General features: G+C 36.7%; 1 protein-coding gene and 2 pseudogenes across 6 annotated transcripts; all 3 read right to left on the bottom strand.

The window, feature by feature from the left end:
* Positions 1 to 12,221: 12,221 nt before the first annotated feature.
* LOC149162788 (uncharacterized) lies at positions 12,222 to 16,085 on the bottom strand (annotated as a pseudogene).
* A 62-nt stretch (positions 16,086 to 16,147) lies between these two features.
* LOC149162787 (T-complex protein 1 subunit epsilon pseudogene) lies at positions 16,148 to 16,809 on the bottom strand (annotated as a pseudogene). 2 transcript variants are annotated; one of them, XR_016261587.1, is made up of 2 exons: positions 16,511 to 16,809; positions 16,148 to 16,420 (listed from the first exon to the last, which is right to left on the bottom strand). The product of XR_016261587.1 is annotated as a T-complex protein 1 subunit epsilon pseudogene, transcript variant X2 (transcript). The 2 variants fall into 2 exon arrangements; XR_016261586.1 differs by having other exon boundaries at positions 16,149 to 16,420; positions 16,590 to 16,787.
* A 28,623-nt stretch (positions 16,810 to 45,432) lies between these two features.
* LOC149162786 (pto-interacting protein 1-like) lies at positions 45,433 to 97,560 on the bottom strand. Of its 4 annotated transcripts, XM_089437403.1 has the most exons (9): positions 97,456 to 97,560; positions 97,301 to 97,346; positions 96,200 to 96,339; positions 66,319 to 66,566; positions 66,036 to 66,162; positions 56,360 to 56,633; positions 54,572 to 54,704; positions 54,233 to 54,319; positions 45,433 to 45,828 (listed from the first exon to the last, which is right to left on the bottom strand). In XM_089437403.1, exons 3-9 carry the CDS (start codon positions 96,297 to 96,299, stop codon positions 45,703 to 45,705), a joined length of 1,095 nt encoding a protein of 364 aa, XP_089293529.1. In that variant the 5' UTR covers positions 96,300 to 96,339; positions 97,301 to 97,346; positions 97,456 to 97,560; the 3' UTR covers positions 45,433 to 45,702. The 4 variants fall into 4 exon arrangements, with proteins under 4 accessions (XP_089293529.1, XP_089293527.1, XP_089293526.1 ...); XM_089437401.1 differs by having other exon boundaries at positions 97,301 to 97,505; XM_089437400.1 differs by lacking the exons at positions 97,301 to 97,346; positions 97,456 to 97,560 and adding an exon at positions 97,078 to 97,241.
* Positions 97,561 to 144,179: the final 46,619 nt, after the last annotated feature.

Raw genomic sequence — 144,179 nt, 5'->3', positions numbered from 1 at the left:
ACTAATTCACACCCCCCTCCTCCTCACTATAAGTGTTTGTTCAATACTCTCAACAAGAGAAAATAACATTTGAAACCCTTAATAATATAGAGTAGATAGCGGTTGCATATATTATAATAATGATAATTTAAATTTCAAAGCATAGACTAGCCAAAGTGTCAAATTTGACATATGAGACCCTTTTGTTTATGGATCAAGGGACCCTTTTCATGCAACTATTTCATTGCTTAGTCTCTAGAGGTGCACATACCCTACACCCATTCAAATTCGACCATTGACCTCCAAATAGGAAACATTATTTTGTTTATGGATTTTATGTCAGTGTGTAAAGAATTGTTATAGATGCAAAGTTTTTGAGTTTTGGGTCCCTACATATCGACCATTTTTCTATATCAAGTTAGAAGAAAGGTAAATGCAGACAAAAAGAATGTAGTTATTGTCATTCAAAAAAATACATAAACAAATTCTCTACAATGTTATACTCTCAAACTATATAAAACTGTATTATAATAATAATATTGGGCTATGTAAAACTCTATTAAAAAATATCAAAATTTACCCTGCTAAAATATATATTGTTAATGTCAATTTTCTCTTATTAGCATTACATGGGTAAGAAATACAACGTTATCTAGATGTAAACTTAATAATTAACATGTTTTTAATACTTAAATGGCCAATTATTTTAGAAAATGATGATCATGAAATTGACTATTTTATTTTATAATTATATTTATCTTGAAAATGATTATAATAAAATTTACAACTTTGTTTTATAATTGTATTGGTATTAAAAAAAAAAAAAAAAACATATGGAACTTCATATTTTTTACCAATTTCTAATTGTTATTATAATTTAAAAATATATATTCAAATAATATACACATATACAAATAAATGAATTAGTTTATAATTTGTCAATTGAGGTTGTTTTGGGTGGTTGGAAGAAGGAATGGAATCTTCTCCACCGAGGTTCAATTCCCGCAAGTGACATGGTGGATGTTGACAGTATTGATGATATATATATATCTTCATCATATAGAATATACAACATTGTACCTATGAAAAAAAATATAAATTAAATTATGTTGGTTATTGTAAAATTAAATATTTATAAGTAATCATCATATAGAATATATGACATTATACTAATGAAAAAATAATTTATAAATTAAATTAAGTAAAATTTCACCAATAAACTCGCTCTTGAATCAATCCACATTAAACATTTAGTTTCTAAACCATCAATTCACTCGTATATAAATTCCATCACTTTACTTGTATATAAACTTAATGTAAAAAAAAACCTCTTTTTAAAAATGTTCTCAACATTAGTTGAGATTGAACATTTAATTTCCCAACCATCACTTCACTTATATATAACATATTTTTCAAATAGAGTTTACATTATAAATGAAGGCACACTAGGTAGTCATTATGTTTTATGAATTCATATTCATTATCATTATAAGTGTGTGTGTAAAAGAGAGAAAGTTATTAATTAGACTTGTTTCAAGTGGTTTGTAGGAACGATTGTTATCATTTCTACCCAATTTCCAATCCTATAAATAACATGTTGACCTCATGTTAAGCATGTTTTTTATGACTTCGAATTCTGCTATTATACTTATATATAAACTTAATTATGAAAAACATGTTTTTCCAAAAGGTTTTGAACATTAGCTGAGATTGAACATTTAATTTCTCAACCAACACTTCACTTATATATAACCCATTTTTCAAATAGAGTTATCATTATAAATAAAGAGATTTGGTTGTTATTATGTTTTATGAATTCATATTCCTTATCATTATAGGTGTGTGTATGAGTGAGACAAAGATCAATTGGACTTGTTTCAAGTGGTTTGGAGGAATGATTGTTATCATCTCTATCCAATTTCAAATCCTACAAATAACATGTTGACCTCACATTAAGTATGTTCTTTTATGACTTTGAATTTTGTTGTTATACAGCCTTGAACCTTGAAAAACATCTTACTTGTGTGTGTGTGAGAGAGAGAGAGAGAGTTGTCAATTGGACTTATTTCAAGTGATTTGGAGGAACGATTGTTATCCTCTTCATCCAAATTCACTCGTACAAATAAGTATGTTTTTTCTTATGACTTTGAACCTTGCTATCATATGTCCTTGAACCTTGAAAAATATCTTACTAAGAGAGAGAATGACAAAGTTATAAACAAAACTTATTTCAAGTATTTTGGAGGAATAATTGTTATCCTTTCTGTCTAATATCAATCTTATAAATATTTTTTTTTTCAATCCTACCAATCAATATGATTTTTTTTTTACTTTAAACCTTCATTTATATGGCCTTAAATCTTGAAAAATATTTTGTATAAATTCAATATTAAAATATTTGATTACATATATGAATGAGAGACAAAATCCATCTTTATGTTTTCATGAAGCTACGTGCAAGCATCATTGATATCATGCTTTATGCCTTCATTTTTGTTGAATTATATATATGATGTGATGTCGGGAAAATTTTCGCTATGCCATGGTATCACAGGAAGGCACTTCCCTCATTCACGCTATGCGAATAAATTCCTTTTTTTCATCTAACAATTTGATACCAAGTGGGAGGGTTTCTTCTATATAATAAAACCACCAGATTCAAGATCTGTTATATAACAAAAGTATATCCTGGGTGTTTAATCGACCTCGCTTGCAATGACCTCTAGGCTGGGAAATTTAACAACAATTGTAGCTTTCCTCTCTGGCACTTGTCGCCAAATATTTTGTCCCGATGATTTCAAACTAAGTTACCCTGGCGATTTAAAACACAATCACTCGCAAGAACTTCTAGGGTGATTTCGTCCGAGGAAAGATGGTCTTGTGACAGAAATTGGTTTTATCTTCCAAACCCTATTAATTGACAAACTCCTCTTGAATAAAACTATCTCAACTTACGTCAAAGGAAATGACTTCTTTGTGCGGCTTCTGTACAAGGATCTTACAGAATTTCCATGCACACATGATTACTCCTCTTCTAATTAGACTTATACTCCTCTTTATGACATTATTACGATCCTCCAAGATTCTTGAATCATTGATCAATGATCAATGATCCTTCGGTCCAACAATAAAAATCTTTAATATAACATTCCAGTGTTGCTCCTCTGAGTCGCTCTTCCTCCCAAGATTATCAATTACAATTATGTAACCTTAATGCGTACTTCTTGCACACTCTTCCTACGTGCAATCCCTCCCAAGCTTATTTGTAGCAAACTTGCATCGCACTGCAACACTGAGTCACTCTTCCTCCCAAGATTATCAATTACAATTATGTAACCTTAATGCGTACTTCTTGCACACTCTTCCTACGTGCAATCCCTCCCAAGCTTATTTGTAGCAAACTTGCATCGCACTTGCGCTTAATATAATTTACAGAGATATATCTCCACAAAATAATGACCATAGGATTTGGATTATCACAAGTTTCAAAACACTCGAAATAGATTGTTTATTTCTATTAATATTCACATTATTGTATAATTACATACAAGGCCAATGTACCCTCTTAGGCCTGATTTACATATGATTGGCCATACTTGGCCTCCGCACTCAATCCTTTCTACTCTGGTCTCTCCTTCTCAATGCTTCTCGGTTACATAATTATACACATGATTTTGAAACCATAATTTGGTTCAAATCCACAAAATCCTCAACTATCCCTATCTATAGGATCCACTAGATTCACTTATCTCTGAAGAGATATAACTAATCCCAAAACCTCTCTAACTATTTCAAACATTCTCGAGATCTCTTCTTAGAAGTAGATATGATTACAACATCCATAATCTCAATCACTCGTGTACAATTCTTCTAGAATTATAAGAAAACAAAGGCAAATACATTTAATTTAAATCATTAAACTCAAATAAGGAACCAACTCCCTTGGTAAATGAAAACTCCTAGGTCTAGTCAAATGTATTTGACTTGGAAGTAAGATGCTCTTGCATCATACTCCCAAGGTGGAAAACATTCATGGTATCCTAACCATGTGCTTTGATAGGTTGATGAAATCCTTCTAGGTCCCAAACTTTAGTTTGTCATTGATTATCTGCTCTTTCGTGTTGCTTTCTTGTTTTTGATGTTGCCTTCCTTCCTCTTCCAGGTTTCCAAACTTTATGTTGCATTTCTCCTCCTTCCTTGTTGATGTAAACTTGTTCATCCATCTGCAATTTTTCGTTGACCATCCTTCTCTCTTCAATATGCCTCCTTTGAGACAAGTTTATCATTAGCTTCCTCATTCTTTCAATCTCTATGTTAAACTTATCCTTTGGCTACTACATACTTTGCATTTTTTTGTTGCTTCTTTGTTGAACTTTTTTGTTGTTGCTCCTCACTGGTTTTTGTCACATATTCTTTTCATTTATAATTTCAGGATTCTTTCTCTTATCCTCATCTTCTTGTGAACTGTTGCAATCCATCATACTGGAATTCACCATGCTTGCATTTGTTGGCTTCAGATTATTCAACCAGGCCTCTAAAAATCTCATCTCTATTGTAAAATCATTCATACCTCCCATGTATTTTTCAACAATCTTTAAATCTGATTCGTCGATGCCTATTATCAAGGAACCTCCCTTTGTCATGGGATTGTTCTTTTCCACTCCATCTTCAATATTATCCTCTTGAAGAAATTCTACATCAAATTTATCCTTCATGGTAGTTTCCAATAATTTTCCATTTCTAATATCTACAAATACATGTTAAGAAGAACCTCTTCGATCTTAGCTATATCCTCCAGTAGCTTCATTTCTTCATCAACCTGCATAAGCACATCATCTAAATGTTTTTCATCACCTGCAACCATCCACGAATCATCAATTTTAAAACTATAAGGCTCCTTAGCCTCAATTGATGCTTTTGTTAGCACATCCTCATGTTGATATGAACTAATCCAATAGATCATAGGACTGTCAATAAATTGTTCCTCAACATCTCTAGCTTACTCATCATCAAGGAATAAACCTTGTTCAAAAACATCCATTTTATACTCAGTTTCTCTGAGTTCTTTCTTCAATCTAGCACACATCCTTTGCCTCAGCTTTATTAGCAATGAATTCCATCTTACCTTCTTCTTTCTCAATTTCCAACCATATCTATGGCTTTCTTGTAGTAGTTGTTTTATATTACTAAGTTCTTCTCTTAACTCAACCATTTGCTTATCAAATTCCTTATGACTCATTCTCTTTATGCCATATGCTTTGGCAATTCTTCTCATCTAATTGTGACTTCTTCCTAAACCCTTGACATGACCATCAATAGTCATATTCATCATTTCCTCCTGTGGACTCTCCTTTTCCACTTGTGAGTTGCAACAAGCCTTTCCCATCTTTATAACAATTATGTTACTTGTCATTAGTACCAAGTCATCCTCTTGGTATCCTCTCTTTTGGTTCTCTACAGTAGAACCCCTTCTCAAGCACCTATGCTCCTCAGCGTTCAAAGTTTTTGGCTTCTACATCTTCATATGCTCACCTATCCCTTCTCTTGAGAAATTTGTTGTCCTCTCTTCAGCAATTTCATCTCGCTACTGGGTTCTATCACAATTTCTTCTTTTCATAGCTCTGCTTGCTCCTTCTTTCTCCTGTCACAACTTCCTTGATGTAATGAATGTTATCAATCTTCCTCTCTACTCCAACCTATAAGCACAATTCTCATAACTAGATTTAGTATAAAAGCATCAATACTTGTCAATGTCTTTTCAAGATCTTTTCCTTTGACAATCCTATGTACAATGTCTTTGTATTTTCTTCATGCACTTCTCTATACATATTCTCCTATTTATAGAACATTTCAACATGCTCTAATATTTTCTGAAAGTAAGAGATTGTCTTTGCAACCTTTGTCTGCAAATCTTTTCCAGAATCAACTTCATAGGGAAAATTAAATTCCTACTCAAATTATATCCTTGTAGGATTTTACAGGGTAAGTTCCTTAGATAAAACACCAAGGGACACCGCTCACAAACAGATCACAGATCAGTACACCAGTATTCTTGATGTGGTTAAAACCCTCAAAGAGGGAAACAATCCACAGCATGAGCCAATGCGACCACTTCAGGCAATTTATTAATGTAAAAGATAGAAAATTTACATAAGCTTCTCTCATGAACGATCACCCTACAAATGACCCTCCATGCTCTTTAAATCACTACAACAAAACCAGCGATTTGCGCCAGATTTAGCGCCAGATTTTAGTGCATTTTTTTTGTAATTGTGATGAGCAACCTGGCGCTAAATCTGGCTCTACTGTACAATTTTTAAAGCGTCCTTTTTTGCACCTGATTTTGCATCCTTTTTCACGCTAGATTTTGCATCATTTTTTACACCAAACTATGCATCATTTTTTGCGTCAAATTTTGAACCAAGATTTGCATCTTATTTTATGACAGGTTTTACTTCTAGTTTTGTGTCATTTTTTGCATCTATTTTTCATTCTCTTTTGCTTCCTATTTTGTGTCATTCTTTGCTTCCATTTTTGCACCATCATTTGCATCAAGTTTACACTATATTTTGAATCCAATTTAATGTCTTTTTATGCATCCATTTTGTGTCAGTTTTTGCATCTAGTCTTACGCCAGGTTTTGTATCTAGTCTTACACTAGTTTTTGCTTCTATTTTTGCACCAGCTTTGGTGCCTATCTTTGCACCATGTGTTGAATTTGATTTAGCACCAAATTTTGCATCCATTTTTGTGCCCATTTTTGCATCTTTTTTTGGACCACTTTTTACATCCACATTTATGTTTGATTTGTCTCCATTTTTCCCATCTCATTTTGCACCATATTTTGCGTCATTTGTTTCATCCAATTTTGCATCATTTTTAACACCATCTCTTGCATCTAATGTTACATCATTTTGAGCATCCAAATTTGCATTTATATTTGCATCTTATGTTGAGTCATGTGTTGTGTCCACCTTTGCATCTTATTTTGTGTCTAATGGTACATTCAATTTAAAGCCATTTTTTACGTCTACTTTTGTATTTGTTTTTGCACCAAGTTTTGCATCCAATTTTAAGCTATTTTATGTCCCTTTTTGCACCATTTTTTTATGTCTACTTGTGTCCAATGTTGCACCATTATTTACACCGACTTTTTCATCCAATTTTGCATTTTTTTGGTGTCTATTTTTACATCGTTTTCACCATCCAAATTTGCATCTTTTTTTGACTCATTTTGTGTCCACATTTGCATATAATTTTGTGTCTGAGTTCGAGCCTAAATTTGCATGTGATTAGGAATCATTTTTTACATCCAATATGGCATCCTTGGTTTCACCTTTTTTCAGCCCCATTTTGCATCTTGTTTTTTGTCTTTTCTTACATCTTTTTTTTTTCCTTTTTTGCACCCAAGTTTGCATCCCAAATTTACACCATTATTTGCAGGAGTAGTCTACCTAGGCGGTAGAATGGCCCGTTTTCCCAGGGGAGGGTGGCGGAGAAGCGGAGAAGGAGGGTGGCGGAGCTAGGGGAGGGTGGCGGAGGACGGAGACATTCCTGGTGGCCGGAGCCGGACGATTTTCCGGCCGGTGACGGAAAACGGGCCATTCTACCGCCTAGGTAGACTACTCCATTGATCAATTATATCATTACTAGATTCAATGACTAATTATATCATTATTTAGCATAGTGAACTTTCATATATACTAAGTCAAATGATCAATTATATCATTGTTTAGTATGGTGAATAATTTTAAATTTATGGAAAAAATAAATTTTTAAATTAAACAAGCACTGCTATTTATGATATTAAAATAAATAAAACACATGAACCTTTTCTTGCTGGTAAAAAAAAACGATAAAACACACTTTAAATACGCTGGGTATTTTTTACCCATCAAAAAAATCTTGGAAATTTTCATTCAAAATCGTTACCCAGCAAAGCTTTTTAATATAAAAGTTTTCGGAATTTCGTTTAAAACTTTGTACAGATCCTTTTAGAAGTAAAAAAAACTTTAAATTCCCTGGAAGAAATGCACATTTTGTGCATCGAACGGAAGTAACCACAAAACCAAATTTGGGTCATGTTTAACCTCTCATAACTTATGGGTTAGATAGGTTAGCTTTCTGTGAGCCTCACTTTAACTAAAAATAAAATATTGGATTTAAGAGATCTGTGGCTAGTGTATTTTGAATCAGTGATCGGAGAATCCACAGTTTTAACATCTTTGTACCAACGTTTCAAATCCCAAGTGGGATCCATCATCAGGGTTGAAGAATGATGATACAAGAAGAGCAAAAGACTTTAATAAATACTAATGAGGAGGAAGAATAAGAGAGGACAAAGAGTCGGCTTGAATTTTTATTTAATTTTTATATATTTTTAATTTTATTTTTATTTTTATATTTTTAATTACATTTTTATTTTTATTTTATTGATAAATAATTAATTTTTATAATAAATAATTAATTAGTATTAATAACATTATTTGTTATACATATTATTATAAATAATTACTATTTCCTAAAGATTTTTATTAATTATAATACATAATTAATAATAATCATATTTACTTTGTTGTTTCATATTAATTATTATATTTATAATTAAGAAATTAATAAATCAAATTAAAATTAATATGAAACTACAACAAAGAAAACAATTATTATATAAATAATTAATTAATATTGAATAATAAATAATTAATTATTATTATTGAATATTAATAATTAAATATAATAATGATTAATTAATTAATTAATATACTACTTAATATATTAATATAATTATTAAATAAAGAAAATAATTCAAATCATATTAGTAAATTTAGGAGATTAGGATTAAGGTTGACTAATATAATAATTACTAATTAATATGATTAAGTCAAATTAACTAATAAACAAATTAATAATTATTATTAATTAATTTTATAGCTAACTAATATAATAATTCCAATCTTAAAAGATGTAATAGATATTAGATAATGAAATGTTATTAATTAAATATTCCAATCTAATGATGATTAAAATATTATAGAATATTAAAATAATTGATTAATTAATTGATTAATTAATGATTTAAATAAAATTGTAAATTAAATTAAAGGGGATTAGATTCTAAATATGATTAATAAAATGTTAATAAACTAAATGATTTTTAACACATTAATTAATATATATTAATACAAATTAATAATAAAAATTTTTAGGCTAACCAATATTCAAATGTTAATTAAAATAATGGTTAATAAATTAATATAATATTAATGTGAGACTAATCAAAAGTTAAATAATGATTCTTAATAACTAATTAATAATTGGTATGAAATGATAATTAAATAAATATTATAATAATTAATTAATATATTAATTAATATAATGATTATTAAATTAATTAATTAAATAAAATCAATTAAATATTATTAATATATTTAATTAAATTATATTAGTAATTATAAATAGCTAATATTTATAGTTAACTAATATAATATAATAAAATATATTAAATTAAATTATTAAAGAGGACAAATGATGAAAATAGAATAAAAAGGATAGGGGGGGACAACATACCTGCATCACTTGCATTACCTGGGGATGGGTTGGCGACTTCTGATTTCTTTTATCACGGGGAGCCAGCTTCCGCTAATATCCATGCCATTGTCTCTGTTCAGATTCTGAGGATGTTTAATAATCTCAAGAGCTTCTCTGATCTTTCGTCTTTGATGATGCTCCTCTCTTGCGATAATGGATGCGCTTTCTAGGCAGATATGGTGATTAGTCTTCAGGGAGTGTTCCGCCAATGCTGAGGTACGAGATCTTCCATTTCTGATATCAGCGCCATGTTCTTTGAGCCTTGTCTGGAGGGAGCGACCAGTTTCACCTATGTAGCTTATTCCACAGGAACAGTCTATTTTGTAGACTCCTTTAAGTTGAAGACTGTCAATATCATCTTTAACAGATTTCAAATTATGTCTGATGGTACCGGGGGCTGAGAAATGAGTGATAATGTTTTTCTTTTTTAGGATTTTAGCGATCTTGTCAGTAACACCATGGATATAAGGTAGAAAAACCTTACCCTGAGGCTGATCTTCCGTCTTTTGCTCATGGGATGACAACCTTCTTTCAGCTCTCTCAAAGGCTTTTTTAATCTCATGTTCTTTGTAGCCTATTCTCTTAAAAGCTGAAACCAAGTGATTCTTTTCTTCATTCAGGTGCTCTGAGTCGGAAATGCGAAGGGCTCTGATGGCAAGGGTGTTTAGAACACCAAACTTTTGGGCCGGGTGATGGTGGGAATCTGCATGGAGGTAACTTTCTGTGTGTGTTGGCTTTCTGAAAACCTTGTGGCCTAGAGAGCCATCTTCCTTTCTGATGATTAGAACGTCCAAAAATGGAATGCTCATGTTTTCTTCAAGTTCCATCGTAAATTTTATTTCTGGAGAGATGGAATTTAAGTGAATGAAAAACTTGTCAAGTTCAGCTCTACCATGCGTCCATTTTATGTTGGTGTCATCGACAAAACGCTTCCACCAAGCTGGTTTTAAAGGATAAGATTCGAGGGCCTTCTTTTCAAAGTGTTCCATGTATAGGTTGGCTACGATCGGAGATAGGGGTGATCCCATTGCCACACCTGATGTCTGCTCATAAAATATTCCTTGGAAGGTGAACACTGTAGACCTTAAGCAGATTTCAGCCAGCTTCACAGTTTCAGGATCGGTAACACCTTTTATAACCTGAATGGCTTCATCAAGAGGAATCTTTGTGAATAAGGATACCACATCAAAGCTAACCAGAATGTCGTCATGTTCCATCTTTTCATTTTTAATTAGATTCACAAAGTCTTGGGAATCTTTGATGAAGGAATCAGTATTTCCGACGAGGGGCTTAAGGATTTTGGCAACATATTTGGCAAGCTCATAGGTAGGGGAGCCAATAGTATTGACTATTGGTCTGAGGGGGATCCCTTCTTTATGGATCTTGGGTAATCCATAGATTCTAGGTACGGTTTCACAGGAAGGGGTTAATTTCTTCTTTAATTTTTCATCTAGGTTAGAGTTTGAGATGATCTTTTTTACATCCTTCATGATTTTGGGAATGGGATTACTGTTCAACTTCTTATAACTGCCACAGTTTAGGTGATCATTCATTTTGCGCACATAGTCTTCTTTATCTAAGATGACCGCTGCTCCTCCCTTATCTGCTTTAAGAACCACCACCTTGTCATTATTTCGCAAAGATTTGAAAGCTTTTTGCTCTTCCCTACTCAGGTTGCTTTTGGGAGCATTGGCTTTCCTCATGCTGAGAGAAATTTCTTGCCTTAATGATTCTTTGTCTTCCAAAGGGAGGTAACCAATCCCGTCTTCTATGCTACATATCATGCTTTCGATGGGGAGATTTCTAGGAGCCACTGCAAACCCCAAACCTTTGCTGAGAACATTTGTAACAAGAGGATCTAATTCTTGGGAGGATAGGTTGACCACTTTCTTATTTGATCTTAACTCTAAGGTGCTTTTGTTTCCCGTGCCATCATCGAAATTCGGAATGTGCTCACACTTGTGTGATGGGAGAGTCTTGTTTCCAAAGCTATCTTTTATTGAGCCTTCATGATAACCGTTAACACTGTCATTAGGGCTAACCACCGAGCTGTCCCTATTATTGCTAGAGTCAAAGTTAATAATGCCTAATGTCTCATCTGCTAGGCTCATAAAATTAGAACCAACTGCGTTCTTTATATTGGAACCATCTGCGCAGCTACCCTTAGAATCAAACGTGGAATTATCATCATTAACTGCGGATTCGATAGTCCTCTCTGCGGATCTAATCACTTTATCTCCGAGGCTCATAGAACTGTCTAGAAAGTGGCTCATGGAATTCTCTTCATTAACTGCGGATTTAATAGTCATTTCTGGGCTGTTGTCATCAAATAATTCTTTTGAAAATCTGTTATTGGATACATCGTGAAGTTTACTGACTGCATGGCTCAAAGAACAGGAACTAACTGCGCTATTGAAGAACCCATCTGCTTGGCTAATACAACCATCTGCGCAACCCATCTTAAGATTGTTTACGGATTTGATAACTCGTTTTTCTGGGTTTATAAAACTGGAATGAATCCCAATGTCTGCGGATCTCATCACTTTATCTGCGATCACTGATTAAAAATAAAATATTCTGAATTGTTACGCTGGTTAAACGTGATTGTTGGTGATTTAAAAAAAAAGGTCACCACAAACCAAAGAACACTCGTTGCAACACCGGTGAAGATTGTATGATGATTTTTTTCATTTCAGCCTCCATTTAATTTTGGTTGTTAACTAAACCAACTTCATCATCTGTGAAATAGGAGGAGAAGAGCCTAACATTATATTAAATACAGAAAAGCCCCCTCTCTCCCTGTCACAATTATCAGATTAACTATATGCAGAGTGGGATTTGCTGCCCTTCTTAGAATCTTCCATAGAGCTCCAAGAACGAGCCCGCAAAGAAAAGTATATCGATGATCTCGAGTAATGATCACAGATAAATGCTTATAACTGGCAGCAGCACCACGTACAATTCACAATAACATGTGGTAAACTGAACAGCAGCAAACAAACAAACAATATGCTTTTGTGTTTGTGGAAAAATCTCAAAGCCCAAATGCAGAAAACATGGTGCTATCCCATGACAAAATCAAAATAAGGATCAAAACTTGTTTATACAACGTCTGACACAACTAAAAAATCCCATCTTCCTGACACAGTTCCTTTCTCAGCGTCCGTGAGACTAGCTGGCAAGCATCCATACTCAGATCTACTGCTGCTGCCAAGGCCACAAAGACTGCAGCATCTTCCATACAATTAACATGTCTCATGGCTATTTGTACAATGGGCTTGCTGCATTGACGTTCTCCCTGAACAGTAGAACTCATCACAAAGCCTTTATAAACAGGATAGGGGAACTGGCTGAAAGAAAAATCTCCACTGCTGTGAGGACTTGCAACAGGAGAATTGAGGGATGAACATCCTGACAGTCCATTACCCATGTCAATCAGAAACTTCCCTCCCTTCTGGGAACTGATCACTGATTATGCAAGCAATATCCCATTATTCATGCCAACCAATCCACAACCCTCTGCCACAAGCTCAAATCTGCATCCCAAACCGTCACTACCGCCGCGTTCTTTCCAAGCTTCCAGTCGACCCCATGGCGTCCAACTATCTTCTCCCATATGTCTAAGAATAAGCCAAGCTCCAGGGTTAGAGCGGCTAACCCTATCTGTACCAACTGAAGGAACAAAAGGAGTTACCATTGATGCAGCTGCAACTGGAGACCCAGAAAGATCATGTATCATAACCAACCATCCTTTTCGTACCCTTATATCTCTCTCCCGACTACTACTGCAGGAGCTTAACCAACCCCTATTACTTGAGTCACATTGGATCGATTTGTGACAGATAAAAAGCTGTAATCAGAATCAAAAGAAATCAACAAATACAAAAACAGTCTCTAAACCCCTGCTAATAAAACAGAACAAGAACATGCAACCATCCACAGAAACATCTACATACAAAGGAAAAACAAAAAACAGACAACAATCCCTTCATACAATCCAAAACATGACAATCTCTTTCCACAACAGAAACGCACTCTCATGGTACAAAACCTTAAAATCTGCTAAAGCAGTTCAACTTTCAAATTTCAAATTTCAAACAAACCACCTCCAATATCCTCCACAAATTTTACATAAAAAAACATATAAGACATCACCAGGTTTGCTACGGTGGTTAGCTCTTAGAATTTAATCTAAACTGCAGGACAGTCTGACATTAAATATCATAATGGGCACTCTCAACAACCCATTTCCTTAAAATCTGCTAAAGCAACTAAAATTTCAAATTTCAAACAAACCACCTACAATAGCCTACACAAATTAAAAAAAAAAAGGACGACATCACCGGGCTTTGCTATGGTGGTTAGCTCTTAGAATTCAATCTAAACTGCAGGACAGTCTGACATTAATTTTGATAGCATATATACAAATTTTGCAGGGGTTTTGATAATGGGTACGCTAAACACCCCATAACTCACAATCTATGCCAGAAGACAGCCAACATTCCACCTGATCCACTCATTTATTCAAATTTTAAATTTATGGTTTGATTGGGAGTGGACCACTGGATTTATAGATCAGAAAAGTCACTGGAAATGGGGGCATTTGAGTGTCTAGTATAAGGGCTCGGTTAGATGGTGAAGTGGGAGTGCTTCATATCCCTGTCAAGGTTCACATCCGAGTCAATGTCATCCCTCATGCGCTGTCTTGCTCAAGAAAGCAGGCTGCTTCGAGTGGTTAAGACCAGTTGCATGTATGGATGACTTTGGCAGAATAAGATACCCACCTAGGTGAAGAATTTCTAAGCCATCTACATTCAATTGGAATATTGTCAGATTGGGAAAATGCACACTTGCCACACATTGATACCAATAATAATAGAAAGTCAATTGTAATATTGCCAAACTGGGAAAGGTGCTCTTGCCACATATTGATGGCAACAATAATAGAAAGCATATTGTGATAACAAATAAGGGATTTAAATTTCACACTAGCGTTCTTTTTCATTCAATTCAAAAGGAAATCCTGTATACCAATCTCTAGCTACATACAAAGGAAAAACAAAAAACAAACAACAATCCCTTCATACGATCCAAAACATGACAAACTATTTCGACAACAGAAACACACTCTAATGATACAAATCCTTAAAATCTGCTAAAGCAGTTCAAACTTCAAATTTCAAACAAACCACGTACAATAGCCTCCACAAATTTTTATGTAAAGCAGTTCAAATTTCAAACAAACCACCTACAATAGCCTTCACAGATTTTACATAAATAATATATAAGACATCACCGGGGTTTGCTATGGTGGTTAGCTTTTAGAATTTAATCTTAACTGCAGGACAGGTTGACATTAAATATGATAGCATATATAGAAATTTCGCATGGGGTTTGATAATAGGCACTCTAAACACCCCATTTCTTTAAAATCTGCTAAAGAAATTCAAATTTCTAAGTTCAAACAAACAACCTACAATAGCATACACAAATTTTACATTAAAAAAAAATATAGCAAAATAACAAACAGAAAAAAGACACCACCGGGTTGGTTATGTTGCTTAGCTCTTAAAATATAATATAAAATGCAGGACAGTCTGACATTAAATATGATAGCATATATACCAATTTTGCATGAAGTTTGATAATGGGCACTCTAAACACCCCATTACCCGCAATCTATGCCAGAAGACAGCCAACATTCAACCTGATCCAGTAGTTTATTCAAATTTTAAAGTTATGGGTTGACTGGGAGAGGACCACCGAATTTATAGATCAGAAAATTCACTGGAAATGGGGACATTTGTGTGTCTAATATAAGGGCTTGGTTAGAGATGTTGAAGTGGGAATGCTTCATATCCCTGTCATCCGACTCAATGTCATCCCTCATGGGCTGTCTTGCTCAAGTAAGCAAGCTGCTTCAAGTGGTTAAGACCAGTTGCATGTTTGGGTGACTTTGGCAGAATAAGATACCCACCTAGGTGAAGAATTTCTAAGCCATCTATATTCAATTGAAATATTGCCAGAATTGGGAAAATGCACACTTGCCACACAATGACACAATGATAACAATAGAAAGTCATTTGTAATATTGCCAAACTGGTAAAGGCACGGTTGCCACACATTAATGGTTGATAATAGAAAGCATATTGTGAAAACAAATAAGGGATTTAAATTTCACGGTAGCGTCCTTTTTCATTCAATTCAAAAGAAAATCCTGTATACCAAGCTCTAGAGATTCTGCACAATGTAGTTGAGAGTAAATAATGTGTAGCTAAGAATCAAAGCACCAACCGTGATCTAGAATTCCTGTCGCGGCTAAACTTGTAGCTGAAAATTGGTTGCCGAATATTGCCCTGAATCTGCAAGACCTGCGGACTGCACTCGGGCTCGCCGTCAAACTGGAAAACAAACCTTGGCTCAGGCTCTGCCCGGACGTTCAAGTGAAGCTGAGGTCCCGCTTTCGAATCTCCGGCTGAGCTTTTTCCCAATAGACACCCGCTTTCGGAAAACCTATAAATTTTTTAAAGTAACTGCTACTTACGAATCATAAGTTTTTTAAAATAAATTCTACTTAGTTTCAGATTTTTAGATTTTTAAGGGGTTTTACCGACCCAGAAATAGAGATTCAATAAATGGAAGAGAAGCTTACTGATGGTGACATCGCCGTCGGGGCTCTGGAGCATCTTGTCCATTCCCTTGGGGCCGAGTGAGGTGCGGAGGATTCTCGCAACGGACCTGGCGGCCGCAATGTTGGCCTTCTGAGCATCTAAGCCTCTGATTCGGGTCTTCTGCTCCTGCTCCTTTATTATGATAAATGGCCTCCCGTACTCATCAAATGCCAGCGCCATCCCTGCAAACAGTAACAGATTGCAGCACAGAGATTAAAACCTAAACATACAAGAGTGGCTGCTAAAAACACACTGGATTTTGAACCAGAAACCTGAAATGCGTGTACTCCTCTCTGTGTGGAAGACTGAATGTGCGGGTGGAAATCCATTGAAGTTAAAAATGGAACATACCTTGGCGCCGTCAATGGACTGAAGAACCGATCGTGGGGTTCGAGTGTCTGCTACTGGTGAAACCCTAATTCGCAAATCTCTGCAATCTCGTTTTCGCTCCCGCCCTGCGAAAAGCGAACAGATCCTCCTTCTTGTTCTAGAACGTAAACGAAGTTTGGGTTGGGAGGGGTTTTGTAAAGAAAAGTAAAGCTTTACCTTTTTTCAAAAATGCTAATTTCATAGTGAAAAACAATAAATACATTTTTTTATTTTCACATCACTAGTTAAGTGGCTATATAATGTTTTTGGTTCTTGGTTAGGTTGGAAAATATTTATAATAATATAATTTTATTGTTGTTGTTTAAGTTTATTAGGTGTTATTAAAACAATAAATACATTTTTTTTATTTTCACATCACTAAAGAAGTAACTATATAATGTTTTTGGTTATTGGTTAGGTTAGAAAATATTTATAATAATAATAATATAATTTTATGGTTGTTGTTTAAGTTTATTAGGTGTAATTTTTTTTAATTTCAATTTAATAATTTTTAAATGGAAAAATATGATTTTAATTTGGTTGTATTGAAAATATTTATATGTTTTTACATATAAGGTGGGTGCAAACAAAGGAGAATATATAGTAAGTCTATTTAATAGTTAATAACAAGTGTTAATTTCTTAAAATTATATGATAAATTTGAAAGGAGTAGGGTATGTATCTTTTTTCGGGTGAAATATATTAAAATTATTGTGTGAATGGGGTTGTAAGACCCTATATTTTCATCCTGGGAAAATATAGTCCTCTCTTAGCCACTTGCATAGTTTAGATTGTCATAAGCAAAGTAGGTACATTGTCTTAAGATGTAAACATTTCATTTTAAGCAGTGTCATAATGTGGTTTCAGCGAAGCATTAAAAGATGGAATGAGCATGCACATTTGGGATGCTAGTGTTATATTCAGCTTGAGGCATGATTGCACGTCTAAGAAGACTCTAACAAGGGTTGCAGAGGAGAGGTTGGGGGATTGTAGTCTCACTTAGAAGTGTATACAAGCAAGTTAAGCCCTATGAGAAGTTGTGAAACAAAATTAAGGGATTTGACAAGTTGCACGAAGGCAACTTAGTAGTGGTACTAAGTGAGCAATCCTTGATTCAACTTGATACTCTCTCCTTGGCACTACCACTTTGTAAGATGGAGAAGAAATGTGAAATAGATGTGCAACCCACTAAAGAAGTTGAAGGTTGTTGTAATGGATTGAGGTGTAAAGGTACCGTGTGAGTTGAAGAAAATGATTACAATGCTTACCTATATAAAGTGTTTATGATATAAGATTAATAAGTTTTTGTTGGAGAATGGAAGAGGAGGATAAGAAAAGAGAGGCATTAAGGTTTGTTGTAAATCAATCAAAAGGAACGAACTTGTTAATCTTATTAGCAAGATTGTTCAAGTTGTCTCTTCAATAGGAGTGAATTTTGTCTAGGACTAGGGAGTTAAGCATTGATTGGGTACTCTGGAAATCCAAGACATAACATATCCAAGCTAGTCCATTAAATAGATTCATCTTGGGCAAGGGTTGTTAAGGCTAAGGTGCAAATATCCCCTCTGCTCAAACTATTTGACATGCAAAGTTGGATCTAATTCTTCAACTTGTCCTGACGATGAACCACACTGGTTGGTTCGAAACGCCTAAACAAATGATATATCTTGTGATTTACGCTGGAAAAATTTCTCGTAAACTACACATTAAGAAAGTTTGTGCACTCCTATATGGATAAACATGCTTATTATCTTTCATGAGTTTCATCAAATATTTAACATATTATTCATCAACTTTATTTAGATATTCATCATCTCAAATTAACAAATATACATTAAGCAAGTTCATGCACTCTTATATCGATAACATGCTTATTATTTTTCATGAGTTTCATTAAAGATTTAACATATTATTCATCAACTTTGGATTTGGCGAGGATGAATTCTAGTATATTACCAAGTGTGTTTTTTTCAATTGTAGTTCTTACTTTCATGATTAATTTGGTTGTAATTTTTACTTCCACGATTAATTTAGTCTAAGTTCTCTAGGTAGTCATTAATGATCTATTCAGTGCTATGTGGGGGTTTTACTTTTCAACAAATATGAAGTATCTATGTTACATTGGGACCTAGTGACCTTGTTGAAAAACCCTAGCAAACATCTTTGAAACCATTTACTAGCACTAGTTGAACTTGAGATATCTCAAAAACTAAAAGGAACAAATAAGGGTTGCTTTGCCAATCCACTCATAACCTAATCCACTTTGGTGTACTTATATTCTCAAAGTGAATCAAATACCAAGAATGATCTATGTCTGCTAAAACCTATAATCACCTTGTTTCCCTAATAGCAACTAAAAACTTCTATACCCAGTTGTTGAACTTTTGCAACCAATTATAAACCTTCAACAAGAAGTAGTTTTCTAACGAGAATTATTGCCATATCTTCCTTGGTTTTACGAGGAAAAAGAAATAAAATTTCATTTGTTATCAAAGGTAAACCAAATTCATTATTTGCATACTTCCAAACCTAGGGTTTCGTATCCAAAGTAGATCCTAACCACATCAATGAAACAAACTTTGTTTTTATGTATCATCCAAACATTATGTACAATTACAGACTCACCTCTAATCCATTGTTTATAAAAATGTTGAATATTTTCATACATGATATACTGAACAATTGGACAATGAAAATAGTTGTCATCGCTATTCTTCCATTTATATGCTTTTTTCAACTTATTTGAAAGAGCAATTTTGTCCCAACAATTAGACTTGTAGCATAAAGAACATGGTTAATACATATGATTAGACCAAAAACTAGTTACTACCAAAATTCAACCAAAAAAAATATTACTGCATAAAAATAGAATTAAAAACAAAAAATATAAAAACAAAAATTTCCCAAATTAAAAAGAAATAAATGATAAACTTTTTTTTACCAAAATTTAGTGATTTTTTTGGTGCTAATACTAACATCACCATTACAACAAGATATTTTTCTAGTGCTAATACTGCCATTACAACAAGATATAAGAGGGATACAATGCAAAAAGTTTAATAATAATATGTATGTAGAAGATGGTCTTCAGACTGGTGAATTCATGATAATCAATGGGACTACAGTCAAAATAATTGGATGTTATTTACTTTTTTACATAGATTGTCAAAATAATTGCATAAATCGGTTTTTTTAAACCAAAATTTAACAAAAACTTTGCTAGTGCTAACATTAGAACCACCATTACAACAAGATATCTTTCTAGTGTTGACAACACCATTATAGTAAGATACCTCAAGAGAGACAGAAAATCTAAAAAGTATGATAGTAATACGTATCCAGAAGATGGTATTGAAACTAGTAATTATTCACGAATCCATAAGATTGTAAGGTCATTCTCATTATCATAATCATTGTCATCATCATCACATCCTTGTCATTGTTATTGCCATCATTACATTATCATCATAATCACCATTCATGCCATCATCATCATCATTATGGACATTGTTTGCAATTGTTCATAATTGTAGATGTTGTAAGAAATATCATCAACCCAAAAAATGTGATCAGTGCTAGAAAAGGGTTGTTTAGGACACATTGATATACGTAAGAGAAATAACAACTCTATTTTTGAGAGATGATCGATGATGATCATCATCACCACCATTATCATCGTCATTGTCATTTTTATCATCCCCATCATCATCATTAATGTGATTTCTATCGACATTGTTGTAATCATCATCATCATTCATGCCATTATAGTTTTTGATGATGACCTAGATGAAAATGATGATGATGACACCAAAGATAATGCTTATGATTATGACAATGACAACATCTAAAATTGGGAAGATTCGCCAACGTCATTAGCATCGTCATCATCATAATCATTGCCATCATCATCATTTTCATTGTAACCACTATCGTCTTTATCATCATAATCACAATTCATGTCATCGCCATCATCTTCATTTTCATCATTGTCAATATTATTGACATTGTCATCAATTGTTCATAATTGTCAATGCCATAAGGAATATCATCAATGCAGAAAATATGATGAGTGTTGGAAAAGGGATGCAAAAGCGAACATAGAAATGGGGGCAACAATAGAAGTAAAATTGGATGACAAGTGGATACAACATAAGTAGATGCACAACAACATGAAAAACCTGACACAAAAGTGGATGCAAAAGTAGATGCAGTTGTCAATGCAAACTTGGATGCAAACATGAAGGCAAAAGTGGAAGCAAACATGGATCCAATGGTAGGTGTAAAACTTGGCACAAATTGTGGTGAAACAAATGTGGATGCAACAACGGAAACAAAAGTATATGCAAAAATGGATGAAACAAAAGTGGATGCAATAGGGGATGCAAACGTGGAAGCAAATGTGGTTGCAATGGTAGGCGCAAGATATGGTGCAACAAAAGTGGATGTAACAATAGACAAAAAATATGCAAAATAAGATGCAAAAATGGATGTAAAAGTGGAAGCAAACATTGATGCAACAGGCAAAACAAAATTGGATGCAAAAAATGGATATAATGTAAGTAGATGCAAAAGTGGATACAAAACGAGATGCAAAACCCAATGCATAAACCTGACATAAAAGTGGATGCAAAAATAGATGCAATATTTGATGCAAAAGAGGATGTGAACATGGATGCAAAATTGGAAGCAAACGTGGATACAACAGTGAGTGCAAAACATGGTGCAAATTGTGGCATAACAAAAGTGGATGTAATGATAGATGCAAAAAAAGAATCAAAGTATGATGCAAATGAAGATGTAAAAAGGGATGCAAAAAGTGAAATTTAAAATGGGTGCAACAGTGGATGCAAAATTGTGTGGAAAAGTGGATGCAATAGAAGTCGATGCAAAAGTAGATGCAAAACGAGACACAAAACCCGATGCAAATCCCGGTCCAAAATTGGATACAGAAAGGGATGCAAAAATAGATGTAGTAGTTGATGAAAACCTAGACGCAAATGAGGATGCAAACGTGGATGCAAAATTATAATCAAAAGTGGGTGCAAAAGGAGGTGCCAAACTAGGCGCTAATTGTGGCACAAAAATATTAGATGCAATAGTGGGTACAATAATAAATGCAAAAGAGGATGTAAATATGGATGCCAAACAAGAGGGAAAAGTGGACGCAACAAAAGTAGATGCAAAATTTTATGCAAAACTAGACACAAAACACGATGTAAAACTTGGCGCAAAAGGGCTGCACAAATGGATGAAAAAATGGATGCAAAAAATGATTTAAAAAAGGATGCAAAAGTTGATGCAAGTGTAGGTGCAAAAAGTGGATGCAAATGAGGATGCAAAAGTATGTCAAACAAAATTAGGTGCCAAACTTGATGCAAAACCTGGAACAAAACCTTGGTGTAAAGGATGACACAAAACTTGGCATAAAATTTGGTGCAAAACGTGGTGCAAAACCTATTGCAATACCTGGTGCTAAACTTGGTGTAAGATTTGGTGCAAAACTTGATGCAAATTTTGTGTCAAGTTTTGCACCATATTTGATAAATGGATGCAAATAGCACCAAAAATGGGCTCTAGATGCAAAAAAAGAAGTAAAAAGGGACGCTAATCGCTGGTTTTGTTGTAGTGAATAGAGATCATGGACCAATCGTGTGTTAAGCCAGGGATCAAGTGTCGATAATACCAAGGAGAGAATAAACCATCAGATCACTTCATGTCTAGAACATATCGTGACTGTCGGATTGTAAGTTACAAAAGTACATAGTAAAGAAACACACTTTACCTAACTCTACACTAGATCAAGTTATACTTAACTATTTCCTATGTGTCGGAATATCCTAACATCCCCCCTTAAGAACAACTTGGGATAGGATTGAAGGATGTACAAATATGACACAATAGGAGAAGGAAGGAGGCATTAGATCCTATCCCCCCTTAGTGACAACTTCCTGAACTCCAACCATAAATCAAAGTTTAGTAAACTTCGCCTCTATGAGAGTCTTTGTAAAGATATTTGCAACTTGATCATCGGTTGAACAATATTGCACTTCAAGAACATGGTCATGAATGAGCTTTCTGATGAAGTGCATGTGTAGTTCAATGTGTTTGTTGCGCTAATGTTGGACTGGATCTTTGCATAGCCAAATGGCACTTTGATTATCGCACCAAAGTGTAGTCAAATGTTGTTGTTGAAAGCCAAACTTTAACAAGATCTGAAGAAGCCACAGGGCTTCCTTACTAGCTTCTAAGGCGCCACGATAATCTGCTTCTACTGAAGAAAGAGAAATGGCACTTTGTTTCTTGCAAGCCCGTGTAATAGGTCCAGAACCAAGAGTGAAGACATAACCTGCAGTAGACTTTCGATCATCAAGGTCACCAGCCCAATCGACATCAGTGAAACCGAACAATAGAGGAGATGCTTCTGCACTGTAATGAATCCCAAATTGAACTGTACCTCGAACATAACAAAGTATTCTTTTAGCTGCTTTCCAATGAATTCCATGTGGGTTTTGCATAAACAGAGAAATAAAGACAACAGCAAAGGAAAGGTCAGGACGGGCATGGGTCAGATACAAAAGTTTTCCTACAAGCTGACAGTATAAGATAGCATCAACTTCAGGGGAAGTACAAGTGACTGAAAGTTTGGCTCCAGACTGAAAGGGAGAAGGGGATGGCTTACATTTTTCCATGTGAAAGTGGCGTAGAAGATCATAGGCATACTTGAACTGGGAAAGGGAAATACATTCTTTGGATTGCAAGACTTGAAGACCAAGAAAATTATGCAAGTGTCCTAAGTCTGCGATTTCAATCTTCTTTTTAAGGCTGGACTTTACATGGTTTATAAGGTAGGGGTCACTACCAGTAAGGATAAGATCATCAACATAACGAACAAGAATGATAAGAGACTTACCTACTTTCTTGGTGTAGACAGTATTGTCAGAATGACACCTAGAAAATCTAGTATCTAAAAGAAAGTTATCCATTTTGGCATACCAAGCCCGAGGGTCTTTCTTGAGACCATAAAGGGATTTCTTAAGCTGGCATACAAGGCTGGAGTCTGTTTGTATAAATCCAGGAGGTTGTTCCATATAGATTTATTCATGCAAGTCCCCATGCAAGAAGGCGGATTTAACATCCATCTGATGGACTTCCCATTTGAAAGAGGCAGCAAGGGAAAGAACAAGGCGGATAGAGCTCATTTTGGCAACAGGGGAGAAGGTTTCAATATATTCAATGCCTTCAACTTGTGAAAAACCCTTAGCAACAAAACGAGCTTTATATTTATCAAATTTTCCATCTGGTCCAAACTTGGTTCTGTAAACCCATTTTCATCTAACAAATTTTCATCTAACAAATTTTCATCCCTTTGGAAGAGGAACAAGGTCCCATGTATCATTTGCCAATTGTGAACGATATTCTTCATTCATAGCTACATCCCAATCTAGATGGCCTGAAGCTTCTACAAAGGTGTCAAGATCATAATTCGCTCAAGCTTGAGCCAATAAAGAAGAGGCTCTATCAAACTGAAAACGTGTACGACGTTGATATGTAGGATCGCGTGCAAGAGAACCTGCTACATCCCAAGTAGCACGAACCCATTTTGGAAGCTGAGGAGATGAAGGAGGATCCCAAGAAGGGCGGGAGGATTGTAATCCTCGTTTTCATCATCTTAAGAAATATTTTCAGAAGTAGAAGGGATAGAGAGAAGTGGCACATCCGTCGAACTAGGCTCGTAGGCCGTTATATTTTCAGCAAACTTTACATCTCTTCTAATGATAACATTTTTGGATTTAGGTGGAAGAAGTCTATATCCTTTGACATCTTCAGAATATCCAACAAAAATACATTTTTCACTCTTAGGTTCTAAGGCTTTATGTTTCTCATCTAGAATATGGGCCCATGCTTCACTTCCAAAAACATGAAAGTGACTTGCATCTGGTTTAATTGAGCTCCATTCTTCTTCTGCAGTGATATTCTTTAAAACCTCAGTAGGAGTGCGATTTACTGTGTAATTTGCACAATTAATTTTTTTTACCCAAAAATTAAGTCTAAGTCTTTTAGATTGAAGCATACAATTATCCATTTCCTTTAAGGTGTGACTCTTCCTTTCAACTACAACATTTTTTGTGGAGTATATGGAACAGTGTGTTGCAATTGAATTCCATGCTCAGTGCAAAAGTTGATGAATTTGTTGTTAACATATTCTATGCCATTATCAGATCTTAGCTTAAGAATTTTTTGTCCAAATTGTTTCTCAACAAAGGCCTTAAAGGCCAAGAACATGTTAAAGACTTCACTCTTGAGTTTTAAGAAGTATACCCAAGTGCGTTTGGAGAAATCATTAATGAAAGTTAAGAAATAATTGTATCCAGAGAATGAAAAAACTAGAAGTGGACCACATAAATCACTATGCACAAGTTGCAAAGGGGCTGAGGCATGCCAAGAAACACGTTTTTCAAAACTATCCCGATGATGTTTTCTGAATACACATCTGGAACAAACACCATCTCTGCAAGATACCATAGGAAGACCTGTCACCATATTTTATTTACATAGATTTTGAAGGGAGTGATAGTTTAAGTGACCAAATCGCTCATGCCAAAGTTTTCTCACTTCATCACTATGAGCAAAAAATACCGAGGGAAGAGTTGATGACCCAAAGTTGTTAAACTTATGCAACCTTGTAGAATCATCAGCAATGTCAGTAGCTAAAATCTATCTAGGATCTCTTAGGTCCTTAATTACAACATCATGAGGTGAAAGTTCAACGATTTTACCTTCACCTGAATGAGTGATCTGATATACAGATATAAGGTTGCAGGATAAGGTAGGAACACATAATACATCATTAAATTGACCATTGTCTAGATGAATAGTTCCAGTCCCTACAACACTTAGAGATCTATCATCACCAACATATATATTTTTGGTGTTACAATCATTTAAAGAAGAAAACATGGCTTTCTTTTTTTCCATGTGATAAGAAGCTACAGAATCAATGAGCCACTCATGAGAATGAGAAGAAAAAGATACATTTAGTGCATAACTAGACCAAGATGCTTAACAACAACATCCAGAAAGTGTTATTCCTGAAGATGAACTTGAAGTTGAAGAGTGCTCCAAATGGATGTTATGCTTCTTCATTGTTGCTTCCAAGGCTTCCATATTCTTAAAGCATTTGGATTCTAAGTGGCCATCTCGATTATAAAAGATGCAATGTCTATCAGTCTTCTTCCCTTTGTTTTCATTTGTTTTATCATTTTGTTGAATTGATTTTTCATTTTGAGACTAAAATTGCTTAGAACCCTTGTTTGGTTTAGGACCATTCTTTTTAGGATACTGCTTCTTAGAATTCTTTGAATTTGGTTGTTGTTGGGCTGCTAAGGCTTTCTTAGAATAATTTCCAATATTAAGAAGACCAAGATGTAAGATTTTTTCTTGTTCTCTTATTAAAGAATCACAGAAGGCATCAAAAGAGGGGGACTTGTAGGCTTGTCTTTGAGAAATAAAAGCTTCTCTAGTAGAATGGAAGGTGGAAACAAACACAAAGTAGGTTGGTCCCAACTTCGTAAGAATGGAATAGATAAGGCTACCATTTTCTTTCTTAACCTTAACGCCTTCCAAGAGAAGTCCAAGGGTCTTGAACTTGGACAAAAAATCTTCAATGGAAGACAAATTATTGGAGTCCAACGTAAGCAACTCATTTTCGAGTTGATGGGCTCTAATTTCATTTTTAATTCCAAAAACTTTATTGAGTTGTTCCATTGTTTCATTAGGGGTATCAAGTTCTGCGATATGGAATCTAAGGTCTGGAGAAATAGACATCCCTATCAACCCACGTGCTTGATCTTGCTTATTTTCCCATTTGGCTTGTTTATCTTAATCTTTAGGTTTAGACTCTTGACATGAGGTTATTCTATAAAGACCTTTACTTCTAAGTAAATCCACAATGTAGGACAACCATTGGAAGTAGTTGGTGTTGTCAAGAATAACAGAAACTAAAGTTGTCGACACTGAAACTAAGTGTTCCAAGAATAGACTCAAGGACAAACAGATTCCACCACCCAACCTAAGGACAGACTCAAGGACAGATGAACTCTAATGGAAAGATCTCAAAAAATTAGGCCAATTAAAAAAAACGGCCCTGAAAACAGCTTCCGGATGAAGAAGTTATGACTTTTTGAAGAAAAGTTGTTGAAGATGCCGACGAAGTACATGAATGTTCGAAAGTGAATGATAGTGTTATGTTTTAAAAAAATCCCCCTTCCCCCCCTCCTTTCCAAACTTAATCTAATTAGCTCACTTTTAAAAATGATTATTCTATGTGACCCACTTTTATAAATAAGTGAAAGTCACTTTTACAATGGTACTTTATGAGCTACCCACTAAATTGTAACTTAAATAAAAGATAAAGTGACTTTAGAATTATAAGTGACTCACTTTTTCTAATGGGTGAGAACACTTTTACATAAAGTAACTTTAAAACATAAATTACATGTGTTTTTTGAAAAGTAACTTAACAAAAAGAAAGACTTGAACCCGAGACCTCTATTCTCATAAAGTAACTTTGGACCAAGTGATCTAGTTTAAAAGGTTAGTAAATTTTGGAAAAGATGAAGGTTTTTTTTTTGTACGTGCTTACTTGAAAAACCTCTTTTTTCCTATAAAACAAACAAAACCACACAGCCCAAAACGAACATGCAAATAAAACAAGTCTTATGGCTTAAAGTTAGATTTTGTCGGAAACTAAATATTTTCCTCAATGTTTCTAATTTTCCGAGATCACACTAAGGCGCGGAGGAAAAAAGTATACGCATGAGAAAAATCCTTCATTTTTGTTTCTGATTTGCCCAAATCACACAGAGTCGCAGGGCAAAGAGCATACACAGAAATGAAAAGTATAGATCCGGTAATAAAAACAGAGAGATAAATAAACCGAAATAAACAGAGAGATAAATAACTAAAACTGCAAATACAGACAGTATACCTCCAGATCTTAAAAATGACGTAGCTAGGGCTACCAGAAACCTTTTCGTGTGAAATGAAAGGGGTTCCTCACTGGAACAGATGCTCCTAACGCAATAGAGCAGTCCTCTCAACCTGAAAGCTGTCAACAACAATATATCTAAGAAACGACAGTCAAATGCAGTTGTATTGGCTCCGGATTTGGATCACCAATGAATGCGGCCCTCAAATAGCTCTGATACCATGTAGGAATCTACAGGGTAAGTTCCTTAGATAGAAAACCAAGGGACACCACTCACAAACAGATCAGAGATCAGTACACCGGTATTCTTGTTATGGTTAAAGCCCTCAAAGAGGGAAATAGTTCATGGCCTGAGCCAACGCGGCCACTTCAGGAAATTTATTACTGTAAAACAAAGAAAATTTACATAAGCTTCTCTCAAGAACGGTCACCCTATAAATGACCCTCCATGCTCTTTCAATAGAGATTATGGACCAATCGGGTGTTAAGCCACAGATCAAGTGTCGATAATACTGAGGAGAGAATGAACCGTCAGATCACTTCATGTCTAGAACATATCGTGACCGCCAAATTGTAAGTTACAAAAGTACATAGTAAAGAAACACACTTTACCTAATTCTACACTAGACCAAGTTATACTTCACTATTTCTTATGTGTCGGAATATCCTAACAATCCTCCCAAAATCCAAAGAGTAAATTTAACCTTGCATTGTGCATTAAAGAACATTAGTGTTCTTTCTCTTACTTCCTTATAAATCTTATTCGTGCAGTCATATATCCTCTATTTCAATAAAAAATGCAAATTAAAACAATTTACCTCATCAGATTCTCCAAGCCTGATTTTCTGAAAACTTTGCTTCTCCCAAAAAACTTTCTATCCTATGATATTCCCACTAAAGACCTTTCTAACTCTGTATCTATGGCCAAAGTTATCTTTCATCTACAAATTCTCTATTCCATATTTTGCGGGTTCTCTGTCTTCTTTCCTTTCTTCACTGCTTCTCCAAGAGCTTCAACTTCTCTATTCCGGGTTTCAAAGAGCATTTTAGCTCTGATACCACTTTGATGCCGGAAAAATTTTCACTACACGATGGTATGGGAGGAAAGCGCTTCCCTTATTCACACTATGGGAATAAATCCTTTTTTTCATCTAACAATTTGATACCAAATGGGAGGGTTTCTTCCATATAATAAAACCATTAGATTCAAGATTTGTTATATAACTTATATAACATGTGGGCGCGCCAATCCCATTTTAACACCAGCGTGAACCAATATATATATATATATATATATATATATATATATATATATATATCATGACTTTGGAATGGTGGTGTTCATATAAGAGCACGGAGGAGAATTCTTTATCTTTCAACTATACCCAGTTACTCGTAAGAACTTTCGAGGTGATTTCTTCTCGGGAAAGAATGTCTTGTGACAGAAATTGGTTTTGTCTTCCAAACTGTATTAATTGAAAAACTCATCACGAATAAAACTAAGTCCCATATTATGTCAAAGGAAATGGGTTCGTTGTGCGGCTTTTGTATAGGGATTTTACAGAATTTCCATGCACACACAATTACTCCTCTTCTAATCGGACTTATGCTCTTCTTTATGACATTATTATGATCCTCCATGATTCTTGGATCAATGATTAATGATCCTTCAGTTTGACTATAAAAATCTTTAATTTAACATTCGAGTGCTACTTCTCTTAGTCGCTCTTCCTCCTGAGCTTATCAATTACAATTTTGTAACCTTAATGCATACTTCTTGCACGCTTTTCTTACATGCAATCCCTCCTGAGCTTATTTGTGTTGAAATGTGTAGCTAGGTTTGGTCTTCATAATGACGTGTAATCATGTTTTTATGTATTTAAAGTAAATAGAAAAATAAATTTATTATTGTTATTCTTGAGGCATGGGTTTCATGCTCAAGGAAAATTTATTTATAGATCAAGCACCCATTGAGTGCTTCTAGGGCTTGTCATTGAGTCTACAAGTCAATTGAGTCATTGTCATGTATGGAAGACCCTTTTGGGCATGTTACAAAGAAAAATTTAATTGAGTCAAAATAGAGTCAAAGACCCTCCAAGACCTTGTCATAATGTCACAACAAGTCGGTCTTCAAAGCATCACAAGTCGGCCTCATAGAGATGGCATGTCGACCTAATGAAGCTCTCTAGAAGCCTATATATAAGAGGCTAGTCGACCACTTTTGAGAACATCCAAGAGGCACAAACAAGTTCGATAAAGAGAAGATAATAAGACCTTAATCCAACAAAGAAAAAGAAGATTAAAATAAAAGAATCTGAGTTTTTGACTGTCTTTGGGTTAAAGTTTTCAAATGTACAAAAAGAAAATTAGGGCATATGTACAGTTGTAGCAAGGCCGAATTACAATCCCTACATGAAGTCATGTTTTGGAGTGATTTCACTCTAGTATACAAGTCAAATTATTGAAGAAGGAATTGTTGCTCAAGCGAAGGAGAAAAGAGATCATTTCTACCATATTCTTGTCACACATACGAATTAGGGTTGTTGCAAGAGGGCCGAGAATCACAGTAAAAATGTTTAAGTCTGAAATTGAGGTCGAAGACAAAGCAAGCAGCTTTTGTAAGGTCAGTTTGATTGAAGTTGATTTTCTGGAAGAAAAGGCTCATCAAGAAGAGGTTGGACTTGGTCTTGGAGGGGTCTTGGTCAAGGGTCAAGGTCTTAGAATTCGTCATTTGAAGTTCTATAAGAAGAAGAGTTCTATTGAGTTTTCCTCTCAAGCAGAGAGGTCTTGGCCCTGGTTGATCACCTATATCTTGTGTCATCTTGTGTCATTGTTCTTAATTGCTTGGTAGTTGTTTGATGATCAAGAACACTAATAATAATAAAATGAAAGAAGAAGCTAATAAAATTAATTAAAATACATCACAAGCAGTTATCAAGGTAAGAGAAATCACCTAATCTAGTTGCCCTAAATTTTTTAACATGGTTTCAAAGCTAAAGTGACAAGACAAGGAAAGGTTGCTTGAAGAAGGATCATCAAGGAAGTCAAGACATCAAAGAAGACATCAAACTATCAAGAAGGACTAGTCTTCACATCATCTTAGAGAAAGGATCTAAGGAGCATCAAGAAGGACTACCCATCTCATCTCAAGGATCACACCATCTAGAAGCAACAACAAGAAGAAGACCTCAAAGACTCTACTTTCAAGAAGAACCCTACCTCCACTCAAAGAAATAATGACTACACATTTGAAGCATCTTGAAGCCTCCACATTCTACATTGTCATCCAAGGAAGGAACAAGAAGCATTGCCATCATCATCAAAGGAATCAAGGTGTTCTCCCTCTCTTTGAATCAAGGATCACATCTCAATCATATTTGAAGAAAGACATCTCTAAAAGAAGAAGTATTGTCATCTTCAAAGAAGTTATCATCATCAACTATCATCAAAATCAAGAAAGGCATCAAGTTGAGGAAACCATTATCAAAGAAGTATCTTCACTTGACAAGTAAGTACCTTTATATATATCTATTAAAATGACTTCATTTTGCAAGGAGAGCAACAAACTAGTTGGGTCTTCAAATTTCCTTGCATGGAAGAAGAGGACGGATTTCATCCTCGTAGAAAATGAAGTCATTGGACATGTTAAGGGTTCAATCATCAAACCACCACAAGAAGAATCTCAAGCTCTATCGAATTATATAAAAGGGGAAATAAGGGCTCAAAGATTCCTTATAGAATCAATCAAGGATTCCCTTATCCCTTATGTAGAAAAGTTGGAGAATTCAAATTAAATCTATGAGAAATTGGTATAATTGTTCTCTGTAAGCACTGTTGGATAATTCATATCTTTGAGAACCGAGTTATACAAGATGAAGGTATCAAAGGAAGAAGGGATAGCCTCATATCTTATGAGGGTGTCAAAAATAAGAGACCAACTACAAGAGTTAGGGGAAATAATTTCTAACAAATAGATGACCATTGTTGTGCTCAATACACTAGTTGATCAATGGGGTAACTTTGTGTTGAAAAATGAAGCAAGAAATTCTCAATTTGATTTTGCCTTTGATTAAAATGAGAGAATTTGAATTTCCACATCAGCAGACAACTTGGATGATGTTAACTTGTGTGACATGGCTTGTGTCACCCAATTTAATTATTAAATTCGAGTTGGAGGAGTTAGAGTTCAGTTCAGCGTGCGTGATTGCTAGTTTGTCGCAATCAAGGTCAGGGATCTCTTGTTGTTTTCAGTTAAAATAGTTCCAACTTTTGGAGGAACTAGTCGAAAGTCAATTAAGCAGTGGGACTTCAGTCAAACTCAGTGATCATCTAGTTAACTAATAAATCAACCCAAAAAAGATAGTGCATGTATAGAATTCAAGTTCCCCAACCTTAGTGGAGATTTTAAGGAAGTGTAACATCATTTGTAGACTAGTCTTGAGTGTATAGGTGTCGCATGCAGTCTGAGGATCGGCCTAAAGGAATTGTGCAATCAATTTGAGGAATTTCCTAAATAATTGGGGCCTAATTTCTCAAGGAACAGTGCAAGGAAATAGGAGCTCAAGAAGAGGCAAAATTTTACGAAGTCTAGGTCAAAGCCTTTCAGTGAGCAAAGAGATAGGTTATGCACTTGCAGGTTGTTGAGAAATGGCAACAAAAAATTCCAATTTAATTTGTCCTTGAATTAAACTGTGAATTAAAATAGAATTCTTTTCTCATAGCAATTTGAAAATAATTAATTAAGTTTAATTAACTTAATTAATTTAGGAAATTCAAATTGGAAGTCCTTTAGAAGACATGTATATATTATCCCTAACTTATAGGAGTTCAGGATGAGTTATGAATGAGTTGTAATTAGTTAACTTAGTTTATTGAGTTAAGTCCAATTAAATTAGTTCCAATCAGTTTCAGGAACTAATAGTGAGTAAACAGTCAGTTGGACACTGTGACCTAATTAGTGCTACTCTAGTTCACTGAAGATTCCACCATCAGAAACTCATACATGTTGATTCTAAGAAAGACCCAGTTGAGACTAGAGTGCAGGGAAAGTGTACTATTTGTTTTAGATTTTTCTAAGTTGCAATGATAGTGCATGCAATTAGGAATTGATCCTTGAGAGATTGCGCTATTTTTAGGGGCTTTATTTCCCTTTAAATACAAGCTATCATTCATAGGAATTACCAATTGGAATAGAGACTTGGAGAGCTTGTGAAGAGGCTAATCTTTGGCCTTAAGCTTGCTTATGAATTGGAGATTGAATTTGTTGAGTGCTGCGATTGTTCTAGATAGAAAAAGCATTGTAATTTCATCTTGATTTTCCGGATTAATACAAAATAGATAGTGGGGTTTTGAGTTGTGGCTTTCCCCAGATATTCATTGTGTTATGTGCCTTTGATTCTCTTCCTCTATTGATTATTGTTTGCTCGATGTTTATGGGCTTCCGTTGTAAAGAGTAGAAGTAGATTCTTGTCTCTTGTTTTAGTAGATTACATGAGCTTGTGAATCTACAGGTTATTCTACACAGGATTGTTCAGTTGAGAAAATAAATTGTAATACATATTTATTCTTTTGATTTAATGCAAGCAGGCATTAGGGTTTTTTGGCAGTTTGCTTTTCCCGGGAAAAATACTCGTTGCATGTGTGTTATTTCTTATTGCATGTCTAAACTTTTTGTTCTAGACTGTGAATTAATGTCCGCAGAGCAATAGAGTAGGTATGTGTCTTGTGATTTTGATTAAAACTTCATGAGCAATAGCAAATCTACATCATGATTTCCACATGGTATCAGAGTAGGATTCACATTAGAGCAGGAATTCAAAGTTGTTCTCAGGAGGTTCAACTTTGGAGCTCAGTGCAGCGAGATTTCTTCAACGCTGAGAAAATGGCCTTCGATGGACTAAGGCTAGAGTATGTATTGGAAGGCACCTCTAATTTTGTTGCATGGAAAGATCGCATGTTGGCGGTATTGGATGACAATGGATTGCTAGGATACATCAAGTTAGATGTTGCAAAAACACAAGCATCTGATGTCTAGAACCTTCCTCGGTGGAAGAAAAATGCAACCAAGGCAAGGAGAATAATATCGGAGGGAGTACGAGATTACATTGTCTCAAATATCCACAAAAAAATAAACTTTGTTCGCAATGTGGAAAGCACTGACAGAATTGTTCGAGAATAATAGTGACCACGGGAAGTTGGCACTCAAGGATAAACTTTGAAGTATAAAGATGCAAAAGAATGACACAATTTCGCAGTATTTAAGCAAGTTTACACAGTGCCGTGATGAACTTGGCAGGGTCGGTGTTACTGTCCCTGAAGAAAACTTGGTAAGTCTAGCCCTTCTGGGCCTTCCCAAGAGTTGGCATAGCTATCAATATTCGGTGGATGTGAGGGAGAAACTACCGAATTACGAGCGCTTATGATCTGATTTGGTATATGACTTCATCCAAGGGTGAAGATGAAGAAAAATTTGCATTGGCTAGAAAGGCAAAGAAGGGAAAAGGGAATAAATCTCAATCCAAACCAGAATCCAGTCAAGGGGGAAAGAAGAAGGAATTTTCCAAAATTAAATGTTTCCATTGTCACAAATTCAAATATTATGCCACAAAGTGTCCACACAAGAAGGAAATCAAGAAGACCTCAGGAGGAGTGGCAGGTGAAGCCTTGGCTTCATAGTTCGAGCTTAACTTTACCCTCATTGCATTCATGACCAGCACAGTGATGGGGAGCGTGTGGTACTTGGACTCGGGTGCATCGTTCCACATGACATGGTGTAGATACTTTTTCAATGACCTGGAAGAAAAATATTTGCAGATGCACATCAAGATGGGGGACGATAGAAGGTACAGCGCAACCAATATTGGTACAGTCACCTTATAAAGGGAGTCGGGCTCCCCCCTCAGGCTCAATTATGCCATGCTCGTTTTGGGCCTAAAGAAAAATCTCGTCTCTATTGCAGTCTTGGAAGACCGTGGTTATGATGTGATCTTCAACAAAGGAAAGGCATTCCCGAGACACATATCCATAGGACAGGTGAAGCATATCGGGGTTCATGTGAAGAACTTGTATAAGCTAGATGTGAAAGATTGTGTTGCATTAAGCACAAACGCAATGAAGGTGCAGGGTCGCAATGTCGGTGAACTTTGGCGCAAAATACTTGGCCATTTGCATCATGGCGCCCTGAATATCATGTAGAAGATAACCACATGCCTCCCCAATGGAGCACTTGAGTTGCAAGATGTATGCAAAGGATGTACTTTGGGGAAGTACACAAAATCCACATTGCAGGATCGGGACAGCAAAGCACATGCAATCCTTGAAAGGATCCACTCTGATGCCTATGGACCTTTCTCGACAGCCTCCACTTCTAGGCACAAATATTTTGTCATTTTTATTGATGACTTCTGACGAAAGTGTTGGATCTTCTTCATGCGGAAGAAAGATGATACATTCTCCAAGTTTGTATAATTCAAGGCATTGGTTCAAAAAGAAACCAACAACAAAGTGAAGGCTCTCAAGAGCAATAATGGAGGTGAGTGCGTGTGAAATGAATTTAAAAAAAATTATGCAAAAGAAGACATTCGATGAGAGTTAACAGCACCCCACAAACCACAGCAAAATGGGGTGGCTAAGAGAAAGCATTGTAGCAATGTGGGAGCAGCAAGGGTGATGTTGCATGACCAAGGCCTACCTCTACATTTGTGGGTTGAGGCATGCAACACAACAGTGTATTTTTTGAACCAGAGTCCTCACCGGATTCTTGGCATGATTACACTATAGGAGGCTTTCTTGGGGAGGAATCTGGATGTGTTGCACTTTAATATTTTTGTAGCCTCTTTTCACTGCCATGTCTCTAAAGAATCAAGGAAGAATCTAGAGCTTACAATAGAATTGGGGGTATTTGTGGGTTACACAAAAACTCCACACGACTACCGTGTGTACTTCTTAGCCCTCAAAATGACAATTGTTCAAAGGGATGTAAAACTTGATGAGGAGAAAGTGATGTGGTGATCTCTTGAGAGGGAGCTTCAAATCCCACCAAAAGAGGAGCTTTTAGATCCAAAGGAGGAACCTCAATAAGTGGTGGAGCAACCACCAATTGAGGAGCAGAGAGTGGAGACATCCATTCAAGCAGAACCATCTAGAGAAGGCAAAAAAAGGACCAGGGAAGTTGAGAGACTTGTGCAGGATGCAAGGGAGAATGTCGGTGATCGTTCAAATCAACGCAGACAGAGAAGGTCACCAGATCAGTACACTGGCTACATAGATCTAATGACTGATCTTGTAGAGACTGAGCCATCCTCTTTCGAGGAAGCAGTAGAGCAACCTGTATGGGTTGATGCATGGTAGAGGAATATGAATCCATTGTAAATAACAATGTTTGGGAAGTGGTCCCAAGACCAACAAATAAATCAGTTGTGGGTTCGAGATGGATCTTCAAGGTGAAGCAGGCAGCAGATAGAAGCATAGAGAAGTATAAGGCCAGATTTGTGGCCAAGGGTTACTCTCAAGTTGAAGGGATTGACTATGAGGAGACCTTTTCTCCTATAGAAAGGTACTCATCCATTAGATCAATTATTGCTCTGGTTGCGCACATGGGGTGGAAGATCCACCAGATGGATGTAAAAACAGTGTTTCTCAATGGAGTTATTGAGGAGGAGGTGTACATCGAGAAACCAAAAGGATTTAAGACTTTTGATCGGGATTCTCATGTGTTCAGACTCAAGCGAGTGTTGTACGGTCTCAATCAAGCACCCCATGCTTGGTACACCAAGATCAATAGCTATCTCACGGATTTGGGCTTCACCAAAAGTGAGGTGGATTCAAACCTCTATCATATCTTGGAAGAAGGTAAATTGCTCATTATTGTCTTATATGTTGATGATTTGTTTTTAACTGATGATGAGCAATTGATCAAATATTGCAAAGAGGACCTTGCAAAGGAGTTTGAAATGAAAGACATGGGTCTCATGCACTACTTCCTTGAGTTGGAAGTATGGCAAGGCGATGGAGAATTATTTTTCTCTCAAGGAAAGTATGCAAATGAGATACGACAGAGGTTCTGCATGGATAGTTGAAAACCCATGGAGACACCTATAGTGACCAACTAGAGGAAGGAGGGTGCCACTTCAGGTGAAGAAGTGGATCCTACCATTTATCGGTGGCTAGTGGGTTCACTGAGGTATCTTGTGAACACACAACCGGATATGTGTTATGCAGTCAACCCGCTGAGCCAAACTATGGTTAGGCTAACCAAATTATTTTGGAGGGAAGCTAAGCATGTTCTACGGTACCTCAAAGGCACTACCTAGTTTGTACTATGGTACAGACGGACAAAGGGAGTGAAGCTGTGTGGCTTCACATATGCAGATTGGGCAGGAAGTCCGTCAAACCGAAAAAGTACATCAGGTGGAATTTTCCGTGTTGGATCCACAACGGTTTCCTAGTACAGCAAGAAGCAAAGATATGTGGCGCTTAGCTCAGCAAAAGCAGAATACGTAGTTGCAAGTCAAGCAACATGTGAGGTGATCTGGATGAGAAAGTTACTTGTTGGATTGTTTGGTAAGATGATGGATCCAATTGTGATCTACTGTGATAATCAGAGTTGCATTAAGCTCTCTGAGAATATATTTTTTTCACGATTGATCCAAGCATATAGATATCTGATATCACCATTTACAGGATTGTGTCAAGAGGTAGAGAATGTTGTTGCAGTACATTCTGACAAAAGAACAAGATGTTGACATTTTGACAAAGGCCTTGTGAAGAGGGAAGTTCAAGTTCCACAGGTGGAAGATAGGGGTGGTTGATAATCCCTTTATTGTTGAGACAGAGTATTGAAAAATGCAACAAGAAAATCTCAATTTGATTTTGCCTTGATTAAATTGAGAAAATTCGAATTTCCACATCAGCAAACAACTTAGATGATGTTAACTTGTGTGACATGGCTTGTGTCACCCAGTTTACTCAGTAAATTCAAGTTGGAGGAGTTAGAATTTAGTTCAACATATGTGATTGCTAATTAATCAAGGTCAGTTATTTCAAGTTGTTTTCAGTTAAACTAATTCCAACTTTTGGAGGAACTAGTGGAAGGTCAGTTAAGCAGTGGGACTTCAGTGAAACTCAGTGATCATCCAGTTAATTGATCAATCAACCCAAAATAGCTAGTGCATGCAGAGAATTCAAGTTCCCTAGGCTTGGTGGAGATTCCAAGGCAGTGCAGCATTAGTTGTAGACTAGTCTTGAGTGTATAAGTGTTGCATGCAATCTGAGGATCAGCCTAAAGGAATTGTGCAATCAATTTGAGGAATTTCCTAAATAATAGGGGCCTAATTTTTCAAGGAATGACGCAAGGAAATAGGAGCTCAAGCAGAGGAAAATTTTGACTAAGTCTGGGTCAAAGCCTTTCAGTGAGCAGAGAGATAGGTTATGCACTTACAGGTTGTGCTCAGTTGAGCAAAGCAATTGTAATACATCTCTATTATTTTTATTTAATACAAGCATGCATTGGGGTTTTTTTAGCAGTTTACTTTCCCTACGAAAAACATTTGTTGCGTGTGTGTTATTTCTTATTGCATGTATAAATTTTTTGTTCTAGATTGTGAATTAATTTCCTCATAGCAGTAGAGTAGGTTTGTGTCATGTGATTTTGATTAAAACTTCATGAGTTGTTGCAAATCTACATTGTAATTTCTACATTTTGTATCAAGTATTTATGGAAAGAAGGAAGCTACTTCATTCAGTGAACTTTGGTTATTATGAAAGAGTGAAGAAACGAGGTTGAAGGCAAAAAGTAACGTGGGATCAAATGAACAAGTTCAAGCAATTGTTGTCATGGCTAGGAGAAAAGGAAAATTTGGGAAGTTTGGTCCTCAGAAAAAGAAGAAGATCAATGTGTCAAAGATCCGTGTTATGGATGTCAGAAATATGGGCATTTCAAGAGAGATTGTCCTAAACTCGAAAGGGACAACAAGAAAAGGAAAGAAAGAAATGAAGCCCATATCACTGAAGAAGTGGAAGACCCTGAAAAGAAGAAACCAAAGGAGGAAGTGAAAGATCTCTACTATGACTGAGATAATCTCCTTCAATTAGTTCTTTTCAATTTTGTAAAAGAAAGCTATCATGGTAGGAAGAATTGTAAGTATGATAGGATGCATCATATTAGAAGCATACTATGGAAGCAAAAAAAGAGTTCATGACAAGCTTGAAAGGATAGTTGAAGTAGAAGTCTACATGGTTATAGGAGTTATCATGATAGGAAGGAAGTAGCTCATGGTATCCTCATTGAAAGCATGAAAAATATATGTTTGGAAGAAAGTCACCTAGCATGATAAAAGATAGAGAGGTCAACATACATCATCATTAGGAAGGAGCATTTGTAGAATGAGGATAACAAAGATCCTTTATTGGAATATTCATTAGAAGGTTCACCTCTACTTGGAAGAAGTGTCATGATGATAGTCTACATTCCACCTTGTGTGGAATCCATTGTTTAGGCGAATGAGGGTATGCGAGTGTAGCATGTCAAGATGAAGTACTTTCAAGCAAAGGGAAGAATGCTGACGAAGGAAGTCTAGATGACCAAAAGGGGAAAAGAGGTATTTACATATTTGATCAATTAAGTCATGTCATCATATAGTTTTTGATAGCATGGTTGAATGCTCTATCTCATGAGCATGATCGAAGAAGAAGGATCTCTTCCTTTAAAAAGATGCGTAAAGGCATGAAGATAATATGCCTTGAACTCATTCACATATTGATGAGATGAAATCAACATAATATGTCCTCATATGGAGTATGATGTGGTTGACAAGATGGAAGGACTATTTATAAAATTTTATGGGGAACAATATGTGAAGAAAGGAAGAAGAATTCGTGAGAAATGTAACTATATTCATGTAAGATAAGATAAGTGATCAACATTTGATAACTAGAAGAATTAGCTATGACATCTCCATGAAGAAGATATGAATACTTTGATAAAGCATGTAAAGGAAGGAGACCCTTGACATTGAAAGTCTTGGAGATGTGTTTACGAATGTGCAAGATGTTGATGTTGCAAGAAGCAGATGTCATGATGAAAGACCATCATAAAAAGGTAACTTTGATTTGATGCTCATTTTTTAATTCTTTTTAACAACATCTGGTTGGGTTGAAACAAGGCTACCGAAAGAGAGTTGTAGATGCAACCTACAACTAGTTCTCATGGGAATGGATGAAAGATCCTAAAAGAAACATGACTTGGAAAAGGTAGTTATATGAAGGAATAACCATATGTGAACTAGAAGATTACTTTCCCATGAAAAGGATGACATGACTATTGATTCAACCCTATGGTTCGTTGAAGGAAAGTGATGGATGGTCAATGCTCTACAAAGAAGATCTAAAAGGATGAAAGCTCCATGATGAAAAAGTTGAAGTTCGTGACATCAAAAGGAGGAGCCCTACTAGCAGTTGATAGTACCATGATCTCCACCAAAGAGAAGATAGTTGTTGTTGGAATCAACTCCCTAGTTGAGAGGGAGCTTGGGAGTGTCCCTGGTTAAGAGGGAGTTGGAGTATATTGCTTTTAAAGGAATGAGTATATTTTCTCTAGTTGAGAGGGAGAGATAGACACATCATTCTTGTCTTCATGTTGTGAAGAAAGAAAAGAGAATTGGGTAAGCATCTGAGATTGATTTCAATACTCTTTGAGGATGTGGTAGGGCATCCAATAAGTAAGAGTAGTCGAAAAGGAAATTCCTTGAGGATGTGTTATTCCAAGAGAGAAATTTTCCTAAAAGGATATACCTCGTGAACACTCGATGGGTATGTTCCTTGAGAGGCAATGATGATGGTGCCTATCAGTCATTGGTCTCGCCAGCATTGTTCTAAGATCTTAAGAAGAAATAGAGTTGTTAGTCAAGGCCTTGCTATGTGACAATGATGGTTGGTATCATGAGATGCTTTAACAAAAGCTAAGGAAGTAGCTTATGAGATGGCTTACCAATCCAACTCTTCTTATGAGAATTCTTCAATTTGAGAATGTCCAAGTACCTTGTATATGAATACCTCCCCAATTAAGAGGGAGTGTTGAAATATGTAACTAGGTTCAGTGTTCATAATGACATATGTAATCATGTTTTTATGTATTTAATGTAAAAAGAAAAATAAATGTATTATTGTTATTCTTGAGGCATTGGTTTCATGCTAAAGGAAAATTTATTTATAGGTCAAGTGGTCATTGAGTGCTTATCGGGTTTGTCATTGAGTCTACAAGTCAACTGAGTCATTGTCATGTATGGAAGACCCTTTTGGGCATGTTATAAAGAAAAATTCAATTGAGTCAAAGACCCTCCAAGACCTTGTCATGATGCTACAACAAGTCAACCGTCAAAGGATCACAAGTCATCCTCCTAGACATGGCATGTCGACCTAATGAGGCTCTCTATAAGCCTATATGTAAGAGGATAGTCGACCACTTTTGAGAGCATCCAAGAGGCGCACACAAGTTTTGATAAAGAGAAGATAAGAAGACCTTAATCCAGCAAAGAAGAAGAAGATTAAAAGAAGAAAGAATCTGAGCTTTTTATTGTAGCTGAAGTTTTCACACGTACAAAAAGAAAATTAGGGCATCCGTACAATTGTAGCAAGGTTGAATTACAGTCCCTACATGAAGTCAAGTTTTGGAATAATTTCCCTCTACTATACAAGTCAAATTATTGAAGAAGGAACCACTACCCAAGAGAAGGAAAAAAGAGATCATTTCTACCATATTTGTATCACATGTGCGAATTAGGGTTGTTGCAAGAGGGCCGAGAATCACAGTCAAAAATTCCCGTCTGAAATTGAGGTCGAAGACAAAGCAAGCAACTGTTGAAAGGTCAGTTTGACTAAAGTTGATTTGGTGGAAGAAAAGGCTCATCAAGAAGAGGTTGGACTTGGTCTTGGCGGGGTCTTGGTCAAGGGCCAAGGTCTTGGAATTCCTCATTTGAAGTTCTATAAGAAGAAGAGTTCTTGTGGGTTTTCCTCTCAAAAGGAGAGGTTTTGGCCCTGGTTGATCGTCTATATCTTGTGTCCTCTTGTCTCATTGTTCTTCATTGTTTGGTAGTTGTTGGATGATCAAGAACACTAATAATAATAAAATGAAAGAAGAAGCTAGTCAAGTTAATTAAAATACATCACAAGCAGTGCCCAAAGTAAGAGAAATCACCTAATCTAGTTGCCCTAGATTCTCAACAATTTGTAACATGCCTACATCACAATCACACTTAATATAATTTACACAGATACAATTCCACACAATAATGAACAAAGGCTTTGGATTCTAACAGATTTTAAAACACTCGAAACAGAGTGTCTATTTCTATTAATATTCACACGATTGCATAATTACATACAAGGCCACTATACCCTCTCATGCCTGATTTACATATGATTGGCCCCTCTTTGCCCTTTTGGCCATACTTGGCCTCCACACTCAATCCTCTCTACTCTCGTCTCTCTTTCTCAATGCTTCTCGGTTACATAATTATACACAAAATTTTAAAACCATAATTTGGTTCAGATCCACAAAATCCTCAACTATTCCTATCTCTAAGATCCACTAGATCCACATATCTCTCAAGAGATCTAATTGATCCCAAGATCTGTCTAAATATTTCAAACATTTTTGAGATCTCTCCTTAGAAATAGATTTGATTACAATATCCTCAATCTCAATCACTCATGTAAAATTCTTCTAGAATTATAAGAAAACATAGAAAAATAAGTTTAATTTTAAATAATTAAACTCAATTAGGGAACCAACTCAACATAGAAAAATAAGTTTAATTTAAATAATCAAACTCAATTAGGGAACCAACTCAACATAGAAAAATAAGTTTAATTTAAATAATTAAACTCAATTAGGGAACCAACTCCCTTGGTAAATGAAAATCCCCAGGTTTAGTCAAATGTGTTTGACTTGGAAGTAAAATGCTCCTACATCAATAATTGAGACTCTGTGAACTGCATCAATATGTCACTATGTGAACGTAGTTATATTTCGACTCCCAATATTTGACTGTGTCTTCTTGTGAACGTAGTTATATTTGGACTCCCATGCTCATACAAAGTCCATGTGAATGTGAAAAAATGATCCTAATTTACTTTGTTTCTCTTCGTTTTCATTACGCTCAACATGTATTTTTCGGATATTCATATACAAGAAACATATGAAACAAGAAATTACAAGAGAGACCTAGAAAAATACAAAAAATGAGTCATTTTACTATGCATTTCAAAAGTTTTGTCTATAAAAATTTTGATATCTTCGATATTGATTTAGACTACATTGCATATATATTGTAGTGTATATTGTAGTGTTGGAGGGTGGAAGGGATTTGTTGACCGAAAACACACATGACATGAACTGAGTATATATCTAAAAATTATAACTTGAAAGATGTATCTGTGATGTATCATACAAATACATAAGATAATACAAAAAATTATTGATCCTTCGATATTGATTTTGATTATATCGCATATATTGTAGTGTTGGAGGTGGTTTTGAACACACAAACAAAAAAGTATTGATTCTTCGATATTGATTTTGATTATATCGCATATATTGTAGTGTTGGAGGTGGTTTTGAACACACAAAATATTGTAGTGTTGGAGGTTGGTGTGTATTGGTTTTGAATGCAAAAGGCAATCAGGATATCCACTATGTATATATGTCCAACATATATCTAAAAATTATAATCTGAAAGATTGACCGTACAGAGATATATTTAAAAATTATAACTTGAAAGATGTAGATAAGATAATTTATAATTTGAAAGAAGCACTATACAGATAAGATAATTTTATTAATGCTTTAGTTAATGATCACAAAATTGGTCATGTACCATACAGATAATTGTATTAATGGTTTAGCTTAAATAAAATATTTTTACTAATTTTTTTTAGCTAACCTACAAAGTTGCTCAATGGAATTCAAAAGCACAAATAAATATATTATTTTATCAATATCCAGTAAGACCACAAAATTAATAAAACTCCAAAATACAAATAAATAAAATATTTTTATTAATATGAAACGAATAACAACAAAGTTTAATATTTTTATTAATACGAAATAATTAACAACAAAATTTAATATTTTTATTAATATGAAACGAATAATTTATCAATATCCAGTAAGACCACAAAATTAATAAAACTCCAAAATACAAATAAATAAAATATTTTTATTAATATGAAACGAATAACAACAAAGTTTAATATTTTTATTAATACGAAATGATTAACAACAAAATTTAATATTTTTATTAATATGAAATGAATAACAACAAAGTTTGTGAATGGGACTCAAGATAATTTTATTAACGTCCAATGAATAATCAAACGACCAAGTTGGTTAATGAAACTACAAAAAAAACTAAAAAATACACAGTGGGAGTGAGAAAGCAACTCTTATCACTACTTTTACTTCCAAAAAAGCAAACTAATCAACAAAGTATGAACAAAACAAATACAAAACCATGTCCGACTTAAAATGTAAAGTAGATGTCAAAGCGTGGTGAAGTTGGAACCAGAATGAAGAGAGGAGAGGCTAGCTCTCCATCCAAGTCATCAATCGCAGAGAATGATAACAAAGTTTTATCTGAAAGGGTGTGGCATTTCGTACTAATTTTATTTTAGAGGAACTTAACTCTTTAGCTTTCCTAAAGATAGAAGCTCAAGTTGAACATAGAATATAATATTGTGTTGAAGCTTCACTAAATTTGAAACCATAAATGAGTAGGTGATACAACTTAAATCTTGAAGATTATTTTTTCAGTCTGGTGCGGCAAGATCCGTACAAATGCACGCCTGGATATGCCAATTTATCCGTATAAACCTCGTTCTGCTATGTTCTATATAATCTCTATAATGGATACACCACAACATTTCCTTTTTTCTCCAAATATAAGCAAATTATCCTAAACAGGTGTATCAAACCAACAAATAGAATGTACAGATAGTCAGAATCAGAGGACTGATATAAATCAGTCTAGATCTATATTAACTCTGGATCTACCAAGTTCCAAGAGGGATCAAATCTCTTCACACTAAAAGAGGTTAAGGTTTGCATCTCCAGAGATTTGATCTCATCCCTCTCAGCACTGGGTAGATCCTAAGTTAAGGTGAATCTACGCTGGTTTAATTCTTAATTATAATTATAATTATTAATTTTACTTTCTTTACTTTATTTATTTTTAATTTTATGTAAGAGTCAAAATGTTTTATTGATAATTATCAACAAAACACTGTTGTAAGTTACAAAACTCTGATTTTGATTTTGAATCAGCGAAGCTAGGGCCTCAACCATAATTCTATGTTTATTAATCACCCATGTTCTCACTGTTAGGAGGTCCAAATCAACTCATGACTTAGGATGTATTGAAACAGAATTGTCCCTAGCCTCAACCATAATTCTATGTTTATTAATCACCCATGTTCTCACTGTTAGGAGGTCCAAATCAACTCATGACTTAGGATTTATTGAAACAGAATTGTCAACCTCCCTCGCTTAACTGAGATGCTAATCAAATAAGAAATGCTTTCCCTGATCAGATTTGTAAGAGCACAGCATTGGACTCTAGGACTAATATGTGATCAACAGTATCTCTGGCACTGCTCATGGAATACTATTCGTCTCTGACCTCTCCCATCTAACTTCTGCAAAGCTACACCAGAATCATTTTGATGACATGTCTAACACATTGTTTTACATAAAAACATTAGATAACAAAGATTTGACGAGCTCAAGCCTCAAACATAGCATAGATCTCAGAATTCCAATAAATTAATGGGTATAAAGAGTCTCACTTATAGAACTTCCCTGATGCTAGTTTTATTAATCGGTTGGAGTCCACAATTAGATATTTCACAACAGGAATTACAGAGTCAGCGACTAACACAAATTTAACAATGTTTCCGATCGTTCCAAACATGACCAAAATCTTCCACAGCATCTTTAATGCTGTAAAGAATGACAAAATCAACCATACAGGATGTTACAATTAAGGACTTCTGCCAGCAGAAACTGGTCTAGTATTCAGTAGAGGTTGACAAAATCAACCATACAGGATGTTACAATTAAGGACTTCTGCCAGCAGAAACTGGTCTAGCATTCAGTAGAGGTTGAAGGGCTTTCACCACAATGCTCATGTTGGGGCGGAAATCAGCTTCATACTGCACACACAAGGCAGCAACTGCAGCCATCTGTTCATCGCAAAAGCAAATTGTACAAAGTAAATAAAGTGATCGTATCATCTTTTGCTGATTAGTTGTACCCTATATACAGAAAGAAAGAAAAAATGTGAAATGTCCATCTAAAATCAGTTAGAATGAAATGGATCAGATAGCAGTGGTGAGAAAATCTAGTATTGAACATTTGGTTTATCATCAAAGTCTGCCAAATTGTTGCTACATAGAGAGTTGAAGCAAACCACAAAATGCAGTTTGCCTACTCTACTACAAATGTATTGATGTGAAATGAATCTTCAATCTTGATTACCCAACAAAGATTCACATAAAATAAGTCTTTCAACAATGGCATTATTAATGTTTATTTTTGAGCTCTGTCAATTAACTATGAGTGTCAATTAAGTATGAGTGTGAATATCAGAAATTGAGAATAATGTAAGACAACTGTGTAAAATGAAATCAAATTTATTAATGATCACACACAAAGAATTATGTGTACATATTAATGCATCAAGAAAACCACTGATTCAGTTTCTAGGTTTTCTTGGACTCTAACAACTAATTGCCACCACACACTAACCCAAAACATAACCCAAGGATTAGGTGTCTAACATTCCCCCCATAATCCAAAGGGATGTATCAAAGTCCAAGAATGAGAGCTAAAAATGAAAAAATGCATCTCAGCCAAGAGTTGAATGTCTCTTAGAAATAGTTTTCAAAGGATGACCACAAACCAATGATGGCAGTTTTTAAAAGAAAACCACAAACGATACCAAAATATGGGAGAACTCAAGGTCTCAACCAACACGAACTCTGGAACCTTCATAGCAATTCTCAGAACAACCAAAAATGTGGTTTTAAGGTGACCACTAACTCTGGAATTATCAATGTAGTTCCTCGAACAATTCTAAATCCGGAAATGCTCGTTCACAAACAACTCATTCAGCAAAAATTGAAGTCTCTTTGGCTCTAACTGGTACAGGTTGTGGCTCAGGCTCACTTGTGGATCTCTAACTTAGACTCGCTTGATCAAACTTCGAACTTGTAGCAGACCATCAACTCCTCAACCTATTATATCTTCTTGTTTTATAATATTACTTTAATAATTTTTTAAATTCTTTATTTAGATTCATTTACTTCTTTGGTCAAATCCTTTTCTAATTTTATCCCATTAACAATTCTTTTATATTCATTTATTTATTTATTATTATTATTATTTTTTATTTTTTAAATCCCCTTTGTCCCTCTAGAATTATTTTAATCTTGTTAATTTTAGGACCAAACCATTAGTATTAATATTTTATTCATTAATAGGGACTAAAATGGCTATATAAGTTTTAATTAATTATTTTATTAATCCACTTATTATAACTTCTTAGTTTTTAATAATTTTTAATTAGTTAATTTAATCTAGTTAATTTTTGGGGATTTGAATAGGACCAAACCATTAATATTGATATTTTATATAATTCATTAATGGTGTTATAAAGAGCTTTAATAAGTTTTTATTAATCAACTTATTGTAACTTATTAGTTTATAATATCAAAAATAATTTTTAATTTCTTAAGTTAGATTCCTTTACCCTTTTTGGTCAAAACCTTTTCTAATTTCTTCCCTTAGTCAAACTAGTTGTTAACCCTAACGGCTAGTTGGGAGCCCTCTACATCTATTTATTGCATTGCCTGGATCTAGTTCCTCATCTTGTCCTGAAGATGAACCACACTGGCTGGTTCGAAACACGTCGACGAGAATTTTTCTTATGTGATTTTTGCCAAAAGATGCTGGTACAAAGATGAAGTACTCTTTATCACTACAAGACTGGTCAATACTCTCGAACATATCCTGTGGTATGACCTGTAAAACTTCTTGGCTGTTTTGGACCAATCCCAAGAAGCAATCCATCCAAAATTTAGTTTCTCTCTTGCAATAGTCTTCTTTCTGGAACATCTATTTGAATGGTGATTGCGCTTTCCACAATGCTCACACAGGTGAAGATCAATACATTGATATTTCACATGTCCATTTTGATCTTTTACATGTCCAACTCTGTCACAATGTTGGCATCGATCAATTTGTTCTAGAACAACACCATCTAGAAATCCAGCACTATGAAATTGTATAGGTTTAGAAAAATCAGGAATATGAAAAGATACATCCAAAACATCCTTATTATATCCCAAACCAGTTCTGTTTTTGTTGTGTACAATTTCTTCCCACGGTCTTCTAAAGATTTTGGGAACTATAGGTTTCACAGCTATATGCAAACGACTCTTGCATACCCTTGCTTGAACATTACTTTCTGCTGCATCCAAATTTTCTTTTGAAATCACTTCATTACTCTTATCATTCTCTCACTAATAATCAGGCTCAAACAAACTATTTTTCTGAACAAGAACAAGTTCAAAATTCTTCTTTTGTAATTCATGTAGTTCATCTCGCTGGAATTGAGATTCGAGTTGCAATGACTAGATCTTATCTTGTGCATATTGCAAACAAGTTTTAATGTCAGAAAGCGTGTCCTCACTGATTTGGACACTGTTATGAACAGTAGACGACATTAGACTGCTTAATAACTCTAACAAATCATTGACTCTTGTCATTTTCTCCAGCTTCCTATCAGAGAAAAAAATGTAATCAACTTTGAAAAGGGTGTCGGCTACCACTAAAAATCCTATGTAAAAAAAAACAATCAGTTCAATACAAATCGAGTATGATGTTGCACGCAGTCGAACTTATAACTTTTTCCTTTAAATATCAATTCCAACCAATATAGCAGCAGAACAAATCGCAAACTGCCGCATACTCTGCTACATACATATCTCTGCGCACAACTTTGAATCAATGCTGGTGTTTAATGCAAATATAGAAGGTCAGTCAATATGTTTTGTTTCGCCATAGGCACAGGGCAAATCTTCAATCATTTAAATCAACCCAAGCCATCTCAGATCTACTGCTAGATTCTTTCGTAGTTTCTCCACCCCGGGGATAGCTGGGCCTCGATTTGTGACAAAGTCGATGCGCTTATTCTTAGTCTCGGCCAATAAAAAATATACAGTTGTTAGCAGTCAACAACTTCAAAGTCAAAGTAATTGTGCACAACTTTCAATGGTTCTGATCATCTTGTCGTTTCATCCACGGCGGGGTTTAACAATAGAGGTGGTCTCGAGGATGCATAATGTTTGTGCAAGATCAACGGCTCAGATCAATTTGTATTACATCAACGACGCTCAACAACACCTATTCATTGAGGTTTAATAAACGAGGTGGTCCCAAGGGATGGTCTGGGCCAAACAACTCATCACAAAATCAATGGCCCACATTCATTTCAGGGGGACCCTCCTCAGTTCTCTAAATTGTCGTGAGTGCTCTCGAGGGTGGTTTCCAAAACCACACGTGGTTTTGGTTGGGACCCGCGTTGTCAGCGTCCACATCAAATTTGTCAAGCATGAGGGGCTTCGTCAGCAACTCACGTCAGGATCCAACACACTTTCAACTTGTCCACCTCACCTCTGGTGCATCCACAACAGGACTCTTTCGCTACGTCAATGGAGTGCAAACTAGGCGTGTTGTAACCCTTCAGAACAATGGATGACTTTTCCACAATAAAAAGATACAGTCACGGGCTCGACGAGCTCACCACGCTTCAATACTAGGGATTGCATAGCATAATTATTTGCCCTCGGCTACGATTTTTCGTCACGGTATGCACGTCTTCATTTACTTCAGCGACAGACATGAAACAATGACTCGGACATCCCTCCAGCGAGAGTTCTAGGCAACGACCCCTTCAAATGTTAAATATTTCGCCAGCTTCACTATCTTGCCTGCTCACTAACTTCACCTACTCACGTTCTTGTGCAGGCAACAATGGCAACGTGCTCAAGAAGGCCACAAACAGGTGGCTCAACTTACTCAACAGGGCATATGAACCACCGCTCTCATTCAACAGAGCATTTCACCTGCTCTTATACCACTGTAAGACAACCAAATTGGTGGAAAATGAAATCAACTTTATTAACGATCACACACACAAAGAATGCAGTACAATGTGTATATATTAATATATCAAGAAAATGTTGATTTAGTTTCCAGGTTTTCTTGGATTCTAACAACCAATTACCATCACATGCTGACCCAAAACATAACCCGAGGATTAGGTGTCTAACAAATAGAAGCTAAAACAAAGAATGGAATAGCCACATCTAATTATGGGATTTCAGAGATCTGTGGTTTGTGTTATTTGAATTTCTGACCGGAGAACCCACAGTAATGGAGTTTTTACACCAACGTTTCGAATCCCAAATGGGATCCATCATCAGGGAAAAGAGAAAGATGATAAAAGAAGAGCCAGATGGACTCCATCATCTGGCTCTTCTTTTATCATCTTTCTCTTTTCCCTGATGATGGATCCCATTTGGGATTCGAAACGTTGGTGTAAAAACTCCATTACTGTGGGTTCTCCGGTCAGAAATTCACACATCTAATTATACTGTTGAAAAATGAACTTTAAGTGTAACATACATATTGGATCTATAGTGGAATTGGCCGCTGGATGAACATTTGGGAATGTAGAAGAGGCTATCTGAGTTTTGAAAGTCAGTGCCCATGTCACGGGTATTGTTGCAGTTTCTCGTATTTCACCAAAACAACAATTGGGAATGACACTTGATATTATTTCCAATACAGTTAACAACAAGTATGGACATGGCAGCAAATCGAGGAAATTGTTAACATCCTGCAACCAAAACTTTACAGAAAGACTGGGACAACAATTTAAATGCTCAGAGAAACTAAAAGACAACCCTGATCTAAAAGAGAGGCATGTATTTCTATGAGCAAAATGAGGTATTTATAAAGTAATAATGGAGATAAAAACGCATCTTAAGAGGGCCTACCGAAAACAAGAAGGAAGACTTCCCAGATGCGTGATAACATCAGCCTAACTGCCATAGATGTAGGCCACCCTTATACGGAATTGGGCCTTACCAAGGGCGTATATCGACTAGTATCTATACCGTAAGCAACTAGCCTCTTTTCCCATCCATTCACAAACACATTCTTGGTTGTTGTGAAAGTCTTAGCAGAAATCTGAAAATTGCAAAAGGTTTTAACCCATTGAATGGCTATTGTTTTTACATTGGATGCTGGGAATATGTGATATGACCCATGATTTTGGGGTCCTGCAAAAAGATCTCTGCATTGGCAGAAAGTTGAGACAGAATTTCCTTCCGATTTTTTTATTAGAAATTAGAATATCACACCCCTATGCATCTTATTAAGGTGCTTCATCTTTATAATTTTACTTTCGAAATAAAATAGTTTTATATGACAATCTATCATTCACCCATGTAAGAATGAAGGATCGTTTCCATAATTGCATCATCATGAACATTAGTTCTAGACTTCAAATTGGCAACTTAAGCTTGTACAGGCTTTGCCTTTATATTAATATAATGAGTATGACTAGCATCATGAGCAACTTGCATGGCTGGGACCATACAAGTCACTTGTATGACTGGCACCAAATGAGCAACCTACGTGATTGGCACCATGTAAGTGACATGACTGGAACCATACCTTTTATGTGCATACAAAAACATTATTAGCACCTTACAGGTGACCCATATGCAACTACTTCCTGTGTGAGCACTGAACTTTCCTTCAGTTTACAGAAGTGATGATGATCATGCTAGTCACATAGAGACGCAGATTATGAGCTAAGACCATGTCTGACTTTGTTAGAAGTAATGCTTCCATGTCATATGTGAGTAGTCAGTTTCCTATGTGTGAATTGTAATAGCTATCTAGATGTGTCGTCGCCAGTAATCTAGATACTATAAATATGTAATCATTGAGATCAATAAAATACAGTGAGTGTGATTTGTGTTGTGTCAAAACAATCTCTCGCTCTCTTTCATATTTCTAACATGGTATCAGAGCTGGTTCAGCCCTAACTCTCTCACTAGAGGGGCTGAGATCATGCAATTTTAGCCATGATATTTTTTTTTTACATAGATTACAGATTCGTTTAATAGAATGTACAGTGGTTTTGTGAGTAAATTTTTTGTTTCTCAATGTGTACATTTATTTCCTTTGTTTCCCGATGTGTAAATCTATAAGTGTGTTGCTCAGAAATTTTGCAGAAAAATCCTTCATCAAGCAAAGACTGCCGAAATTACAGTGGCTCATGTATGTTTTAGAGGAACCCTGTGTTTGTATGACGTTGTCATCCTGCTCAAGCTCTGGGAAGAGCCTGCTGGTTCATCAATTGCTGGGTTACGCCAGTGACAATACAAAAAGAGAAATGGATGGAGCTCTGCAGTATACAAAGAAGCAGCAATGATTTTGCCGGGGATTCGAATTCTGACGGACACATCTCATGTCAATTAACAATAGCTGCAGTCTGTTTGGTGTGTTTGCGGCAGATCGTAAAGCGCATGAGCTTTAAAGCAGTGACAACGCAATTGGATCCCAGTCTTGTGCAGATCGTAGGGCTGAAAAAATATTGGTGAAAAAGGGAAAGCTTGAGGATTTCAATTCTCCTACCTGCCTTTCCAAGGAGAACGTGAAACATCATTACCATCGCTACCATGGGTGGAATTCAACCCTGCAATCCAGGAAGCAAATGTCCCAAAAAAAAAATTCGTTGTTCTGGTATCTTGCCCTGCATGCCAAAACTATAAACCGCAATCCGAAATATTGTTGGTATGCCGATGTCAGAGCAAATGCACAGCCTGCAGAACTACGATGGGCGGAGGACGGAAACGGAGTCTACGCTCAAGCCCTGTGCAAGCTTCAAGAAAGAAAAAAATGTTGATGGTCCACCACAATACGACTCGGACGACGTTAAAAAAATGGAGGAAGGCTCTCTCTGACGTTGCAGAAATAAATGGTTTTGACCGACAGATGTGTCAGTGTGTGAAGACAGGGGTCTTGCACTGCCTTGAGGCGGTCTTCTAACTTTGCAACCTTCACATGGAATTCAAAGCAGAACATCTCATTGAAGACGTCGTGGAAGGATTATGCACAGACTACAGTTGGTCAAGTTCAGTGGCCAACCTTGGAAAACTCAGTTGCTTGTGTTTTTTTTCAAAATGAAGAAGTTGAGCACCATGGAGAAGTTGATAATGGTGTTTGTTCCTATATTATATTCAGCTCTAATATATTGGTGTGGGTTTGGTTTGATATTTAGAAGTCTGTCATTGTCGGTGTAATGTGAAAAATCAAATGATGAACCAATTGTAGAAATATTTTTAAATTGGTGGTTCTTGATGCATACGGTGACACAAGAACATATCACTAATTTGATTATGTATAATCTGTTATAAGTTGGTGGCATCGTGTGGAGCCAGGAACATCAGCTTACAGGTTAATTTGATTATGTGTTTAAGAGGTCATCTTGTATAATTGACTTCTGAATACATTCAATACCTAGACAACCTTCCTAGATAACTGGGGAATACAGCGGAAGACCATGTGTTCAACAGATGGAGGTGTGTCCATAGGATGGTTCAATATCGAGACTGACCCATCGTGCTCCGGGAGGTCGAGAAGCATCAATTCTACAAAGTATGTCAAAGATGGTCTGAAGCGGTTATGTTTTAAATGGAGGTCAAGTGACAGCTCGAAGATGTGGTGGTGAAGAAAGAGCGGTGTTTGCGAGATTCCAGAGTGGATGTGAGTGTTGATGAAGACCAGTCAGACATATATCATATTGTTGTTGTAATATGTGTTTTTAATGTTTTCCATGTAAGCATTAAGGGAGGGTGTTGGAAGTAATGCTTCCATGTCACGTTTGAGTAGTCAGTTTCCTATGTGTGAGTTGTAATAGCTATCTAGATGTGTCGTTGTCAGTAATCTAGATACTATAAATATGTAACCATTGAGATCAATAAAATACAATGAGTGTGATTTGTGTTGTGTGAAAACAATCTCTCGCTCTCTTTCATATTTCTAACAGACTTTTGCTACATGGTTCAAGGCAATCAACTTCAATTTGTGCTAACCACACATGAGCTTAGCCGCATAGGAGGTTTAGCAATGGATACAATCTATCCTCTCACTCAAGGTTCTCAATACGATGGATAGTCACAAATGACCCCAAGAATGGGAGGTTTTGCAATGGGCATAATCTATCCTCTCACTCAAGGTTCTCAATACAATGGATAATCATAAATTACCCCTAGAGTTTGAGTAGGTTACATTGCATGCCCAGGGAAATCGATCCATAGCAGAATTAATGCCCAAAAATCAATAAATACTAACATAGATCTTAGAGGATACAAAGAAATTGGAAAACAACATGGTAAAAACTGCAAGGGCCTGGCAGTAGATTTGCAGGTTAGAAAGAAAAGCTAAACCAAGACAGAAGCAAATGTATTGAAAGGAAGGGAGAAAAACAAATGTCAAGAGACTTGCCTTAGCCACAGCTTTAGGTGGATAGTCACTTTTCAATCTTGAATCAACGCATTGCTTAACTTTGTCTTCACTAAGTCTTGGAGTTGCCTGTAAAAGAAAACGATAAAACTTTCAAAGAAGGTGAAAATATCTAAACAAAAATATGTGTGTGCATAAGATTGTGACTAGTTCAATAGTCTAACTATTATAGGATCCTAAACTTAAGGCATGTTATAAGCCACAATGCTTTTGTTACTCATATTTTAACAGTACTTATGCAAATATTATATCTGTGTTGTAAGTTGGAACGAATGACGTCATTGTATAGAACTGATATATATTATCGCTTAGGCATGTTACCCATGTCACAAGGCTCTGTTGACCACGCGGCATTGTATGATCAACTGGCTTTCTGCCAGTTAACAACTCCAGGAGGACAACTCCAAAACTATAAACATCACTCTTTTGACTTAGTTGTCCTGTCATAGCATATCTGTAAAATAACATCTAGTTTAAAATAGATCAAAGAAATAAAGTCCATGTTGAACTCAAATATTGAAAAAATTTGTACATGTCTGTTTTGTTTTTTAATCAACTATATGCCTTAAACAACAGTATATGAGCATAATAATCATCTAAGAAGACAGAAACCTGAAAATCCCTTACAGTTATCCACAAGTTGATGTAAATCAATACCTTTCCAAACTCTCTATCTATTTCCTAATTAAGTAGCAGTAGAAAATTCTCCAGCAAGATAAATTTTAGGCATTATTTTCTAGGTGTGGACTCTGGAGTATCTGCATATACTGAGAAGCATTAGATGGCCATACAGGAGGAATTACATAGAAGAAATGTTGCCCAAACTATAATATTATGGACAACAAAATAAGAGCAACCTGCAATGTATCCGAATGAGAAGTCACAATGGAAGTCCAAAATAAGTAGAGCAGGAATAAATTGAGCTGAAACAGAATGAACATGCATTCTTCTAGTCTCCATGTGTTCTTCAGTTATTGCCATTAAATTTCTTTCTTAGAAAGCATATATATCTAAAAGCCTCAATTCTGCTAGTTTACTCTGTCATCTTCATTTCGTAACCTTTTAGCATTTTGATTTTGACAAGCTCACATTAACTGCTACGTTTTGCTCCTTTAGGCCTACCTGGTCTATACGTGTTTCCTTTTATTCAAAACACTAGTCCTGCATATTAGAACTTGGGCGTGACAATAGACACTCTGTACAGAATCCCTGCATCAAAAGTCCACGCTTTGCATAGAAGACATCTTGACCTTCACATCAATGAATTGGACACCTTACTGAAGAGCATTATACAATAGTTAAAACTTAAAAGTGAATTCCCAAGTTTATTACATTTCAACACCAGTTCACCTCTCATGAGTATGTTAAATTGCCAGCAAAGTATCTCAAGATTAATTAACGTGGTGCTAAATCAATATCGATGATCGCTATCAGTTTGATAAAGGGCATAAAGCCCCTGAAATGGCTCACAATGTAATCTTCTTCCAAAGCAAATTTCAGAATGTTTTATTCAGGTGATCAACGAACACAGCATGAAATATCACTGGGGCAAAGATGATGATAATTTAAGTTACACTGAATACCCGTACTGCTATTCCTTTAACAAAGAATGCCACCATTTATGTAAAACTAGCACTGCTTTCAGAAATTCTTATATATTGTAGAAACACTGCATTATTGATAGGAACTGTATTAAGAATGAGGAAGGCTTTTGCAGTACCGATGCAATGAGTGGTAAGTGAACTATTCAAACTCATAAGCAATTGGTTATTAGTAAATGACATTCATGGAACATTGGTTATAAATGAATGATTTTGAATATAGAATTAATCCCAAAAAACGCAATCTCATAAGAACTATTCTGTTGCAAAATGAATATCATTGCATAGCAATTATAAGGAACACTGTTTATGAATATTTTCAGATAAAGGTATTCTTTGTTCTTAACATGAAATTATTTTCACCCGTAAAATTCATTGCAAGAAGAAATTATTAATATTTTCTATTTATTGTGCTTGATATCAAGATTCAAAACTATTCTTTGGTTTGGTTCAATGACTTTCTCCAACCAGGATCCAGAAAAAAAATTGTCCAAAAGCACAGACTTACTCTGGAGCATGGTAGCCAAAAGTTCCAAGCACACGAGTGGAATGAAGCCGTGCTGCCATGTCAGGTGCTTGGTTTGATACATCAAAATCAGCAATCTTTGCCGTGCAATCATCAAAAAGTAATATATTGCTTGACTTTATGTCACGGTGAATTATGGGCAACTGAGCCTTTTCATGGAGGTACTCAAGGCCTTTAGCAGCTTCTACAGCAATTTTCACTCTCTGCATCCAAGTGAGTACCGGACCTGGTTGTGCTCCCCTTACACCTTTTCTACCTTCATCAGACAAAACAGTGATATGTTGAAGGCCTTCTATATTGCAAAAAAAAAATTCCAAGTATTCAACCTCAATTATTACTATAAATTCTTCAGAAAAATATTGCAATAAAAAATGACTAGGAGCATGTACCAAACATTTGGAGGCATTTTACAAAAGAAATTGTGTATTAAATTAAAGCATAAGACAATAGAAACATGCCAGGAAATTTAGGTCAATATTTCCAAACAGTCATTCTAGGCCTAAGCATTTATTAAAATTAAATTCAAAAACTTATAAATGGATCCATGCCCTAGTTGAAATTTTTAAATTGTATCCTGAATCGAGGAGTCATACTTGATCAATAAACTCCTTGATTGATAAACTGAGATTTTTTCTTTGATGTCAAACCGATTAAATTTTCGAGGTTATAAAGAGAGTTTTATGTAAATAGTTTTGTGATCATTTTTTGTCACTGAAGGAAATATTGTATTCCAGTAATGATTGTATTGAAGTGAAAGCTGAAGTTTGTACAAGTCAAAACATAATTCGAAAAAGTCGTCGAAATTATAAAGAGAGTTTTATGTACATAGTTTTGTGAAATTTTTTTGTTACTGAAGGAGGTATTGTATTCCAGTAACAATAGTATTGAAGTGAAAGATGGAGTCTGTACAATGTTGATTTTTGGTAGCATTGGATGTGCTCTAGCCATGAAATTTGGTGGAGAGGCTAAGGCACATAAGATCTCCAAGACCCAGAAATCATTTGGAGAAATTCCACCCGGATGAAGAGATATTAAAATAATTAATATTTTTAATGGCTCCCTAAGTCTAAACTTAGGAAAATAAAAAATATTAATGTTTATTAATATAAAATGGGTGGGAAAGTTCTAAGTGACGAGGATCAAGCCAGTTCTAATCTTAGCCGTTGATTAGGGACTTAATCTCGGTCTTTGAATCGTCAACAAGAAAAGTATAAGAGGAGGCTTGAGGGTCAGTTGGAGGCACACCAAGAAAGATCAAGAATTCAATTTTCTGGGGCGAGGTTTGCTGAGGAAATCGAGTTAGTGATCAGTTGCAGCGAGGGGCAGTTCAGCAAGGGATTTTCATCCAAGGTTGAAGAATACATAGTAGAGAGGCAGTGAAGTGCCAGGAGAGACAGCGCAGGCCCAAGAAGGGTTGACGTAGAGGCCGAAGGAGCCAGCGCAAAGGACGCAGAGGGCCGTAGAGGCTGACGCAAAAGCCGTAGAGGCTGACGCAGAGGACGTAGAGGGCTTCGGAGGCAGCACTGGGGAGATTCTATGGGGCAGACTAAGAGCAAATCAACCGAGAGAGGGTGACATAGTTCCTGAAGAGTGACACAATTCCAGAGTAGTGCTTGGAGCAACTTTCGCTGTCCAGCACAAGGAACAGTCAGGACTCAGAATCACTGTGGGGTTGATCATCCAGTCGCTGATTTGCCTGAATATCTGTCTCCAGATAGAGATACTACTTCCAAGGACATTCTCTGTTGGGTGAGCCATTCTGGCACCCTAGTTGTATTCAAGAAATCTACTTAATAATAAAACCCTCATATTTGTTGCACCGGTTTTCCTGCATTGGGTTTTTCCGGGGACGATTGTCCAAAAATAATGGTGTCCCTTGTGTTATTGTTCTATTTACTTCAGTGCATGATCTGTATATCTGTGAACTACATTTGTGTTTACTTCGATATTTATGCAATTAAATAAGTTGTTAATGTAAAGAACAAGTAGGAGATAGTAAACATAAATTGCAGTCGGGGTTTCTAATGTGTTAGATTCAGAAATTTTCACATGGTATTAGAGCGATTGCAGATCAGAGGTGACTGAAGACACCAGCCGAGAAAATCTGAGAATTTGCAGCAGAGAAGTAGTTGTCCTGAGAGACAGCGTTGTTCCAGAGCTAGAGACGCAGAAGGAGGAGGGACACAGTGCAGAGAAGGTGACGCAGAGGCTCACGTAGTGCCTACGTCAGCACTCTGAGCCAGGTGAAGGTGACGCAGTAGCTGGGAGGAGCCCACGCAGTAGCTGCGTCAACTATCCAGGCCAGTGCAGAGGCAGGGGGGGCAGATCAGACCTACGCAGTGCCAAGTCATCTTTCTCAACTAGGAAGGATTGACGCAGTGGCCAGGAGGAGCTGATCCAGCTCTCACTGTGATTGTGCAGAGCCAGAAGGGCTCAGATTCTTCAGTTGTCGGGGCTAAGGGAGCTGAGCAGATTTTGATTTGTGGAGCTGGTGGGACGTTGTTTCTGTGAGTGCAGAACAGTGTCTAAGGAGACTGAACCAAGGTAGAGGGAAGCACTACCTCAACAGATTTCTAGCCAAGAAATCTAGATCCGGGTTGCAGCGGCAAAGGAGGATTGGAGAGGAGTGATTCGACAGTTGGCCAGAGGATTTCCAAGAGGGAAATCAAGACTCAAAGGGAGTCTAGAGAAGAGGAGTAGAGATGGCAGTGAACAGATTGAGGGATCAGGACAGATTGGACGGGGCTTCCAATTTTGTCATCTGGAAGGCCAGGATCCTGGCAATCCTAGATAAACATCGCATCAAGGACTATGCCTTGAAAACAGTTGTTGTCCTAGTTGACCCTAATGCAAATGAGAAGTATGAGGAGGCCGAGGCAAAGGCGAAATGCATGATTCTAGACAGGGTCAAGGATCATGTCATACCACATATTGTTGAGAAGAACACAGCAAGGGAGATGTGGCAGACACTGACCACCTTATACCAGGGCTCTTCCGTGCAACAAAAGATGTTATTAGAGAATCAGCTAAGGTCATATCAGATGCAGAAAGGAGAGGAGATAGATCTATTCCTTCTCAAGTCACAAGGAATTTGAGACTAGCTTCCTTCCGTGGGGTCTACACCGGATCCAAAGTTTATGGTCAGGATTGCTCTGAATGCAGTCTCCGAGGACTAGGAGATGTTTGTCCAAAGCATTTTGGGCAATGCGACTCTCCCTAGTTGGGAGGAGACGTGGGCAACTCTTCGACAGGAAGAGATCAGGGGGTTGACTAAGGTGGGGAGTAGCGGTAAGGGAGTTTGAATCAAGTTAGAGGAGGAGGAGGATGCAGCTCTAGCATCTGCGGGACAGCAGGGGGTTCAGAAGAGGAAGAAGAAAGATATCTCCAAGGTCAAGTGCTTCAACTGTGGGGAGCTGGGACATTATGCCTCTCAATGCCCTAGGAAGAAAGGCAAGGGAGAAGCTTCTGACTCAAAGGTTGCTCCAGCAAAGGCGGAGAAGGATGTCGAGACTAATGACGATTGTGCCATGAGTGCTCATGCACCTCTAGAGAAGAGGTGGGGAGACATTGAGTTGTAGTTGAGAGGACTACAGAAGTGGGGCAGGATCCTTGAGGTGCCCAAACTCTTGGATCACATCCAACTACGAGAGCCCTTAAAGACAGTAGCATGATGACAGGTGTCGGGTGGAGCAAGGTGTGATGGAGCGGCAAGGCAGCGCTAGAGTGCGTAAGTCTGTAGCAGCACAGTGGAGGTTGTAGAAGTGCGAGAGGCACAGAGGAGGTTGCAACAGTGCAGTGGCAACAGAGGGAGCACAGGATAGCACCAGAGGTAGCTTCAGCATCACATGGCTTCTAGACTAACTAGGACGTCAGTGTTTGGGTGAAGTCAGTTACCTACTTCTCGGTAACTGAGTTGCAATCCAGCAGTGGCAGTGCTATGGGCAGCATGATGCAGCGTGTTGAGAGGGATCTGCAGTACAGATGTAGCAGTGGCAGTGGCAGTGTCATGGGCAGCAGTTCAGGAAGCAGCAGTGCAGTGGATGTGGGACAGCAAGCCAAGCATCAATACAGAGGACTGATGCGGAGGATCAGTGTGATGCTTCTAGGTGAAGCATTGTTAGAGCACATTCCTCGCTAAGAGGGAGTGTTGATTTTTTGTAGCATCGGATGTGCTCTAGCCATGAAATTTCGTGGAGAGGATAAGGCACATGAGATCTCCAAGACCTAGAAATCGTTTGGAGAAATTCCACCCGGATGAAGAGATATTAAAATAATTAATATTTTAATGGGTCCGTAAGTCTAAACTTAGGAAAATAAAAATATTACTTAATATTAATATAAAATGGGTGAGCCCATGGGGCTTTGGATTGACGGTGAATGGGTGCGCTGTTAAGGCACTCCTTGCGATAGGTCACCGGTTCAAATCCCCTGTGGGTACTTAGGTTAGTCTAATAGATAAAAAAATATATATAAAATGGGTGAAAAAGTTCTAAGTGACGAGGATCAAGCCAATTCTAATCTTAGCCATTGATTAGGTACTTAATCTCGGGCCGTTGAATCGTCAATAGGAAAAGTATAAGAGGAGGCTTGAGGGTCAGTTAGAGACAGACCAAGAGAAATCAAGAATTCGATTTTCTGGGGGGAGGTTTGTTGAGTAAATCGAGTTAGTGATCAGTTGCAGCAAGGGGCAGTTCAGCAAGGGATTTTTATCCAAGGCTAAAGAATACATAGCAGAGAGGCAGTGAAGTGTCGAGAGAGACAGCGCAAGCCCAAGAAGGGCTGACGTAGAGGCCGAAGGAGCCAGCGTAGAGGACACAGAGGGCTGTAGAGGCTGACGCAGAAGTTGTAGAGGCTGACGCAGAGGACGTAGAGGGCTTCAGAGGCAGCGCTGGGGAGATTCTGTGGGGCAGACTAAGATCAGATCAGTCGAGAGAGGGTGATGCAATTCCTAAAGAGTGACGTAGTTCTAGAGCAGGAGAAGCTTTCACTGTCCAGCACAAGGAATAGTCAGAATCACTGTGAGGTTGATCATCCGGTTGCTGATTTGCCGGACTCCGGATAGAGGTACTACTGTCGAGGACATTCTTTGTTGGGTGAGCCATTCTAGCACCCTAATTGTATTCAAGAAATCTGCTTAATAATAAAATCCTCATATCTGCTGCACTGGTTTTCCTGCATTGGGTTTTTCCAAGGACGATTGTCCAAAAATAACGGTGTCGCTTGTGTTATTGTTTCTATTTACTTCAGTGCGTGATTTGTATATCTGTGAAGGCTGAATTTGTGTTTACTTCGATATTTATGCAATTAAATAACTTGTTAATGTAAAGAACAAGTAGGAGATAGTAAACCAGAAATTGTAGTAGGGGTTTCTGATGTGTTAGATTCAAGAATTTTCACATACAAGTCAAAATGTAAGTTGAAAAATTCCAAGATAAAAATATTCGTAAATTGATGAGTCAAGAATTTGTTATCTAAAATTAAAAGAGTTAGTAGTTAAGTCAAGTATGTAAGTTACATTGTGGAACCAGGACATCAATTAAGATCACCAACTCAGTATAACGGAATGTCCCATTTGGAACTTTATACAACTCCAATGTGACACAGATTCATATACATGTAACAAAGACAAGATGGAAAATGTATTTCGAAATTTAATCAAATTGCAAATGCTGAAGACCATGGGAGCATGACAAAAATGGTATACAAACTCAAAATTAAGACAACAAAACCTAGAAGCAACAGATCAGTTGAAAGCATGATTGTTGGAAATAATCAAAACAGACTTGTGATCAGGTAAATGGTCAGATCAAAATAGAGATCAGATAACTCGTGATCAGAAGGTGGAGAATGACTTAGAAGTTGATGATAGACAGATGGAAGATTAGTAGTGGTGATTCAAGAAATTTATGGTTCACAAGTTGAAGACAATAAATGATTTGAAGATGTGCATGACAGTAAATCCCTAGACAGATTGATTAATTAAGTGTTGCTCTCTCATGTTATTGATTGAACTATAGATTGACATCAGTGATTAGTTGATTGACATGAAGAAAGATAAAGTCGAATTCTAAGAAATTCTACACTATAGTGAACCTCATCCACAAGGTTTCCGACTGGATAACTAGTGGATGCCAAGATTAGTACCCTAGGTGGACCGCTGGATCAAGAGATCCTTTGAGGACATGGAGAACTTGAGTCTTGAACCAAAAACAATTTTTGAATCACAATTTTTTTAGAATATGGGAAAAAAGTGAGACGATATGTGACCCATTAAAAAGATCCTATAAATGAGAAAGGGGCATATTGGACAAGAAACAGGTGAAAAATAATGAATTGTTCAAGTGAAGTGATGAATGAAAGAGGATAGATTGCATGGCAGAAATAGTGAGATGACAAATGATTGACAGAAATTATGCAAAGACAAAAGTATTAAAGAAGCTATATTTTGATCCATATGACAGGTGTTTTCTGTCAGATGGCCAACTGGTACCAGAAAGCATGGCTGGAGTGGCAAGTTAACCATCTAGTAAATACTAAAAATCACTTCATTCATGAAATCCTGTTGTTCCAACCATGCTTTCTATACTAGGATTGGTTGCCTATAAAATCCATGTTTTTGAGTTTTTTTAACTTGTTTTGGAAAGCAAAAGCATGGGATAGAGAGAGCAAAGGAGAAATTCAGTCTTCCATTGCTCTCAGTGAAAATCTGAGTGTTATCATTGCCATCAGCATATTTACGATAGGGAATCAGTGGAAATTGAACAAAATGGGCATAAAATTTACAAAAAAAAGGGCTCTGCCCTCGACCCGCCCTGCACAGGCACACCGCAAGGGGGGCTACCACCCCTTGACCTCTGTAGCATCCCCAAGAAGTTGAAAACCCGAAAATATCATCTTGAATCAATAAAATTCAACAAGGAGGATAAAATTATAATTTGTTTTGGTTGTAGCATGAAAACTCAAATCAATGAAAAGTCAATAAAATGCTTCAAAAATGTTTTGAACTAACAGAAACTTCATGTACATGAGTTATGGTCCATGGAGTCCATCTTGGGCCATAAATTTACTTAAGTAGAGAGTTCAATTTATTATATTTTTGATATATTTGAAGAGTCAGGATTTAGGGCTCGGGACACGATTTAGTATCAATGTGTGGTGTATCACTTGACAGTGATCCATACATCTTATAAATCAGTTTTCTTTTCATGTTTATGTCACTATACATTTATATGATGTTTTCGTCGCTTCAGATAGTTTTCAAAAATCAAAAAACTAAATATTTTTTTTCTTTTTTAAATCTGCCAATATTTTCCCTGATGTTTGCTGATAAGTTTATTTCCAGATCCTAGGCAATATACTTGCCACCATGATGTTTGCACATTGAAGTCCAAAGCACTTGAGTATTCTTCATATTGTCAAATGTAGCAGTTGAGCCATGGACGATAATTTTGTAAATCAAACTTGAAACTTCTGATGTGTCTCTTATCAGTAAAAGAAGTTAACAAAGTGAGTGACAGAAATAAAGTGTTGGATCCTACAGGTACAGGATCAAAAATGTTAATATATATAGTGTGGTCTCTGTAAAGGAGGCCTTAACAGAGATCACAAAGGAAATTGTTTGGTTGTGTCTGTCAGTCCCTGACCTTGGAATTATCAGATGCCTTCAAGCTGGGTTTTGACTTTTAAGAAAGTCATCTTCAAAAAAGGACCAGGAGTTGGTTATAAATCATATGAATGACAGGATTCACGACAATTCTTGAGGAATTGTTAGGAAAAGGATTTGGATAAAGCTGGTTGTGTTGTCAAGGAATTTTGTTTCAAACATGGAAGAAGGTCTAGACTCTACTATCCATGTACTAGGTAGCAAACTGGTCAGCCAATCAGGCTACCTTTAACAATCTTGCCCTTTCAAAGTCTCCACACTACCCCTGCATTAATGATGAAGGAGTAAGGGACGTGGAAGGTCAAACTTTCTAAGGAATTCAGCAGGGATTGTATGTGATGGAAACTTGCATTTTTTCACATTGGACATGGCTCCGTGGTTACTTGACCTCAGTTGGATGCTCGCATGAAATTCTTCCTTGGAGCGTAGGAGATCTTCAAAACAGTTGGTGACATTCTACATGCTAACCACATTGAGGAGGTTTCTTGTTTGGAGAAAACCTTGCATTGGAGTAGTAGTATTTGGCAGTTGAAATCTGTAGCTGCGAAAGGTCTTCCAGCTTGGTTCTTAGCTAGGAAGATCTTGTTTTGCCTCTTTAGGAGCTTGCATGCAACATGTGAGGTATGCATGAGGGTTTCATGCGACACGCAACGTGTGCATGAGGGTTGCATGAGACATAAGACATGCATGAGGGTTGCACGAGACATGCATGACAAATATTTATAACTTCCTTCTTATGTTAAGGAAAATAATGCCGAAGAAAGGTAAGTTAATTTAAGTTACTTAACTTTAGTAACTCGACGATTTAATCTTAGCTGTCGATCTAGGCCTTAATGAAGTTATAATTTGAGACATCATTCTGTTCAGGAATTTTGGGACAAACAGGCAGGCACCACAATGAAATTTCTCAGCCTGTATAGTCTGCAGGCATTTACACTGTGGTTTCTATAGATCCACCCATGCCAAAGAGCATAACCATAGAAAACCCAAGCATGGTCCCTATAGAATAGACTACATGACACATAGCATGATCTAGAAGTCTTTTGGATCTGGGAGATGGAGAGGCTGATCCCAGATAGGCTGGGAGAAATTGGTCGGTTTGGAAGTGGGAGCACAAGACTTGGATTCAGCCACGGATCAATGTCGTCTGAGGATAAACATCAACCGGGAGAAAACCAGGTATGTGCTGATGTTTAAATTGGTATGTTTTGAACTTTATTTTGAATAAATTGTGCTTGATAAAAATGAAAATTTAAGACTAGGTCTTACATACCAAAGTCAAAGCTGACCTCAGCTGAGTTCTACAGAAGAGTTTCCTACCTGAGAGGTCAGTTGGAAAAAATTTTGCTATAATGATTCTCCATAACCATATACAATCTAGTACTGCTGCAATATAAGCAACATCTGCTGATTACTGCAGCATGAAAATATTTGCTTGAAAAAGATTAGACAATCTTAAGGTAAACCATTTTTTTAATGAACATCTAGCACAAAGCAGACATCAGTATACTTGTTGATCTGATCATATAAGATCCTCATCTTCACAGGTATCCCATCACAATTAAATGCCTAGAATAAATAGAGATGTGATTCATATTTTAAGCTCAATCTGAAGCCAGCTACCCAGTTTAAACCTATGTTTCTACTTTTCCATTATTTTTCAAGTTCTCACATATCGGCATCAATGACATTGGACATCACACCGTCTACCTTCTAAAATGCTTTACAAACGTGTAAGCACTCAGTTACTCGCATTGCACTGCCCTATATGTTAGAACATCACTGTAAAATAGAACTGATTATACCCCATGACATTTTGACACTTTCATTAAACACAACTTTCTTCATATAGCATATTTATTATTTCCAGCTAGGGTAATGAGAAACAATATGGAGCCAGATTGTAAATTGAAAACTATTCCTTGAATCTACAAAATCCATACATGAAATGAAAAATAATACCACCACAAACCTGTGTAGCAATTTACCACATACCATGAAGAATGTCATGCAACGATCCCATTGTTGCAAACTCATATGCAAGAACACGAAGGCTGCCCTCAACACAATATCCAACAAGTTCCAATACATTTTCATGTTTTAGTCTTGAAACCATGGACACCTACAAGCATATTTAAAAGAATATTACCAAAGCCATTTGACAAACTAAAATTAGATATCTGTGCCTACTAACAACCAAATGTTGACATATTGAAATTAGATGAAACCAGTTGAACTTAAAATAAAAGCCTTTTTGTTTAATATCAGAATGTCTAACCTGTGCAAGAAATTCTTGATCAGGTTGCTTGCTTGTATCAAGCTTCTTAATGGCTGCAGTACGACCATTTCTTAAGACTGAATAATACACCCGACCATAGGAACCCTCTCCAATCAATGATTTTGGACCAAAGTTATCTGTTGCTTCCTTCAATTCCTCTATAGGGATCTGAGGTACTTCAATGAGTATAGGTTGTACAATTTGTCCATCCTTACTAGTTTCTGCACTCTTGTGACCCCCACTGTTACCTGCTACATGCTTTCACATAATAATGAGTGACAAAAAAAACAAATCATGTACCGTATCCATTGAATTCCTTCTAAAGCTAATGGTTTCAAGATGAGATATTAAGTTTGGCCATCCATGAGAACTTAAGTTAAATTTGTGTTCTCAAATATTTATAATGTCAAACATTCACATATGAAATAAAAAATATGATTCCTCGCAGTGATGAATGGTTACAAATAGAGGAAACCACAGCTTCCTATTGACACCTCAAATGTTACAAAGTCTGCAAAGCTATGTCTCTTCAGGCAAATATGATGTGTAACACCATGAAGTATACCAAAAATACGATATGTCCAAACATGCGGTCCATAGAAGTAGGATTTTGGGGCACAAGATAAATCATAAAGGCATGCAGGGAGATGTCTTTTTATCATTAGTCCTGTTTGCAACTTCATTCATTTTCGGTATGTACTAGGCACCTGATGCTTGCTGCTTCATGACAATCATTCACCAATGAATTTGTTGAATACCTAAGATTCTATCTAGTAGCTTCTGGCAATATCTCTCTCTAAGTACTTGAAAGCTTGGACATCCCAATAACTTGTGCCATTCTGATTCTAGGTCGTTTTCCACAATTTATTCTGAAGGACAACTTGACAATAATGTTTCCCAATGCCACAACTCTACCACAGGTATCTCAATATTGAAGTTTGTAGGCAAATTTGATTTTCTACCAAATAAAAACTTGATCCTATAGCACTCTTTGTTTGTACGCTGAATATTTCCATAGCATCGTTTTCTTCTACCTAAACTCCATGTATTAAGCTAAAGCCTTCTTGCTAGTATTCTTGCATGTCATGTATTTTAGTTGAATAAGAAATCATCTTTACAATCTATTTCAAGACTGACCAGTCGAGATCAATCCAGACCAGTGTTGCGAACATCTCGATAACATCCCGATTTTATCTCGAAATCACAATTTTTTGGCCTAGCTGATGTTTGCTGATTTTTACCAATATTTTGATGGTATCTTGATTTTGCCGATGTTTGCCGATTTTCACTGATATTTTCCCGAGTTTTTGGTTTTCCAGACCCTTGCCGATTTTATCCCAATGCCGATGTTCGCAACATTTATCCAAACTGTAACTGATGTCACACTAGGGCTTGACAAAGATTCCACTGGTTTTGTCACTGGCCTAGGACTCAGCAAGACTTAATGACTAGGCAAAGACTACAAATACCAAAAATAAAAATAAAAATAACACTTAAAATATAGTAAATTTTGTGAACAAAAAATATGGCAAGTTTGTGGTGAGCCTTGGTGAGTAGGGTAAGTCTCCCACGAGTCGAGTGAGTCACAAGTGGCTTGTTTCAAGGATGAGTCTTACACAAGTACTCAACCCAGCCAAGACTCACAAGACTCAGGAAGATTCAAAAGTCTTAGCCATGTCAAACTACACTGTTCTAGACCCTTCAGACCCTAAGTCCTGAACAAGTGGCTGAACCCAACCTGTTCAATTCGTTTTTGACCAGTCAATTTGATAATGAAGCAGACAAACTAGCCAGTTCAAATCAGTTCTTGTTGTGAACCAATCTATGGGAGAAACAACGGTTCTAGGGAGGGGAAACAAAAGGTTAAGGGACCGCACCTCTTCCAAACCCTAAAACGAAGTTATATAAAGACCACCACTTATATTTATTATTTCTCTTGCACTCGTTGAGCATGTGCGAGCATTTGGAGATGTCCATGGAGGATTGATGCAAACACCAAAGGAAGCAGACAGGAGTGTTTAAGAGATGAGTTTGATAATATGAAGTTATTTGTTGTAGCATGATGTTTATTGGACTCCAGAGACCATTTAGAACCTCTATGTTTATGTATTTTGTTTTAAATATGTATCACATCATGTGCCATTTTGCTATATTCGCCCTAACATGCTATATACAGGAGCAAACTTTTCATATTTGGTGTCTAATGGTTTGGATCTACATTCATGTGCATGAATATAATTACACCGATAGGCATGGTCTATTTTAGAATAGAGCTTCCAGAATTTCCATTCTTTAAAAAATTAACATGTATAGATGATCTAGATTTAATAATCTGAGAATATTCTTCATCGTATACACAATATAACAGATGAAACCAAAGGTTTCCAAACTGTTTTTCCATTTCAAAACTTATGCGGTGTGTTTGCCACCTCCACTCTATTCTGGAATTACAAATTCTCAGTGTTTATATAAATTAAATGGCATATAAGTGTTTTGATGGCCATCTGTGTTTACCAGCCATTTAATTTATATGGCTGTGCTAGTATGTATAATTTTTATTATAATTTGCATATATATATGTTCACAAATGCAGTCAATTGGCCAGTTCAGGATTGTTCCTAGTCTGGCCGTCAACCAGCACCATTTTTGGTTCCAGTGATGATAACTTGGTCTTTAGTCATATTTTTGTCTTCTGCACAAGGTACTTTACTTGTGTTACTGGATTTGTAGATCCCATTTTCAGATATGAATTTTCCAACTATGCATTTCCAGATGGTCCAAAGGAAATTCCTAGTTTTTGGAGGTGTATCCAGCAACTCTCAACCCCACCACACGCAGATCCCATGGCAAACTTGATGTAGTTTTAGGGTTTTAAAGGCTTTTTGCATTTATGGTCACCTGTTTAAACCCAAAGCCCCTTAAAATATTCTATAAGGTTACCTTGCCCCACTTCCAACACAAGACACTGAGTGTTGCTTTTTTAGACTAACTCGGTACTGAGCAGTGATATTGAGACTGAGGTTGCACTTGCCAAGTGATATTGAGACTGAGGTTGCACTTGCCAAGTAGTGAACATGACAGTCGAGACTAATATCAAGTAACAATATCACGCAGTGATATTGCCCCTGAGTGAGTAGGAGGGAATTGCATGAATGAGCAATATATAATGTTGTATTTCCAGTTGACAACATATAATAATTTCAGTTCTAATGTTGTGATACATGAATGGTTTTAATTCCTAACTTTAAATATGAGATATTATTTTCAGGGTTATCTATGTAGAGTAAGTCATTAATCTATGATCCATATCCATGGATATTAGTCGGAACTGACCAATTTCTCATGATTTTGAACAGTCCACTTAACACTAATTGCATTGAGTGATGCTCACAGGGGTGAAGCAAAATTGGTACTAGTGAAATGAATATTATAGCATCAATCATCACCTCCAATGCTTGCACCTAGTAACTAGGGCTTTCAGAGTAGTCACCCATTTTAAGACTCCTCTTGCTCAAACACACTTAACTGTGGAGGTTTTCCCCCACAATCAAGCCCACTTAGCTTGCTACCCCATTTGCAAAACATTAGCAAATATTGTGGCTTATGAACTACTTAGTTAGAACTCCCTTGATTCTTTTATTCGAGCATTGTTTATTAAAAATTTAAAAACTATTATTATATTTTTTGTACTTGATGTATCCCTGCCATATCCACTTCTTGGTTTTTCAAAAATGTTACAGATTCGTATCCATATCATGGTAACTTAGTATTTTACTTTTGTAGGGCAGGGGAATTCCTATGCATGATTATTTCAGTGAATATTCTCTTATATTTCTTATGTTTTGCCACATCAAATAGTATCAACCGTCAATTCGTGTTATTAACTTGAGATAGCTTGTGTTACCGCTTTATATTGAAAAGTGAGCTTTACAACTCAGTGCATGACAAGGAATTATATGCACATTTCTCAATCCTGGCATATGAATATTAGAGTAAATGTATTCTGTCAGGTGACCAGCCTACTCTCGATGTTAGTTTTTGTAGCATCAGACAGGGGTTCTAGTCTCGACTTGTGTCAAAGAGGCTAAAAACACGAAATCTTCAAAACTCAGAAAAGGTTTCTCAAGATAAGCTTGGGAAATACCTTAATTAAATTAATTAACCATCATTTAAATTTTTCCCAATTCTAACTTAGGAAAATTGATTAATTAATAGGAATTAATTAAGGAAATGTGAGAATGCTCTAGAAACTCATACGGATTGAGTTTGAGGTGATTTTAGCTATTTATGGAGATCTAATCATGGTCATTGATTCATCTGTTAGGTCCCTATAATACTAGTGTATTCCCTTATTATTATTGTCATTGTAGCCCCTTATTGTTATTGTTGTGCCCATGTTGTCCCCATACTGTTATTATTGTGCCCCATAGAAGCCCACTATTGTTATTGTTGTGCCCTTACATTATTATTGTTATGTCGGCTCTAATTATATTGTGACCCCTTAGACTCCTATATATAGAAAGGAGGTCTTGCCATTTGTATGATTCAAGAATTGTTCATTTGTGTAATGTAAAGGAGGTTGTCCCCTCAAAGAGGCTACTTTTGAAGTAGTTGATCTGTCACTTTCTTCTATTTTGTGAGTTGGTTGCATAACATCACCAACAAGAGATTATAAGAGCAACTCGATGGGGATGAAGATGACACATTGTGGAGAGCGAGTTCCTTGGCACATTGAGCTATACAGCAGCAGAGGTTGAGCAGGGTAAAAGAGTTCGAGCCAGAAGGGACGCAGAGACAAGAGTGAGCAGAGACAATGATTCCAGTGGAGTTTTCTAGTGTTGGTGATTCAGCGGCAAGAGGGTCGATTTTTCCTCAATGAGGTTGCACAGGGATTGCGCAGGAAGCTTCAGAGGGAGTTTGATTTAGTTGAACAAGAGTTTGATTCACTTGTTGGTGGCCAAGAAAAATTCCAGAAGGCCAAGCGAGTCATCTTCAGAGGCTAAGCTGGGCAGAACGACAGCATCAAAGCAGTTCCAGGGGCCTAGAAACAGAGCCAGCAAGGGCTTACGCAGGGCCACGCAGAGGCAACCAAGTGATGCGCAAAGCACTAGAGGGGCCAGCGCAGCTGACGAAGCGGCTCCTAGAGCTTACGCAGGGCCTCCTGGGGCTGATGCAGGCCTAGAAACACTGACGCAAGGCCAGCGTGAGATAGAGAGGGGCTGACGCAGTCCAGATTGGGCTGACGCTGGGGTTGCAGAGTAGTTTTGTGCTGAGGAGCGACCGGAAGGGTTTTCTGAGGTTTCAGCCAAGAGATTTCTCTCAAACTATGAGGTATAGCTGCTAAGGAAATTCTCTATTGGGTAGGCCAGTTTCGGCACCCAGATTGTACTCTGATATTGCTTAATAAGAAAACCCTCAGATAGTTGCACCGGTTTTCCCGCATTGGGTTTTTCCGGGGACATTGGTCCAAAAAATAATGGTGTCATGTGGTGTGTTTGTTCTTGTTTCTTTTAGTTGCTGATCTGTAATATGTTGAGCATGCACTAGTGTTTATTTTCAGTGTTTACTTTGTAAATAACTTGTTAAAGAAAAATAACAAGTAGGTAGGAATAAATCAAAAAAGGTGCATGAAGGGTTTCTAAACTAAGTAAACTTAGAAACTTCAACACTGCCCAGAAGAGAGAGAATGAAAAGTGATGCTCCAAATGAATTCATAGTCCTTCCTTTTATAGGCTTCTTGTGGGGTAGAATGGGTCCTTAGGCCGACTTGATCTTCTCTTAGGCCGACATGGTGTGGAGGTTACATAATTCATATTTGACTCAATACTTAACTGATTTACATGATTCAAAAGCCCAAGAAGGGTCTCTTTAAATGTACAATAATTCTATAGACTCAGAATAAATCCTAGAAGTCCTCAATGGGGACTTTGACCTAAAACATGGTGACCCAAGCATGAAACCCATGCTTTAATAAGTCATAATAATAATAATAATAAATATTTTCTTTATTCTTTTGACAAGTACATTACATAATGACTCAAGTACATTATTGAAGACCGAACATAGTTAATTTTTCCAACACTCCCTCTTAACTAGGGAGGTATTCATAATGTACATATACAATGGAAGATCTCAAACTATATGAACCATGAAGAACTTTAGGCACCACAATGCCATGGACTAGATTCCTGACCAGGGAAATCTATCCAACCAGTCACTCAACAATTTAGGCACCGCAATGCCATGGACTAGATTCCTAACCAGGGCAATCTATCTAGGTGGGACTAAGGTGGACTCAAGCTTTCAGCCCCTCTAGGTACCATCAGGCTTACTTGCTAACCACCAACCCAAAATCCAGGTGTGTGTCAGAGCTCAATGACCAATGCCACCTTTCCAACTTCGAGGACTCAGACATCAACACAAAGTGTCAGCCAGATGTCTCCCCAGGCAATGCTTCACTCACAAAGCCTCAACACCCCTTGATCCAGCAGATCAAGAATAACCAATCTCTCCCAATCAAACTGATTGGTAACCAGCATGCTTTCCTTCGAGAGATTCACCTGTACAAACACAACCCCAATCAATAACATACTTACACATGTGCATAATCAAATACAAACTTTCGGGGTCTTACAAAGAACATATGTTGCTTCTCATATTTTCATAGCAGGGCTATCGACCGAATCTTTGACAAAAGATTCCTTGATCATTTGTTTTCCTTCCTACTTCAAATGCAGCAACATATTCTTCAATTGGATCCTGCTTTCTTTCTTTCAGCAGCACTACAAAATGCATTCTCCAATTTCCTTTTCTTGCTCATGGCCTTCACTCAGACTTACCGCTCTTAGTCCTGGTCTAGTGACACATGAAATAGACAACCATATCTGTCACTCCCTCTCAACCAGGAAGCACCTCTTTATCTAGACTCCATCTTATCGGAGAATATTTTGTGGCTTCCAACCATTTCATCAGAGTTATCATCATCCCCATTATGCTCATCACATCTTCAACAAGTTGAAGATTGTGTACCAGCACAACTTGCTTGTCACATCGAGCATCTTCACCAAGTTGAAGATTGTGTACCTACACAGCTTGCTTGTCACATCGAGCATCTTCACCAAGTTGAAGATTGTGTACCTGCACATCTTGCTTGTCACATCGAGCATCTTCATCAAGGTGAAGATTGTGTCCCTGCACAGCTTAAATAGCAAGTACAACCAAAACTATAGAAGCATGATGTTAGCCATATCAAAATCACAGAAGCATTTCAAATTTATTCATACCAGATACCCAGACTGAATTACAAACAGGATACATATACTCTTCAACATCTTGCTAGGGACTTTGTCATACACCCTTGACTACTTCATAACAACACCCATTCCATCTAGGGTTTCAATGTCTTCCAAAGGTATGACATACCTTACTACAACATATAGCAAACCCTAGAAACCATTCACACAAATATGGATCTAAAAATCATCTAACAACCTTCCAAAATATGTGTGTTAGACTTCTCACCAAGGATTCATACAAATCCTAGATTTCATACAAAAGAATCAATCAGAGTCAATCACAGCTTAGTCATCAACCTGACCAACTTTCACTAGGGTTAGTTCCAAGCCCCTAGATTTTCAATCAACCATCGATCAGTCATTAACATAACCAACTACTACTAAGGTTACTTGCAAACCCTAGATTTCCATTTTCACAAATTCAACAATCTCTTTCACAAATCTCAAATATTCATCAGAGATTTCTAATTCGACTAAGGTTCAATTCCAAAACCTTAGATTTCCAATCTCAACAATCATTTCATGCATAAATATCTTATTGTTATATTTCACACATACTAAACTTTTAACTTCACTAGGGTTTAGTTATAACACCCTAGATTTCCAAACATCAACGTCCTAGAATCTCAGACAAGGATATCATTAAATCCTTAAGACTCATGACCATCAATGACTAGGTCATCACACATATCTAGGAATTCATAACCATGCATAAGCATATCATATGTCAATAACATAAATACATCTAACCTAGACCAAGCTAGGGATTCAACCAAAAAGGACATATATATCCATTTATATATATATATATATATATATATATATATTTATTTATTTATTTATTTATTTATCATGCAAAGACATTTCATATCGTGTGTGAGTCAAACCCAACTTCTTAACAATATCAAATAAGAGTTAGACACACAATCATTTGATTACTAGGGTTTGACCAGACAACACACACATACCAAGTAAATCAATTCTAAGAAAATATGAGAGTCTTTCTCACACATTCCACCAAACCCTAATGAGCTAGGGTTCCAATTTGGAAACATAGCAAACCCTATATCAAAGGTTCCGAGATTTTCGATCTTATCATTCCATCCTAATTAGTTAGGATTTCCCGATCATACCAAAACCCCAAACATGAAATCATCAATAAAGACTTCAACTAGCATTTCACAATATCCCTAATTAGTTTAGGGTTTCAGACATTCACAACAGCATACCCTTCGGTTAGGGTTTTCCAGAACCTGTCTAGGGTTCTACCAAATCAAATAAGAGTGGGGTGGGTAGATTTATCAAGAGATGAATCACCCAAACAAGAATCACTAGGATTCAATACTACTAATCATAACAAGGTTAGTAATAGATCATCAAATGAATAATCAATCAATCAATTCAAAGCATACCTTTGTTTCTTGACTAACCTTGTCTTGAGAGATCCTCCTTGCGGATGTTTTCCCTAATCAAGACAATAGAGGGAGAAAGGTGATTAGTATTTAATATAATCAAAACTAAATGAGTACATGAACCCAAAACTAAAAAGACATGAGATACTTATCTTTTTCCGGAACAATCTCATTAATGGCCAAGAGATCATCCTTGAGTCTAGCTATCTTCACAAAGAAGGTTTCCACAGTATCTTCTTTAGTCATCTTTGTAGTCCTCAACTCATTCTTCAAACTTGCTACTTGATCAATGTCCTTAATAGTGAACAGCTTCGACAAGGCTTCATACATCTCCTGAGCATGATCGATGTTAGCTATGAATGGGACAAGATGGTATTTTATCCCTTCTACCATTAGAGTCATAGCCACCAATTCTAGATCCCTGAATTTCGCTTTGTCGGCATCACTAGCTTCTTCGGTAGGCTTCTTTACATTTCCTTTTACCAGATCTAATACCTTGTTCTTCTCGAGGATTAGGTCAATCCTCTTCTTCCAGGATCTGAAGTTAGATGCTCCTTCAAGCTTGTTCTCACCCTTGATAGAGTTAGACATCTTCCTTGAATATGATAGATTCCTTCCCTGAGATAGTGCCTCTGAATGGATCTGCCTTTTTCTTCTTTCTTCACCAAAGCTCTGATACCATGTTGGAAAATCAAAAAGGAAGTAAATATTTTCTCGATCTTGATAATTACTTATGATGTTACTTGTTATTACGATTCTTTATATCTTCTTTCTTTAGTTCATCAAGCAATTACACAAAGCAGTAGCACATAAAACAATGAACACAAGATGTAGGCACATGCCAGGGCAAAATCCCCCTCGAGGGGAAAACCCAGTCAAAGTAATAGTATTCCTTGAGACTCTTCACCCTAGACCTTGACCAGGCCTTCCCTCCACACCAAGTTAGCCTCCAGAAGATTGATCTCCTTCCAACAACTTCGACTATACAGCAACTTGCAGCAGCTCACAACTTTCGGCAGCAATCCAACTTGGGAGACTTCGTTCTCCCAATCCAAAGCATGAAACAGAGAGAGACCACCACCAAAATTTCGATTTTCCCCGACTCCTTAGACTCCCCCAAACTCGCATTCACTTCGGCTTCCCGACAATAGACTTTCCCAACTTCCAACTTCCAACTTCTGCCCAGAAGAGAGAGAATGAGAAGTGATGCTCCAAATGAATTTGTAATCCTTGCTTTTATAGGATTCTTGTGGGGTAGTGTTGTAGCGGCTACAACCACCCTTTAAAATTTTCCCTTGGCTTCGTTTTGGAGCCTCCCTACCTACCATCCTTAGCAGCATGTCTTGCACTGAATAAGTACATAGGCTTCAGCTGAGTTTCAGCGGCCTGCCAGCCTATGCATATCAACTTGTTTCTCTCCCACCACAAACTGTCATTCCAGACTTAGGCATTTTTCTAACTAAGATGCTCGCCCTGAAAATTGCGCAATTCTAGAGGGGAACCAACCTTCCCTCCAGAAATTGCACAATCCTGCTGGGCTCCAGAAATGCGCAATCCAGCCAAGCAGCCTTCCCTCTGAAAAAACTGCGCAATCTAACCCAACACTGGGCTTCAGCTCAGAAATTGCGCAATTATGACTGACAACTAGGGCTTCAGCCCGAAATTGCGCAATGCATGAGGGACAGCCACTCCTGCTCAGTCCAGAAACTGCGCAAATCTCATCCCCAGGCTTGCAAACTGTTGCATGTGCTTTCAAGTTGACCAGTGCCCTCCAGGACTAAGCAATCCTTATTTGCATGCATGGGATGCTTTTCTCGAAAAAGCAAAAAGAAAAAAAAAGCAAAAGAGAATCCCTAGATTTTAGGGATCTATTTTTAGCAGTTAGAAGTTACATGCAAAGATTGTTTAGAAACTTCCCTCCAAGTGTCACTTTTTCCTAGATTTGTGGCATCCGCGTCATAAGCCTCATCCTTATCAAACTTATCTATTCGACGCTGCAAAGCTCATTCCCCCCATTGATCTTGGAGCTCGGACATCCCACTTCGCATCTAGGAGTCGTCGGCACATTCAACTTAGCTTTTTCTGGGTAAGTTTGCTTTTCATGTCATTTGTTGCTTTTCTGTCGCTTTTTGTATTTCGCTTTGTATGAATGTTGTTTGCTTGGTTTTGTTGAATGCCTGCTGTCATTTTAATGCATGTTAGCCTATAGAAGCATTGTTTCAAGTTTTTCATTGCATCTCACTGTTGTCGAATGCATGACATTGTTTCTGCACTGACGGTCGTCGTTGTGGTGACTCGCTTCACACACATGCTTGCTTTCCCGTTTTCTGAATCCTGCACTCACTGTTTGCATGCATGATCATTCACTCTTGCTTATACTTAGCTTCGCCATGCATCCAGAACTTTTCATGTTTTCAGTCGCCCGTCGGCTGGTTTGGGCTAACCTTGGCCTGGACCTTGCCTTGCTCAAACAACAATGTGCATTTCTGAGAGTGAAGGCTCTGTGTTCCTCCCAGAAAATGCGCAAATCTGGCCAGCACTGACCTCCAGGCTTGCATTGTGCAATTCTGGGAGGCAGTGCCCTGTTGGCCCCAGAAATTGCGCAATGCAGTTTGTTGGGCTTGCATGTCCTTGCATTGCACAGTTTCAGTCCTCAGCAGGCCAGGCTGGACTGTGCATTGCACAATTTTAGCAGTCAGTCAACCTCCTGACATCCCAAACTTTGCCTTGTGCAGTCTTCCCAGTCAATCACCTGAGTATGTTGCATGACAATCCTCAAATTTGTTTTAGTTCTCAACTGACAGATTGCTTGCCATGAATGTTGCTATCTCTCCAAGTGTCACAGGTGTTCGTACGTCTCTCAGTACTTCAGGTTCAATGGCCTCCAAGAGAACAGGGTTAAAGGACACCGTCGAAAGTGCAACTGGAGATGCAGTTGAACAAGTGTCTATGAGCTTGCCTATCTACGAAGACACCAAGTTGTTCATAGACAAAGATATAAAGATGAAATGGCAGTATATTAACAACACCTTCTCAGGCACATTTGAGGAAAATCTGGAAGATCACAGGGTCTATGTCAATATTCACAAGTGTGGGTTGTAGCGGATTGCATGCAGGTATCCCGCGTTTCCATGTGCGGACATGATCCACTGCAGGGCTGCGGGGTAGCGCCCTCCCCCCTCTCGCTCCCTCTCCCAATTCGCGCTCCGAGCGGGAGCGGGTCCGGAGCGCACCCCAAAAAAAAAAAGACGCTCTCTGCCTTTTTGGGAGTGTTTAGTCTTTTTTGCAAAAAAAATTGCAGTAATATTCTAAATGCAATGTTTTTTCAAAGAAACAAATAAGTTTTGAGTGAGGTAGCCTAATGATCAAGCATATGGCCCTAGTATTGATATGCTATTCATGCTAATATTAAATTCTTAAAGTAAAAGTGACATTCTCCTTGATCTTCATTTTCATCCTTTTACTTAAATTTTTAACATTACCATGAAATAACTCAGGATGTTTGAGAGTGGTTCCGACCTCATTGGATTTCATATGGAGAAAGTAGAATTTAAGATTTCATTCAAAATTTAGCAGACTTATCAGTTTTTCAGGATTTCAGGATTGGGGGATTGCAATGTTTCCATTGAATTTTGTCATGTATTAGGGACATTGGTTGTCGAGCTCCTCTATCATGAACCTCCTAAAATGTACCCATCACTCAAACAAAATCTTGACTTGACATGCTATGCTTTTTCTATCTTATGTTAATTCTTAGAGGGTGATATTAATGACAAAGATCCCTATACAGATCCAGAGGTAATGACAAAGATACCTATGGATATTAATGCTTAGAGTGTGATATTAATGACAAAGATCCTGATTTTCAAACAAGACTAAAAAATTAGACATTTCTCGTGGTGGCAAGAGGCCCAAGCATAAGCAATAGATAATAGATTTACTTGTCCTTTTTAGTTTCTAGTAGTTTTTATAACTATTGACTCTTTCATATTTATTATGATATTTTTTTAAACAATATATGACAATTTAAGTTTTAAGTTTGAAGTTGGCAATTATAACTCATTAGTAATGAATTATGAATATGATGCTTCATGAAAGTTGAAAGTTGTTTCATTTCATTTCATTTTATACCATTTCATTTCATGTTAGATATTATTTGTTGTAATGGTTACACTTAGCTTACAAGTACAACTTCGGTGATCAATGATGATAAATGTTATATATTGAATTTTGAAAGCTTGAAACTTTAAGATTGATGAATCATGAGACTCAATATGTTGTATGTTACTATGTTACTAACTTGTGGGCGTGGTTGATGAAGATTATAACTTCTACATGATTGCTGTTATATGGTTCAATCTATGTTTTTTATATCTAATTCATCATTCTACATGTTTTTGGTGACATATATGCATCAAAATATAAAAAATAAATATATATATATATATATATATATAAAACGCTCCAGGATTCGCTCCCAAACCGGGAGCTTTTGAAAATGTCGCTCCCGCTCCCAAGTAACCTTGATCCACTGGATTATCTCGCACACGGATATTGAGACAACGACATTGAGCAGTGTCAGTGGGACAGAGCTTGCTACCTTTAGGGCGAAGGACTTTCAGCAGATGTATCACTTGCCACAGCCGATGATTACAATGGAGAAACCCTTCAGCAGACCCAACAGCAGTGCAAACTCCAGAGATATCTTGAAGAGCTAGGCGAAAGAGCCAGCCAAGTTCAGGACAACACCCAGCCAAGTTTACAAGACGAAGATACTATGAAAGGCATATCAGTACTTGGTCATCTTTGCATGCCGCTTATACGGCCAAGAGAGCACAAAAACCTTCCCGCAGAGTTGGGTGATTGCATTGGACCAACTGGCCAGCGAAGGAAGACCTTGCAACTGGTCCGACATGTTGGCTCTCAGGTTGAAGGAACAGGTGACAGAAGCCCGACATCCGCCCAAGGGTCAGCAAGCGGAGATATACATGTCCGCATACATACTTGATGCAGTCTGTGCCCATCAGCAGTTCCCAGGCTTGAGTTGGGCATGGACACCTTCAGAAACCTCTATGCACACTTATTGCAGATTGTTCTCCGAATGCAGCTTCCGCGGAGTTATCACACAGTTGTCAAACCACTTTGTCACCCCGGTGTACAAAATGATATTCGAGCAGGATCCACCTTGCATGTCGCAGGCAACGATGGAGGCATTGATCGACATAGTAGACTGGTATGCCTCACCCCTTCGCACATTCGTATGGATGTACAGCACGGAGAAGGCTCCGCATGTTTTACCAAAGTTTGTCATGGACAAGCTCGTCATGCAAGAGATGTCACATCTTGACAAGGTTGTCAACGAGACTACACAAGAAGAAGAAGGCACCTTGGCCCGCTCTTCTTTTTCAGATCGGGTTGTATGAGATACGAAATCTCAAGCATGCTGAGGCCGAGACAAAGGAATTCAAAAATTCACCTTCAGCACCAGAAATTTCAATCCATATGACTCGCATTCCTCGGTGAAGGACCACTATGCGAGAGTGTGGTTTCCTTAGATCCACAGGGCGTGTCATTGGCATGAGGAAGACCCATGGAGATATTGTTGTCACTTCTCCAGGCTCAATGAACCAGTCGGCATAGCTATAGAGTGGTTGGCAAAGCAGAAAGAAGCAATATCTCAGAGAACACCATCATCAGCAGCAGCTGAGGGCAACGTACATGCGCATGACAAAGGCAAGAGAAAGGTTGTTGACAATGCAGAGGCAGAACAAAGTTGCAAGTTCAAAGTAGATCCACTTGTGATGAAAGCAGCTTTGGAGATTGAGGCTAAGAGGCGACAGCGCGACAAGAGGATCGCGCAAAGGCTAAGAGAGAAACAGAGGATGGAGGAAACAAAAAAGGAGTTGCAGGAGTTGAAGCAGCAACTCTAGGAAGAACAGGAGTTGCGCAGAAGAGAGAAGGAAGCGCAACAGAGACAGGTACAACAGGGGGCGCAGCATGCACAAATTGATGAAACTGCGCCCATACAGGTTATAGACTCATCCAAGCAGCTGGCACAGAGCAAACAGGGTGAGCAGTCGCAGGAGCAGGACTTAGCTCAAGAGATTGAACAGATGCTAGAACAGATGGATACGGATAGGGTGCAGCCAGAGTCAGATCAGGATATTGACCTCATGCCTCAGAACCAAGAGGTCACCCCACAGCTTCACCAGATCCGGAAGCAGAGCAAGTCCCAAGCGATCAAGGAGACACAGAGATCCTTGAAGACAATCCGGAAGCAGAGATGCACAACATATCTTTCGACAAGTCGCAACACAGAGTTGTGCAGTCGCACAGAGTGCCCACTCCGAATGTTCACATATCTCCTGTGTAGTTTGAAGAACGAGTGATCATATTCGATGTGCGCAAGCATCCAGCAGCATTGGCCAATGCTACCAGAGCATATGCCGAAGCCACCAGCTCGAGTGTTCGATTGTTGATAGCAGAGAATGAGCGCATGGTTAAGGAGTTACACGCAGCCAAGAAGGGAGGAGAACAAGTTACATGATCCGCCATAGCAAAGTTGAAAAGAGTGATACTAGATGAAGTATCGTCCCTCGAAACAGTCATGCGGATGTTGTATTCTAGATTCAGCACCGTGCATAAGTCAGTTGTCCATCTCAACGGTTGGCAGCAGCATTGTGCTAGGAGAGCACGCATCTTGTCAAATCTGCACACTGTTGTCGACCGCATGCAAACATGGACAATGAGGTACAAAGGAGCCCCATTGCACTTGCCAAAGATGATGAAGCCCAAAGCGGTAGAGTTGAAGGCACGCATCCGGAGTCAAATCCGGAACTATGAGGAACTGTCGCAGCTCATCACCAGTTTGCAAGCCTCACATGCACAGATGTGAAGCATGGATGTCATTGTGCGCACGCATGTGATCCCATCTATTAGCACACTCACCGAGGCGAAGTCAAAGAACCAAGGCCGACTGGAGTTGGACATGTACTTTGATGAGTTGATGTGCATAGCCACCGGCGCAAACTTCGAGATCAGCACAGACACTATGCATCAGTATGTTGTTGGTCCGGCTGCACTCAGGATTATGTTGCGCATGTTATCAAACAAGTTGGACAAAGGTGCCAAATTAGTGTACTCGAATGCAACAGAGGCAAGAGTGCGCTTTTAGCAGGATGTCACCATTGAGCACGCGAACACCATAACAGACTCCCAAGCTTGGCATTAGTTCGCTACCATCGATCATCGCAAGGATATCAAAGAGTTGGTCTTCCCACAGTTGTCTGAGTCTTAGTAATGTCTTGCATGCCTTACTCAAGCCTATTTTGTCTCACATGGGTACATGTGCAAATTGTAATGTAACATCTTGTAAAAGTGAAAGACCAAGTGTATAGTAGAGTGTAACAATCATGTAGTAGTTGAAGAGTCATGAGGGTAGTTGAAGAGTCACAAAGGAGAATGTCAAGAGTCACCCCACCCTTTGCTATTTATAAAACCTCATAACTCATTGTACAGGCTTTTGGGAGCGAAGCTTCCTATAGATGTATCTTAGAGAAAATTTGGAGTGTATTATAACAAGCCTTGGCTTCTCCACTGTGCAGAGCTAGTATATCTCTTTGGAGGAGTAGGCGGCAGTGACTATAACGTTTCGTTGTCGAGACTAGTGGTTAGTCATAGTTGTATGTATGATTGGAGCTTTTACTTTCTTAATATAACAGAATCAGCACATTTCATGCATATGTTGTTATTGTATTTCAATTATCTTGGTTACTCTAATGATATGTGTATTTGTTGTTTACACATGTATGTATGGACTTTTCTATATATGTTTGTATGAATCTTATCGAGATGTGTTGTCAGTTTAACCATCACTTTGGATCGTTGGCTAACCTTCTTTCCATCTTGTGATGTATCTCTCTCGTGTGTTCCCTTTCAAGCTACGTGTTGTCACAGGTTTCCAAGGGGCACACTCATACACCCGTTACGTGTGTTAGAACTTAGACCCATTCATGCACCTTCCTTGACTTGTTGTGCATGTCACACCCTTGCTACCAACAGAGACATCTTTCTCACCTCTGCTCGCAACCGCGTCAAGGCAATACAGTACTACGCCACTGTTGACACTCCTACACCAAACGGTCTAAGGTCTAATTGGAACTTCTTACCGAGGAGATCCCCTAACATGTTGGCGGATCTAGCACAGTCAACATTTCTGGCGCTAGAAGGAGGACCAGATGACAAGCTGAGTCCTCTCATCCTGTTTTGAATCTTTGCACATCTGTCATGGACATCATTAGACTCCTGCGATGTCTGTCTAATGTTGAACCTGTCGACATCACGAGGGAGTTTTATGATCTCTTGTCAGAATTCACGTACAATGGTGAAGGCGAAGTGGCCTAGCTTGAGTACTTACACGACTTCCTTGCATTCCTTGAGGATGCAGATGAATTCTATGAAGTCGAGGTCTGCTTGCCGCTTTCACACACACTTCGCGAGTCCCCACAACGATGGTGCCATAACCTGCCTCACGGTTGCGTGCACTCACTTAAGTAGTTCTGTGATCTAATTGAATCTACTTTCCATCATTTTGATCCTGAACCTCTTGACAAAAAATTGTTAAAACAATGGAAGAATCTACATGAATCGCCTATGGATTTTTGGCAGTGCTTCTGTGTACTTCAGTTTGAAGCTCCGAAAAACCAGATGAAATTCCAATATCTTTGGGATAGATTCGAATATTGCCTTCACAAATCACTCTATCCCAAGATGAAGTTGAAGTTCAAACCCCGCTCAGCATACTTCAGTGATGGAGCTGCGCAATCACAAGCAGACACAGTCGCTGTCACAGGTGATTGTCTGCCTTCCCCTCATCAAACAGCTCCACCACTGCAGAGTGATGTGGGAGAACATGCACACACGTCTATTCAACTGTCATATCCTCCCAGCATCACTTCTCTCAATTTTCGCGCAAATTTGGTTGCAAAGCCCATGGGTTGTCACATGCATTTGTTACCTCAACCTCCGTCTTCGCGTTCTGCTGATCCTCCAAATTGCACTGTCTTGTGTTCTTCTGTTCCGGACTCTACACCTGTTGTGAACGAGGATCAAGCCATCGACGGAGTTGTTGCACAACCAACTTGCATTGTCATTCATGATGAGTATGACTGGGAACCTGAACATCAACCCACGGCGAAGGATGATCTCCTTTTGTCCGCGCCTCCTCCGCTTTTTCCTGACATCTTTGGTGATTCTGCTATCTTTGATTTTCCTTGTGTAAATCCATCCACAAATGCATCCACTATTGATCATTCGCAAAATGCACCCGATGTCAGTCCATCATTCGACAGCGGAGAGGACAAATTATTCATTGAAAATCCACTTGATTTTTCATCTGCTTTTTCTGGAAACGCAGAGGGTGAACATTCTTGCTTCTCATCTACCCCTCTGTTTGATTTATTTGATCATGAGGATGTCGATGAAATCATTGATTTTTCTGATCGTAGCTGTCGTGATCCATTTACTCTCGTATTCGATCACGATGATGATTCTATCACTATTGATCTGTCTAAGCCACCCATTTATGATGATCTATCTGTCGACGAAGTCGAAACCCCGCAGACTGTTGAGGAACTTCAACCCGAGCTGATGGTTATGTCAGGCCCTCACTGTCCTGAGGTTGGTTTCACTTCCGATCAGGAAATTTTTGAAACACCCAAGGCTCCTCATCACTCATCTATATGCATTGAAGATCAATCCAACACACAGATTTCGCTTCCTCCATTTGAACTACATGATCCCATCGCTCATGCATTGGAGGAATCTTACACAGCAAGCACACTTGTACGACGCAAGTTGTCTATGTTTCTCGCATTTGCTTGCATGTCACAGTCAAGAGAGTGCATATGCTTAACATTTGCACGCAGTGTAGCACAACACCATGGTAAGTCCACGGATTGCATGTCATGCTCTTTCACCACCTTCTTTCTATGGACGCATATAAACTCAGAGTGTGTTTGTCTTCATTGTTATATCTTTCAAGTTTGTTGGTTCGCCTAAATATGTTGTTTGCGAACCATGCCTTCACCAACTTGGGTTGACCAATGCACCAGTGGCAACATTAGAAATATCACTTCACGTGATCAGGCCCATGCACTGTTAGTTTAGGAGTAGGAGTAGTGTTTGCTTTTGTCTTGTTTGCTTGCATGCATGTTTGCTTTCTTGCTTTGTTGTTTGTTTGCTTGCCTGCTTGCTTTTCTTTCGTACTTGCTTCTGCTCTTTTGTTTGTTGGTTTGTTTGCTTGTTTACGTTCGTTCGTAGTTAGCTTCGCATGAAACCGTGTGCGACTCTTGAAACAAGCAAGTGTAAAGTACAAGAGGACTTGTACAGTTATCAATACTTGGTTATCTGTTGTCCTGTCTCTTTATGTAGAACTTGTTGTCTTCAGTCCATGATACACCAATGGAAAATACGTTATGTTCGAAGTGAACCTTGATGAAAACACAACGCTTGCGCACTAACTAGTATCACCTACTCTAGTCAGTTGTTTTGGGTTAACCCTTGTCAGCTCAGTCAAGTAGAGTAAGGTGAGGGGGAAAACCTTAACAAGTATGTCAGAGGTATATACAAAAAACCTCTTCTGCTCTCAATAAGTCGGGATCCCTCTTCCGCCTCTGAAATGAATAAGTGCTATGCACAGTTATGAAAATGAAAATGTGAAAAATTTTGAAAAAATGAAAAATGAATAAGGCGAAAGAAGAGAAAGGCTTCCTGTGCAAAGAGGTGATGCAAGTAACTCCGCTGGGGTACTGACTAGGCTTGCTGGCAGCGGAGCAATGCTTGTGTTCCTGCGTGACTCCACCGAGGTACTGTCCAGGCCTGCTGGTAGCGGAGCAACACCAGAGATGAAACTTAAACTTTGACTATCATATTGCTTGTGCACCAATATACCCCTCATCCCAATCGAAACAACTGTGTTGACTTGGCTTGGAATGTGTGTTGACCGATCAAGAGCATAGCAGATGCTATATCCTTCAATCAAACTAGTGTGAAAACCAAGATGATCAGAGAACTGAACAATACTTCCAGAGGAGTTAGACTTGCTTTTCACGTAACAAGGTCCATTCATAGAGCTAGAGTTCTACCAGTGTGTCGCCAAGTGTTGTAGCGGCTACAACCACCCTCCAAAATTTTGCTTTAGCTTCGTTTTGTAGCCTCCCTACCTACCATCCTTAGCAGCATGTCTTGCACTAAGTAAGTACATAGGCTTCAGCTGAGTTTCAATGGCCAGCCAGCCTATGCATGTCAACTTGTTTGTCTCTCACCACAGGCTATCATTCCGGACTTGGGCATTTTTCTGGCTGAGTTGCTCCCCCTGAAAATTGCGCAATTTTGGAGGGGAACCTTTTTTCCCTCTGAAAATTGCGCAATCCAGCCAGGCAAACTTCCCTCTGAAAATTGCGCAATCCAACCCAACACTAGGGTTCAGCTTAGAAATTGCGCAATTCTGACTGACAGCTAGGGCTTCAATCCAGAAATTACGCAATGCATGAGGGACAGCCAGTCTTGCTCAACCCAAAAACTGTGCAAATCTCATCCGCAGGCTTGCAAACTGTTGCATGTGCTTTCAAGTTTATCGCTTCCCTCTAGGATTGAGCAATCCTGATTTGCATGCATGGGATGCTTTTCCCGAAAAAGAAAAAGCAAAAAACAAAAAAGCATCCCTAGATTTTAGGGATCTATTTTTAGTAGCTGGAGGTTACATGCAAAGATCGTTTAGAAACTTCCCTCCAAGTGTCGCTTTTTCCTAGATTTGTGGCATGCGTGTCATAAGCCTCATCCTTATCAAACTTATTTATTCGACATTGCAGAGCTCATTCCTCACATCGATCTTGGAGCTCTGACATCCCACATCGCATCTAGGAGTCTTCGGCACATTCAGCTTAGCTTTTTCCGGGTAAGTTTGCTTTTCATGTCATTTGCTGCTTTTTTGTCGCTTTTTGTATTTCGCTTTGTATGAATGTTGTTTGCTTGGTTTTGTTGAACGCATGTTGTCGTTTTAATGCATGTTAGCCTGTAGAAGCATTGTTTCAAGTTTTTCATTGCATCTCACTGTTGTTGCATGCATGACACTATTTTTGCACTGACGATCGTCGTTGCGGCGACTCGCTTCACACACATGCTTGCTTTCCCGTTTTTTGAATCTCGCACTCACTGTTTGCATGCATTATCATTCACTCTTGCTTACACTTAGCTTCGCCATGCATTCAGAACTTTGCATGTTTTCAGTCCCCTGTCGGCGGGTCTGGGCCACCTTAGCCCGGACCTTGCCTTGCCTAGATAGCAATGCACATTTCTGAGAGTGAAGGCTCTGCCTTCCTCCCATAAAATGCGCAAATCTGGCCAGCACTAATCTCTAGGCTTGTATTGCGCAATTCTGGGAGGTAGTGCCTGCTGGCCCCAGAAATTGCACAATGCAGTTTGTTGGGCTTGCATGTCCTTGCTGACTGAAACTATGCAATGCGTAGTTTCAATCCTTAGCAGGCCAGGTTGGACTGTGCATTGTGCAGTTTCAACAGTCATTCAACCTCCTGATAGCCCAGACTGTACCTTGCGTAGTTTTGGCAGTCAGTCTCCCAACCTCCCAGTGAAAATTGCGCAATCTTCTTAGTCAGTCACCCGGGTATGTTGCATGACAATCCTCAAATTTGTTTTGGTTTTCAACTGACAGATTGCTTGCCATGAATGTCGCCATCTCTCCAGGTGTCACAGGTGTTCGTCTGTCTCTCAGCACTTCAAGTTCAATGGCCTCCAAGAGAGCAGGGTCAAAGGACACCGTTGAAAGTGCAACTGGAGATGCAGTTGAACAAGTGTCTATGAGCTTGCCTATCTATGAAGACACCAAGTTGTTCATAGACAAAGATATCAAGATGAAATTGCAGGATATCAACGACACCTTCACAGGCACATTTGAGGAAAATCTAGAAGACCGCAAGGTCTATGTCAATATTCACAAGTCTAGCTTATACCGGATTGCATGCAGGTATCCCGCATTTCCATGCGCGGACATGATCCACTGGATTGTCTTGCACACAGATCCTGAGACAATGACATTCAGCAGTGTCAGTGGGACAGAGCTTGTTACCTTCAGGGCGAAGGACTTTCAGCAAACGTATCACTTGCCACAACCGGTGATTACAATGGAGAAACCCTTCAGCAACACAAACTCCAGAGATATCTTGAAGAGCTAGGCGAAATAGCTAGCCAAGTTCAGGGCAACAACCAGCCAGGTTTACAAGATGAAGATTGTGCGGAAGGCATATCAGTACTTGATCATCTTTGCATGCTGCTTATACGGCCAAGAGAGCAAAGAAACCTTCCCGCGGAGTTGGGTGATCGCGTTGGACCAACTGGCCAGCGAAGGAAGACCTTGCAACTGGTCTGACATGTTGGATCTCAGGCTGAAAGAACAGGTGACAAAAGCCCGACATTCGCCCAAGGGTCAGCAAGCAGAAATATACATGTCCGCAAACATATTTGATGCAGTTTGTACCCGTCAGCAATTCCCAAGCTTGAGTTGGGCATGGACACTTTCGAAAACCTCTCTGCATACTTATTGCAGATTGTTCTCCGAATGCAGCTTCTGCGGAGTTATCACACAGTTGTTAGACCAATTTGTCACCCCGGTGTACAAAATGATATTCGAGCAGGATCCACCTTGCATGTCGCAGGCAGCAATGGAGGCATTGATCGACATAGCAAACTGGTATGTCTCACCCCTTGGCACCTTCATATGGATGTACAGTGCGGAGAAGGCTTCGCATGTTTTACCGAAGTTTGTCATGGACAAGCTCATCATGCAAGAGGTGTCATATCACATCTCGACAGGGTTGTCAGCGAGACTACACAGGAAGAATAAGGCACCTTGGCCCGCTCTTCCTTTGTGTATCAGGTTGTACGAGATACGGAATCTCAAGCATGCTGAGGCCGAGACGGAGGAGTTCAAAAGATTCACCTTTGGCACCAAAAGTTTCAATCTGTATGACCCGCATTGCTTGGTGAAGGACCACTATGCGAGAGTGTGGTTTCCTTGGATCCACGGGGCGTGTCATTGGCCTGAGGAAGACCCATGGAGATATTGTTATCACTTCTCCAGGCTCAATGAACCAATCAGCATAGTTGTAGAGTGGTTGGCAAAGCAGAAAGAAGCAGCATCTCAGAGAGCACCATCATCAGCAGTAGCAGAGGGTAACGTACCTGCGCATGACAAAGGCAAGAGAAAGGTTGTTGACAGCGCAAAGGCAGAACAAAGACACAAGTTCAAAGTAGATCCACTTGTGATGAAAGTAGCTTTGGAGATTGATGCTAAGAGGCGACAACGTGACAAGAGGATCATGCAAAGGCTAAGAGAGAAACAGAGAATGGAGGAAACAGAAAAGGAGTTGCAGGAGTTGAAGCAGCAACTCCGGGAAGAACAGGAGATGCGCAGAAGAGAGAAGGAAGCGCAGCAGAGACAGGCACAGCAGGGGGCACAGCATGCACAGATTGATGAAACTATGCCCATACAGGTTATAGACTCATCTAAGCAGTTGGCACAGAGCAGACAGGGTGAGCAGTCGCAGGAGCAAGACTTAGCTCAAGAGATTGAACAGATGCTAGAACAGATGGATACGGATAGGGTGCAGCCAGAGTCAGATCAAGATATTGACCTCATGCCTCAGAACCAAGAGGTCACCCCACCAGCTTCACCAAATCCGGAAGTAGAGCAAGTCCCAAGCGATCAAGGAGACACAGAAATCCTTGAAGACAATCCGGAAGTGGAGATGCACAACATATCTTTCGACGAGTCGCAACACAGAGTTGTGCAGTCGCACAGAGTGCCCACTCCAGATGTTCACATATCTCCTACGCAGTTTGAAGAACGAGTGATCGTATCCGATGTGCACAAGCATCCAGCAGCATTGGCCAATGTTACTAGAGCATATGCCGAAGCCACCAGCTCGAGTGTTCGATTGTTGATAGCAGAGAACGAGCGTATGGCTAAGGAGTTACAAGCGGCCAAGCAGGGAGAAGAACAAGTTACATCATCCGCTAGAGCAGAGTTGAAGAGAGCGTGATCCGAATAGAAAATGGCATCAACCCATGGTATTCATCCACCCATGGTATTGTAAGTGACATCCACCCATGGTATTCATTCACCCATGGTATTGTGACACCCACCCATAGTATTCATTCACCCATGGAATTGACCCATGGTATTGTGACACCCACCCATGGTATTCATTCACCCATGGAATTGACCCGTGGTATTGTAACTTGAAAAACTATAAGTAACAAGTCGCATTCAGTAAAAGGACAGAGTGTCCGCCACAATGTAGCCTTTATAGTTACTATCGGTTTTAATAAAAAGTTTCTTTGTGGTTTTATTTACTGTGTGTTCTGTCATTTTCTTTCTAGCATTGCAATTCTTCAGATCTTGGGGGCCTCCCCCACAAGGTCCATTTCAATCTTTTGGATCTTGGGGGCCCCCCCAAGATCCAAATGTAGGTTTTAACCCCATACAGAAATTACCTGCATACGAATTCTAAAACACAGAAAATAAACAATGCGAGAGCATAACACATAAAACACATATACACAGAGATTTTCCCATGGGTCCCAAAACCGAGACTACCAGTTTGATTTTTCGTTATGTTCCTTTCAATGTTACAATACATATTTATACATGCCAAAGCATCCAATACCATGGACCGAAAAACCATCGCGTCCAAAACCATGGACCGAAAACCATAGGTAGGCCTACCCAACCTAATATAGGGTCCAAAAAAAATTTCCCAGGGCGTTGCCCCAGACCCCGTAGAGAGGAGCTACTCGCCCCCCTCAAACCCCCCAGACAACGGGGGCTGCCGCCCTCCCTGTGACCCCCCCACTGCACAATTGGCGCAACGAAGGGGGGCTTCGCCCCCCCTCTAACCCTCCGGCTCACTACGTGGACTAGTCATGGAAAGAATATAACACAACCCATTTCAATCTTTTGGTGTTGGGTTGTGTTATATTCTTTCCATGACTAGCCCATGTAGTGAACCGGGGGGTTAGAGGGGGGCAGAGCCCCCCCTTCGTTGCACCAATTGCGCAGCGGGGGGGTCACAGAGAGGTCGGCAGCCCCCCCTGCCTGGGTGGTTTGAGGGGGGCGAGTAGCCCCCCCCCCCGTCCGGGGGGTTTGAGGGGGGTGGGTAGCCCCCCTCTACGGGGTCTGGGCAGTGCCCCCAGGAAAAAAAAAAATTGGACCCTGTATTAGGTTGGGCGGACCTACCTATGGTTTTCGGTCCATGGTTTTGGACACGATAGTTTTTCGGTCCATGGTATTGGATGCTTCGGCATGTATAAATATGTATTGTAACATTGAAAGGAACATAATGAAAAATCAAGCTGGTAGTCCCGGTTTTGGGACCCAAGGGAAAATCTCTGTGTATATGTGTTTTATGTGTTATGCTCTCGCATTGTTTATTTTCTGTGTTTTAGAATTCATATGCAAGTAATTTCTGTACGGGGTTAAAACCTACATTTGGATCTTGGGGGGATCCCCAAGATCCAAAAGATTGAAATGGACCTTGTGGGGGAGGCCCCCAAGATTTGAAGAATTGCAATGCTAGAAAGAAAATAACAAAACACACAGTAAATAAAACCACAAAGAAACTTTTTATTAAAACCGATAGTAACTATAAGGGCTACATTGTGGCGGACAATCTATCCTTTTACAGAATGCGAATTGTTACTTATAGTCTTTTTCAGTTACAATACCATGGGTCAATTCCATGGGTGAATGAATACCATGGGTGGATGTCACAATACCATGGGTCAATTCCATGGGTGAATGAATACCATGGGTGGATGTCACTTACAATACCATGGATAAATTCTATGGGTGGATGAATACAATGGGTGGATGAATACCATGGGTTGATGCCATTTTCTATTCGGATCAGCGCGATACTAGATGAAGTATCATCCCTCGAGATAGTCATGTGGATGTTGTATTCCAGATTCGGCACCGTGCATTAGTCAGTTGTCCATCTCAACGATTAGCAACAGCGTTGTGCTAGGAGAGCACACATCTTGTCAAATCTGCACACTGTTGTCGATCGCATGTAAACATAGAAAATGAGGTACAAAGGAGGCCCATTGCACTTGCCAAAGATGATGAAGCCTAAGGCGGTAGAGTTGAAGGCACGCATCCGAGTGAGATCTGAAACTATGAGGAACTCCCGCAGCTCATCACCAGTTTGCAAGCCTCACATGCACGGGTATTCAGAAGCATGGATGTCATTGTGCGCACGCATGGGATCCCATCTATTGGCACACTCACCGAAGCGAAGTCAAAGAACCAAGTCCGATTGGAGCTGGACATGTATTTTGATGAGTTGATGCGCATAGCCACCAGCGCAGACTTCGAGATTAGCGCAGACACTACGCATTGGTATGTTGCTGGTCCGTCTGCACTCAAGACTATGTTGCACATGTTATCAGACGAGTTGGACAGAGGTGCCAAATCAGTGTACCCGGATGCAATGGAGGCAAGAGTGCGCTTTCAGCAGGACATCACCATTGAGCAACGAGCACCATAACGGATTACCAAGCTTGGCATCAGTTCGCCACCGTCGATCATCGCGAGGATGTCGAAGAGTTGGTCTTCCCACAACTATCTGAGTCTTAGTAATGTCTTGCATGGCTTACTCAAGCCTATTTTGTCTCACATGGGTACATGTGCAGATTGTAATGTAACATCTTGTAAAAGTGAAAGACCAAGTGTCGATAGTAGAGTGTAACAGTCATGTAGTAATTGAAGAGTCATGACGGTAGGTGAAGAGTCACAAAGGGGAATGTGAAGGATCACCCCACCCTTTGCTATTTATAGAACCTCATAACTCATTGTACAAGCTTTTGGAAGCCAAGTTTCCTATAGGTGTATCGTAGAGAAAGCTTGGAGTGTATTGTAACGAGCCTTGGCTTCTCCACAGTGTAGAGCTAGTATATCTCTTTGGAGGAGCAGGCGGCAGTGACTATAACATTCCGTTGTTGGGACTAGTTGTTGGTCATAGTTGTATGTATGATTGGAGCTTTCACTTTCTTAATATAACAGAGCCAACACATTTCATGCATATGTTGTTATTGTATTTCAGCTATCTTGGTTACTCTAATGATATGTGTATTTGCTATTTATGCATGTTTGTATGGACTCTTCTATATGTGTTTGTATGAATCTTATCGAGATGTGTTGTTGGTTTAACCATCACTTTGGATCGTTGGCTAACCTTCTTTCCAACTTGTGATGTATCCCTCTCGTGTGTTCCCTTTCAAGCTGCGTGTTGTCACAAGTTTCCAAGGGGTGCACTCATACCCCAGTTACATGTGTTAGACCCATTCATGCACCTTCCTTGACTTGCTACACATGTCACACCCATGCTACCAACAGGGACATCTAACTCACCTCTGCGCACAACCGCGGTGAAAGCGATACCGTACTACCCCACTGATGGGACTCCTATACCAAATAGTCTAAGGTCTAGTTGGGACTTCTTACCGGGGAGATCCCCTGACATGTTGGCGGGTCCAGCAACATCAACAGGTAGAATGGGTCCTTAGGCCGACTTGATCTTCTCTTAGGCCGACATGGTGTGGAGGTTATACATAATTTATATTTGACTTAATACTTCACCAATTTACATGATTCAAAAGCCCAAGAAGGGTCTCTTTAAATGTTCAATAACCCTATAGACTCAAAATAAATATTAGAAGTCCTCAATGAGGACTTTGACCTAAAACATGGTGACCCAAACATGAAACCCGTGCTTTAATAAGTCACAATAATAATAAAAATTCTTTTATTTATTCTTATGACAAGTACATTACATAATGACTCAAGTACATTATTGAAGACCGAACATAGTTACTTTTTCCAACAGTACAAATGGGCCTGAGTAGAGGCTGATCCAGGGGTGTTCAAGCAGCCAATTTGAGCCAATTTCAGAGCTGAGATCAGTGTCGGGAAAGACAAAAATTGTCTCACTAATTTTTGGCGAGATTATTTTGCTGAAGATTGCCAGTTTGGCATCCAGATTTTTGTACTCAGATTTCACTGTTGCATAATAATAATAAAAGCCTGATTTGCTGCACCGGTTTTCCCAGTTGGGTTTGTCAGGTGATTATTGCCCAAAAATATTGGTGTCATTTTTATTGTGTGTGTGCATCTATTTCTCAGTTTCTAGTTTATTTTCCGCAGTGGTTTTATTGTGAAGAAATTGCAGTGTGATTTATTCATTGTTTGCAGTAGCAAATAAACTGCATAATTAATCAATTAGAAGAATAAATTCCAATTGCTGCATTTCAAAGAATTTTCACACTTGACACACATTCACAGGCAGCATCTAGCATTCTTCTGAAAAAATCCTACTTTTTGAAACATAATGAGACCACCTTAGAGAGATATTCAATTTGCATTCTTGTTTATGTCTATATTTCAATACCAGGAGGACAATTCAATGGTCACCTTCACATGGTGTTTCACCACAAATTTTAGTTTCTGGTAGAATTTGACCTTAAGCATAATTTCTTGAGATTTTATTTGGAATTTGAGTCATTTACTGTAGAGGCCAATTGAAGGGGCCCTATTCAGTAGTAAATGTGTTTGTATTCACTGCATTGTACCATCTCATGTTCAATGACTTGGGATGCAAATATATATAAGACAATTAATTTTCATGATTTGGAGGCTGGTCAAAAGAGAACCAACAGGGCTGATCACAAGTTTAAAGGTTAAAACATGTAAGGATAATTGAAAGACAACTATAGCTCAAGGTAGAGGAAGCACTCCTGCTGGGGAATTCTTTTCCAGCCATGCACACACAGTTCCAGGCCCGACCTTTCACAGACAGTTCCAGGTCTATTCCAACTTGATCTTTCACACCCTGTTCCGGGTCCAACCCTTAATACACAAATCTTGGCTCTTTTATCCAGATGACCCTTCACACACAGTTCTATGCCTGACCCTTTACACACAATTTGGGTTCTCAACCCAGCCCTCAAAAGCAAGCTTCTGTAGCCATCCTCTACTACCATCCTCTCACGAACGCAGTTGCGTCAACAAAATGGACACTCGTTAGGATCTTAGATAAACAAGATAAAGAATCTTAGATAAACAAGATAAAGAGCCATAATTTCACAACTCCACCTCTCCATTGTAGCAGATAATAACCCTCTAGCCACTAGAGGATTATTGCTCCTGTAGAATTTAGCCACAATACAAGTCACATCCCCCTTCTAATCCCATTTTAGTTATTTATAAGCGATATCGGACTGTAGATGCAACAGGTGATTAGCTGCCATAGAGTATAATGCAGGGGACGAGGAAATGTACTTCCCTAGTCAGATACTTAACCTGCTATAATGGTGATCGGTAGTTGCGTGTGTGCCACTTTTTAAGACTTGTCAAGGTAGTGAGCTCCCCTTCTTCAGACTTACCCTAGAAGTAATCAGCTTTATTCATCTTCTGTCTATTTAATTTCACATCAAAATCTTGGACTCTTCCCAACTTGAATCTTACTTCAAAATGATTTCGTCATATCCCTCAGGGGGATCATCGCCTTTGAGCTCCTGACAAGCTGCATTTTTATTACATAAAAATTTTCAAAAACGATTTCGTCATATCCCTCGAGGAGCTTCTTGCCCTTAGTCATCAACATTTTCAGTGTCATGGTAGTTACAAGATTATGTTAATTAATGAATAAATTCAAAAGTTATGACATATAGTGTTATCTGTCAAACTCGCAATCATAATCTGATTCATACCAAGAGGTGTCAGAAAAGGGATTCTTGAATCGTCGCTATAAAGGAGTACACTGTATTCATACTGTATACAGCCATGACTTTCTCCAGATAAATACAACTTCCATATGGTAAAAAACGGCATACAGAAAATTCCAAAACTGTCATTTCAAAACTAAATCAGACTTTCTCAAGGGTATATTAAGATACTAACTTGCTAGGATCGTAATTCATCGGTTTGTGATGCGTGGTCATAACTATTGGTTATCAATATAATTAACTAAAAACATTCAGGGACAAAAAACCTTCTGTAGCATTTATCATTTACAGCTACGAAAATACGACATTGCATACCTGTTATATTGCCATTTGATAGAAAGGGGCTTCCACTATCAGCTGACATGCGAATGTCATCTGCAGTGCAGCAGCTGAAGCACCTCATGACTCTGCCCATAGAAGCTCGACGTATTCTTGTAGCCCAATAACTTAAGCCACTGTTTCCAACAATTAAATCACTTAGAGCAGAGGAAGTAGAGCAATAAACAAATTACTTAGAATGTAACAGCCATTGGTGTGTTATCAATGAGCATTGCCAACATCAATGGGAATGGCCACCCACACTGCGCATAGTACACATATTTATCATCAGCCTAAAAGTAGAGTAACCATAAAACCCGAGGAATCCACTTAACAACAGGCAGAGCCATCAAGTAATCCTAGTTCCAGAGTAAGAGAGGATGTTAGCTTATAAAACTGGGGGAATTTGCACACCGAAGCTTGTTGCCATATTAGCGCAACTGTAAGCCCATATTGTGCTTTAAGGACCATTTTTGGAATGTTGGAAGTTTTTTTCCCATTTTTCCCTGTAACAGGATACATTTGGGCAGACGCCGCAAACAGAGCAATTTACATTTAATTTGCTCCATTTGTGGGCCATCAAGTTCGCCAGGACTTTCACCTAGTTTCTAATGCATTTTTCTTTTACAGGAACTCTCTGGGTGATCCTTACCACAAGAGGATCAAGTTGGCGCTAGACCACAGCTTGACCGACAATGAGACATTTGAATGTCGGCATCAACAGACAAAAAAAACGAGGAAAACACAAAAAGCAAGATGAGACATTGGGCGTTTCATATGAACTTGTTCTAATTTTGATGGTGTGTAATAGAAACAAAAACTTCAATTTTTAAAATGCACACTGTTGCCACCATCAATATGCACAGATTACATACCTTCTACGCAATATCCGGATATACATAACTAAACTTTTGAGAGAAGAAACAACAAAATATATATAGAGATATGACAGATAAAGCTTCTTGGTACACAAACTATCAGCAAACTGACAATGTGTGTACAGAACCAGAGAAAATGTTGAGACCCACCTGTAAGAAGTGAAGGAAATAAACAGCAATAAAAGGATGCAGCATAAGCCAGGTGTAAAAGACAAATCACCTTTAACACTCCAACGTACGACAGCACAGGTGTTCTTCCTAAACAGCTTTACAGTACAGTGACGCAGAGGAACACCAGGAATAAGAATCATATAACTTCAAAAAAGCACAAAAATGCAAGCTTTTACATGATGATTTGTAAAGGTTTTGTGAGACCTGAAAACAGAGCCCGTTTTGAAAAGATAAAGACAGTGAACGCTCTTTTAATCTGTTCTTGCTGTCCGTGTCAGAGAATTCGAAAAACCACTTGGGAGAAAATCAAAGTGCACAGAGAGCCCACCCACAGAGACAGAAAGCTTATTTTATTATTTTATTTCTGGATGGCATTTAGTTATATTGATGTGGGTCAGAATATTTTAATTGATACTGATGTGGGTCAGTATATTTTAATTTTCCGGACCAACTTTTAATTGCACCATCTTCATAGCTGAAGGGCTTCTCTCCACTGTTTATAAACTAAGTAAAATGAACAGCATCTTGCTCAGCGTGTTATTATCATCATATTTGGCTCTCGATGGTTTAGAAACTACACGATCTGAAGAATATACAGCTCAACTTTTAGAAGTTGAATAATGATAGGCGAGATCAGAGTAAACATATCTCGCTTTGCTTGCCCATGAAAAAGCAGCATCTGCATTAAGTTTGGTTAAAACAATGTCCCTCATTTTCTGAGTTTTCAGCGTAAAAATTTCGCCATATAGATGGAAACTTAGCGACGTGTGAGTATAGATTTTTTTGTTTAAAATTCTGTCATAATTTAAAAACGTTTGGAAATTATGATATAATTTAAAATGGTAACAAATGTATATATTAACGAAGTGTTAGTAAATGCAGAATTGTTTAAAATTTATTATACTTTAGAAACTTTTCTTTGAAAATTATGATATAATTGAAATTCATAAATTTAATAATATTATCTTAGATCTTAAAATTTATTATTAAAAATAATAAATGTTTAATACTAAAATAATATTTAAAATTTTATTATAATTTATTATATAAAAATTAGAATATAAAGTATATTTATAAATTTAATAAAATTATAATGTTTTGTAAAAGTTTATTATTCCGGACAAAGTCTTTTAAAAATTATTATAATTTATTATATAAAAATGAGAATATAAAGTAAATTCATATATATAAATTAGAATAGAAGGTAAATTCATAAATTTAATAAAATTATAATGTTTTATAAAAGTTTATTATTCAAAGCAAAGTCTTTTAGCTGGCCAAAGAATTATTATACAAAAGCATACTCTTTCAAATAATAGTTTTATTATATGTATGACTAAAGGTTAAATGGTTTAAAAAAAATTGGAACCATTAACATTAAACTTATAAGTTTAATAATTTAAACTATATAAATGTTTATGAGATTGTAAGTTTAATGTTTTAAAAATATAAAAAATATTTATAAGATTGAAAGAGGGAGAAGATTTATATAAGTGATATTTTTAATGTATTTAAGATTATAAATAAATTATTGGTTTGAAATATTGGATAATTATTTGGGAGTTGTGGTTGTGATATTGCTTTTGGGTCATTTGTGAATTGGTTGCAATTTTATTTTTGGGGAAAATCTAGAGTGTTAATTTTCTTGCCCAACCAGTGAGCAAAATCAGAATATTATCCTTGAAGTGTGTGATTTCATTAGTCATAACAGGGGGGAAAAGCAATTCAAAATAGTGTAGCACATAGATTTTATATTCAACATTCATTATGTCAGTACTCTTTACAAAATAGTGTTGTGTTGGGTTTCAATTATGAAACCTTTATGCGTTCATTATTCATTGATGTCACCAAACCCTCCAACTATGATTAATATAACTCTAACATATTAAACTTCCCTTCAATGTTTTCCCCTTTGTGTTTGGGGTTATGATCATAGATCCCCCACTCAATCCATAGCCCTTAGGTGGACCCCTAACCTACTTCAGACTTTCTCCTGCTTATTTATTTTTTACCAAAACCCTAGATTCACAGGTTACCCTTGTCATCTATGTTTATTTCAACAAGCTAATAAACTAAGGACAAAGTTAAGGTTAGAAACTTATAAATGAATTATCCCAATAAGAAAGTGTTGATGGGATTGTGCATATTGAAGACTCAATTAATTGATGTGTATAACATTCATCTATGCCCCTATGTCATTTCTCATTTTATATATACCTTAGTGTTTAAATGATCTAATGTGTCAATTATTTGCTTTATTGGTGTTAACGGTGGCAGCTGCGGAATCTGCTATTGGGTCGGCCATTCCGGTTATTACTTTCCGAATGGGTTTTTAATATGTTATTGTATTGTTTTAGGAGAATAGATCAAATGGTAATATAAGAAGTTACTAGTATTCCCAGATCATCAAGTAAGAGCTTCATGGCTTCCTTAGGCTATCAAGTGAGAATTTTGTTTTCTTCTCATTTCAAGAAACTTTTTTCACTTTACTTGTTGCTTCATTCATTTTGCTTCCATTAATCGTTAATTAAATCATAAATATAAATGGTTAGAGTACATCAGTCTTACTTTAAATTCATTTATATTTTACTAGTTAACACTAAATATATAATTAAATTTTAAACATAATAAAAAAAACTCTTTATTAACTATTTCCTTTATTTTATTTTTTATAATCTCTCAATTTCTTTTAAAAACAACTAAAATGATTTATTTTTATAGGATAATATAATACTTCACTTTAATTATTAAACCAGAAATAATTAATAATATTATAATTTAATAGTGTATATAAAATATATCATAATAATGAATGAAGTGTAAATGAAAAAAAGCGAAACCTTAATAATAGATATAAATTAGTTCAATTTAACAACTTATATATTAAAGTGGGTTTCACTATAATAATATGAAGCATGACTAATAATAAACTTTTCACATATGTAAATTGCAAAATATACATTTAATGTATATTTTTGAACTTGCAACACATACATTTTCAATTATATATACATGTTATAATAATATAGTTGAATATAAAAAAAAGTGCACATTTGTTGGAGATTGTGACTACACCCTCTTTTTCACAAAGTTAAGTTACCCACTTGGAGAGAGTACTCATTTTATTGGGAATTTTAAAGTGATACACATAGTAACAACCTCATAGGTCCTCATCCTTTATAGTATGGCTCTCTTTGGATATCATGCGGGCATTTCAACCATGCAGTGCTTTTGTACGCTTTAATCTAGTGAATAACATGACGTGTCACTTTTTACTTTTCTATGCAGTCATATGGGAGATATTAATTAATTTTATTGTAATTTGTTGTTTGGTGTTGTTTTTGTTATGTGATATGAGTTAATTTAGTTTCAATTTTCTTTTGGTGTTGTTTTTAACGAGAAGAGAAGTATCATTTCTATTGAAAATCCGATTAAATTGTAATTGAAGTATTATTTAGTTTTAGGCATGTTTTGAGTTTAATTATGAGATCTAATTTATGGATGGTTTGTAGAAGTTAAGATAGGAAATTATTATATTTTCTATTTAGTTTTAGTTATGTTTTGAGTTTAATTAGGAGATGTAATTTATGGATGGTTGTGGATGTTAAGATAGGAAATATTATAATTTCAAATGCTTTTTGTATTATAGATTTGGAGAAGATTTCACTATTCATATTAAGATTTGAGAGGTTTTTTTTTTTTTTTGGGCTAAAAATGTTTCTTATCTATATCAAAATATGTTTGTCTTATTATCTTTTGGAAGTAATTATGTATATAATGGCGACTCTACAAGGTTTATCTAAGCTCATTGTCACTATGGTAGTCATTTCTTTCTTTCAATTTATCTAGGCGAATAGAGGGATCAAGCACCTCACAAATACTCCATCCACGCAAATACTCCATCCACGGATACAAAGGGAGGTTGATCCAAGCAATGCCCCCTCTACCATTTTATCAATGTTTAATTAAATGTTGTAACATAGTGTTAGATAAAAGATAATGTATGTGTTGATATTCTTTGTAATCAACTAAACAAATGAGGTGTGTGGTCACTATAATTTATTAATTGTGTTAAAATGAATAAATTGCTTGGCATTTAAACCATAGGTATCCGGCAAAAGTGAAACCCTGCCCCCTTACAGACCACCAACAGGTAATTACAGGTGGTGTGGTTTTCTTAGAATAACAGTGATGAGTCAACCTACATTTGTGGATAACAACTAGTGATGGTTGTCCCCGCTATTGCTTTGCCAACTGAGTTATTATAGGTTTTCCCAATGTTAAAAAAAAGGTATCAAATATAACAATAAATAACAACATTTTAAAGACCATATACACATAAACAAATTCTACAAGAAGTTAGAAGTAATTATTAAGTATAATAACATAAATTGTACTTCCTTCACCCTTCATATTGTGAGGGATGGGTAATATTTATACAAAATGTATGTAATGTTTATCATATATACGTATAACATGTATTAGTTATTAATGATCATGTGCACAATGAAAGAATCATGTACACCAATTTGGTGTCTAGCTTGGTTGTGACTTTAGAATTAGATTATAGTATCGCGTGAGTGGACCTAATGACTAAAAACATGTGTTTCTTGGTAAGAGGCCACAAGTTCAAAACCTGAGGGGGTTAAAGTATGTGCACCTTTGTAGACTTTAGCAGTCAAATCATTGCATAGAGGTGGGTCCCTTGTCCCACAAACAAGGGGGTCTCCTACACCAATTTGGTGTTTGGCTTGGTTGTTACCTTAAAATTAGATTATTATTATTATTTATTAAATATTGATGGCAATGGACATACACTACAAACTATGCCCCCACTATCAAATGAATATTTTGTTAGGAAGTGCTTACAGGTTAGACAATGCTTAACTTATAAAGTTGAGTGAACAAATGATTACTTTGTTGAGACAAAGTGAATGCCCGTGCCAAATTACGTGTATCAATGGTCAAATGGAAACGTTATAGGGTGTAGTGTACTAACTAAACATTCACTCTAATTGTATTAATATCTAAACTTCTTGGTGCTAAGTGGTACACACCTTCAAATCACAATAGATGTTAGTGCCAAATATTTACTAAAAGCGTACTAAATGTCAATGCCAATCATATACTAGGAGAAAACTAAAGATAAGTGCCAATTATTTGATGGAAGCACACAAAAGATAAGCATGAAATGTCTTAGGCATAAGCACTCAAAATCATGTAGGTTATCAATGCACAACACCATTTAACCCTTAATATTAATTCATCCTCCAAGGTTCGTTCTACATTATTTTGTCCTTACATCAGGAAGTGCTTGAAAAGATAGAAGTAGGGATTCAAATTCTATAGTGGTTAAAAGTAAAAGGAGATGTGAGCATTGAAAACTTCAACCAAACTTCCAAAATTGTGTGGCCTCCACTAGAGGGAACTTAATGGATGATTGTTATTCATTTAAATTTATTGGAGGTTCTATTCTAAATATAGGCTGAGTGGACAAGGTAATGTAATGTCAAGCTCATATAAAGTTGCATTGCATTGAGCTCCTACAAAATAGTTTGTTGTAAAAGCTATTGGAAAGTTATAATTTCAACCTAGTACTAGAGATGGATGGGAAATTATTGGGCCAACAAAGTAGTGATTTCGTATGCTCCATCAATGATATTCAATGAGGTTGTAGTGTTCATTCTCCTCCTGGTGGAAAATTTTCGACTAATATCCCACCAAGGTAAACATTTTATACTTATTTAACCAAGAATTGACATTATCCTAAAGGTACATAGAAAATGTAAAGTTGGTTAGGATCATATCGATGACTTCAAAGGCCAAAATATGTCACAAGGACTACATCTAAATATTCATTTGGCTAGCTAGCTCTTACAACTACATCTTCTCATTCAAATTATAAGCCTCTAAGGGCATGTGTTAATGACTAAGTTGAATCAATCAATCATGGTGAAAAAACATATATAGAAAACTACTTTGACCTCACTAAATTTAATATACATTGCATCTCTTTTAACATTGGTCATGACAAAGAGGTGAGAAGTGATCAATTCTGTAACAAACTCTCCTCCTTGTATTGTGCCAAAAGCACTTAAGCAAAAGTAAAAGGAGAAGTGGGTTTGAAACCATAGGCAAGTCCTCTTATTATTTTGCATTCTATGTTTGCAGTACAACTAGGACTTGGATCTAGGTTTCCTTGGTGGAAATGGTAGAAACTTCATGTTATGCTCAAATTTCAACAATGTTATGCTTAATAACAGTCAACAAATCTCATAACCAAAGCTTCTTATTAAGCTTGTTGGAAATGGTATTCTGCAATAAGGTAGTGTTGTTGTACATTACCACATTCACAAATAACTTAACAAAATTTGTAAACTCTTTAAGCATGAGTGTAGGTTTTAGCAAATTGATTGTGTCCAAACTTGGATCAAAATGGGATTATCATCAATTATGCATCCCATTTTTAAAATGTTAAGGATAAAGTACTTTAAGGGCCCTCGGGGGTCCAAAGGAGAAACTGTGACCTAAGGAAGTTGGACAAGGTGCTAGTTGGAGATAACATTGTGATTGAGTTAGTGCCTACAAAGAGTTGAGGAATACGTTATGTAGTAGATGGTTGGGGTCAATTAGGTGTAATTTATTAAGGCTTCAATGTAATTTATGAAAGCAAATGTTGGTTGATTAATGATATTGTATGTATAGTTTTGGGTAAGCTAATTGATATATGGTGTAAGCAAACTCAAGCACATAAGCAAAAGTGTGTTGGGTGGGAAAAGAAAAGGAATCATGTAAGAAGGCTTTGTCTCACAGGTTATGAAGTTTAGCAAAGAGAGTGATGGGGTAAGGGATGCAAAAAATTTCTTTTGTCATGGGCATGCTACCTATGACAAGGGTTTGATCACTAAAAGTGTGTTGTATGTGTTAGCACTCCATAATTTCCTTGTTTGTAGGAAGGAAACCTAGAGGTAACCACAAATCACTTTTAGGCTAGAATCTAGCCCTTCTAGCCTTGGAGAGGGCTCTCTCACTAATGTTTTCTCAATCAATTAAATGACTGAATGATCTTTTATCTTAGGATAGTTATGCAGATCATCCAAATGGAAAAAAATTTAAAGTTGTGGCTACAGGTTGAAAAAAAATCCATTGTGTATGGAGTCAAAATAATGTTCAATAACAAATCACAATCAGCATAGCAGCTTGAACGAGGGCGAGGTAGGCAGAATCCTGGATCTACAATTTTTTTTATAGTGTGGCTGGGATGAAATGAGAGTAAAGATCCATTAAATATAAAGCATGTATAGATGAATTATATATCTAACTTCAAAAGAAAGGCATTGAAATTGTTTAACAATCTTGAGCAGAGTACCAATGTAAATTCTACAACAAAATTTTCTTTCAAATAATTATGAAGCAGAGTACATGTGAAAACTAGAAGGGAAGACAAATCATAAGGAGAGGCACATCACCATTATGTCTAACTCAAGGATCTTGGAACAAAACTATATTTGTATTGATGTATTGATCAATGTTTAAAAACTTTCTCCATTGTTTACAAAGTTTTGAAAAGATACAATATATTCACTCCTGAATCCAACCCCCTCTACATTCAGATTCACAAATTATATACAATATTATCTTCCTAAGTCAAAGGGGGTTGAAATCCACCTATTCCCCCAATAGATAAAACCGATTACATCAAAATAGAAATGATAACAAACTACTTCCCTAAAAAACAAAAAAAATTGTTTTGACTCATTAATTACATGGGATTTTTTGAACAAAATGCATTAAATCACTCCCAAAAAATGATTCATGAATGTCTAAATTGGTAATAACAGTTTTCATAGTCATAAAAACCATATGTAGAAGTTTTGGAGTCGAATTCATCGGTCAAAAGGTTGATTGTATAAAAACACAACATATTTTCCAGTTTCATGGCAACTTGCGCAGTAGATTGTATTTTGAAAATATCTCCCAAGAGGTGAGTTTGATGGAGCTGAAATTTTGACAGAAAGTTACTATCATCATACCTCATCTCCACAGATATTTTGAGCGAAATTTGAATCGCAAATATTGAGAAAGTCCAAAAATGGTTGTAGGTGACAGTAGCTAGTTTCTAAAAAACCGTGAAGCATTTTGGGCTGAAATTAACTAATTTTATTCATCTCACCCCCATGTATCTACTGTAAACATTTCAGGTCAAATGGGTACAGGGTTTAAGATATATGGTGAAAATACGTTTGTGTAGTGCACATGTGCAACGAGTTGTCTTTGCATGGCTTTAATCACATGCTTGAACTTTGGCTGAGCAAAAATGGAAGATTGATGATGTTTCCACCCTTGTAAGACTATTTTAAGTTCCCAGACACAGAAATAATCCCAAAAATTTGATTTTTAATGAAACACTAATGCTTCTGACAATTTCACAACAACTTGTGCAACATTCCAAGTTGTGTATACTTTCATCCTTGCTTTAAGAAAATGAAACTAATGGGTTGGCTTGAAATGTGTCTGAGATGGTTGTGAAATCCTAAAACAAATTTCAAATTGGGTGCATACTCCCTGATAATCTAACTCCCTTCTACAGGAAACGCGTAACAAACTTATGCAACACCTGTAACGTTCTCAAAATTTGACCATGTTTGATCTTCTTCCTGCACAAACCTCCATTGACCTTCTTCTTCATCTCTGGGGTATCCATCACTATATGGGTAAGCTTTACAGACTTCTTCAAAACAATGTAAGGTGGGTTTGAAAGCTAGACTTTGCAGCATAGTGGAGACAGGGAAGATGCGCAACAGGTAGAGAAAATGTGCAACAACAATGACTAGGGTTTCTTTGGGAAGCAACAACAAAGATTTTTTCAGTGTTACTCATCTGAAATTCAAGATATAGGTATGTATGGCTCACATCAATATTGTACGCAACAGAAAAATGGGTTTTATGCACAACGGGAGGTAGCAAGAGCTTCGCGCAGCAGCTTGCACAACAAATCACACAATAGTGATAGCGTAGGATGGTTGGAGGGAATCTGAAGGCCTCTGCTCAGTTTGGCATGATGAACTAGGGCACATAGAACATAAATAATCTCATAGAAATGAGAGAAGCCCTTACCCGTGACTAGCTCGATGATTTCGTGCAATGCGCGACAATTCTCAGTTACGCAGCATAAAACACAATAGTCGTAGCTCTTGATGGTTGGAGAGATTCTCGAGGCTTTTGATCAACTTTCTAGGGTATAATAGGTCCTCTAAAACATCAATTAGCTTAGAGAAGTGAGAAAAGTGCTTACTCGGAACCGGTTTGATGACTTCTTAAAATGCGCAACAAGACCCTCAGTTGCGCAACATCATCTAGTTTGCGCAGCAATTTTAACTTGTAGACATGCAACATTCTTTCTCTCGACCTCCAAAGTGTTCCAGAGCAAAGTATGTGCTTTGAATGAGAGAAATGAGGGTGAAGAAACACATTTAAAACCTTCACACACTTCTAAGATCTTCTTTAAGGCAATGATAACCCACTTCTTGATGTGAAAAATAGATAAGTGGTGTTTTTGAAATGATGGCAACATGACATGACTGACCATAATTGATTCCCATAACTGACATGACTAAGCTAACTAACTCATGATGACCAAAATCTTTCATGACATGACCTTTTAATACTCTTTCATGGTGACCAATGACCCCTTATGATTACCCTTTTAATGATGATCCTTCATGACATTACACTTTGGATTTTAGCAAATAGACCCTTTTGACTTAAAAAATTTACATGACACTCAATCCAAATCTAGACCTCTTATTCACAACAGACCCCTTTAGACCATAATACTCATGAAATCAAGACTGACATTTACAAATTGACCTCAAATGAATAGAAAGACTGAAATGACTAAGATCCCTATAATATAGGACCCTAACATAGGCTCCAATGGGGATGACATCCTCCCTGTGAGGTGCCAAGAACATCGTAGACCAAGTGCCTAATCCATTGGGTTGTTCCCAATCTTGAAAACCTGCAAATTAATTGTTGCTTTGATTTTCAATTGAAGCCAAATGCAAACTGAAACTCAAACTAGAAACCTGTTCCAATCCTCAAACTGAACCAAATCCATTCTTCAAACTGAAACCTAAATTGTACACTAGAAACTAAAAACTCTGCTGTAAACTGAAACTGAAAAAGAATGCTTAGGGTGTTGAGCTTATTCATCATACCTACCTACTCAAAATTACTGGAAACATCTACTACATCAAGTAATAGAAAAATGTCAGTGTAACCATAAAACAAAATGGTTATTTGATCGTTTTCTGCTAATATTTTCCTCAAGCAGACATAAAAAATTAGAATATGACCACTTCAATTCCAGGTGAAACTAGTAACATTGATCCGAGCATCCTACACACTTCACATTTTCTGATGATTGCAACATGCTAGCAAAAGAATATTCAAAAGCATGAAAGCCTACCCTTTCTTGAAAACTAGCAAAAAGATAAAGATCTCTCACATTCATAGTTGTTGGTTGTTCTGTGTGACTAAGTTGATCCTCCTAAAAAATGGCGATAAACTATCCTTTTCTTCTATAACACAGATAAAAAACAACATCTATCTCAAGCTAATTTTCAAAACAAAAGGTGACAAACCTTCATACCAGGATCTCGCTTTTTCCTCCAAGGTAACCATAAACATATTCATCAGGCAGTCTTCAAGGAATTGAACCTTAAATCTACGCACATGCATGTGAAATTTAACCAAGTGAAGAGCAGTATCATCTCCTACCTGCTCTTTAAACCTTGGCAAATAAGTCTGCCAATCTACACAAGGCATGCGATTTGGAAATCCTGTAATATGATTGTGATGCATAGCAACATACCTTGCAGATATGTGACCCATATTGAGCCAATATAGTTGCTAGTAAAACCATGATTTATGGATCCTTCTGTCAGTGGAGTCTTTGGATCAGGTTGAAATTTGATTGGAGTCGCTAGGTGAATGATACAACCTTCATGTGTCTGACTGTTGTCCACCATCAACAATCAGATCTGAAACTTTGATGATATTTCCTAGGGAAGATGGAACCTTTCGCTCCTTGGAAACGACGCCAAAATGTTAGCACTCTGTAATTTCCTTCGTTGTAGGAAGGAAACCCAGAGGTAGCCACAAACCACTTTTAGGCTAGAATCTAGCCCTTCTAGCCTTGGATAGGGTTCTCTCACTAAGGTTTTCTCAGTCAATTAAATGACTGAATTGTTTTTTTTTTTTATCTTAGGTTAGTTATGCAGATCATCCAAATGAATTTTTTTTTTAAAGTTGTGGCTACAGGGTGTAAAAGAGATCCATTCGGCATGGAGTCAAAATAATTTTCAATAACCAATCACAATCAAAAGAGTAGCTTGAACGAGGGTGAGGTAGGTAGACTCCCAGATCTATAAAATTTGTTGTAGTGTGGCTGGGATGATATGAGGCTAAATATCCATTAAATATAAAGCATGTATAGATGAATTATATATCTAACTTCAAAAGAAAAACATTGAAATTGTTTGGCAAGCCTGAGCAGAGTACCAATGTAAATTCTGCAACATAATTTTCTTTCAAACAATTAAGGAGCAAAGTACATGTGAAAACCAGAAGGGAAGACCATTATGTCTAACTCAAGAATCCTGGAACAAAATTGTCTCTGTATTGATGTATTGATCATTGTTTAAAAACTTTTTCCACTGTTTACAAAGTTTTCAGAAGATACACTCTATACACTCATGAATCCAACCCCCTACACATTCAAATTCATGAAATATATACAATATGCTCTTCCTAGGTCAAAGGGGGTCAACATCCACCTATTCCCCCAATATATAAAACTGATTACATCAAAATAGAAATGATAACAAACTACTTCCCTAAAAAACAAAAAATTGTTTTGACTCATTAATTACATGGGATTTTTTGAACAAAATGCATTAAATCACTCCCAAAAGATGATTCATGAATGTCTAAATTGGTAAGAACAATTGTCATAGTCATAAAAACCATCTGTAGAAGTTTTGGAGTTGAATTCATTGGTCAAAAGGTTGACTGTCTAAAAATGCAACATATCTGCCAATTTCATAGCAACTTGTGCATAGACTATATTTTGAAAATATCTCCCAAACGGTGAGTCTGGTGGAGCTAAATTTTTTATGTAAGGTTACTATTATCATACCTCATCTCCACAAACATTTTGAGCCAAATCTGACTCACGAATCTTGAGAAAATCCAAAAATGGTTGTAGGTGACAATAGCTTGTTTCTCAAAAACCATGAAGAATTTTGGGCTGAAATTAACTGAGTTTATTCATCTCACCCCCATGCATCTACTGTAAAAATTTCAGGGAAAATGGGTACATGGTTTAAGAGATATGGTGAAAATACGTTTGCGCAACGAGTTGTCTTTGCATGGCTTTAATCACATGCTTGAACTTTGGCTGAGCAAAAATGGATGATTGATGATGTTTCCACCCTTGTAAACCTCTTTTAAGTTCCCACACACAAAAATAATGCCAAAAAATTGATTTTTAATTAAACCCTAATGCTTCTGATAGTTTCGCAGCAACTTGTGCAACATTCCAAGTTCTGTATACTTGCAGCCTTGCTTTGAGAAAATGAAACTAATGGGTTGGCTTGAAATGTGTCTAAGATGGTTGTGAACTCCTAAAACAACTTTCAAATTGAGTGCACACCCCCTAATCATCTAACTCCCTTCTGCAACAAACACGCAACAAACTTGTGCAACACTTGTAACATTCTCAAAATTTGACCATGTTTGATCTTCTTCTTGCACAGTGCACAATCCTCCCTTGAACTTCTTCTTCATCTCTAGGGTATCCATCATTATATGTGCAAGCTTTACAGTCTTCTTCAAAAAAATGTAAGGTGGCTTTCAAAGGTAAACTTTGTAGCATCGTGGAGATAGGGCAGATGCGAAACAAGTAGAGAAAATGTGCATCATCAAGGACTAGGGTTTCTTTGGGAAGCAACAGCAAAGATTTGATCAGTGTTACTCAATTGGAATTCAAGAAAAAGGTATGTATGGCTCACAACAATATTGTACGCAACAGAAAAATGGGTTTTATGCACAACAAGAGGTAGCAAGAGCTTTGCGTAGCAAACCACACAACAGTCATAGCTTAGGATGGTTGGAGGGAATTTGAAGGCCTCTTATTAGCTTGACAAGATGAACTAGGGCACATTCAACATAAATAATCTCAAATAAATGAGAGAAACCCTTACTTGTGACTAGCTCGACAATTTCTTGAAATGCACAACAATTCTCAGTTACGCAGCAGAAAACACAACAGTCATAGTTCTTGATGGTTGGAGGGATTCTTGAGGCTTCTGGTCAGCTTGCTAGGGTATATTAGATCCTCTAAAACATCAATAAGCTCAGATAAGTGATAAAATTGCTTACTCACAACTGGATTGATGACTTCTTGAAATGCACAACAAGACTCTCAATTGTGCAACATCCTCTAGTTTGCGCAACAGTTTTAACTTGCAGACATGCAATGTTATTTTTATCGACCTCCAAAGTGTTTCAGAGAAAAGGATGTGCTTCGAATGAGAGAAATGAGGGTGAAGAAGCACATTTAAAACCTTCGTACACTTCTAAGATCTTCTTTAGGGAAATTATGACTCACTTATTGATGTGAAAAATAGATAAGTGGTGTTTTTGAAATGATGGCAACATGACATGACTGACCATAACTGACATGACTAAGCTAACTAACTCATGATGACTAAAATCCTTTGTGACATGACCTTTTAATACTCTTTCATGGTGACCAATGACCCCTTATGATTACCCTTTTAATGATGATCCTTCATGACATTACACTTTGGATTTTAGCAAATAGACCCATTTGACTTTAAAAAATTACATGACACTCAATCCAAATGTATACCTCTTATTCACAACAGATTCCTTTAGACCATAATACTCATGAAGTCAAGACTGACATTTATGAATTGAACTCAAATGAATAGAAAGGATGAAATAATTAAGAACCCTATAATATAGGACCCTAACACGGGCTCCAATGGGGATGGCATCTTCCCTGTGAGGTGCCAAAAACACCCTAGACCAAGTGCCTAATCCATTGGGTTGTTCCCAATCTTGAAAAATTGCAAAATGATTGTTGCTATGATTTTCAACTAAAGCCAAATGCAAAATAAAACTCAAAATACCAACTTGTCCCAATCCTCAAACTGAACCAAATCCATTCTTCAAATTGAAACCTAAACTGTACACTAAAAACTGAAAACTCTGCTACAAATTGAAACTAAAAAGAATGCTCAGGGTGATGAGCTTATTCATCACACTTACCTACTCAAAATTACTCGAAACTTCTACTAAATTAGGTAATAGAAAAATGTTAGTGTAACCATAAAAGCAAATGGTTATTTGATCATTTTCTGCTCATATTTTCCTCAAGCAGACAGAAAAAATTAGAATATGACAACTCCAATTCCAAGTGAAATTGATAACCTTGATCCGATAATACTACACACTTCACATTTTCTGATGATTGCAACATGCTAGCAAAAGAATCTTCAAAAGCATGAAAGCCTACCCTTTCTTGAAAACTAGAAAAAAGATAAGGATCTCTTTCATTCATAGTTGTTGGTTGTTTCATGTGATTAAGTTGATCCTCCTCAAAAATGGCAGTAAATTGTCATTTTCTTCTATCACGCAGATCAAAAACAACATCTATCTCAAGCTCATTTTCAAAACGAAAGGAAGCCAATGGTTCATATTTCACATCATCTATAGTAAGACAAGGCTTTGTGTACTCTTGAAAAGGTTAAAAAAGGAAAGCCTTATCATATATGTCAGAAGCATCAGAAGTTAACCCTTTGTGTGATTCACAGAGAACATCATTTAAATGAATTTTTTAATTCAAATGATGAAAAATTCTTAATACTTTCTTCACCTCCAAGGGTATCAAAGACAATTTTCTCCTTTTCCAAATTTTCTTGCAACTATAGAATGTCATTATTATGATTTGGCTCACTGTCACAAGTATTTTGATGAAACAAGGATCCAAAAAATGAATGATATGAAGAAAATTTTGGCTGACTATCCTAATCTTCCTCCTGATTACTTAAAAATTGACAAGATTGCTGCTATTTTCTTCAAACTCAGGAGACAAATCATAACTTTCTTCATCAGGATGTTGAACTATTTCATTTTTAGGCAAGAGATAAGCTACCATTTCTTCTTGGTGATGAAAAGGGTTCTCGTACAAAGCTTCAAGGATTTCTTCATCCATGAACTCTTAATCGCCATAAGAATTTTCCAGATTTTGAATGAAATTCTCAATATGGTCACAACAATTCTCCGGTGAGAAGGATGAGATTCTTTGTATTTCTCAAAGAGTACTAAATGAAAATCTTTAAGGGAATACAAGCTACCAGGTGACAAACCTTTATACTGGGATCTCACTTTTTTCTCCAAGGTAACCATAAACATCTTCATCAGGCAGTCTTCATGGGATTGAACCTTAAGTCTATGCACATGCATGTGAAACTTAACCAAGTGAAGAGCAACATCATCTCCTACCTGATCTTTAAATATTGGCAAATAAGTCTACCAATCTACACAAGGCATGCGATTTGGAAATCTTGGAATATGAATGCGATGCATAGGAGCATACCTTGCAGATCTGTGATCCATATTGAGCCAATAGAGTTGCTAGTAAAACCCTGATTTTTGGATCTTGCTGCCAGTGGAGTCTTTGGATCAGGTTGAAATTTGATTGGAGTTTCTAGGTGAATGATACAGCCTTCATGTGTCTGACTGTTGTCCACCATCAACAGTCAGATCTGAAACTTTGATGACCTTTCTTGGGGAAGATGGAACCTTTCACTCCCTGGCAACGACGCCGAAATGTTAGCACTCCATAATTTCCTTGGTTGTAGGAAGGAAACCTAGAGGCAACCACACACCACTATTAGGCTAGAATATAGCCCTTCTAGCCTTGGAGAGGGCTTTCTCACTAGGGTTTTCTCAGTCAATTAAATGTCTGAATGATTTTTTTTTATCTTAGGCTAGTTATGCAGATCATCCAAATGAAAAAGTTTTTAAAGTTGTGGCTACAGGGTGTAAAAGAGATCCATTGGGCATGGAGTCAAAATAATGTTCAGTAACCAATCACAATCAACCAATTTCCTACCCAACCACTTCCAAATCCGAAAAATTATAAAAATTCACAACCTGTTTACGATATGGAAGGACAAAATTTTCAAACTTACATGATAACTTGACTAGATCTAAACAATGTTCAACTTAGATCTCATAGAATATTAGAGAAAAAGTCACATCAGTTGTTATTCAGGAAAATGAAAAAGAAAATATCTCTGAAGAAGAGAAGTCTCTTAATGAAAAAAAAAAACTCAAAAACAAGTTACTCCAACACGTTCAAATAACTCAACTCCTATTATGGAACAACCTTCAGTATCTGTTTCAAAACCACCTTTTCCCGAGAGATTAAAAATTGATGAAGGGGTGGAAAAACATATTTTATTGCCTGCTTTTGACATGTTAGATTAACTGAAGAATGCTTGCATAAAAATCCCTTTGCTACAAGCCATTAAGGAAATACCAATTTTTGTAAAGAGAATTAGGGAACTGAGCATAAAAAGACCAAGAAGGAAAAAGAAGAAGTCAAAAGAATCCAACTAGTTGGAAAAATTGTAGATATCATGATGGGTAAGACAATAATTCATAAATATCTTGATCTAGGAAGTCCCATTGTGAAAACACACATCAATGGTGTAGAGATCCCAACAAAATTGATTGATCTAGGAGCAACTATAAATATCACGAGTAAACAAACTATGAATCAATTTAAACTTTCTAATCTTCAATATACACCTACATTGTTACAATTGGCAGATAGATCATATATATATATCCTTAGATTCTTGGGGATACCCTAAGAATAACTTAGGAGGACATCCATTGATTCTAGGAAGACCATGGTTAGCTACAGTCGATACCTTTATAAGTTGTAGATCTAGTGATATGTTTATTTCTGATGGGAGCTCAACAAAGAAATTAACAGTGTACCCACCCGCAAAAAAACAATAGAAGTTGAAAATGAAGAATGGATAGATGGTGATATTGATATAAGACCAATATTTTCTACTTCACAAATAGATGAGGAAGATCAAATTTTGAATTTAATGGAAAATAATGAATCTTCATCATATTATAAATCTAGTCACAGTTTTCAATATCAATGCAATATTGAATATTTATCATCTCGTCAACTATCCTTGCATTCTATGGAAAAATTAGCCAATTCTACAATTGAAATCTTTCAAGGAAAAACTTTGATTATCAATAATAATTTGGAATAATTTCAAAAGAAAGAATTAATAAAGATGTTACAAGAAGATTCCTCTTCCTATGCATGGGAATATACTAACATGAAGGGAATTGATCCTAATACTTGTATACATCATATCTACATTGAAGAAAATGCTAAACCAATTCGACAACCTCAAAGAAGTATGAATCCAAATCTAAGGGAAAGGTTAAGGAGGAATTACAAAAACTATTGAATGTCAATTTCATCTATCCAATATCAAACAGTCAATGGGTTTCACCCTTAGTAATTGTTCCTAAAAAGAATATAAAATGGAGAGTATGTATTGACTATAGGGAATTGAATAAAGCCACTTTAAAAGATCACTTTCCACTTCCTTTCATAGATCAAGTTTTAGATACATTGGCAGGAAATAAATATTTTTCATTCTTAGATGGTTTTAGTGGGTATAATCAAATCCAAGTAGCCCCAGAAGACCAAGATGAAACTACCTTTACCTGCCCATAGTGGAATAATGCTTACTATGTACTTCCTTTTGGATTATGTAATGCACCTGCAACATTCCAAAGAGCAGTATTAGGCATTTTTTTGATTTAATTCATGATTGTGTGGAAGTGTATATGGGTGATTTTATGGTTTATGGAAATTATTTGGAAGACACTCTTAAAAATTTGGAAAAAGTTATCATTATATGTAAAGAGGAAAATCTCTCATTAATCCACAAAAAATGTTTTATGATGTTTACTGAGGGAATTGTTTTAGGACACCATATTTCAGGAAATGGAATTAGAGTGGACACATCTAAAGTAGAAGTTGTTTCTAAATTATCAATTCCAACTTGTCAACGAGATGTTAGAATTTTTCTTGGTTTCACTGGTTACTATAGAAGATTCATAGAAAAATTTACAAAAATCACATCTCCACTTTTCAAACTGTTCACAAAAGACAGTGATTTCAATTGGAATTCTGAAGGCCAAAAGGCCTTTGAAACATTAAAGGAGAAAATCTCTAAAGCACCTATTCTTAGAGAACCAAACTAGAAACTACCTTTTCACATTTCAACTAATGCTTCAGACACAACTTTAGGAGTTGTACTAGGACAAAAGGATTTAACTCCTTATGCCATTTATTACACCAGTAAAATTTGACTCTTGTAGAGTTAAATTACACTATAATAGAAAAGGAGTTTTTAGTTGTTGCCCATGCCATCAATAAATTCATACATTACATTACTGGCTATAAAAAAACTGTACATACAAATAATTCTGCGATTAGGTACTTAATGAATAAACCTATTACTAATGGTAGAATGACAAGATGGTTGTTGTTGTTGCAAGAGTTTAACATCACTATTTTGGATCGACCTGGGAAAAAAATAAAGTCGCTGACTTTTTGTCTAGAATTAAAAATGATAATAATGATGTACATGTGGAAGACAATTTCCCTGATGAATATATTTTTGCAGTATCTACTAAATCACATTGGTTTATAGATATTGCTAATTATTTGGCTACAGGGAAGTTACCATCATATTTATCTCCTCGAGAAAAAAAGAAGGTAATTCAAATTAGTGCATCTTACTCATGGATAAATGAAGAATTGTATAAAATGGGGCCAGATCTGATCATCCGAAGGTGTGTTAGAGAAGATGAAGTACCAAAGATATTGAAAGCTTGTCATGATAAGCCATGTGGAGGACACTTCGCTGAGAAAAGAACTTCCTACAAAGTCCTTCTCTTAGGATACTATTGGCCTTCCCTTTTTAAGGATGCCAAGGAGTATGTCAAGAGATGTGATAGTTGTCAAAGGATGGGGAAACATGTTCCCTCTGGTGAAATGCCTATACAACCTCAAGTACTTATTGAGCCTTTTGAAAAATGGGCTCTGGATTTTTTTGGTCCAATCAATCCACCATTGAGATAGAAAAGGTACATTCTTTTTTGCATTGATTATGTTACAAAATGGGTAGAAGCTAAAGCACTTCCTGTTGCTACTGAAAATGTTGTAGTTTTATTTCTTTTTAGGATATCTTTACTTATTTTGGTGTCCCAAGGGAAATTGTAATAGATAAAGGTACTCAATTTACATCCACGTTGGTACAGAAGATAATGGAGGAGTACAAAATCAAACATTAGAAGTCCACTCCATACCATCCAAAAGCAAATGGACAAGTGGAGTCCACCAATAAAGTAATTGAAGCAATTCTCACCAAAATTGTGCATCTGCATAGAAGAGACTGGGCAGAAAAGCTTCCAGAAGCTTTATGGGCATACCGTACCACATGGAGAAACACTACAGGGCATACTCCCTATGAACTTGTTTATGGGAAGAAAGTCCTTTTTCCTATTGAGTTTCAAGTAAAAACTTTCAAGACAACAGTTAAATTGGGTCTTGATCTTTCAGAGGCACAAAAACAAAGAATGGAGCAGCTAAATGAACTTGATGAGATAAGACAAGATGCAATCCAAAGAACCAATCTAGTTCAACAACAGAGATCTAGATGGCATGAAAAATATATCAAAGAAAGAAAGTTCCAGCTAGGATATTGGGCATTACTTTTTTATTCAAAGTTGAAAGATTTCCAAGCGAAATTTCAAACTCGTTGGCTTGGGCCCTATGAGATTGAAACAATCTTTGATAATGGTGCAGTTAGGATCAGAACTATTAATGAAGAAAGGATCACCTTTCTTGTGAATGGTCATCGATTAAGAATCTATCATAATCCATTGACAAAGGAGGAGTTTATCAAACATTTGCAAGACAACACTGATTTTCAGTTGGTTAAGAAGGATTTTCCTTCTCCTCCAACTTGAATCATAAGCCTTTTTATTTTCTAAAAATGAAAATATAAAATATAAAAGAGAAAATAAAAAAAATATAATAAAATTTGTATAAACATGAAAACCAACACTGTTGGCATGTTTATACAGAAAATTTAGGGTGAAAACCAAGTAATTTTGGCATCCTAAATTTTCTTTCCCATTCCTATTTTCTTTTTATTCCTCTTTTTCTTTCTAGAATAAAATAACTACATAATTGCTAAGAATCTACAGCTTTGACATAATTCTGCAGTTGATGTTTGACAGGGACTACTAATTGGAGCAATTGAAGAAATGATCAAATCCATCCTCGGAAGCACCTGAAGGAAATATAAAAAAGAGCAATCAATTGTTACAATCATCAATTCAAAAGGTATGAAAAAATTTAATTTAATAATAAGGATCAAAATACTATTGTATGAATTATATGGACAATATATCGTGAGTTCAAAAACTATCATTTTCGAAAGTGAGATGAAACTATCTTGTCATATCAAATAAAAAGCCATAAATCAACCATTCATCCCTCATCATTACACAACACTCGTCTCAAATTCTGAATTCATTGTTGAAATTGCCCAATTCGCATCCATTCATACTTTAACGGTCACTTCACTTGTTTTCCCCCTCGCTCTCGTTTATACTCTCACTGAAGCCATTATCCCGAAACCCTGACTCATACTCTCTTAAGAAGTGAATTCTGAGGTAAAATTTCTCAACCATGGGCATCATAGTAAGAACATAAACAAATGGAAGAAAATTCATGGAAGGATATCCACAGGTGAAGAAAATGCTGCAGAAAGCACAATGGCTAGAGTCCATGGAAAAATATGATGGTTTTAACAAGGAAGTAACCAAATCATTTGCTAGAGATTTTGATGGCATAGAGGTTTAAATTGGAGACATCAAGTTTGTAGTGACAAAATGTCTTATCTTTGAAGCTACTAGATTGTCAAGAGTTTGAGAGAAATGGTTCAAGAATAGGGGCATTGAAGGAGAAGAATGGAAGACTTTCTTGAAAAACCCAGGTATGGATATCACTATTTTTAATAAAGGAATTCCCAGTACAACACTTAAGGGTAAATGGAGAAATTTGTTGCTAGTAATTCATAAATTTGTCACCTGTGAAGGAAGATTTGGTTGTATGTTCTTTTACCACATTCATTTGATGATGCATTTTCTCGAAGAGAATGAAATCAATCTTCCTTATTTTTTGTTAAATAGATTAAGGAAAATGTCTAGGAATGTTCAGAAAAGGATCAAATTCATAGAAAACACCATGTATCACCATGACCTTATAAAAATACTCATTGAATTTCATCTTGAAATACTAGGAGATAATTGTGATAGCTTCCTAGTTAGAAATCATTTTAAGGAGGAGGATCAAGAGCCACCTAGCAACAACAAAGAAAAAAGAGGAAGGAAGAGGATATCTGAGAATCCTATTAAAAAATTACCTCAAAAACAACCACAAGAATAGTTAGAAGATGAGATTCCGATTGCAGAAATTTTAGGAAGCCCTAAAGGCAATCTGTTAGAAGAAACAAAGCCAATAAAAAGGAAGAAAGCACATCCAAGAAAATAGAGGAAGCTAAAATAGAGAAGAAAAGAGTTAAAACTAAAAACCCTCTTCCATCAAATGTAAGAAGAAGCGTCAGGCTTAATAAAAAACCATCTCAACAATCTACAAATGAGGTTAATTTGGAGGAAGAAGAGAAAATGGAAGCTCCATCATCTACTATCATCTCACTTGTTCATAAACCAGGTCAAAAAACACCAAAAATATATCTAGTACAACAAGAAATCTATGACTACATTGAGTATCTAGAGAGGAGAGCTGCAAAAAAGGCATCTTGTTCTATAGTCCATGAAAATGAAATCCAGTCTAATAGCCCACAAGAACCTCCACTCTTGAAAACTCTGAAAGAAGAAGTCTTCGAGTTGGAGACACTGAATAAAAATCTGAAGAAAGAACATGAGACATTAAAGATACTGAACGAGATACAAAGGACTAAAAATGATTACATTCTTCTACATATGGGCTTATGGTATGAAAATAATAAGAAATTAAAGAAAAAGAATGAATCTCTAAGAAAGAAGGTCATGAGTCTAAAATGAAGGATTTCGATGAAGAAGCCCAGAATGATAGTTGTAAGAAAGAAGACAAGAAGAAAAAACTTAGATGTTCTGGCCCAAGTTTCTGAGAGAGAGAAGTGATAGAGAAAGATTTCCAGTTTTGAATTTTTGCATGAGGACATGCAATGGCCTCCATGTGGGGGAATGTTGAGCCTCATGATTGCTTCATTTTGATACTCTTCCTTACCTATTTTTCCCTTCCTTGACCATCATCATCAACTCAATAGACATCAAACTACAAGGTTTTTGACATGGTAAGGTATTTAATTGTCTTATCTTTCATATTTAATAATGTTCCTTATTATTGAGTTAATATTTGTATTGGCTACCGAATTTGCACGATTCTACAGATAATCTCTATTTCTATAGCCGATTCCATGGTTTACCAGGATCGTAGGTGCCAACTAAGAGGAGAAAGATATGGATAGGTGGAGATTGATCCTTTTAACAATTTTGTCCTATTCATCTGAACCAGATCATCAAAGGATTATTCGATTGGGTGGTCAAAGGATAAAGTCAACTTGGTTGCTGAACATGTGAGCAAGAGTCTGAAATTCCTACGCTTCATGATTTTCTTTTCCAAATAGCAAATCGTGAGCAACGATATCTCAATAGTTGTTAGAAGCTTAATTTAGAACTCTATTAGATAAGGTAGACGTAAAAGCCTTGAACAGTTATTAACACAAGATTTTATAAATACCGTGCAACAAACATGAACAAAAGTTTAATTTTTATGTATGCGACAGTAATGTTTTAAGACTCTGTTTTTACTCTGTTAATGAAGAAAATCCTCTTAAGTTTGAATGCGTGGATAACTGTTCGATTGAAGTTCTAAGACCACCTATTTGTGAATGGCCCCTGTAAACAATGAAGGTTCTACATTCACATATCTTTTCTTTATTGTCTGTTACAGTTATTCATACGTTTTGGAATTGATTTGCAGTCTTAATTTCAATCAAATAGCGATAGCAATATTTCACTAATCGTTCCTTTTTCAAGTTGATTTATAATGATGCTAGTGATAATATAATCGCTTTTCATAAATTTCGTTATGATTTCAGAGTGTTTCATTTCATAGCTTGATATATTTCTTTATAATTTCATTTCAAAGTATGTGTGATTTATTTATGGTTTTCATTTCAAAGCATGAGTGATTGATAATAAATAAATGTGTGGCTTTCATTTTGAAAAGCAGTTAATTTCATTTGGTTTTTATGCGAAGGATTCTTAAGATTATTAGATGATTAATTCTTCTTGTATATTAAATTTGTGTTGCAATAGATCAGTTAAGTTTTCTTAATGAGATAGTGTGAGTTTTCTTTAAGTTTCATTTTGCAAGTGTGAAGAACATTTTTTTATTTCATTAGAAAGTAGTAGGAATATTTAATGTGTTAAATCCACTTTCCTTGAAGAGTAAGATATGAATACATTACATTCTTAGAAGTAAATTTCAATAACTCAATCACACACATTAATAATCTGATTTAATAAAAAGGACTTCTAGCATATATAGTGCACTTGCACTTCATAAGTTTACCAACTTCGGTTGATAATTTATGTAACAATTTAAGACAATTAAATTGACAAACAACTCTCTTAGGAGCCCGCTTCAAGCTATAATACCGAGTTATATGCCTAACGTTATGGAATTTGAAGCATTTAGTTCTAGACTTGAATGAGGGAGCATAATTTCTATTGATGAAGACATTAGAGTATCTTCCTACAACTTTACTTTCGGGGAATTGATAGGAGCCTTTATAGATGTATTTGTCATATGCTCTGCTATATGTGCCAAAAAATTGTGCAAGAGTAACAATTACTTTCTTTTTTGAGAGTATCAACATATCTTCCTGGAGAAAAGGTTTTTCTTATGTTATTTTGACTTCTCTCCTTGATTCTACTGGAACTAGGGGTATTAGCACAACTTTCAAGCTTCTGCACATTCTTGTTCTTTGGTGCTTTAGGGGTTGCATCACTTTTGCTAGAAGGATCACCTACTTATCCAAGACCATATTTGTCAAGTGGTGATATTTTACAACTTAGGATGTCATCCAAGACTTTAGAACTCATCAAGTTCTTGTTTAGCTGATCAACCTCATTCCTTAGAGAAACAATATCTTCTTTTAACTTCTCACAATCTCCCTCTTTCTTTGCCAGATGATTCTCCATTACTTATTCCATTCTATTTTCTCCCCTTACTTGGAATTTAAGGGATATGACATCTACTTAAATTTTGTTAATCTCTTCATCTTTTTCCTTTAGTTGGCTTGCCATGATTTTTCCTTCTTTTTTGGCTTCATCAACTTTTCCTTTTAGGAGGACAAATTCTTCCTTTGTAAGATTTGGGTTCTTATCTTCAACTTCTTGTATCTGCTTCTTTATTTCTCTATTTTCTTTTTTGAGTTTGGTTATTTCTTCAAGGGAAACTACAAGATATCCTTTGAGGTCTTCTTCACTTTTTACTTGGGAGTCTTCTTCATCTTCTAGGTTTCCCTTGCTTTTGGTGTCTTCAATTTTGTTTTCAACTATCTTCTCTAGTTCTTGATTATCTTTTTTCTCTTGTTCCACATAATCTAGTATAAAGTCAGATTATTCATGAAGTTTTTGTAGTTTTTCCCAAATTCCTTTAGCTAAAGAGCAATGACCCACCTTGCTTTTTATAGAATTTGATAGGCCACTCAAGATTTCTTCCATCTATTTTGTATTGTACTCTTTGACTCATTTGTATTTGTTTCTCTAGTAATAATTGATTCCCATACTTCAAAACCAAGAGCCATAAAAAAGAACTCCATTCTATTTCTCCATGCCACACCGTTTGCTCCATCAAACTAGGGAGCTTTTCCAAATTGATTTACCTTGGATTTCGTGACTAAGGAGGAGATATATTCAGGATATTTGGATCCTTTCCTTCTTGATTTTTCCATTTGTGTTCCTTGGATCTACCTTCGAGCTGTTAGGTTGTGAAGGTACTGTCTCTGATACCAATTGTTGGAAATACTAAGAGGGGTGGAGGTGAATCATTATTTATTTACAATTATTATATTATGCCAGTTAAGATATATAATTAAACTAGAACAAAAGATGTACAAAAAGAAAATGAATTTATTAATAAGAATGATGAGGAATCCAATCCTCTTATAAACAACCAAGCTCCAACCTATACATTAAATTCTTCAACTTCTCCAAGCCTCCAACCTTGGGTGAGGACTCCAATCCCGATTTCAAATTCAAGCTCCAACTTGATCTCCTTGAGGGATCCAATCCTCTTAACAAATCCAAGCTCCAACTCACTCAAATAGAGGACTCCAATCCTCTCAACAATCCCAAGTTCCAACTTGGTTAACTAAAAACTTCACAATAAATAATACTTACTACATTAAAATCTTCAATAAATCTCCAAGAGTGTTCCTTCAAGTCTTCAACAAATATTCAACAATAGTCAATGCTCTAATAATATCTCCAATGATGTCTGATCCAATACAATCTTCAAGTCTTCAACAAGGGCATCCAAGAACAACTCCAACAATGCTCAACATATCCAAGAATTCTCCATTGAAAACTGTTTCAAATGATCTAAATAACTATTCAATATACTTCTATAAGATGCTCCAAGGAGGCTACTACAATAGGTTCCAAACTCTACTTTCAAAGGGATCTATTTTTGCCAATAATGACAAAAAATATTTCAAACCAAGATCCCAAGATTTTTTCCAAGAATACTCCTTGAATTTTTTGTAACTGTGACTCCAAGTCTACTCCATACAAAAAATTCATAGTCAAATATCAAGGATATGCTCCATAGGTCGAGGTAAAGAAGACCAAAATTTTTGCTCCACATATTTGTGTTATGTCCTCTATAATGGCCAAGTGCTGATCCGGATTTATACAGGAACACAATAAAGTATAGAAATAACCATAAATACATATATGTAGCGGAAATAATACTTCATTACATTAATGTAAAATACTGAAATATGCTTACAAACAAAAATGGAAATAAACTAGCTAGGGTGATGGTAGCTTATCTTTGAGAAGAGATGTGGCGGCTACATGCCTCTGAAATGTGTTACAATGAGGCTTGAAGGCCTATTTATTGTTGAGAAACAATGAAAAACCCTAAACATCCAAAAGCCTAACCCTAGGAGATGAAGTGTCAAACTGTGGGCCCCGTTTGGGTAAATTGGTACATCAACTTCCCGGGGTCGTAACTTTGGCATACAATCTCCGTTTGACGCACACAATAGCTCGTTAGAAAGATCTGTCTGAGGAATATAACTTTGGGAAGACCAACATCAGGCCAAGACCCATGTTTCTCTTGTTTTTCCCAAAAAACGTCGTTTAGGGCCTCAAAACGGCTCCGGAAGTTTAGGACCCAAAAAACTGCTAAAAATATTAAATTGTGCTACAAATAAGAAAACTGAAAAAATGAAAGAGACAATTGTTGGGGTCCAAGTGGGGTAGGTGGGTGGCCACCAACATCCACTTGGATCAAGTGCATTGCTCCAAAAACAAAAAAAATTGAGCTCTGTAATGACTAATTTATATACTCCATAGAGGCTACAGAAAAGGCCGAAGTCCATTCAAGGTCTAGTCCAAATTATAGAGAGTAAATTCATAGGTTCGAAGGTCTAATCCACATAATAGGCCAAGGTCAAATTATGTGCCTTAAAGAGGCCAAATTCTAATCTAATTCGAGCTATAAAGTAGGTCAAATACTACCATGAGAAAATTTACTTAAAAGACTGAAGGAATGCTTCAGAGGAATACATAACCAAGTATGCCTTCAAAATACACCTAAAAAATGCCTTAAATACTACTTCAAATAAGATTGAAAGCGCTCAACAAATAGTCACAAACAATAAACCAAACCAACAAAAACATCTTGTCAAAATTTGTTTTAGCCTTGATCGTTATGCATCATCTCCATATTTATGTTTCCTTTTCAATTCATAATCTTCCATAGACAAAATTTCCTTAGAGATACATAGTTTTCTAATGATTTCTTCCCCCCCTCATATCATTCATATTTTTATGTCTCTTCTTGTCCAAGTTGAATTGTCAAATGAGGTTGAATGAGGTCATATTTATATTCATTTTCATGATGTGAAGTTGGTTCGACATGTAGCTTTTGGAGCTAACTTGTCAGTAGAACTGTTGGTTCAATTTTTTCAAAATTTCCAATATGGGATTTGTAGTGTAAGCTTTATATAGGAATTGTGTCACTTAAACTAGTTTCATGGGTTGCACTTTCTTGATTGTTTTTGGTACCCTATCTAGCATGTTTCTTTTCAAAATAGTGTAAATTTTTATTTGCAAATATGTCATAGCTCATGCTTAACATGAATTTTGTAGCATTTATTTGTAGATTAAAGACATTTGAAGAATCTGGTTACTTGAGACTTGATTGCAGCAATAGGCTTAACATACAATAAATTAAGATAATGAAGGTCACAATCATAAGCTATTCATTTTTCCTTACAAAGCACAAAATATATGCAACCACTGATCTAACAAGAGGGATTGACTATTCTTAATTGCAATTCAATGTATAAGCTATCAAAATTTTCCTTAGGATAGAACCTCTCTTGATAGTGATCCATTATCTTTGCATTGTTCTTGATCATACACAAGTGTCCCTTTTCTTTGCCATCAATGACAATATCTCAACAATATCCCCTTTTTGATTGATGACAATACACCTCTCATGGTGCCCCCTGTCTCTGTGCTTCTCCTTTTTCTCTCCCTCTTTGACATCAATGAAAATGGATATCTTTTCTTAGCACTGTCTTTCTCATCTAGTGCTCTCTCTGTCACTTAATTCCCCTGCAATGATACTTCTCTTGTCATCAAGATTTTTTATCCTTTTTGCAACTTCTTCTGTCAATTGTTATGTTGATCACCTTATCTATATTGTCTATGTCCTTTTTTTCACTGTGATTTACCATGAAGTGTAAACAACAATATTTTCCCATGTATATCTAATATTATTGAACTTTTAACATCACTATCAATTTTTTCCCTAGCAGCAAAATGCCCCAATATAGCATCTCCACAATTCAACTCATATGCATATGTCTGCATAATTGAGAAGTTCTCTATTTGAATGTCACTATTTGTATTCCTTATAAATTCCATATTTTAAACTAGGCTCTTATTAGAAGCAATAGAAAATTTCATCACCAAGCCTCTATAGTGAAGACTGACAATCACAAGCAGTGTTCGAAACCCTGCATTTAGAAAATCTCCTTGAATCTATGGTTGCTAACCAAAAATATGATGAATAGAATTATGTACACCATACGGTCTCTAAAATTATTGTTTAATCTTTTGGAACTTCTCAACCTGATTCCCTTAACAGATAATATAAACAATGGACGATGCTACACCTTATAGCTATACTACTTACAATATACAACTTTCAAACATCCTGAAAATTATTCCATGGAGGATCAAGCAACCACCAAACCACAACTACTAAAATTATTTTCAACTTCTCTAGTATGCCCTTTCATTAGGTTCTTTGCAACCTTTTTATTGGCAGCTAGCATTTGGCAACCTCTCTCAACTTCCTGATTTACTTTATCTGCTTTTTCTTTCAATCTGAGTATTCATCTTTTCTTCTTGGAAAATTATTGCTTCAATATCTGTGCACTATCATTTATTCTCTTAATTTCTGTTTCCTCTCTAAGCCTTCACTCCTAGTCATCCCCCCTTTTTTTCTTGGAATTTGTCTTCTCCCTGAGATGACAACAAATCATGATATTGTACAAGGGCCATTTTAGCTTTCACATTTGGAATTGCTCCAAATGTATCATGGTATATATCCCCACCATTATAAGGATGATCAATAGAGAATTATTTTGCCTACATTTAGAAATTTTTAGGGATTATCCAGTTCTTAATTCCATACGACAGTGGTAAATGGGCATCATAACTTATCCTTCCTATAGATTCTTGCTCGTGCCAAGCTCGGTGATTTTGAGAAATTCAAACGATGGTGAATCATTAGGAGAATAACAAAGGGTATTTTTAGACCTAGGCACATAATTGGTCAACATGGAAAACAAAACCGTCATCATCTCAAGTCCTTCTTCATTTCTAGTTAATGTGAGAAGTAGATGATCATTAAGCTAGCACATTGAAATAGTGGGAATACAGAACACAAGTTCATCACATATTTCTTTTATCCTTTTTTATCATTTACATTCATCTAAAAATCATGGGATCTTCATTGAATGGAGTTCTTTCAAGCTTACATAGGAAAAATATCACGTGGAATATACAGTTTCTTGGTGTGGCACCAATCAAGGAGCACCATATGTCGTCTTCTGGGATACTCTATGTGGCACATAGTGGTGATGACTTGGACCAACCAATTGTCACCACGTGGCACCCCGTGGTTGGACACATTGGTCTAACCATTTATAAAAAAAATTATAGCCGCCATGGGGTCGGACCCCAAACCTTGGCGGACCAACTCTGACACCGCATCATTATGCCGACACCACATGTCATTAAACAACAAGGGGAGGCCAATATATATATATATATATATATATATATAGATCTATCTATATCTATATCTATATATATATGACTACGAATTTGACTTCGAAACCCCCGTAGACTCCAAAGTTATAACACATATACATTCAAACCACATTTATACGAAGGTTATAACCATACCCCACTGCAAACATTGTTACACCATGTGATGGGTGGGTCCAACCCATATCTATAAACTGAGGTTCATTCGTACGAGCAGACTCACATACAAAGAGTGCCCAAGAGGCTATAGGAGGACCGATAGGTGGTAAGAGGTGACCCATGCCAAGGCTAGGCATGTTTTTCAAGGCAGATTTTGAGGGATATTCTATAGGAATATTCTTAGAATATTTTGTTGTTGTGGCACAAAACTCGAGGTAGAGATTCTCAGGGGTGTTTGGAGGTGATTGTTCCAAAACCCTGTGAAGTTTATACTCATTTTTCTCAAAATTTTGCAAGGAATATACTTGTGCAATAAGAATTGGGATCTGAGCAATGGAGTTTTTGTTCATCTCCAGATATGAGGTATTTTCATGTATTTTGCCATCATTTTGTTGACATAATAATGAGGCCTCTCCACTTGAAGCTAGACTCAGAGACGTAGCTCACACATTGCGAGTGAACTATGTTACCAAATATTGGTGCATTGTCTTATTGTAATTTGTTTATGTGTTCCTTATTCATATGTGTTGCACTCATGGTTATTTCATGCTCTTTATGCAATTGATTTAATATGATTGAAATAAAGATCCCAGATCACATACTTGCCTTTTGTGTTAATATTTAGTCACATAAGGTTGTTATTGTCAAGTAGAAAATATCTCTACATGAATAGCCTTTTTGAGTCGTTTTAGGAGGTTGTTGTATGAGAGCTAGATTAGTTTCTAGTTTAGTGTGTGGCTATTTTCTCTACTAGTTATGGTTGTGATAAGATAATATGTCCATATTTACGAAAATTCTTCATATATTATATGTGTTCAATTACACTGATATAGACAAACAATACACACAATTTTGTTGTGAAAACTATTTTTTCTTATTTCCTTATATGGTATCAAAGCCTATGGGGTTTCTATAGTGAGAAGCTTTTGCGGGGATTTTTTCCCTCTAATATCGCCTCCATAGCTAAAAAATGAAAGAGACTCTAGAGAAATTATCCTCACAATGCTAGAGGATATAGTAAGCAGGGAAAATTTTAGGGGCTAATATTTGCAGATGGGCTAATTTTCCATGTTTTTACCAAAAAAAAGATTCACCAATTCCCGTTTTTTCCTAAAATGATTCGCCCAAATTTTATAAGAAAAAATTATTTCACCTTAAAAATCACCAAATTTTTATAGATACTATATAAAATCATTAGAAGTTTGAATATTTTTACTAAAATATCACCAAGCATTTTATAATTTTCATATTATGCATTAGTAAGATTCGCCAAGGTTTATAATCTTTAAGATAAATTTCCATCCTTAAAATTTTCCCTATTAGTAAGAGAGAGTATAGATTCTTTCAACTATAACTGTTAGTCATGAATCCATTGTAGTTTTGTGGAGGCCAAGTAATCCAAATAATAATTCTATTGCAATGTTTGAGAAGGATAATCTCATTCCCTCATGAAGTGTTGGAGCGCATATTGATATTGTTGTCATCACACATGGACAAGAATGTGGTTTCCTTGGTATACAAGTCATGCTTTTGAATCAAGGCGTGCAATAGGCAGTGGGTTTTCATAAAATATTTACATAATAAGGCCCACTCTACCCATACATAAGTTCTCAATGACAAAGTTTGTTTTGCTGAAGTGAAAGCCTTATTTTAGTAGACTTTAACATGGTGCTTACTAGCCAAGGTGCCAATTTTCATCTATGTTTTTCTACAATGATGAAAGTGTACCCTTATCTAGAATAACTCAGGATTAAGTGTTTGGTGGTCACTAATGATAACCTTGAGCTCCTTGGACATTATTTTCCCAATTTCAAGGTTCTCATGCTTACTAGTTGTATTGGATTTAATAGAAATGAGATCACTACCTTTGTCACACATTTCAAGTATTTCATAGAGCTATATTTTCAGGGAAATGACAACAATGATCATGGAGGACATTACATAAGTTGTTTTCCAGACTCATTCACGTTGGTTATTTCCATGAATTTGAAAGTCTGAATAGTGAGGTGATATTTGAAGCACTTGAGAGATTAGTAGCAAGAGGAGGATGTCCTACCAAGGGAGTGAAGAAGTACTTTTCTCTATTTTGGATAATTATGAGTCCAAATGGCTTCTTAGAAATTGGGCAAAGCCCAATGAAAATGATTGGGAGGATCTAATAAAGAAAGTTTTTACTCATAGTTCTAGAATGATATCACATATGACACAATCACAATATAAAAACAAGATTGCGTATATGAAGAAGAGATATGGGTCCAAGGTTGACAGTATATGAAATCCTAGTTCTAGACCTTTTCTTTTACCCTTTTTTGCAAGGATGGATGGGTTGTTAAAATGCTTGAGTTATTGGAAATCGGGAGATTTTTCAATTATATCTTAGATTTCCACTATGTGATAATTACTTGTGAATTTGTTAGCATTATTATTATTATGTTTTCTTTCTTCTTCAAGAAATTACCATAAAAAGTGAAGATCACAAAAGACAATAGACCACAATATATAGGCTCCAAGCCAGGGAAAAACCACTCCAAGGGGATAACCCAAAAAATATCTTCTTATAGAATTAAATCAAATGAGATATCCAAGACTCATTACCACAAAAATTTCCACCTCTAGATGCCAAGTCAAATAATTCTTCATTCCAACATATTCACCAATAAGAAACCAATAACAAGAGATGTACCAAGGCAAATCTTCTTCCAAACTTCAACCTTCCTCATCTTCTCCATCTCCTCTGCAATATTTTAGACCAAAAACCATCCAAGTGTGTATAGCCAAATGAGTTCCATCTACCCTCTCTTAATATGGATTGGAATGGGTGTGAATATACACGTCCATTGGGGTAGGGCCAACTTGACATGTAGGCCGACTTGGCATCTAGAAGGGTTTTTGTCCCAAAATTTACGTTCAAAATTTTCTTTTTCTTTTTCTTTTACAATAGGTCCAAAATAGGACTTTGAATATTTGACTCAAAAATATAAAAGCACGAAGACCATGCTTATCTAGAAAATAATAATAATCTTACTCTTTTGTTTCTTTTGCTTTGTGACATAAAATACATATTGGTACAAATGATGAAGACCAAAACTAGTTACATTCTCCAATACTCCCTCTTAACTTGGGAGGTATTCATAATTGTACACTCGGTACAAGGATGTTCTCAAACTAAAATATTCTCATAAGAAGAGTCAGATTGATAAGCCATTTGTAAGCATCAACATTATGACCAACACTATCATTGAGGCATAACTTGACAAGCTCAACTTTATTTGAGAGCATTATGCTAGGAGGATTTACATGAGATATCACACTACCTCTAAGGCACATATCCCATCCAAATGTTCACTAGGTATGTCCTTTTGGGACTATTCTTATCTTGGATTTCCAATCTTGAATCCTTAAATAATATTGGTCCTCTTCGACCACTCTTATCTTGGATACCTGTCCTATCCTCAGAGAATGTCGGTACCTTCCCTTTCTTGGATTGTTTATCCCTAAGGGAACCACAGATGCTTTATGGAATCCTCCACCATTATCGCTTCATGGCCTTCACTTAGACTTATGTTTGTTGGTACTAGTAAAGTGCATGGCACATGAAGAGAATGCACATGTGATGTTTATCATCACTTCCTCTCAACTAGAGAGGAGATACTTTCTTCCTTTCAATTGGGAAGTTATAACCACAATCTCTCTTAGCTTGTTCCCGTAAGAGAATCATTTGCTAGTTCCTCATGGAGATAGCTTCATGGTTCCTTATTTCCTTGGTATCTCGTCCTTCAATCTTGTGACATGGTTCGGGCCATCGATCTTGCATATCACTTTCCTTTTTTCATCATTAGTGAAGGCATTATATTGAGCCTTATCAAACTTCAAGCCAATCATAACTAACTCTGAAAGTGACATTTATTGTACAAACTTGAACTTCAGGTTATCTCTTCAAACTGCTACCTTTCAATCGCAAGATGATGATGAAAACATCTTGACTACATGATTTCCAAAACCATATATAGTTGAACTTGCCTCATCTGTCATCATGTATTCCTGCAATATCCTTCCAGGTAGCAAAATGATATCTTAACCAAATAACCAATGACAAAAATATCAACATCAAACTTACCATATCATGATGGCCTTTTTATCAAAGCATAAATTTATTTGAGTTCTTTGAGATAGAAATCCTTTCTCATGATCCATCTCCACATGAATCTTTTCTTCATGCATTCATTTTAATAAGAGTGCCCATGGATCGAGCTTGATTACCAAGCTATAATATCTTCCTTGGAGTTGTCATTGTTAACTCCCTTCTTTTCTTCTGGAGACTATACTTAATGTTGATCAACATTGTTATATTTGTGCCACACAATCTTGTGAGAGAGTCTTGGTCTCTTTCCATACCAAAGTATGTCACTTTTCTTCTTTCGGATATCATGCATCCATATGCAAAGCTGTTAGGCCCCTATAATACTAGTGACTCCCCCATTACTATTGTCATTGTATCCCTTATTGTTATTATTGTGCCCCTATTATCCCCATAGTGTTATTAGTATGCCCCAAAGAAACCCACTATTGTTATTTTTGTGCCCTTATGTTATTACTGTTATGTCAGCTTGATTATATTGTGACCCCTTAGACTCCTATATATAGAAGGGAGGTTTAGTCATTTGTATCATCCAAGAATTATTCATTTGTGTAATGTAAAGGAGGTTTCCCCCTCGAAGAGGCTTATTTCTAAGGCGTTCATCTATCTTTTCTATCTTTTTGTGAGCTGGTTTCATAACATTTGGTATCAAAGCTTTGGATTCTAGGGTTTCACTGCTCCAAACAGGTCATCGTGGTATTTTCTCTATAACTTTCTTTCTGCGACGTTTCAGAAGCTAAAAAAAAAACCCATTTGAGACGAAATCGCGTTGAACTTCTGGTCCAAATTTCAGATCCCGTCCCACTATATTTTCTAGATATAATTTGAGGAAGTTAGGGTTTTTGCAGATCCTCGAATTACATTGCAAACAGGTCACCTTGGGAAAATCGTCATAACTTTTGCTATGAGCATCACATTGAATTTTCGTAAGAAGTTTCAAAAAGAGAACAAACTGTAGTTTTTTTGGGTATAATTTTCAGAACCTAAGGTTGAAATAGTGACCCGCGGCGTGTCATACAAGTTCGCTCTACTGAACCTGTCTATACTCAGGCCATCGTGGGAGATTTGGCATAACTCTTCATTGGAGAATCCAATCTTGATCAGACTTGCGGGGTTAGAAATATTACTCAGAGGGTTACCAAAAGAAGCAATTTTAGACCTGGGAGATCCAAAATTACAGAGATACATCAGATTCAATATCGAGCTCCTATAAAGTGAAAAAATGTGTGTAGTTTTTTTTTTTAAATTTTTGCATAAGCTTTGTTTGAAATTTTTTTGAAGGAATTCAAAGGGAATAGTGAATCATTATTATCGGTAATTGATGCCCCAAATAAAGAAAATGGAAACACCTAGTAAGAAAACTGAAAGCTCTAGCATGACTCATGAAGAAGAGGAAGAAATGCAACATGATATATCAAAATTACGAGACCAAGTGCAACAAATTTCACTCGCACAAAAGGTAACAGAAAATAAGATGGATGGTTTAAAGAAAGACATAGAAGCTAAGATGGATGGTTTAAAGAAAGGCGTAGAAGCTAAGAGGGATGGTTTAAAGAAAGATGTAGAAGCTAAGATGGACGACGTGGAAGCTAAGATGGATAGTGTGGAAGCTAATATGGATGGCATGGAGGCTAAGATGAATGGCATGGATGCTAAGATGAATGGCATGGACGATAAGATGGAAGAATTGAAGATAAATATGAATAAGTTGCTACAAGAAATGGTCGCTAATGGTGAACGGGTAGTAAAGGAAACTCATGATGAGAACAAAAGAAATGTTAACCATGATTTCATAGACTCTAATGTTGGATTGAAGACCCACCATGTTCCAAAAATTGATATGAGGAAGTTTGATGGCAAGGATCCCGGAACATGGATACTATAGATGGAGCAAATTTTCGATCTCCATAATGTGCAAAACACACAAAAGGTACATATTGCAACTTTATATTTGGAACCAAATCAGTTTGTATGGTATCGATGGCTTTGCTCTCGTAAACAAATTGTCACTTGGGCAATTTTTACGGAAGAAATGATAGCACATTATGAGGATACAAAAAGAAATACCTTTTTTAGCCAATTGATAAATCTCAAACAAAAGGGTTCAATGATGGAGCACATTGAGGACTTCCAAAAATTGAACATAAGGGTAAAAGATATTCCAGAGGAGCATAAGGTTGATGTGTTCATAGGGACTTTAAAGGATAATATCCAACATGAGGTTCACCTTTGGGAACCTGATTCATTGGAGAAGGCATTCAAGTTAGCAAGAAAAATGGAAAGCAACACTATGGCAACTAGGAATCCTACCACTCACAACTATAAATATGGAAGTGTTGTTTCCCCGAAGAAAAAAGAGAAAAAGGGCTTTGTTATAGTTGTGATAAAAAATACACTAAATTTCATAAGTGTGCTGAGAAGAAATTATTCTACATAGATTGTGAAGAGGAGGAAGAAAAGGAACAAGAAATGTCAAAAGAAGATGATATACTCCAGGAACAAACCCTGGATAAAGAAGAAATGAATCCGAGCATATATTGTAATGCATTGGATGGAATTACCACTCCTCAAACTATCAAGATAGAAGGACATATCAAGAAGAAAAAAGTAATAGTGTTGATCGATTCGGGAAGTACCCATAATTTTATTCACTGAAGACAACAAAGGAATTGAATTGCTTCCTATATCCAGCACCAGAGTGTCAAGTGATGGTTGCAAGTGGAGGAACCATAAATTGCTCTAGAAAGTGCCATAATATCAAGCTATCCTTGGGAGAATATGTAGTGAATAGCCCAATGCTTTCCATTCCAATGGGTGGTGCTGATGTTGTACTAGGAGTCCAATGGCTACAATCCTTGGGTACAATAGCTTTTAACTTTCAAGAAATTTTCATGAAATTTTGTGCAGAAGGAAAGGAAATTGAATTAAGGGGTATTTCAAGGAAACTGAGAAATATAATCAGCTCTAATGGTATGACAAAGGTTCTAAAGAAGGAACAACGAGGTGTAATTGCATAATTATGTTCACTAGAGGTTCCCACATCAAAATGATCTATTTTTCCAGATCTCCAAAAAGTCTTGGACAATCATTCCAAGGTATTTGAGAATCCCAAAGGTCTCCCACCTATTCATGATTATGATCATGCTCTTCATTTGGTTCTAGGAAGTGTTCCTCCAAACATCAGGCCGTACATATATCCCTATGCCCAAAAGAGTGAAATTGAATGTATGGTTGGAGAAATGCTAGAGGTTAGTATAATTCAACCTAGTCAAAGTTCTTTCTCTGCTCTAGTAGTATTGGTGCACAAGAAGGATGGATCATGGCGCATGTGTCCGGATTATAGGGAGCTCAACAAGCTCACTATTAAAGATAAATTTCTCATTCCTGTCATTGATGAATTATTGGATGAATTACATGGATCAATTTACTTCACCAAGTTGGATCTTCGTTCAGGATATCATCAAATCAAAATGAAGACTGAAGACATTCCGAAAACAACATTTAGAAATCATGAGGGTCCTTATGAATTTTGGTCATGCCTTTTGGCCTTACCAATGCACCTTCTACATTTCACGGTTTGATGAATTCCATTTTCAAACCCTTCCTTAGAAAATTTGTGTTAGTATTTTTTGATGATATACTAATCTACAACAAGTCTTGGAAGGATCATGTTGAACATGTTGACAGGGTGCTCAAACTGTTGGAGGAGAAACAATTATATGCAAAAAGATCCAAATGTTTCTTTGGAGTACAAGAGGTGGAATATCTGGGTCATATTGTATCTCATGAAGGTGTTAAGGTAGACCTTAGCAAAATTAAAGCCATTAAGGAATGGAAAATCCCCACATCCATAAAGTATCTACGAGGATTTCTCGGGTTGACAGGGTATTATCGCAAGTTTGTTGAGAATTATGGGAGAATAGTAGCACCTCTAACAACATTATTGAATAAAGATGCATTTTCATGGACTCCAGAAGCAACAAAGGCCTTCGAACATCTTAAAGAGGCAATGTGCTAAGCATCGGTCTTAGCTATGCCGGACTTCACAAAAAACTTTATTGTGGAATGTGATGCTTCAGGAAATGGAATTGGTGTTGTTCTAATGCAAGATGAATGATCCATTGCTTTCAAAAGTAGTCCAATCAAAGGAAAGTATTTACAAAAAGCTATTTATGAGAAGGAAATGTTGGCAATACTACATGCGCTTAAGAAATGACGACCCTACCTAATGGGAAGACACTTCAAGGTAAAAATGGATCATGATAGTCTTAAATACTTTTTAGACCAAAGATTATCCTCTGAAGAGCAACAAAAATGGGTCACAAAGATGTTGGGTTATGACTTTGAAATCATTTAAAACAAGGGAATCAAAATGTTGTGGCAGATGCACTCTCAAGAAAGGATGAGGATGTGGAAGCATTGTTGTGTGCCATTTCTATTATCCAACTGGATTGGATAAACGAAGCAAGGGAGGAATGGAAGAATGAAGAAGAAGTGTGGGCACTCATTCAAAAGTTACAACAAGATCCTAGTACATTTGATACATTTAGCTGGAAAAATGATTCGTTATGGTACAAAGATCGCTTATACCTATGTAAGAATTCCCAACTCAAACAAAAGATTCTTATGGAATTGCACACTTCTCCCTTAGGAGGGCACTAAGGATTTTTAAAAACTTACCACAAGGTTAAGAAGGAATTTTTTTGGGATGGCCTTAAATCGGATATTCAAAAGTTTGTGGCAGAATGTTTGGTTTGCCAACAAAATAAAGTTGAAACAATTAAGACCCCAAGTCTATTACAACCTTTATCCATTCCAAGCCAACGTTGGGAGGAGGTTTCAATGGATTTATCACAAGTTTACCCAAGTCCAAAGGAAAGATTGTCATCATGGTGGTAATTGATAGACTTACTAGGTATGCACACTTTTGTGCATTATCACATCCATATAAAGCCAGTACAGTTTCTACTACATTTATGGAAACAATTCAAAAGCTACATGGAAACCCAAAGATTATTGTAAGTGACAGAGATCCCATTTTCACTGGAAATTTTTGGACAAAATTATTTTTCTTGTCTCGGTACTCAGTTAGATCATAGCTCATCTTCTCATCCTCAATCTGATGGGAAAACTGAGATAGTAAACAAATGTTTGGAAGAATATCTTTGTTACTTTGTATCTGATAAACAGACACGATGGATCAAATGGTTGCCTCTGGCTGAATGGTGGTATAACACTTCCTTCCATACTGCAGTAAAAATGACCCCATTTATGACACTTTATGGATATCATCCACCATCCATCACATCATATTTAAGAGAAAATTTTAAGGTTGAAGCAGTGGAACATCACATTGAGCATCAACAACAATTTCTCCAACTCTTAAAGGATAACCTCATGTTGGCGTAGAATAAAATGAAACAACAGGCATATCAACATTGCAACGAAAGAAGTTTTGATGTAGGTGACTGGGTATTCCTACGGCTACAACCATATAAACAAATGTCCCTCAAGCAAGCTAAGAAGGATAATAAATTATTACCAAAGTATTATGGTCCGTACAAGGTGTTGCAAAAGATTGGTACTATGGCATATAAATTGGAGCTTCCTGCAGCTTCCCGAGTGCACCTAGTTTTCCATGTTTCATGTTTAAAGAGGGTTATAGGTGACAAGCTCCCAGTTCAAGCAATATTGCCAAAACTTGACGAGGAAGGAAAAATCATATTGGAACCGGAAGCAGTCACAGAAACAAGAACTTGACAACTACAAAATCGATCAATTTTAGAGTATCTCATTAAGTGGAAGAACTTATCCGCTGAAGATTCCACATGGGAGGATGAGAATTTTATACAGAAGCACCCAGAACTACTCAAGCGTTGATGACAACACTTTTTGGAAGGAGAGGGGCATGTTAGGCCCCTATAATACTAGTGACTGCCCCATTACTATTGTCATCGTATCCCTTATTGTTATTATTGTGCCCCTATTGTCCCCATAGTGTTATTAGTATGCCCCAAAGAAACCAACTATTGTTATTTTTGTGCCCTTATGTTATTATTGTTATGTCGGCTTGATTATATTGTGACCCCTTAGACTCCTATATATAGAAGGGAGGTTTAATCATTTGTATTATCGAAGAATTGTTCATTTGTGTAATGTAAAGGAGGTTGCCCCCTCGAAGAAGCTTATTTCTAAGACATTCATCTATCTTTTCTATCTTTTTGTGAGCTGGTTTCATAACAAAAGCTTATTGAGCACATTTTATATCAAACTCCTTTTGCAAGATTATTATAGATGAAAGTTACTTATGATATGCATATCTTTGCTTTTCATACAATCATCTAACCGTCCCTTTTGAATGAGCTTGTTTCTTGTACCTAAAACTTTGACCATTTGCATTCCTTCATCCTTCAAGTGTATTTTTTCCATGCTAGATGAAATATATAGCAGTCATAATGCTATTACCAAAAATCTTCCAAAATAATAATTCTTATATGATCCCTCTTTTCAAAATGACTTCCTCTAACATGATGTTAAAAAATGCTTTGATGAACAATAATATACAATATAATTCCAATTTCCTCATTCTCTTTAAATTAGATATTTTTCCAAAAACAAATAAAATAAATAAATTCTAACTTTTTAGTATCATATGCTTCTATCTATAATATATGTTTCATCACAAAAACTCTTTTAGAAAATGCAACGATGCACGCATCATGATGCCACACAAAAATATGCTATGCTACTCGATGCCATACGAAGTACTGTATAGGGCTGACTTGTAATACGAATTCCCATGTGATTCCCATAACGTGTATACCACCGAAAGCAAGCCGGACAATACACGCCCAGCCAATCGAACCATAAGAGCCTTGTGATTCTTGAGCACCACTATAATTTCACGATGCGAGACTTGGATTTAATACCACGTACCACATAGATGATTTCGCTCTGTCTCTGTCAGATCAAGCAAACCATAGAACTATGTTTATGTCTGTTAATATCCGTTCACAAAGTATTGTATCATTAAAAAAAATTGTGTTCCATGGTAATATGATGTCATCGAAATATTGACTGTATTACAGGGACATTACTACGATTCTTTGTAGAGTAACTACAAACTTACAATATTATGATGCTCTATATCCATCGATTCAAGCCACCGTACATCTTCAATAACGTTATTATAAAGCACAAAGAACCATTTGAAATCATCGAGCCTAAAATTATATAAATTACTATAATGCGTGCTTTTGATCATAAGAACGAGCTTACTGAGACATAGAATCACAGATTCAAATTCTTATGAGATTCTGATCACATAATGCTTAATACTTTTGATGCCAACGAAGTGATCTTCAGCTTCTTACTTTAAGCCTCAACTCTGATATCCTGTTGAAAATAGGAAGGTTTTTCAATTTTATTTTAGATTTCTATTACATGATAATTATTTGTGAATCTCTTAGCATTATTATTATTATGTTTTCTTTCTTCACTAAGCAATTACCATAAAATATAAAGATCACAGAAGACAATAGAACATAAGATATAGGCTCAAGCCCTGGAAAAACCCCTCCAATGGGAAAACCTAGAAAATCTCTTCTTAAAAATCAGATCAAATGAGATATCTAAGCCACATTACCACATAAATTTCCACCTCTAGATGCCAAGTCAAACCATTCGTCCTTCCAACAGATTCACTAGCAAGAAACCAACAACAAGAGATGTACCAAAGCAGAGCTTCTTCCAGACTTTGGCCTTCTTCATCTTCTCCATCATCTTTGTGATATTTCAGATCCAAAACCATATCCAAATGAGCTCCATCTACCCTCTATTTATATAGATTAGAGGGGGTGCAAATAGACATGTCCACTCGGGTAGAGCTAACTTGGCATCTAGAGGGGTTTTTGTCCATTATTTTTTTTTTCTCTTTTTATTTTAGAATAGGTCCAAAATAGGACTTTGACTCCCTCAAAGCACGAAGAACATGCTTATCTAGAAAACAATAATAAATTTTATTTTTTTATTTTTTTTTATTTTTATAATGTAAAATACAAAATGGTACAAATTATCAAGACCGAAACTAGGTACATTCTCCAACATGACTATGCCCAAAGCCAGGCCTGGTGGGATGTGTGTTGATATGGGCGGACAACTTGCACTCACCAATATAGGAATGTAAGACTTGTCCAAGATAGAAATTGGATTCAGAGATGAGAGTGGTGGGCAATGTGGTGGGATGTGTGTTGATATGGGTGGACAACTTGCACTCACCAATATAGGAATGTAAGATTTGTCCAAGATAGTAATTGGATTCAGAGATGAGAGTGGTGGGCAATGGGGCTTGAACTATATACTTTTTGCTCGATGGTTTGAAGATGATCCAAAACGAAGATATTTGTACTATATTGATGGTTACAATGATTGAGTACTCATACATTCCAATAGATGGTTGTTCCTTTGTATCAACTTTGACAATTTGGTGATAACTATGTGCTCAAGGCATGAAGTACAAAAACAATGCTAGACCAAATAAAGGCTTTGCACTGTAAGGACATCTTCAAGATTTGAAGAAGCATTTATTATCATAGACTAGAAAATAATGAAGATCTCACAAGAGAAGACAAGTAATCATTAAAAGGGGAGTATTAGAATAGTCAACTCATACTTGTCTTGTTTGCTAACAATTAGTAACAAAAGTTTATTATTGTATTGATTATTATCAAGTAGAGAAATGTATCTATGTGAATAGATTTCTTGAGTGGTTTAAGGGGTTGGTGGATGAGAGTTGGATTATGTAAGTTTTGACCCTGTACAAAAATTACCTGTAAACGAATTTTTAAAACAGAAAAATAAACAACGACGAGAACATAAAACAAATATATACAAAAATTTTCCCCTGGATCTCAAAACCAAGACTATTAGATTGTTTTTTCATTATATTCCTTTCAATGTTACAATACATATATATACATGTCGAAGCATTCATAAACCCCAATCCATAACCCTGGATTCGAACATAATTTTAGTCCCTTGATCGGATCTACAAAATACCATGGGTAGAAAACCATCATGCCCAAAATCATGTGCGAAACCCATGCACAAAACCATGGGTATGTCCACCCACCATCTGTGGGTTTGCCCCCATCCTTGGGTCCCCCCCTGTGACCCCCCCGCTGCACCCGACACAACGTACAATGCCTGAAGCGAGTCGTGGAAAGAACATAACCCACACCCAACATATTAGCTCTTAGTTTAGCATGTATTTGAGATATTCTCTTAACTAGTTGTGATTGTGATACGGTAGTGTTTTCATCTTTAGGAAAAGTCTTCATGTATATAATTTTATACAATTACATTGATATAGAAAGAAATCAACATAGTTTTATTGTGACAACTCTCTTCTTTTATTTTCTAATAACTTTCCCTCATAAGAAGGTACCCTACTTTCATGAACTAAGAGTTTTGTATGCTCTATTGGTGAGTTTCCTTCATCTTAGTGTCCATTATTTAGTCCAATCTAGTGCACTCAATGCAATTGGGATTAAGTGGTCAAGTGCTCAACAACCTCTGAGATGTTCAACAAAGAAAAAAAAATATGGTCGAAACAACTCCACAATGAATATAGGGTGGAAGCCAAGGACCATGGGAATACTTGGTTCAAAATCATACTTACTCACAACCTTGGGGATGGTGTAAGGACCATATTAGAGTGGTCAAAGCTTCTAATGGGCTCCCATGTCCTAGGGTAAATGCACACTTAGAGTCTCATCCATACATAATTAGGTCCAGATATGGCCATTTTTCCTCATTTATTAGACATTTCCTACCATTTAAAGTCATTTCTTATTTTTAGCATTTTTCTATTTTTAGTAAGTCTATTTTTAGCAAGGGATGTCACCTAGGATGACATGTGGTAGTGACTAGCATTGAATGGGCAGTGACATGGAAATTTCCTCTCCATTAGTCTGCATTATGTTATCCATTTCACTAATGTGCATTTCCTCTCTTATTTTAGGAGACCACCTTATCCACAACTTTATCCACTCACCTACCAACCTTATCCTTTGATTTTTAGTTTTCATTTTAAAGGTTTCTTGCTATTTTGGAGTTAGGAGATGCATGACGGAGCCTTCACTTGAGTTCTAACTTAATTTTGACTCCACTTATATTTCGTCAACCCTATTTTAGGCTCTCACTTTTTTCTAGGATCTCCTACCTTAAATTTAGGCTATTAGCGAATCACTGAAAGTGCTTTTCTATTTTCTAGTGTGCATGCACTATGAAACCCCAACCTAGAATGCATTGGCTCCCTCTCAAAAAAAAGTCAATTAAAAGCATTATTGTCAATCCATAATACATGCAAGAGTTGTTAGGCTCTGGTTTTCACCATTTTCTTACTCTTTTCCTCAAATTTTACCTCACAAAACTCCTATTTTGTTATGAATTTTACCTCTTTTTTCACTTCATGCTTTCAACAAACCTAATACCTATAAAATTATAAGCCATGAATTTCTTAAAATTTACGTATTTTTCATAGTTGGGAATTAATAATTTTGATTATAATCTATTTCCTAACAGGTTGCTACAAGAAACTTTGATTCTATAGCAACCATAAGACTTGTAGCTAAATTGTGGTATGGCCATGGATCTAAGTAGTTGTGATGAGCTAGAGAATGAACCATGGGTTGGAGAAGGCAACAAACACCATGAGGATGGAAATATGCTTATTAATTTAGTTAGAAGCCCAAGTATAACACGTGACGGGGATGATCAACTATTGGGTCCATAGTGGTGTATATTGGCTTCGTGGCAGCGTGTATTAGTAGTTCTATGGTAAGGGATCACGACGAACCATCATGAGTGGATCCTTGGACTAGTTGTCAAAGGAATTAGAGCCAAAATGATTATAAGAAATCATTGTTTTTTGGACTCTGTGTTTTGTAGATTTGTTCAAATATGTAGTCGTAGTTACAACAATTTCAATTTGATAAATTATTTAAAGAACTTCTATGTAAGGGGGCTGGGAGATATATTGAAACACCCTCCTTGAATACCGAGCATATTTATATAGACCAATAGTCAAATAATTTCATATTCTATACTCTTTTCGTTTGAATAAATACAAGGTAGCAGTTCGTCTTTTCCACATAATTTCGATTTGAATGCATGAATGCTAAATTAGCTTAGCTTTGTAGCACATTACCATCCAACACCTAGGCAAGAGGGACCGCTATGCAATGTATTCGTTTCTTGTTAGTTTTAGTTTACAAGTTAATTACAATTATTAGTTATAGTTTTTGTAAGTCGATTTCAAATCACTTTTAATCTTGTTTGTAACTATTGTTCATTCTGTTAGGATCACAATTTTATTCCATAGACACAGACACATCATATCGATTACTTTCCTATTTTATGTTTGCAATTAAAAGCTATAGGAAACTAAAACTTGGTCCTTGATTTGAAACATTAATTTCATTATAATTGTAAAAGTTAGAATTCATGTGTATAGTTGGAACCATTGCAATTAGGGGATATAATTTGTAGATCATATACTAGATTAGTTTCTATAACAAGTTTAATTAGTGTCATTTATTAATTTTCTTAAGATTAATTTTTGCACATATAATGCTTATGCTTCATAAGATTATGAGTCCTAGTTGATAATTAAATTAAGGAATCAATTAAATTTCTTGGAATTTATGATATTGCTTCCTGGGAACTATTAAAGGGAATTAGTTTAAAGCATATAAAATAGACATAAATACATTGTAAATAAAATCATTATAGAATGCATCAATAGTCAAAGAAATTCAAGAGGCTAAATTATTAGAGGTATAATTACTCCAATTGCTCGACCACCCATCTAGTTCAATTCATGGTGCAGTAAGAGCCACACCATCCACATCCAGAATTCCCATACCATTTGTAGAAGAAGAGGACTCTCAAAGGAGGTTCCACATTATAGAGGGGAGGCTAAAGAAGAAGAATAAGAGGAAGTCATAGATAATCCACAAAGAGCAACCATATTATACTCTCATCAAACTGGAGAGGAATTAATTGGTGAAGAATTAGAGCTACCATTTATTGACAATCCAATTGAAGAACTAGAATACACTCTTCCATCAACAAAATCTATGCTAAGTGATATGGCTGAAATTGATGGGCATGAATAAATAGGAGAGATAGGAGGAATAAGAAAAGGATGAGGACATGTAGTTGATGAAAATGTTGAATAAGAATTTGATTCCTCTATTCAAGGTCCAACAACAAATGTCAACATGAAAAATATATCCCCATCAATACTACCCAACCTTCATAGTATGAGAACATAATATCCTGAAAATTTTCTCTTTGAATTTGAAATATTATGTTGTAGTTATGGTTAACCTATTGATACTTGAAAACTAAAATTGTTCCAATCACTCATAAAGGTGGAGCTTTGTAATGGTTATGGGATTAGGAAAAAATAGTGTCAAAGCTTTTGATAATATGTGTCAATTTTTCCTTGATAAATACAAAGATTATTTTGTAAATCATGATTTGCGAGAATAAGTCTTTAAAATGTCACAAAAGGAGGATGAACCTCTTAAAGAGTACCTAGAAATACATCACAATAATGTCAAGACAGCTAAGCATCAAAATTTAAGTTTGGATACACTCAAAATTCTTCTACTTTGAGGAATCAAAGATGAATGAATATATGTATTGAATCTTATGGGTAAGGGAGATGTGTCTCAACTAAACTTTCCAGAAA

Source organism: Pinus tabuliformis, chromosome 5_2 (assembly GCF_031772625.1).
Source record: "Pinus tabuliformis cultivar Carrire ecotype Pingquan chromosome 5_2, CPIR1, whole genome shotgun sequence".
NCBI lineage: Eukaryota > Viridiplantae > Streptophyta > Pinopsida > Pinales > Pinaceae > Pinus > Pinus tabuliformis.
The sequence above is the reverse complement of the archived record's forward strand: the minus strand, read 5'-3'. Positions and strand labels throughout refer to the sequence as shown.

Bases quoted from the DNA above. Each gene is read 5' to 3' on its own strand.
- LOC149162786 (XM_089437400.1), bottom strand. From the start codon at position 97,103: ATGTATATCCGGATATTGCGTAGAAG. The intron at 96,340-97,077 runs GTATGTAATCTG...TGTTGGAAACAG, and splicing joins ATCCGGATATTGCGTAGAAG to TGGCTTAAGTTATTGGGCTA. The intron at 54,320-54,571 runs GTAACATGCCTA...TTTCTTTTACAG, and splicing joins AACAGAGCCTTGTGACATGG to GCAACTCCAAGACTTAGTGA.